The sequence below is a fragment of the Sinohyriopsis cumingii genome, unplaced genomic scaffold (assembly GCF_028554795.1).
Source record: "Sinohyriopsis cumingii isolate HCF-2022 unplaced genomic scaffold, ASM2855479v2 utg001392l, whole genome shotgun sequence".
Classification (NCBI taxonomy): domain Eukaryota; kingdom Metazoa; phylum Mollusca; class Bivalvia; order Unionida; family Unionidae; genus Sinohyriopsis; species Sinohyriopsis cumingii.
The window spans coordinates 950,799-1,094,977 of NW_028315992.1; the positions used below are offsets into that span (position 1 = coordinate 950,799).

The window sequence follows — 144,179 nt, forward strand, 5'->3', positions numbered from 1 at the left end:
ACCATCTGACTGATCTGACCACTCTATGGTTTCCTCCATATAATTTATATTGTCCAGTTTTTCCTTTAGGCAAAGATTTGCAAGCACAAACACTACATCTCGCACTCTCTTGCACTGCATACGGTTTTGCTTTGCGTGGGAATGAAGTCGTATAAAAAACGCAAAAAAATAAAAATAAAAATAAAAAAACGCGTTTTTCGAGGTAAAATAAGAAACGAAAAAAAAACGTTTTTATCATCTATGGTTTTCACACCAAGCCAGCCGTTAATGCCAACACAATTTTAGTTTTAAACAATTCTGTCCAACTAGGGCAACAGAGCAGTAAACAATCGCGTTTAAAATAATTTGTATTCACCTGCGCAGTAAAGTTCGATGGTTTTATTTACAAAAGTTAATACTGCTAGCAAAATTAGAAATTATTCGAAAAAGGAAACAAAATCTAGCACAAATGCATACGTAGTATTGTTGCACGAGGTGTGTCAGTACAGTGCTATATATATATATATATATGTGTGTGTGTGTGTGTGTGTGTGTGTGTGTGTGTGTGTATCTATATCGTATTACACGCCAGACTGATGCACGTATGAGTTGTTATACTTTTACCGAGATAGCAGCTGAAAGCAAATATTTGCATTCCGAATTGGCTGCAAAATGTAATTTTGTTACGTTCTGTAGCCGCAAAGAAGATATATTTTTTCCCAGTGGGAACATACACTTTATTATCTTGTTTTAGTACAGCATATTCACTCAGGGTATAGCTATAACGATGGACTTAAACTTTAGTTCAAATTGTGTCTTTATTGGCATGTGTGTGTCCAAGAAAATATGGTAATGAATCTGTGTAATTTCATTTATGTATATACCATTCATTTTATTATTATTATTATTATTATTATTATTATATATATATATATATATATATATATATATATATATATATATATATATATATATATATATATATATATATATATATATATATATATAACGCCCATTATCGGTTGCTTCTCAACAGATCTTCGATATTTGCTCCTTTGCGAGATGCCCATATACATTGATCGTTTTATATCAGGGTCTCCCAGGCAAACAGTTTAGTCAATCCAGTGTACCGGACAGGAGCCTTAACTAATTGTATGTGAAAATTTCAGTGGCATTTATTTTATATTTATACATAAGAACAACGATCATACATAGTCTAATTGGAATCAACGTTCGCATCAGTGTTCGGCAAACGTTGATAACAGAAAAAATAAAACAAACTAACCGACAACAGCAAAAGAATCCCCCCCAAAAAAACAAGCAATAGAAACCCACAAAAGAAAACAAGAACAAAAAAATAGAAAAAATATTAACTGTATCCATTTACATATTGCCAGTTGCATATTGCTATTGTGATAATGAAATCAGTTCTACAATAAATGAAAGTGATACACTGTAATGACTGTCGAAATGAGAAGTCACGCCATTTTGATTTCAGTGAATGATTTCTAGCATACTTTGCTCACCGTGAGCCAAGAGCAGAAAAGAACACACATCAGTATAGATGTAAAGCTTATATAATTTACTTTTATGGTGTCTTCGCGGCAGAGGCAGCTTTGTCTTGGCAATTGACTCTTGCAGTTCAAAAGGCTTACGATTCTGATCTCGCGATTGTTCTATTGCAGCCAACGGCAACCTGTCTACTCAGAATAGCTTAAAATTGTTCTTTACTAAACTTCAATATCACAGGCAAAAATACATGAAGCCCAAACGTAGTTCAAACATGTAATGTATCTTGGCTCTTAAATTCCTAACACATGCTGTACAACATAATTTACCATTGGCAATCACCTTAGCTGGCGTGTAGGCGAGAACATGTTTAGGCGCACGTTCCGTGGAAACAAAAGGTCGTTTGTGCCACACAAGTGAGGTAAAAGTTTCAGTAACAGATGAATCTGTAAAGCATTCCGCCATTAGAAAGAGACACCTTTTAACTCTCTCTCTCTCTCTCTCTCTCTCTCTCTCTCTCTCTCTCTCCGTTTTTCTGCAAATTAACGAATTGTCATTGAAACTATTCGCGTTTAAAAATGATCAATGTTGCAGTTTGTTGATTCCGTTTGTCAGCTAAATATTTTGGATTTATTAACAAGGCATGCTGCGTTACTGTTAATATATACCTTGTTGACGGGCAGCAACACAACAGTAATATGAAAGTCAATATCTTCTTTAAATACGCTACCCAATGGCAATACCTTATGGGCATTATTACTGCCTTGCTAATACAGCCCTTCCGGATAGCACCTTTACCTAAAAGAAACTACAAGTTATCTGTCCACCTAGGTGGAGGTTGGGTAGAGTGATCTCCCCTTTATATATATATAATGATTGACGCAATATCTCATGAATATCTCAGTTACGACTTCCTCTAGTGTTAAGACGTGCGTTGTCACCACGAATGACCTCGCAAAAGCCAGAATCAACTTTAGCAATATATATAATCACCATTACAAGTTGGACGAGTTTCTTCCCTTCTTTATTTCCAATTTTTCTCTCTTTCTATTCCGACAAAAGTCTGTCTTTACATTTTCCTAACACGTTGTCTTCTTTTCACCTTTAATAGCACTTAGCTACTTACACCGGTAGCCTATGCGACTTCATTATAATTCGAGCAACAATATTATTTAATATGCGTGCAAGTCTCTATGCCTATATAAGACACTTTATATGTATGATTCGTTACGACATGTGAGCTTTCTGTAACAAGGCATTCTTAGCATTCGCACACTCGGCAAAAGATGTTTTTTTCCAGTACAGGTCCTCCTTGAGCCTTTTTACGGGTAGAATGTTAACTTATATTATACATGGATGTTTCATAGCTTTATTAGATCGTCTGCTATCACAAGTGTCCGAGTAACAAATCATATGGTATTGCTCAGCACCCACACTGTGTTAGAAGAGACAGGTACACTGAATTTATATGTACAGATAATTGTTGAGCCTTTCAACAGGTAGTACTGTGAACGGATATGATATTGACGCTTAGTTGCCTTTATTACGTCGTCTGCTAGAACTAATGCAAGGTCGTATTGGTGACAAGTTATTGATTTTATCTGTGTGTGCGTGACTGTGATTTTTAATGTAGCTTTAAATATCTAGTCATATCTCTATGATGTCTGCAATGGAGCTGTTCATAATGATGTCTGCAGTGGAGCTGTTCATAACGATGTCTAGCACTGGAGCAACATGCCTCAGAAATGTAGCAGTATGTCCTACCCAATCATATTATGCTGACACCAGGTCAATCAGTCATAGCAATAACCTCGTAATGATGAACGCCAAGAGTACCGAGGCGGATGCACGAACCACGTAAGTCACCGGAGCAGTGATTTTACCTGTATAGAACTTCATTGGGCTTTTACCTACAGGTAAAAAACATTTCATAATGGATATTGGCGCACCTCTTTCTTAAGTATATGCACCAATTCCTTTTTATATGTGGGTTTTTGTGTTAAATATTGAAACTTGTTTATGTTACTGTTTAGCTTCCGCTCAGCACGGATAAGTATAGGTAAGTGTTGTGTACGTGCCTTTGTCAGCATCATCCAGCTCATGCAAATTAATAAACGACGCTTATGTGATGTTTATCTCTGTAGGCAATCAATGGGCCATCCTACAGAAAAGCTGTGCAAAACAACGATTTGTTTTCCTTCCAATTCGTAAAGGTAAGTACAAGGAGTTATGTTCCATTGAGTCTACCTGCAAATTCACATGAATACGGGCTATTGTATAAATGATTGATTATTTAGCGTCCATTTTGTAAATATTCACAGCTATGCTATAATTATACATGTATAGAGCACGTGTGCTCCTTTACTGGTAGTTTTCATGGTGGATAACCATGCACGGATACTCAAGTATTCATTAAACAGGACACTTCACTATTTACATATAGTGTCTGCTCGAGATTGTTTTGCAGACTTAGACCATAGGCAAGACAAGTCTAACAACGACTCAACATGTGCAATTCCTCTTGCTGTCAAATTTTCAATATACATCTGATGTGCATATTACGGAAAGAAGTCAACCATAAATTGGCGGGGCGAAAATATATGTTTGCATGCAAAGGCAGCGAGATGGAGACCAGCATCAAGCATCAGAATTATGGATCGGATATGTGGATCAAAGTCACGATCCCCGTCCCAATCTCAACATCTAGACGGCGTCGTGCCAGCCAAGATGGCCATGTTCCTCCGCGACCTGTCGTAGCCATATACCTTTGATCGCAATGGACTACGGCCACAATCGATCATAAATTATCAGCCAAAAACAAGCTTGTTCAGTTTCATGACTCGCATGATGCTGCCATGCTGTAACTTTATTGACATATCATGCAGACGACACGCAGTCTTTCCAGACAAATTCTTGGATGAAGTTAACAACACAGTCCTGCTAGGAACTTCCTGTGGAGGACGCAAATATTATATAGACACCTTCATATATCTAGCATACTCCAATGATACATCAAAACAGGGAGCGTACGATGCCCATTGTAAGGTCTAATTTTGCAAAAAATGTCTCTTCACTCGACCTCAACCCTCTTCCATCCACGAGACTCTACTCAGCGACAAGTTGGAAGTAACGTGATATGACTCATCAGTTCTGAATGTGTAGCGGGTTACCATCATCGATATTCTTCTCAAAATAGTTCAAAAATAGCACATGATAAGTGGACCTCATTACCTTAACATACTTCTGTCTCCTCATCCTGAATACTACTCTCAAATGGAAAATAGTTTCAGTCTCAACAGAAGTGAGTTATTCCTTCATCTAAATTACGAAACCAGTAAGGCAGGTGCTTCGCCTGAACCCAGAGTTTCTGAACCCGCTTGTGTGGATCTTATGAAATACTCCTCTTAGAACAAACTGTTTTCACAAAGGGTTGAATATTCTCTGGAGTGATGGCTATCCACCGTAGAAACGTACAAAGTCAATGAAATATAATCTAAATGGAGCGCTTAAGCACATTTTTCTAATGTAGGCACCCCCATGTGTTAAGTGCTAACTTCCTATGACTTTTTATATCACTGGCATTATGTGATATCATGGAAGAGAAAACGTCGAGCAAACCAAAGACTTATCTGATCTTCTATTCATTTGAATTCTTCTTAGACATTGACATTGGACCATTGCCTAAGTGGAAGTTATCATGGGTATTAAACTGGCAAAACAAGACGTCATCAGAACCGCTGTCAAGAGATAACTTCGTTCACTTACCTTGTAAGTCCTGCCTCCTCACTACTTTGATAGTTGGCAAGCACAATGATCAATACATGTATAATGGTAGACGCGTACTTTCCCCACCATAGATCAATTTCGCTCAAGAAGCCCGCATGTTTCCATAACCAACGAAACAGACAAACTTCCACTGATGATGAATTAGATATTGCAAATAATTATTGTATATTCCAGAAAGTTCATTTCATGGTGATCATCAGTACGAGCTCTACAGTACTATTTCTGGAGATGTGCCTCATTTTCTTTTTAAAGATGAGAATATTTATATATCATGTTGATCCTGAATAAAGTTGTCTCCCTGTCCCGCATATCGAATTAAACGAATGTCAATGAATATACTTATTTTATGGGATCACGAAGTTAAAACAGTCAGCATCATCACTATATATATGAGTACAACTGTTTTCCAAATATATTGATATGCTAGGGAATGGAAACTGAAATATACTTTACCTGCTGTTTTTTTTGCTTTCTGAGACCCATCATCTCAAAAGGCTCAGATAGAGTAAGAGGAGCATTTCCCGTGGAATTTACCCTCCAGATCGTTCGACAAATTCATACAGACGCGGCTTCACAACTTCGGCTAGATTTGCGGGATGGAATACATTTTCCCGTTCGAAGCATATCCAAGACAGCTGGAGCTTTTCTATTTGTGGTGGATTTGCGAAGTATTAGTAGTTCTCCTAATGTACTGCGATTGACTAAGTATCGAAGAAACCCATTTTACTAGAACAACATAGTTTCATTCACTTGATTTCCAAAGGGAGAAAAGTCATTATACACTTACATTGAAGTAGACATAGTTGTCGTTTCTGAATAAAGAATATGATTTTGTACAAATATCGACGCTGAACAAACTTGGCGAAGAATATGACCAAAACAAGAACAACAATATGAATTATATTCTGTACTTCAAATTATGGAGTATCATTCAAAATACTATTATACTTAGGGTAATGTTATAAAAGCATTTCGTTCCGTAAATGTGTCATAAGATGAGAATTATATTGTTATATGTTACAACTGTATTTATTCATTAAATTAAATGTTACTCTCAGAATTAACGTATGTTCTTGAACTAATGTGTCTTTACGGAGAATGGCCGACAAGCGCTAGATGCGGAATCGACAGTACTATTGAATGACAGAACTGTAAAAGCAGAATGTCCGACATGGGCTATCTATGAGATTAAAGTTACATATTTATCAAGGCAGGATTGCCAGTATTTAAGGCTGACTCGCCCATATCACTGACTGACCTGCCTGTTAAGACAGAAATGCCGCTATGTTGAGCTAGAGTCGCCATTATTTGGTATGTCTGTACGCTGAGTAAATAGAAGACTGAATGCCCAAACATTGCTGCAAATTGTGGAGAAATAACAACATTAGTAGTGAAGGGGGATATTATAGCGTCAATGGGACTTATCATTAAAAATACCCTTGGGAACATATAGCGTCAAGGGAAATTTAACATGGAGAAAAATCGTGGGAACATATAGCGTCAAGGGAAATTAACATGGAGAAAAATCGTGGGAACATATAGCGTCAAGGGAAATTAACATGGAGAAAAATCGTGGGACTGTTGAGCGTCAAGGGGATTTGAACATGGGAATAGGGGACTGTATAGCGTCAAAGGAATTTAAACAGGGTGGGACTGTATAGCGTCAAGGGAAATGGAACATGGGATTTTTTTTTAAAAAAAAATAAAAAAAATAAGAAAGGGGTAGGCAATTCAAAGGCTATCTCTTTTCGAGAAATATGGCTGGCCCTGAAAAGGGCCTTTGGGTTTTCTTCTTCTGCTTCTAATTTCTTCTTTTCCTCCACCAACTTTTTATTTTCTCACCTACACTCTTTTTCTTCTTTTTTTTCTCCTCCTCTTCTTTCTTCTCTTCCTCCTCTTCTTCTTTCTTCCTCTTCTCATTTTCTTCTTCTTTTTCAATTTTTTCATTCCATGCTCTCATCCTTGTCCTTTCCTCTTCATCCTCCTTCTCCTCCTTTATTTCCTTCATCACACCACTTATCATATCCTTTGCTTTTCTTAAATTATTAATTTCCATTTTTACTCTATGCGGACTATAAGAATAGTGATCTTCAACTAGTCGTATGAGCATTTGTTCTATCATTCCCAAATTGTCAAGGACGTCTTGCAATGATTGAAATTTATCCAGGTGGTTTGAAGCCATCTTCTATGAAGAATGGTTTGAACGACGAATACTGTGGGTTCTTATACTTAAAGCGCGTACGTGAAGGAAAACATCCCCCTAAAAACATAAAATGGATCTTACCTAGATCATGACCCAACAACGCGCGAACGTGAAGGAAAACATCCCCCTACTTTTTCATTTCATATAATATAACCCAAACTATACTCTCCACATACGCTAAGAAACCCATAAATTACTATTCACACAAACATACCTGAGCTCTTACAAACACGCAAACACACAAACACATACCCTTACATCTTTTAAAAAGAGTTAGTGTTTATATTCACACTACTCTACCTACACACATTGGCAAATCGATCGTTATTTCTTTTCTAGAGTATTGGGTAGCCCTGAAAAGGGCTGTTTTGTTTGGAACTTCATGGACACCTGGTTAATGGTGGCACCTTCCAGGCCTGGCGCCACATACACATCTTATCCCCCAGTTACTTTTTACCTTTTGGGGGGAGAGAGCAGAGGCAGGATATGTCGCTTCAGAATCCCAATTTTCGCTCTCTGGGATTCTGAAATTTTTTCTTCTCTCCTTTTCCTCCTCCTCCTCTTCTTTGTATCTTCTCTCCTCCTCTTTGTATCTTCTTTCCTCTTCTTCTTTATATCTTCTCTCCTCCTCTTCTTTGTTTCTTCTTTCCTCCTCTATTATCCTTCCCTCCTCGACAATGGCTTCCGCGGCCAGTTCATTTAATATGCGCCTGGCATATTCCAGATGCACATGAAGTTCCAACAGTTTCTCCAGTCTCGTGTTCATTTTTGGTGTTGATCAATCAACAAGGGTAGCTAGACTGCCCAGCGAGTTTCAATTTATAGTGAAAGCGCGGACGTGATGGAAAACATCCCCTAATAACGTAAAATTGATCTTACCTAGATCGTGACCCAAAATAAACAGCAACGCGCGGACCTAAAAGAAACACTCACTCACTTTTTTATGCTACCCATCACTATTGTAAAATTTTTTATAAATCACTTCAATAGACTATCCACATACGCAAAGCAATCCAATCTAACTCCAAATATACACCTCTAACAGCCAAAAAAAACAAACATCATTTTAATCTGCTATCCACACCAACCTACTTTATCACTTACAAACACACAAACACACAATCCTATACACAAACACATACCCTCACATTTTTTGAAAAAAAGTTCGTGTTTATTTTCACACTACTCTATCTACACACATTGGCAAATTGATGGTTATTTCTTTTCTAGAGTATTGGGTAGCCCTGAAAAGGGCTGTTTTTTTGTTTGCTATAGCATTCTTTTTTAGTTTCTAAGAATGCGATGTCCTCTAAGGACAGACTTTCTGGCGATAGGTCTGCTTCTTCGGAAAGAGAAGAAGAACTCTTTGGTGTCGATACGGCAATCGACAAAGCCTCTGTCAGCTTCAGGTTGCTGCTGTTATTGTTGCTGCTGTTGCTGCTGTTGCTGCTGTCTCTGAAGTCTGTACTTCTCTGTCCATTCTTCTTTTTCCCTGTTCATTTCTTCTCTGAAGAGCTCTTCTATTAGGTCTTCAGTGATTTTTAACATTCTCACATTCTCTATTTCTTCTGGCTTCGGTATCAGACTGTGTCTGACCCTATGCAAATTCACGTAGGCTTCGTTGAGCTTAGCTAGTTTGGAACACATCTTCTTAGGAGGATGAGTCGACAATGGATGGTTAGACTGGGAACAACCCCGGTTCTTAAAGTCAAAGCGCGGACGTGAAGGAAAACATCCCCCACACGGTTTTCGAGCCGCAACGTTCATGAGAGGGATAGTAAGAAATGAAAGAGCATCAATCCAATATTCTTATAGCTAAACAAAAGACAAAGGCATTTTTTTTCCAAACACAACATTTTTTATTCAAAAATCACTTAACACTAAACAACAACATTTCTAACATTTTTTAACAATAATCCAACACTATAACATCAAACAATTTTTTTCAAATCACAAACATTTTTTTCTCAATGGACAATCTACTTTGAACAGGGCTGACAACGTTGTGAATGAAATTGTGATTTCCACTGTTGGAAATCATTAGGCCATTGATGGACACTACGTTTCCTAGCTTGAGACAAAAGATAAGCATAATGGTCACAAAACCATCGATCTACTTTCACATCGTTTCTAGCAGAAGAACGAGGATCGAAATGAGTCACTAAATGTTCTAAGGAATAGCCCAGGCTGCGATGATGCAGAAAATACACACAGTACTGTCCACACACCAAGGAATCTGTGCCTTGTAATTTCACGTTATTGAATCGGGTGGTTTGAGCATTTCTTCTCATAAAGTCGATGATATCGTCTTCCAAAGGGGGCAATCCGTACGAATCGAAATATTCCACACATCCTTCTTGAGGAAAGTAGACGGCTACCCAGTGTGTTCCTGGGAGATGACTGTCGTCCGTGTTGATCACGTAAGCTTGATGGTCTTTAGGTTTGCGATGAGGGAGTTCATCTTTAGCACAGACGACAGGATTCCAAGAAGCTGTATACGAACTGTGGTTCAAAAGGTAATAAAGTTCCCAGGTATCCATGTTTTGTGTGTGCTTTTTTCTTCTTCACAGGTAATAATAAGTCGTCAATTCGATCCTGACTTTTTGCTTGAAAATGTCTGACGAATAAACGGTTATTCGTTCTGTTTCCTCACTTTGATTCAGAAGAGCTTCGATACGATGGATCTCTTGAGTGGTTAATGGTGGACGAGAATGTTCACGCAAGTCTTTATACCACTGGTGCAACACGTCTTTGTTCGAGATAAGACTCCAAGCTTCGTCCAGATACTCGTCCAATTTTTCTTCTTGACTCAACATCAGGCATTTATCGTGTTGAATTTGACTGGGATGATCGTTTTGACATCCATAGCAATTTTTCTTGATCAATTCCGTCATTTTGTCAACCAAGTGTTTGGCAAAACAGGAGACTAAATGGGCTTCTTGTTCTGGCCATCTCGACTTCATCATGATCACTTCTTCTTCTTTTTCCACGGTCTCCTCACATTCCATCTTTAAAGTTTCTCCACTAGGTAAAGAGGGATAACAGTCTTCCATGGTTTCTAGTAATCTAGGATGACTTCTCTCAAACTGTTGATTTCTATGGTATTATCGAATTCTGCATACAGGAGGACGTTCACCGTGTCTGGTAGAGCATTAGTAAACTGAAGTTCCACACGAATCTGGCCGGATTTTATAGGGTGGAAATGTCCCTCGTCGCTGCCTTGGTCAGGAGTGAAATCGAAAGCCCACAAAGCATAGCCTCCTGCATAATCGTCGTACTTAATACTGTGACTGGTGTTGGTTCCTAACTGTCCGGTAGCTTCGTACAGGGACAAGTACGATCTCAAGTAATTGTTCTGGGTAAAGTTAGGCTCGAAAGGCCGGGTACACAAGGTCTTGCCATCACGACTGACTTCAATCTTGGACACATTGTAATGATGAAAGTTGAAAGGATTTTCATGGTAGGCTCCGTTGAAGGCTGAATTCTTGACGATACCAACAATCAAACGTTTGGGTAACTGTCCTTGGAACAGATGATCTTGGATCATGGATCGCTGTCCAGTAGGAATGGTGAACGTTTTCACTTCCACACGTCGGATCGGATACTTGGCGGTTGTTCTGCTCAATGTCTGACTGATGTCGTTTCCCACTTTAGGTAACACTTCCACACGACGCACGTAGAGTCTGGCTTCTTGGATGACGGTTTTGTAAGTGGCATCACGATCAGCCATCAAATGGAAAGTGGCATTGCTACGATTTAGTCTCAGGCGGATATCCACCCCGTTCAGCAAATACTTTTCTTGTAACCACATGTCCAAATGCAAGCGATCCATCAGTTCTAAACTACGACTTAGTGCAATTTTCGCTCGTCGATCTACAAATCCCTTTGAATGTGAAGCATCCGCAACAAGTACAATAGTGTTGAACTTAGTCGCTGGGTCAGGTTTCCATACCACGCAAGCATCCAGATGACTGTCCTTGGCATTTATTCCGTACGTCAAGAGATTTTCCAGGTAGGCACGGTAAGGGTATGTATCCATGCTGCTGCTGACTAGTTTGTTATTCAAGTACAAGTCCACCTCGCTAAACAAGGAATGCATGAAATTGTTGACGGGAGCTACTGCATCATTATTGTCTATGGCATCGTTGTTCGCTTCGGTTACTTTGACTTTCAAGTACAGGTAACTGCTATTCAGATCGATGTAATCTTCGGGCTGTCCTTTGATTTCAAACTCGATGGGAGCAGAATCGGTCAAAGAGGAGACGGGATGAAATTCCACCCACTGGGATTCTTGCATGGTCATCATGGTGGGGGGCATGGCAAACAGATCCAGTTCCGTCTTGGAACAAGCGCAAGACTCTCGGTGCATCATTTTTTTGTCTCTTTCTCAATAATCGAAAACGTCTAAGTCTCGAACGGTTCTTCTTTTCTTGGCCTTTCTAGCTTGAAGTCTAGTGAAAGGGTGTTTTCTTCGTCGTCTCTTTCTGCCTTGTCCTTGCTGAATGCCTGATTCGGTAGCGTGCAGGGCATTTATAGGTGTGTCTCGTCGGCCCAAAATGTCTCTACCCGTTTGCAGCAAGACATTTTTGCCTGCCCTCATGAAGGCTTCTTTAGGGTTTTGTTTGTCGATGATGACATTTTGGAGAAATTCTTTGCCTTGCGTCAGTGCCGCATCTTTCAAGGCGTGCAATCCGCGTGTCACCATCGGTTTCAACACCGGGGCCACCGAACGAAAGGCCGATTTTAACATGTCTCCTAAACCGTGTCCTCGCTGTCGAGCCACCCCTCGGTACACTGGATACATGACTTACTTATGAATCGTGAGAGAACCGTTTTCGAAAATGGAGTTTCACCGTGACTTTTCCTTTGGTGAATGGAATATTTTGTCCCAAATCTCCTTTTATAGTAATGTTGACCGTGTCCAAATACGACTTGCTGACCGGCAAATAGTGAGGATGGACAAATTCGCGGTGGACGTGATAAGTGTTTCCACCTTCCTCGTCAGCGTTCGTGGCAGAATCCACTTTGAAAGGAATGACACGCAGTAACGGCACGGAGGTGTGTCCCACCACGTTGTATTCCACCACATCGGAATACACAAACATCAAATTCAGTCCTTGGTTCAGTTCTACCGGGGTACGAAAATACTGGCCAAAAGACTCGTTGCTGTAAATGATGGTTTTTTGGGGTGGTGTTTGTAGTTCTACTTTCTTCCTCATCTTTATGTCACCGCCCAACATGTCAAACAATTCATCATAAAAATAGAAACCCATGATTTTATCCCCCTCAGGAAATTTCATCAGGAAGCGACGAGCTGTTTTGTGGTATTCTAGGGTGACACTTTTGTTCTTGACAATGTCAAAAGCTTTCCCAAACACACCATTAAACCTGGTGGCTATGGTGTTGACCAAATGTTGGCCACTAAAATAATAACCTGGGGGAATGAACAACTGATAGGTGGTCCACTTTGGATTTTCTTTGTTAGGGGTTTTCTTGTCATATTTGCTATGGGTATCCATCCACTGTTGTATTTGTTCGTCATAAACTTCCACATCAAATTTATTTTGATTGGGAAGGACATTGAGGACTTGGGTCGGGTGAATCATTTCTACTAAAGCCACTTCCCAATGGGCTTCGTGATCTAAGGGGATGGCCTGAGGTAATTTGGCCGTGTAACAGCACAACGTGTTGTTGGGAAACACCTCCATGGAACTGTCACTGGGTAAGGTTAAGTAAAATTGGTTTTCGTGACTCATAATTCCAGAGTTCTGTGGCTGTCCGAGGGAATATTAGTGGATGCCAGAGGTGTGTCTCCGCCCAAAATGGGGTTCTGGTTGTGGTTGTTGTTGGAGTGGTGACTGGCACTGGCACTGGACACAACGTTCCCGTTCGAGGAGAATTTCAGGGAGGGATTGGGAAGCAGGTAACCGATGCAACTGCTCAATAAAATGGTCCACAATTGTTTGTCTCCTTGTTGCAAACTCAAATTGGCAATGGCTGCCCCGATGACACAATACACCACGAAGATTTGGCAGAAAAAGACGATTTGCGTTTTAGGCACACGTTCTCCGCACCACACCCACAAGGGTTGTTTTTGTAAATCTTGCACAGAAGAACTAGGGGAAGAAGGAGTGGTCGACGTAGCTGCGTCTGCTGTGTGAAAGGGCATGATGGTCACTTCTTCTTTTTATAGTCGATGACTTGCGAAGCGTCGATCCAAGAATCGAAACTGGGTGGATATCCTTTCCAACGTACTTTGACTTCTTTGACACGTCGTTTGCCCACTTTACGGGTTCTGCGTTCGAGAATGCTTTCGATGTCGTACACGTCTTCTTTTTTGGTGACACGTTGTAACTCGGGCAAATAAAACGTTCCTTTGAGCACTTCTCCGTTCATGTCTTCCAATTTATAGACGGCAGGATGACGGCCATGCACTCGTCCAGTGACGCGAAACAATTCGGTCGTCCAGTTAGGTAAGTAACCTTTGTCGAAAGTGCGTTTGGTTTTGCCAATGCGCACCCAATCTCCTACGGTCAACTCTCCACTTTTCTTGGGGACAGCCCTCGTCGGGGACGTACCAAACAGGCGCTCAAACACCAACACTTCGTTCTCGGGGGTCACGTCTTGCGGGGCACGTCCGATGCTTCGATGGTAAGATTGGTTGTACGCTTGCACCAGGTGCGGTAAGATGTCGATGTACTTCAGAGTGTGGTGATGCGTAAAATATTTCCACATGCGTTCTTTCAAAGTGCGTTGAAAACGTTCCACGATGCTGGCTTTGGTTTCGGGATTCTCGGCGGTAAAAAAATGAATGTCACGTTTCTTTAATTCTTTTTGGAAAGCTTGGTTCAGAAATTCGGTGCCTTTGTCCGTTTGCCATCGAAGAGGGTGACGACCGCTTTGTTTCAACACCCGTTGCAGGGCTCGCACTAACTCGCTGCTCGATTTGGAAGTCAAGGGCACGACCCATGCAAATTTGGAAAAGACGTCGATGACACAAAACAAATATTTGTAGCCACGATTGTAGCTGGCCAAATGAGAGACATCGGCTAAATCGGCTTGCCATTGATGATCGATGCCTTCCACTCGGGTGCGACTTCTGGCAAACTTGCGTCGAATGGGTTTGTGTAAAGTGTAGGTAGCTTGTTCTTGTAACCATCGTTGCACTTGAGGTAAACGGAGACTTTTCAGTCGCGTTTTGGCAGCACGATACAATTTTTGAACTCCTGCGTAACCTGCAGGATGCGAGGGATCGTAGTAAATGCTGGCTAAGACTTTTTCCATTTTTTGTGTTGGTGTGTTAATAAGTCACCCACTCTTCGGTGATGCTACTTTGGGTGGGTCGAAAGGGTGGTTTGGAAACGGATTTACGTGTCCGATGGGCTACGGGAGTAGAAGTCGAAGGTAGTGGTGGTGGTGGTGGAGGTGGCAATGGAATGGCTTTGGTTTTCTTTTCTTTTTTCGCTTCTGGTTTCCCTTCTTTCTTTTTCACTTCTGTCGAAGGAGGCGTGGACATCATCTTTTTAACCCAAGCTTTCATTTCTTCTCGCTGGGGTGTGGGGGACGGGGTCAACAAGGATGCTGCAATCTTACTCGAAATGGGAGCTGCTGACGGTGTTTGAAACACTTCGCGCATCTCTTCTTCCTCAGGTCTCTGTGGGGTAGCATCTCTGGTGACCCTTGGGGATGGAAGTGGTGGTGGTGGTGGTAATGATGATGGTGCTGGACTTTTCATCAAGGTCTTAAAATCTTTTAGAGTGGGTAAAGCTGTTTCGTCTAAAGCTTTCTGGTGAAAGAGTTGCAGTCTTTGCAAGAGTTGACCGTACTTTTGCGATTTTTCTGTTTCGGACAAATCTTGGCGATCCATCAAGGATTGCAATTCGTGTTGTAACTGGGACATCTCGCTCAAATTGGGATTGGGAGGTAAATGCGGGGTGCGTTCTTCTTGCCACCGATGGTATTCCATCCATCGTTTGTAAGGCACTAAAGCTAGTTTTCGTCCTTCCATGGGGTTGTCAGGGGTGAATTCTGAGATCTTGGGACTTCCGAGGGCCTTTTTATCTTGCTCCCACCAGTCCTCCCAACATGGTTCCCAAGACTCCTTTCAGTATGGGGCCTAACAAGAGAGGTAAAATGCCTCCACGTTGGACCAACATCTTCTTTTTTTGACGAATGGGAATTTTCTTTTGAACCATTTTCCGAAGAACGTGACGATGTTTGCCTAAGCATTGTTTCTGGTGTTTGGACAAAGGGATCGTGCCTTTCAAAACGTTCAAACAGCATTCGCACACGGTATCGATGACCTCTTTGGAGGCCGTTTGAATGAGTTTTTTTCGTAGGGGTGGAGAAGCTTTGGACAGGACAGATAAAATGTCCCCATGTTTGGCTAAACGTGGTGGCAGTCCTTTCCTTTTCTTTCCTTGGGGTTTTCTGGCGGGTGACATCTTTGAGTCTTTAGGAGCACCGAAAAAACACTGATATCCTACTCGGTCACAGACCTTTTTTATACTGGAACGCGTCGCCACTGATTGTCTTTACGTTTTATCAGTTTGAGGACAGGCATGACACGTCGTGCAGGGGTACGCAACGGACTAAATCGAGCCAGTTCTTGCTTGGACAAATCCAGTAAACTTTGTAACATGCCCGATCTTTCATGGACTTTGATTTTGGGAGAAGGTAATTTGTGAGCAGCAGCCACTGCCGCTAAATTGGAAGGTCCTGCCACTGGGGAAGTTCTTTTGGGGGTCATCAACGGAGAAGTTCTTGGTGTGATCAACGTCTCCAAGTACTCTTCAGTTCCTGGTGACATCAACGGAGAAGTGGACAAACGTGAGGCTGCCGGAGACGCAGTCACCGCTGTGGCAGGTCGTGGTTTGCGAGTGTAAGGTTGCGTCCTGGCCGAAGTGCCTCTCTTGCGACTAGTTTTCTTCTGTGGACTTTTCTTTTTCTGAGGACTTTTTATCTGTTTCTTTTTCTGGGGGCTTCTTTTCTTTTTCCGGGGTGGTGGTGTCTGGTCAGAGGAGGGTCCTGCCACTGGAGAAGTTATTCTTCTTGGGGACCTGGTCTTTTTCTTTTTCTTCTTGGGGCTTCGTTGGACTTTTGTCTTGGGGATAACTTTGGGGGCATTAGGATCCCATCTTAAGAGTGAGCGAATGATGACCCCTCCTAGAGTACCGCTCCCTCCAGGTTTCAAAATGATTTGTTTTTTGGTTTGAGTGTCGATGCGGGGATCGGCCAGTTGGACCAAAGCGACTTTGTTTCGATCGAAAAAGCGTTTGGTTTGATGAGGAATCTGAATGATTCCTTGGAGTAATTGACGTGCTGTCACCGTGAACCATCGTAAGACTTCTTTGAGACTAGCTTCTAAGACACGAGCTCGTGTTTGTGGATCTTTTTCTCGACTGATGCCATACAAGGCACGAATCAATTTGACGGGAAGATGCGACTGAAGGGACGTCATGTTCACACTGTGTGAGACAGACGAAAAAGGGTCTGAGGTTTTTATAGATTTTTTTATGGGGAGTGAAATGAAGTCGAGGACGGAGACGTGTACAGGACAGGCCCTCCGTCTTGACACCAGTGGTGAAACAAGTGGGTACGAAATCGCAAATCCTCGGGGGTCGTAGGTTTCAAATCGACGAGTAAATAGGCGTGTGGCGTTTGAGTGGCATCGTCGTACGCCTGAGCCAGCCAAGGCGTTCCTAACTGTTTGGCTAAGACTTGCACTTGCGATTTATCTCGAGGGCTTTTAAACAAGACCACGTAATGCGCATTGAGACTGATGGTGCGATGGGCTTTACTTTGTTGAAACAAATTTTGGGTGATGTAAACGACACTGGCATTACGGTGATGCCCTTTGCGCGTGAACCACAATTTAATTTCTTCTTCGTCTTCTCCTAACATGTCGTCGAAAATGACCAAATGGGTTTGACGGGAGTCAGAGACGATGCCGTCGTCTTCTTTAGGAATGCCTTCCACAAACACGATGGAATCTCCTTGACTTTCTCGCAAGAGGCTGTACGCCGATTGCCACTCTTTGTAACACCACACGATTCATTGAGGGGGTCGATCGATCAAATGATGTTTATGTTCGATCAAACGTTTGACGAATTCGGTTTTGCCTGAACCGCTAGGTCCAGCAATGGGCATGTTAAAGGGATGGCGAAGATACAAAGCCTCCCAACTGGCACGATCTAAGTGTTCGTCGATGACTTTGACAGTAGAGGAAGAGGGAGCAGAGACAGTAGAGGTAGCCATGGTGTGAGAAATGTCACTTGTGACACGAAAAACAAACAAGACAAGAGTTTATATACTTTTTCAGAACACGTTTATTGAATGTTTTTTTTTCAAACATGAATACGAAAGACAAAAATACATAAAAGCCAAAGGCTTAAGTACAAGGATAAAAGGCACATGATAACGATGAATGTGGAATAAACACAAGTGTCTGTACAACAACCACATGTTTCGGGTAATGTTCTAACCAGTTCTATAGTAGGGGGTAAGGTCACACAAGTGTCCTCCCGAAAGGGTCCTTCAGGTCTGTCCACGACAGTCCTGTCCTGGGTGACGGGTTCTTCTCGCACCGTCACTAACACGGCTTGAAAAGTAACTTTTTTCCTTGAACAACTCTCGTGCATACTGGGTCACTTCTTGGGTCCAAGCCTCAAAACCCCATTCTTTCCAGGCACGGACATCTGTCCAATGGGGATGTAAGTCACAAGCTACACACACATCGTCATACACGTCTTGGGTAGCTAAAAGTTGACGAATCTTTTTTTCCTGTTGAGGTCGAGAAGTATCCAGATGAAAACGCAAGGCTTTGAGCAAAAGGAGTTTTTCGTGACCATTTAAGGCCATGGATGTGGTAAGTACTGATCGTAAAGAGTCCACAAAGAATCGGCTGGTAAACGAAATCCCAGAAAACAAGTCACTAAGACACACACCACTTGTCGTCCCAAATTGAATGGATACAATTCTTGTAATAATCAATGGTAATGATCCACGGTTTGAATATGGTCATTGAGTTCCTTCCACGGAATCTGTTGGATGACATACGACATAAGTCGTGGCATAGCAGCCTGTTTTTATAGTCTCTTTGTTTCGAAAAGAATACACGTACTTTCTAGCCAGTGATCTTCGTTCTCCAGTTGGGAATGTAAATCTTGCATACTGTAACCGAAACGTCAGAGTTCGATTAGAAGTTTCCTCTTCCGCTAAGTAGATTCCACGTAACAAATGTTGGTAATCCTTTACCTCGTCTTCCTCAATGGGTTGCTCTAGGTGAATCTCGAAGTAACCAAAATGATCAACACGTGAATCATCGGGGGCCTGGAAGTATTGAACAAGGTCTGACCACTGAAACAATTTCTGACGAATCAGTTCTCTTATACCATTCAGGTACCAGTGGTTAAAGATCTGGTGACGTAACGGATGCAGTTGTTCTTTACGTTTCACTTGTATTTTCACCAGCTCTCGGTAAATGCGTTCTCTCAACTCCACAGGCAAAGCACGAATGTTCTCTAGCAAAGTATCCATGAATAGGTCATACTAAATCCTCTTTGGTCTGACACAAGAAATGTACTCTTTGCACAAACATGGTTTCACTTTAGTGTCGAATTTAAATCGTTGAGTCACTAATCTACACATTACAATTCGTTCAGAAGTTTCCTCTTTCACTAAGTTGACATTGTGTTCAAGATGTTGGTAATTCGTTAACTCTTCCTCTGGAATTCGATGCAGTACGTTTACAATGATGTAACTACAATCGTCCATACCAAACCAATCCTTTTTAAAACTAGAGGATCGTTGATCAATGTCTGTCCGATGGAACACTTTTAATTGAATCAATCCTTGTATAGCCTTCAGGTACCAGTGGTTCAAACACCGGTGACGTAACGGATGCAATTGTTCTTTACGTTTCACTTGTATTTTTACCAGTTCTCGATAAATGCGTTCTCTCAACTCCACAGGCAAAGCACGAATGTTCTCTTGTAAAGTATCCATGAACAGATTATTATGGTAAGAAGTTACTTCAATGTCTCGGTCCCACTAAGGGTAAGTAATGACAATTCGGTGACCATCGAGCATGTTCTACGTAGGCCGAATCTTGCGGTTCCCAGTGGTGAAGTGACACACCGCAACTGAAGCACTTGACTTTATCTCCTTCGCTCAAGTAGAAAAATCCGGCTCTGGCTAATTCTTCGGGGGTTGGTCCTCCCAGATACTTTGGCCATTTTCCTTTGAACGATTGAAGACGATTTTCAAAGTCGCAGTATTCCGACAAACGCACAGGAAACGAATATTCGTTTTTCACAGGTTCGTTTCGATGAGGGTTGGGTGACAGGAACAGGAGTCTGCTCAGGGCTGGATGACATCCGTAGGGGGGTAGACGTGAAGGTGAACATTCCCCTTTAAACCCGGTAAAATGTCTAAGAGGACGAGCGGCATCGCTTTCGCATCCCTCAGGTTTGACACGCACAGCATCACTTTCCATCACAGGGGCAGTGAGAACAAAGTTCCCATGATGCTTTACGGCATCGCTCAGGTCACAACGTACAGCATCGTACCCATCGCAAGGCTCACAATCGCACTCGTCTGCAAACTCCGTTACGCAATTACAATGGTAACCACATGGACAATCGCAGTTTCCTTCCGGACATTTTCCGTCGCAATGCCTGGGTCTTATCCATCCAATATTAGTCACACTAGAGGAAGATACAACTTTTTTACAATCCCCAAACTGGAACGATGTCTCTTTCAAAGTATTCATCTTGTTCGCTCGGTCTTGGTAGTCACAATGAACTATCGATCTTGACCATAGCCCCTTTTTATACTAGTCGCAATGCAGTCTCCAGCTTGTACATCTTTCCTTTTCTACGTTTTTTATGTCTTGTTTCGGAAGGTACCGTCTCTAAGGTACCGTCAACATTGTACCGTAGTGTGATGGGTGGAAAGGCCATAGAAAGGTAAGGGCAGTGCGGAGACCATCGAGTATGTTCCAGAATAGCTGAATCTTTATAGATACATAGATCCATTCGTAACTTCGGTCCGCAAGCGAAACACTGTACCTCGTATCCCAATCCTGACTCAGGTCCCAAGTAGACAAATCCTGTTCTAGCTAAAACATGCGAAGAAGGTAATCCTTCCCTATCCATAGGCCATTTCTGAAACGTGTCCAATCGACGGGCACAATCACAATAGTCAGGTAAGAAGACTGGAAAATGGTAGGGTTTGAACTTGGAGTTCTCATCGGGTTTCTCACTCGATTCTTGCTGTGACGAAGTCATCTTTCTGGTGAGTGGCTATCCTCTTACAACCAATGTTTTATACCAACGTGTCCATACGGTAAGGTGAAATGATTGGGAAGTCGAACTCGCTTCTGGTACACGATTTGATAAACTTTTTCCAAGGGTCGACTGACGATGTGGTGAGTGGGTAAACGTACAATCTTGTTCGGTTGGTAAGTGGTCACTTTAAAGTTTCCATCCTCTCCCGATTGCAAGGCTTCTTTCAATACCCCAAAGTTGACCACACGACTGGTACGATAATTCAGAGTCAGTCCTTTCACTTTGCACGTCGTGTGCACTTCTCCTTGTTTGTCCCGGTATTCGTAGCCGTAATTTTTGGGACCGCCACTGACGAAACTTAGAATCTTGTCGTCGGGATGCTCGTCTGTCCAGGCTCCTAAACGGTCTCCTTCGATGTTAGGGTGATGTTGAATCGGGTGATGGATGTAAATGCAACTGTCCGTGTCAAAGTACAGGACGCGTTCTTCTAACAGTTCTAAAGCTTCGTACAATTTTAAGCGAGCATGGGCTGTCACGTAAGCCGCAATGATGACATTTCCAAAAGGGTCGTCTTGTACAAAGTCCAGATCTTCTTCGTAATTGACCAAGATCAAATTCTCTCGAACGACGTCCACGTGTTTCATGTATTTGGTTTTGTCGTGAATCATCTGGAAGTAGCGGGAAGGTTCTGTCAAATATTCCGTCTTGGGTAAACACGGTCGTTGTGCCATTTTACCCCACAAGCAATTTAACATCACTTTGGCAAACGATCGCCTGCCTTCGTTTTTCTCGATGTGGTCTAAAGTGATGCCTTCTTGTTCGTAGTATTTCTCTTTGAATTGTATTTGGTCTTCGGGAGTGTGACACCAGGAAGGATAGCCACTGGCTTCTTGCTTCAGTTTCAAAAAGGCATCCACGTAGTCGGCGAAAATGCCTTTCTGACTGGGGTCACCCTTGTGGTATTGTTGTGTCTTGGGAAAGTGGCAAATTTCGTACACTTCTAACAGTTGGTATCCCATGTCCAAAGCTTTGAACAATTCTACGCTGACCCAGGTTCCCGTCAAGGCCCGTTCTTCCTGGCTGTGCTGACAAGCTTGGTCTTGGTTGCACGTTTCGGCACAAGTACGGCACAAGGGAAACATCAGTTTGCCTTGACAATGGTGAGGTAAGACGGGATGGTAGAGGTTCGTGGGAGGCAAAACTTTACACTTGATCAAGCCTTCGTATTGTCGAATGTTTTTCAGGTCGATGTGTTCCGTCAGCAATTGTGGGTGCCCTACGGGAAAACGACAATATTTGCACACGTAGGGATACAGCGAACACACGTCCAGGTATTTGATTTCTTCTCCTTTCTCTTCGTCCGCTTGGTACAGCAAACAGGTGGCATTGGTCCTTCCTCCGTACAAACTATCCATCGGGTTCAGCGGGTCCATGAACTGGTAACTTTCCACGAGGCGTTTAAACTCGGGATCGGTTTTCATACGGTGATCGTACTCGTGTTCCCACATTTCCACCACTTGGTATCCTTCCTGTTCTAACTTTAGGCGCCGCTGACAAGTGTCCTGGTACAAGTCTTCCATAGTTCGTTGTAAAAACTGATTTTTAGTACCATGGTCAGGGTAACAGACGGGACATCCGTGAAATAAACAACCGTTAAACTCGTACACGATCTTAGGGTTTTCTAAGTCCCAGCCATCGACCGAATACGTTCCGATGGTCTTTTCGCCCCCTCCGTTGCGGGCATGCTGAATCCATTTGTCTTCCTTGTCGCACAAGTAATGTAACCAACGTAGGGCTTTGACCGAGTATTGACGCTTGACAAAGTGAGTCGTTTGAGGGCTGATGACAGCCACGGTGTTTTCAGGCATGAATCGTTGTCGATACACTAAGGAACACGCTTTGGCAATGGTGCAAGCTTCTTTCAAAGGATCGACCCCTCCGTGTTCCATGAACAGTTCTCGAAATTTTCCACAGCAACGTCGTAAAATGTCCACGTCGGAACGACAATACTTTAACATTTCTTCCTGAAAGTCGAAAGGGTCCGAGGCGTGAATCTGGTACCAAGCGTAGAAAGCTTCTCGTTGTTCGGTACGCATGTTGTCGGGGTCGTAATAGTGAGCCTCAGGCAAATGGGGTAGAACGGCATGTTGATTGGCCTCCGTATTGAAAAAGTGTGGAAAATACCCTTTAGCCATTTCTGTCATTCCAAACGTTTTAGGCATTCGACTCAAAGGCATGGCCAAATAGCTCATCGAATCTTTAAACTGCACTTGTCCCACTTGCATGAAAATGATTTTGGCTCCGTTCAAAGTCACTTTAGGACGCTCGGTGCCTTGTTCCGTATAGTACCTCAAAAGAAACTGTCCATCGTATCCGGAGAAATTGTGAGCCATCACCGTGGCATGACGATGACAATCTCCGTAACGTTCGATGTCCTCTTGGCTCCACGTCTTGTCGACGGGGTCTAAGACCCATTGGGCAAAATCGGCTAGCGTGTTAGGTCCCCGAAAGATTTTTTCACGTCCTCCGGGAATCTTGCTGCAGTGAGGGCAATGACTGAAGATAGGTTCTTGAATGCACTTCTCGCACGCTCGATGAGCCACGCAGAAATTAGGAATGTGAATGCCGGTTTCTTGCATGCATTCGAAATCGAAAAAGATGAAATTGCCTTTCTTCTTGTGACCGTCCTCTTTCTCTGGTGGGGGTTGGTATTTTTGCACGTAACATTGGTGTTCCAAGTCCACGATGTGGTGACAAATGTGACATTTTTTCTTTCCTGAACATACGTGTGCCTTGGTATTATTGGTACGTATGACTTGTTCACACGTAGGGCACAATCTCAGAAGTTGACAAGCACATTTCTTCTGTGAACCTTGCGTCTTCAGATGTTGTTGGTAACAGGTAGGGCTAACAAACGTGCGCAGACAAGTTGAACAAGGCACTGGTTCTTCGCTCAGACAGGGTGAAGAGGCCAAACATCCTGAGCATTTCGATCCACAATGCTTGTGTTGCTCTCGATTATTATAACCATGGTCACATTTCTCACAGTAATAACCGTATCCCAGGAATCCGGTGATAGTGGTAATGGTATCGAAATGGTCATCGTGATAATAAACATGAATGTATTTTCCGTCCTTAAAGTCTTGCCCTCGAAACAACAAAGACCCGCGCACTTCTTGAGGGTGCACTTTCAAGGTGTAACGTGGAGCTAGGGCATCTTGCAATTTTTGCATCTCAGGAATGCCACAGGGTGTGTCTTTGGACAGTCCGGCTTGTTGTAACAGAAGTTCTGCTTCGTTTCGTTGTTTGGCTCGGTCGGATTGTTGAATAGTTTTCCAGGTTCTTTTCCATTCTACCGTGTCGTTCTTGTTGGCATAGGTTCGTCCCACCACGATGGCACGGGCTAAACACATCTGGTCATGAGGGTTGTGAATTTGGACAAGGCTACGCTTAATGCTGCGAAGGTCGTTCACCAATAACATCTTTTTGCGTCCGGTCCCTTGAGGAGGAGAGACGTGGGTCATGTCCAATGTGGCTTTTCCATCGGTGATGTCAAACTGGTCATTAGATTGTTGCACGTGTTGAATCTTGTCCATGACTTTGGAAGCGGTCAATTCTGCAGGGGTGCTAAACTCGATCCAAACAGGGGATTTCAAACCGTCGTGTTGTATGGAAAGTCTCAAGCGATCGTCTTCTTTGGGTTGACATTGTTGCTTGAGTGCAGTGAGCAAAGAATCCCACACCCCAGTGATAAACACTTCTGCTTTCTCTAACGGCACTTCAGCCTTGAAATCTTTAAACTTCACCGTGTATTTGTAAGCCGTAGATCTACCTGTACCTATAAATAAGCGCAGTTCAGTGCATTGATTCACCTGTTCTCGTCGCTTCAAGATGTGGACCACAGTTGAGTCATCCACCCTTGTGTCTTCCATGATGTTTCGGACAGACTTGCTTATGTATGTCCGATCCAAGTGGACCGTTGTCCACAGGACAAACACCAGCCTGTGGATACGTAGGATCTACGTTGAAAGACAAGGATGCCTGAAAAGAGTGCTGGTTTACGGGCCAACAGTGAGACGCAGCCTAAGGACAAGAAGAAGACCAATACGGTGCCCTTTATGTTAATGAATACATTAACATAAACACAAAGGCCCTTTTCAGGGCCAGCCATATTTCTCGAAAAGAGATAGCCTTTGAATTGCCTACCCCTTTCTTATTTTTTTTATTTTTTTTTTAAAAAAAATCCCATGTTCCATTTCCCTTGACGCTATACAGTCCCACCCTGTTTAAATTCCTTTGACGCTATACAGTCCCCTATTCCCATGTTCAAATCCCCTTGACGCTCAACAGTCCCACGATTTTTCTCCATGTTAATTTCCCTTGACGCTATATGTTCCCACGATTTTTCTCCATGTTAAATTTCCCTTGACGCTATATGTTCCCAAGGGTATTTTTAATGATAAGTCCCATTGACGCTATAATATCCCCCTTCACTACTAACATTAGCATACTACAGTGAGACCCAAAAAACCGATCTGGATGTGAGGAAACCTGACCACAATTCTGTTAATAGCACCAGGACAATGACAAACATTATAAGCAAGCTTGGAAAAGTGACGTAGTAACGCATTTAGGTATAAACAAAAACAATTATGAATAACAATAAAATATTAGTACTTTTAAGAAAAGTTCCATAATATTCACTGAGTGTTCACTATTCAGTGACAACGTCCAAAATATGCCATTTTGTGTGTGAAACCGACACTATAAACACTATCTCATTACGTAGTGCCTGGAAGCAGTGATTTGACGTAATAATCTGCTAGCTGAATAAATCACAGACACGCAACAAAGGATGCACATTTTGAACTATATATGGCTCTCACTATGTACTGTCTGGCGGGTTCTATGCCTCAAACGGCATATTTTGTGGGGGTAAGGAGGACTGTACACAATACATATAGCAATACACCTGTTTACATCAGTGACTTGAGCAATATGAACAAATATAAGTAACGGGTACTTAACCACAATAAAAGAAACAAACTAGGATGTATACATGTTATAAATAATGGACTGGTACTTAGTACACAACCCTGCAAAAATGTAATGGACGATCCCGCTTTTATCTGCGTGTTCATTGCTCGGGGTCCACGCCTACATTATGTCATTGTGTGGGTGGCACCCGTCTATAATCACAATATGTTTAAGTAGCTATTGGAAAAATGATGTGACTCCATAACCTGTAAAACAATCATAAATCACAGCAAAACAAAGCAGAATGCATGTTCTTAACTGCAAATTATTTTCACAGCTTTGGTTCCGTTCGGGGTTTAAGCCTAACACTGCGTATTGTATGAGCGTTAGAAAGACTGCATCCACTCGAACCCTTTTTCCAGCAACGATTTAACATCATGAGGACATACGAGTGACGCCTGCCTAATCCGAAGAAAACAGGGTGTACATACGGAATAAAAACAGGACTTACGCATAAGACATCCCATCTCCTAGCTAAAGTGAATATGATGGTCCCGCTCCATCGAAAGAGATGTAAAATATCCAAATGACACTGACATAATTAGTAATGTAGACCAATTAGCTTGCTCATGTCAGAGGAATCCATCATTCTTCGAAATCTGAAAGATCACATCGATGTATTAGATTTGTTTGATCTGTTCTACAAAAGAATACACTTTTTTCAAAGATACTATTGTACTGAATAAGTTATTTGAAGACAAAGGTTTATACAAAATTGAAATCGTGTTAAAATAATCCCATATCAAGTCCTTACGATCCTTTCCTTTATATCAGCCCGTATCAGCTGATACTTGTATTTAATAAGATGTACATACGAAGTGTCTTCAAATAATCAATAATAGTTTCAACACAAACGCAATTCTTGATTAAATAAAATATACAGTTGATTTGCTACCTAATAGTCCTTGAATTACTGTACCTTGTCTCTCTGTCTGTCTCATAATTAAAGCAATAACATTTTGTCATAATAATATAAATTTTACTTACTTATCTATCTGTATTACATAATGTATCATTCGTGTGATCTACATATGTGCATCTGAACAGATTCCATTGCTATGTAACGTCCGTCAGTTAAGTAACATCTTCTATCAGGATAGGTTCGCTTTCGCCCATCCTGCTATCGTTGCTTTGATGGAGAGAGCGTGATGGACAACATATAATATTTTGCATTACTATCTCTCAGCTGGGACATTTACTCAAAACCCTTATTCTTATTTGGAAAATGGGTAGACGTATTCTGTTTATTCTACACGCAGTCAACAAGACGGAAGGGTTAGCAAATCCACATCTATCAACATTCAGTGTTGTTGACATATTTAAAACAGATTGTGTTAACCTGGTACCTCTTAGACATCTTAAATGGTACACCTAATGTGTATCTTAATGGAATGTTAGTCCGTCGTCACTGTGACAGATAAAAGGAAATTCAAACTTCTTAATCGCTCACTTTCTCCCCATCACATGCGTTTCGCTCTCAAACAAATCATATCCATTATGATCAACCGGCAACTAAAATCAGTTGTAGAAATATTTTGTAGTAAAATAATCCATGTTTGCCGTATGGTGCCTTTGAGCAGAGAAACTGTAAAGGCGAGGATACTCAATACCTATTGCTATAATTTAAACTAAACTCTACAGTTTATTAATCAAGAGCCAATTTAAAAAAATGAATCATGTACATTTCTTGCTTCATCTTTCAATTGTGACCCTGAACTATAGGCAGTTCTTTGACCCTATCTGTTTGTTTTTTTGTTTTTCAACCGGGTGGTGGTATTTGCTTTCGCTGTATTTTTAATCCTGTAATAGCTTCTCTAGGTTTAAAGGGTCATTTGCATAGTATGATAGTCTAGATCATGCCCAGTAAATATGATATAAGTACCGTTTGGAATGACATAGTGGAGCATCTTGGCTGGCATGGGTTGGTATCGAACTCGCTACCCATGTATTACGAGTCCGATGCTCTATGAATAGGGCTACGGCGATTCCGTATATGAAAGTTTTAATTTTATTGCTTCGACTATGTCATGTATTGAACATCATTTGTGGGGTGGGTTGGGAAGAAATGCAACAGTTGTATCCTTTTGGCCTCACTATTATAAGTCGATGAAATCGGTGATTTGACTCAGCTTATTACAGAACATGTATTTAGGGGAGATAATCAAATAAAGTTAACTGACTTGCTCTCCCCGTAAACTCAGTTGTGTCCCAAATTAAACTGGACAAAATGATTTGCAGCATATTTCTTGACTGTGTTACATATTTTTTATAGTTTCATAATTTCGTAACTATGTGTGCTACAGCGAAACCAATCAGATTGTCTAACAGGAAGAGCTGACAAACTAAAGTGAAGATCCATCTGAAACAAATACAAAGATGTTACGGCCACAATCCACAATTTCGCACTTGATCATAACATACAGTTGTATGACGCCTTAGACTGATTTTATAACTTTATCACATCCTGTCACACGATTGATGTTTTCTTTGATTTTATCAGTATAGTTTGTGAATTGTTTTGTGAATATCTGCATTAATTTTCCTACTGTGCATACACGAACCAGTAGCATAAAGAAAATGTTGCCGGACATAAATATGCTAGCATTATATGGATTCTTTCCAATTCTGTCAAGGAGCTACTATCCTTTGCATGTATTTTGATAATAGTGCATACAATAAACATTAACTCTGTATTAATCTTGTATGGTTCTGCTTTATACAAGTATCAGTTTGATATGAATTCACTGGAAACTAAGTTCTTGCAATCAGTTTAAACTAGTGCGGGTATTCATTCAGCCAAACACGTGTTAGTAAAACATCCTCCCTTGGGTCGGCAAACAATTACCAGGAATGGAAGTGACATTCAATGCACAGATAGGGGATTATCAGTTTTGTCATTAAACATGTAAGTCAATGTGATCCAGACAGTTAACATAAATACAGTTACCATGGATACATAAAAAACAGTATGCCCTGCTTGTATATGTACATAAGGTAACTATTTTCATTGCGAATGTGTTTGTTTTTCTATAGAGTTGTGATCAAGGAACATATATGCCCCACAAATGAGCCCTAAATCAACTATAAATAAAAATAACCACAGAGTGATGGAACGGCGTTTTTAATAATGTATGCCTGGGTCCAATAATGAAAATACTTGCATTATTTTCCAAAGACAAGTCTGATTTCACCAGTCAGGAATTGGTCCTCGACAGTACTGATCAACACGATTCAGCTGGGTTCGTCATAAATGTAGAATGTAACGTATAAAACTAGTCTGAAAAGGTAGTTTGATATAGAAATCGCTTTGTAATATTTGAGATGTAGTCTACTTAGTTATATCTTATGCAAAAAGATACATATGTATTTAATTGTCTGAATTATCGTCTTAAATTTAATGGGTTCATTTTCTTGGATGGCATCTTTCTATGATAGATGAGTACGTCTTGATTTAATGGCACTGTCGTTACTTCTTGTGTGATCCTTAGTCTACGATATCCTTCTGTCGAGCACGTTGGAATATTATCAAATATGAAACAAAGACATCTATTATTGGTGGTAATGGTGTATTTGTAGGCTTACAATAATACACGGATACAGAGTTCTCCTATTTAGCCGAACATTCAGTGTTGTGAACATTTGTTTTTAAATTTGTAACACTTTCAGTATAGGGTGAAAATCGTTTACAATACACAAAATTAGTTACATTATCATTGTCGTGTGGCTCATTATGTCGTATTGTAAATGTAACTTAATCAAACACATATGGAAACTTTTAGTACAAATTAAATGTGAATTTTTTGGATGTAGGGGTATAATTAGATTATAGACAAACAGCATAAATCCCTTGCTGCTTCTCGAGCAACGCATCTCTGTTAAAGAATAATTGAAGGACATTTACAAGATAAAAGCAACTTGTTCAGAATTTGAAGAGTTTCCAAGACAACACCAAATTGTATGACGTTTTGAGTTCTTTACGAAACATGTATATTGAATTACGTTTCAATCTTAAACGTGAACTGGATGGGTATCAAAGAAACTGAAAACTTTTGTTTGTAGTGTATCCGAAATAGCAGACCAGCTCTGCCGGTGTGATATTACGACGCTAGCTTTAAAATACGCAACAGCAATAAGCTGATCTCAACAATATCAATAAAATCAAAAAACATTTTCTGCACATTATAGGATGAAAATTTAAGAGACACTTACGGTATTGAGAATACGTCCCAAATAGTCCTCAATGTCCTATAACTAGTCCAAAAATTATATATAGCAATAGTTATTAGTGTCATAACGTACTACAATGATGCATTCCAAAATGAGTTTGGATGAGTCCTCAATAATTGCACAATAATATGTCAGTCCAAAGGTAATGATCACTTGGTATTTAAACTGAACTTTAAAAGTAAATATTTCACCTCGAATAACATATGCAAACTACTTTAAAATCGGGAAACAGATGCATTCCTCATACTGATCCTAAAAAACAGGATTGCATGTTTGTGTATAAAGTCCACATTTATACACATCCCACTTGACCTAGACAAGAGTCATCCTAAATACAAATTCCATGAAATCGTAAACAAGTTTGTTTCTAGAACATTGTAAGCTCATATACAATACATTTATACCAACAATCATAGACAAAAGCTAGCAATGCAAACATGTTGTGTACAAATAACCATTATTTGCAAGTGCAATTTACAATCATGGACAATAGTTAAGTACATAATATAGGTATACCTAATTAAACAACATATTTATTTCGACCACGTCTGGAAAATAAAATATGAACAGTAATGTAGCTATCAATTGTCTCATGTCTGCAATGGGTTATTTGTAGGATAGGAAAGTGTAGTATAATTAAGGTCAGTACTATAGACCTGACTGAGTCTGCTTTTCAAAACTGTTGACATGATCAATGGCTGAAGTAATTGCATTTCAGAAACTAATAACAGTAACTCCCCAAAATAATGTACTTTTTACGATAATGTATTTTACTATGTAAACGTTTTAAAAATAGCGTTATGATTATATGCTTTCTGTCCTATAATGCATGCACTCTCGTGCGACGATCGAGGTAAAGATAATACATTCATGGGTACAGAGGGTTTGGACTTATATCGGACTACGAAATCTACAAAATATACAAGTCCAAATGAACTCCTTACACCAGCTGATAATCAGTCTTCCGCTTGAATACACTAATGAAGCCATAATTCATTTTTCCCAGGTAATATAATTGCTTTGAAAGTTTGGCAATTTTATCGCTGAATACACTGAGTGTATAAAAGCAAGAGGTTTAGATTGAAACTGCAGTAGTGGTGAAACATATATACCTTGTCTGGAAGAAAATATATGAATTGTTATATCAGTATTTTCATCTTCTTAATGTATGATGCTACAAATCAGATATCAATCAAATTTACTGCAGTATCCTTCTACATTAGATAGTAGCCCACATAAACTCGAATATGTTGAAGTGTCACATTTCATAAATAATGAACTATTATATTATATTGATAATCGAACTTGGGTGAGCGAATTACTGCACGCATCTCCTTGCTCGTAAACACCGACCTTCATACCATCTTGGCTAAGTCATTATCCATACTATAAGATGAAACCAAGTCTCGAATATATGCATTCATTCATAGCAACCACTTGGTAATCCTGTGATTAAATGTAAAAAGAAACACAGCCACTAAGAATTTCTCTGACAGAAATCAAAGCATGTAGAAATTAATTAACGTAAATCATTCAAAGACCTCCAATACGATAGAAAGTGGCGTTTATGGATCCTGTATGAATATGAGTAATCATCGGAAGGGAAATGGTAGGAACTAAGGACATTTCTATGTAGACTGGAGCAAAGGTTATCAGCTGTTATTTTATTTTAAACCTTGAATTGAGTGGAACTATTATCCATAAGACATATATCGCGTCTGCATCTTGACCTGGTCAACTTGGCTAGGTTTAAACAAGGAGACATTTGTATGTTTGACTCGATACTGTGAAGGAAATTCTTGAGAAAAGACATATATAACAGTGACAATGTCACAAGACAAATAAGTCTGCCTGTGTTACGCAGATGCAAGGAACTATTTCATCAAGGTTTTTATTTCATAGAGTCGATGGGCATAAATTTGTTTATGGAAATAAACTATATCACCGTTGAAGAAACATAATGCATTATGGGCAGGTCAAATTACATTGTTTGTGTAAGCGCTTCATATGTTTATTTTGTGTTTATTGCCAAACATAGAACAATCAATTCAACCGTAAATAACCACGTCACCGTATACAAATGATGCAGAAGCTGTATCTCTAGTCAAATACTCCTTCTGTTGAATTATAGGTTGGGTATGTCTTGGTTATGGAGGTCAAGCTGAAAGACATGATTGCAAAAATCTTTAAACCCATTCATCACAAATAACCGAGATCAATACAGGGGCAAATTCACAAACCCCTTTCTTCGAACTAAACATTTGCAAAGTTTATATGTAAGGAATGGCAACAGCCCCTTTATACTAACAGACTCGAATTAATCACCCCACATCCACTACAATTCTACACAAATATCTAAACTAAATGGGTTATTCTTGGTCGATAGGTCTTATGGGCATATGTTCTCAAAACTTACCACTCATCACAGCAAAACGATAGCTAATATTCCCCTAGTTAATAAAATCTAATCTTGTATCGTCACCATCATCGTGAGCGTTGTCATCATTCTCGTCATTGCCATTAAGACGATATTTGATGATACCTTCGTTTTCAACCTCCCTCTCACGAATGTCAATGTAGGTCACACACGCCGATTGATTAGATTTTTATTCTAAGATATTTGCACAAATCTGCAATTCACCTCAACAAAACATAAATCTGTATACCAGGTTTACAAAATCGATATTGCGTTGATGGAAGTGTTAAGCAATCTCCCTGCACACACACACACACACACACACACACTCACACTCACACACGCACACACACAACACACACACGCACACACACACACACACACACACACACACACACACAACGCACACACACACACACACACACACACATATATTCATTTGTTCTTGGGCTTGTAAATATAGCATGGATTGAACGAGATGATCCACACTCATTCTACGCAAAGTACAGTAACTGAGACTGATACAGATGCAATGGTGGCAAATATGCCACAATGCCACCAATACACATATAGCTCTCAGCAAGTGATGCATACTGATAGAACGAACCCATTCACTTAAAACATTTATGACATAAATGACCTTATTATTTCAAAAATGAATTTAACATTCCGATAAAACCAAATATGTCTAGTGTGTATGGTTTAAGTCTTGTATAAATGTGTATCTGTCGAAGATGGACAACTACATCATCTCTTGTAAACACTCTAAGAAAATGTTCCAATAAGCGATTAGATTCTTTTTACACGGGCTGTTCTTACGTTTCGAGTCGTGCATAATTGTAGGCCATAATATGTTAAAGCTGTGTAGTTAGTAAATAAGAAGTAAATGGTGGTGAAAACAAAACACATACCAACCGTGCGAGAGCATGACATCAGCATGCCATCTCGTATGAGAAAATCAGAATACTTGAATTATTGAGACCCATATTGGTGCGAAATCCAGAGCAATCACCACCACCACAGGTTGTCATTGCAACTGTAGCAGCAACGACAACACAAATCAACAAAACAACGATAAGATATCTTAGAAAATGTGTCCGCTAGCACATAATTCGAATACTCAGATCCGACATCCTAGTGGTAGTAGAGGAGTATGAACAAACCTGTCCTCGTCATCTCGCCTCTGCTATTGCTATTGAAGTGGTTGAGTATGTTCATGTAAAATCACACCAATCACAAGTGCGAACTTTCATATTTCAGAAATGTAATTGTGAATTAGACGTTATCATTATTCCGCCCACACAGCAGACGAAGATTCTCGACAAATGTGATTCCTGGAGTCGTAACGATGTTAGAAACCTTTGATCGCGTAGAGGTCAAAGCAAACAAGAATCCTCAGTTCCATTTAGTCGTGACGAAGATGGATTTAAAATTACTACTCCGTGAATTCGCAGTGGAGTTCGCGTCTTCATGAATCGCAAATAAAGCAGCGCCACCACTTATGAACTTGATAGAGGATTTCGAAAAGATTCTAGAAATGGTAGTGAAATTCAGCATGGACTCTCGAAACACGTTCGCACGTCAAGGTCCATTTCTCGCCGTTTCATCTGTTTCTTGGATTCAGTTACATAACAGCACCAAGCTAGGTACATCGTAGGTCACTTATCAACGTACAAACCATGGATATTCGTTGTTTTGAACGGGAATGTTTGCTAGCGCTCTATTCAGCTAATGATTTTCACAACGTATGGGAAATCTCAACTTTGATGATATCGAGTTTCCTGTGCGGTGTACCAAGGCAACACTGAAGAAATTTGAAACACTCACGTATCACTTATGACAAATGTGATATTTGAAGCTAAACACACAGACACTTTTCGTAAAAACAATTCCAACTATGTCATTAGGCGTGATGCCGGTACAGCTGCTTCCAAACATTTGTTTAGTTACATGACGACTGTGGATGCATGTTATCCCCTTAAAAGATCACATTATCATTTTTGATATCCTTTATGCAGTTGTGTACCACTTCAACTATGTCGCTGCTCGCGTATATCACATACGTACACCTATTGTTCGACAGTTTATTTGGCAAATACGTATCCAGAATAGTCATACTGCACCAAAACATTGCTCTTGACATTTCAACGTACAGCGCAAGATAATGAGCAGGAGCACAGTAAAATGATACTTGACAACGTAAAAGTGGCTGAAGTCCCTTTGTGGTTAAACGGTCTTCAGGAACCTGATGATGAAATTTAGCATTGGTATGGAGAAGCGACATAGACCGGCATCAACAAGTTATTAAGGGTCTTTATATTTACAAAACAATCTACATTCTATACAATTTATTACTTTGCATTGGGAGATATGGTATTCCGTTGTCGATATGTAATTTCATGCACGTATCAGTAACCCTGATGCCGGTTATTGATGCTTTGAGACTTTCTTACAAGACACTGCTGTTGAAGGTTGCTGGTGGTCAAATAAGGATGACTGATCCACCTGTGGAATATTCATAATTAAACGTGCTACGTATCAGGATATTGGTATCCTATCACGAAGAGATAATCGGCTTTATTCAGAGGCAGTTGAGAAAAATCAAACACGCAATCAAAACCAATTTTGGGGTCACACTTAAACTTTCTTTTTCACAATTGACTGGAAATGTCCATAGTTTATTGTGATGCCGCCGAACACAATAACACCTCAGTAAGATTAAAATTATTCAAGTCAGAGGTGGCACAAATGCAGAAAAGTGGTAGAATATATATTTGCATTGCACCGATTCGAGTTGGCAGGAGTGGCTCCAGCGGATACAAACACAGTAGCGTTATGGGCTGTCTGAACTGAATCAGAAACGACTACCAAAAAGGCAGCCGGATGCCGCATACAAAGGATGAGGACTTCGATTAACAGGCTCGAGTCGTTGGATACCTTCAGGCAAAATCAGTCTGATTACCCTGTCGCAGAAGATCAGGCCTTTGATGGAAGCGAAGCTTATCACGCATCCAATAACCAGGCATGATTTCTTCGCAATGCCAAATCAAATATTGTCGTGGTGTTGTTTTCTGCGAGACGAACTTGCATCGACGGTACAACGCACACGTGAAACTGACATCGTCATGCTGGATTCGTCAACGGGACCTGGTATTAGCTGGGTCACATACGCGGTAACACCTCAACATACCTTGTATTTTGACTCGTATGGATTTGCAATGCTAGTTGACGTTGTTAATAATTTATCCCAAGGCAGCAGTGAACGAAAACAATCTAATTCAAATTTACAAATATAAATTCACTTTAGATAGTCCCTTATGCAGCCATATTTTCATTCAAGCATTCATTGTACTAGAGCGCTCAACGAGCCCGCAGATACTTATTTATTTCCAATTTAAAGTACTTGTGATTACGTAAAACAATATCTACGGGCTTTATCCAGCGTGACGACACATTGCTGATTTAGATCTCAGCCAATTTGCCTCTAAAACTGATTTGTTTGAACGTACTAGTCATGTTGTTGTTGTGTTGAGATAGATGAACTAGCGATTTTCGAAGATCAAACCGGTAAACTAAAAATATCAAAATTTGACATTCAAGATATAATTGTCAAGTTGAAAGGTGAATTTATGGTAAATATTATGACTGAGTTAACTGAAAGCGATGCAATCAAGCAGTGGCTTGTCAGTTGCGTTGCTCAAAGACTATGTTGATACAGTAAAGACAGCAATAAGACAACAAGTGCAAGAATAAATTGAATTTGTGCCATTAGCACTGTGTGTAGTACATATTGCACATTTGCGAGCCTTTTGACCTGGGAAGGTGAATCAAAAGGTGAATTTAAAATATATGGCTTAATTATTTTCATTGTTATCGGATATGGTTTTGAAACACATAAATCTCAAACTTTAAAGGCGCTTGAGTCTGAATCGTCTTTTTTAAAGTATCCTGTTATTATGGCTACAGCTGGAGTGCATTGTCAAAATTCATAAAACAAAAACCAGTATGTAGGTCTTTAGTAACGAAAGGGATGAGAATATTCAAAAATCATTCAGATATATAATATCGATGTCGCTTTTGCCAGAGATGAAATTATGTTCAAAGGAATCAACATTTATATGTACGGTTTCTTATCCATCTTTGGCGTCTGTGTTTCAAAATAGATTTTATTTTCATTATTATCAGTATTATTGTTATTAGTAGTAGTAGTAGTAGTAGTATTAGTAGTAGTAGTAGTAGAGTCTGTCTGACCGTTGTGATGAAGTTGCGGAATTTACCACGGAATGTGTTTTGGACCAGTTTGTAGATGATTGAATATCAATGACAATTTTGTTCCACTTGTGTATAACTAGCTGCGTCTAAACGGCTTTACTGGGTCCTTGCACACACTGAATTATAATCTTGTTAAGGTTCAAGTAGAAATCGATAGCTGGAATCAGGATGATGTACAAATCGTCGCACGTGCACAAGAAACGCTCAGTCATTAGCTGTATGAGGTGACATTCGCCGATGTATCCACCCCAGTCACATTTCCCGTTGATTATACTAATCTAACACTGACTCAGCTAGCAGCAAAAGACAAACCTATTGGAGTGAAATTGAACAAGGTCACAGTTATTAGGGTAACAGTTATAGGGCCAATACGACACTTAGAGGTAAAAGGCGCCGGCGTAATCAATATATTTGCAGGTGAAAATGGTGTTAAGTAAGTAGACTGCACTATCGCTGGAGGAGTACATATTCAAGACGATGATATTTTCTATATTTATATGACAGTTGTACCAGTACAAATGGTAGTTTGTTAGAAGTGCCTGCACGTGATGATGAGACTGGTTGAGGTCTGAATGTCATGCAACTCAAATATGTGATTGCATTATTGTCAGTAGTACTATGACGGACCATAGGTCTAACCTACGTGAAACAAAATAATCCAAGCGGTACGACAGCTACATTTGAAACCGAAAAGAGAACAGCGCTGACCATAACTACATAGGTGTAGGTTTGGTCATATATATATATGTGTGTGGTCTTGCAGTGGCTGTGGCTGCGATTGCGGGATTTTTACGATTGGAATCAAGGTGGCAACAACCATTGTAGATGTATCACTTAGTATTATTGTCGGCCTATATCTATATTAACTGGTGTCTCGGGGTACGGGGGCTGCACGTTAGTGTCCATGTGAATGTATTCTGGAATATGCACCTATTCCGAATTACTTTCTACCACTCAGAGCAGTCTGAATACGATCAGTGATCTGTACCCTGTGGCAACTGAAGATCAACAATAAGTGAGACTGATAAAAAACGCATATACGGGTAGAGAAAGTCAAATAAAATCTTCATGCAGTACCTATATCGATCGTTACCATGTACTTGCCTGTTTGAGAACATCACTTTCTACAAGATCTTTAGTCGTATTTAGAATCACTGCAGAGTAGTGGGGATGTTAAAGAAGAATCCTGTATATATTAGCCCATGAATGCAGTGGTTAAAGAAACAATATGTTTATATTAACAGACGGCTGCTGAGATTAAAGAATCAATATTTTTGAATTTGCCACAAAATGATGTGATACAAGAAGCAATGGGTTTATATTAACCCATGTATGCAGCGATTATAGAAGAAAGTAATCCATTGATATTAGACAATGGATGCAGCGACTAAACACGCAATCAGCGATTATGTTTTAGTTCTTTGTAGAGATCTTGTAAAGATCAGATTATTTGGTTACACACTGTCTGTCAAATTATACTTGCATTTCAACCCCTCTTTGTTTCCCATGTGTAGTGTCATGTAATTTAACTCGAATCCACTCTTGGTTATAAACTTTGTTTCTTTCGTGGTTGTGTGTGTGTGTGTGTGTGTGTGTGTGTGTGCCCTAACACGAGTATCATACTTTGAATCATGTAGCTTACTAAGCTTATATATCCAGATGAATACTTCAGCTAGGTTAATTTCCACTTGTTCTCCCGTATTTGATTTTTAATTAATACTTTTTAAAATTTATTTCTAAAGACAAAATTAAAATATTCAAACGTTAACTAGCTTTTAGAGAAAGAGGCAAAGTGTGGTCGTATTCCCCCAAGAGGTGCGTTTAAAAATTGCAGGAGTCTTCGTAAACACTGCAACTTAAGACTTTCCACCTAGATGACGATCAACCGACATAACAAAAGACAATGAATAGATATGGATATGAAAACAATGGATGAAATCCGCTGTAAGTGAAGGGTGTGATAAGTGTATGAAAAATATTAACATTCCGGTTTTATCACAGCGAACAAGGAATCTAAGTGTGACGTTGATCTTTAATCAAAATAACCTAATCAACCGGTATTTTGTTCATAAATTGTTGTTTTGTTTTTACAAACATAATGGTTTGGTTTTTTTTGTTGGGTTTTTTAATATCAAATTAAAATTCAAAAAGTGTTTCTCTTAGTGATATCATTTCATGTACTTGTTTCAAACTAGGCCCGTTTTATCCGGTCTAATCTGGTTAGACAAAGCACATCACGTTTAATAATCGTCGTTTTATTACAATATTGTATTTGTGTTTACGATAAAACATTACGCTATTCAAAATGTGGTTATACGCTTATATACATACACACCTGAACATGAGATGGCTGTTCGGTGAAAATATTTTCGGTGCTAGTTTGTAGATGCCTACTCTGTCCACTCAAGCGAGTATTTTGTTGTTCACATTATGAGTTTGCTAACAATAGTCACAACTGCTCCATGCGTGTGATGGTAAGCAATCGAAATTAGTAACACAACAAAACAAACAATACAAAAAACGAATAGTAGTATAGATAACAGAGCCCTGGTAGCGAGGTTGGGGGTGCTGGGCTCTTAAACAAAATGTGTGGCCAGTATGGGTCGGCTGCCTCCCATAGACAAGACAAGAGTCGTCTACATCATTTCTTCCGTGGGAAAATCATGGTATGGCGAGAATAAATGAAAATGTCGTTGAAAATCAACTAAGCAACAGATAAGACATAAAATAATGCAAATGTATTGCTTTATTTAATAAGACATCACATAAGATAACTGAGAGGAGTTATAAGAAAAACAAACTCAACGGCTCAATATGACATTAAGGAAAACAAACTCAACGGTAGAATGGCAAGATGTTTTTAAGGAAAACAAACTCATCAGCTGATTGGCAAGGAGTTAAAATTGTATAAGGAAATAAAATTCAACGGCTGATTGGCAAGATGTTTTCAAGCTAAATGGATCGTGCAGTCGCAAACAAACCAGCAGATAAATGTTTAACTAAACTAACACTTGAAAAAATGAGATCAACGAATAAACACAAAGCAAATCATTAAAAGAGCTAAACTTTATAACTGAATGTCAAAAAATGAATTGAAAACATTTCCAATTCTGCAAAGGCATAAATCGATCAGTTATGGACCTAATTAACGAGCCTCTGCTTACAAATATGTTAATGCAGTAACGTTGATTTACACAATGTATGTATGTATGTATGTATGTATGTATGTATGTATGTACGTATGTATGTATGTATTTATGTATGTATGTATGTATGTATGTCTGGATTTAGGTAGGCAGGTAGGTGCATACATATGTATGTATCTATGCATGCATGCATGTATGTATGTATGTATGTATGTATGTATGCATGCATGCATGCATGCACGTATATATATGTATGTGTGTGTGTGTATGTATGTATGTATGTATGCATGTATGTATGTCTGGATTTAGGTAGGCAGGTAGGTGCGTACGTATGTATGGATGTATGGATGTATGTATGTATTTATATATGTATGTATGTCTGGATTTAGGTAGGCAGGTAGGTGCGTATGTATGTATGTATGTATGTACGTACGTACGTACGTACGTATGTATGTATGTATGTATGCATGTATGTATGTAATATGTATGTATGTATGTATGTATGTATGTATGTATGTATGTATGCATTCCTGCATGCATCAGGGATGTATGTATGTATCCATTTAGATAGATAGGTACATACGTATGTATGTATGTATGTATGTATGTATGTATGTATACGTATGTATATGTATGTATGTATTCATGCATGCATTAGGAATGTATGTATGTATGTAGGTAGGTAGGTAGGAAGGTAGGTACGTTCGTACGTAGGTACGCACGTGCGTAGGTATGTTCTTCATTCTACACACTTTCAATTGGAACCGAAGTATTTGCAATAACATCATCTCTCCCATGATCTCTTCTTCTCTCGCTGATCATTGAATGAAAAGAAAACCCAAGAGCCAAATTATACAGACGTTCGTTCGAAAATTGTGAACAAAACATCATTATGACTTAATTAATTAGATAATGTTGAAAACTTGCTTACCTCATACAAGTGTATGGACGGTCAATAAACGATGCTCCAGATATGTATTATACACCGTACAAATCTGACCATTTAAAAAAAGGGGAAAACCAATTTCAAATTTAATTTGTTCCTCAAACCTAAGATTGTCCACATTACAGTACAGTGATATATTCATGATTGTTTTTCAGGACTTGAAGGGGCGTTGCGGGGATATTGTTGATAGCGTAGTTCTTGTTGGTCCTTAATTGTGATTGTGGGATATATTATTTGTTTCTGGCGGTAATAGTGATGGCGGCTACATTTTGGCACTAGGTTACAGTTTGTAAAAGCTTCAGCTACAACATCAGTTAATGTTTTCATCAGTAAATTTGGATGAACATTTCTGCGATGTCTATTATTTTACCCTTATAAGCAGGTAATGCTGTCTCGGATGACTAAGCAAATTTCTACCACATTCGGGAGAACCGAAAATGTATCCTTGAATGATTGCTAAAACTTGTTGTCCATGTTTTTAAAAATTGAATTTCCGAACAGGGACCTTTTTTATCCATAGGTTATAAATACAATATTTTCTCTATTCGCAAACTGCATAATACGATATAATATCTAGGTTCACACAGTTTCTTAGGAATAATCAAAATCGTAAACAATATAAACATATACCTATTACATGTATTTGTGATTCATGTTCTCTAGAAGATTCAGCTGGTCAAAAGTAACTGAAAAACTTATGATGCTAACTTACGTAGGTTAATTCGAGTTGACCAATCCAGGATGGCATAGTGGGTAGAGCTTACGCCTCGTATGTGGGAGGTCGCGTGTTCGAACCCCGGACGAATCATACCAAAGCCTTATACAAATTGTACTAGCAGCTGCCTCGCTAGGCGCCCAGCATTAAGAGGTTAGTGTAAGGACTGGTCGGCCTGGTGTCCGGATGACAGGGCAGAGCGTGATGCTACATGTCTGCAGCATGATGCCCCAGTTCTGGATCTCATTATAAACTGTCACACTGCAGACATCGTAGATATATAACTGAAAAATTGTTAAAGCTACGTTAAAACTCAAATTCACACACCTACACACACACACACTTACGCACACACACACGTACGCACACACACTTAATTCCAGTTAAGTAACTGAAACGAATACTCAGATCTCCACCATGTGTTGCGTTCAAATTATTTTATTCTGGTATCGAGCCCATTCTTCTCCATTCAGTAGAAATTTAAGAATACACGAATAGAAAATTTGTAGATAAATTTCATCAACAGTTCTGTGAATTATAACGGGAACATTAGCTGATTCATCAAACAAGGAAACTCCAGGTGGATGTGGACTTTCTTTAAAGTGACTATTATATTAGATGTATAAAGTATTGGTGTAAATTGTTGCCTGGCAATATATATCCTCAAAAATATTCCATGATGTTAAAGGAACTCGACGATTGTGATGAACTAAATTAGGCATTCTTCACGTATGGAGAACTTAATATCAATATATATATATATATAGTTATTGAACGCAGTTTATGTTTTTTGACATAACAGTTGCGACTTTGAAGATGAATTCCACTTTTTATTATTCAGCTACTAACCATGTTCAGAACTGAGATTTAAATTTCTTCTCAAGGGACTAGTACTAATAATCATCTTATGTAAAATGTTGTAGTTTACGCTGTAATGAATCTGAAGAGGTATCTACTTCATATATTTTGTCTTTATTTTAAATCCAATTATTTAGCAAGTGATGTAATGTAAAATAATATGGCGTGTGTATGTGTGCATAAAGGTTTTAGATTGTTATAGACTTAGAGAACATTCATGCGTTCGCTCTCTCTCTCTCTCTCTCTCTCTCTCTCTCTCTCTATATATATATATATATATATATATATATATATATATATATATATATATATATATATATATTATAATAATAATAATAATGAGGACTTTGTATAGCGCCTACTCTTTAGAATCTCTAAGCGAATTACAACTTTAGACAACACCTATAAGATAAGAAACATAATAATATTATTACAAAAACAAACAACGTGAAATTAGAAAAACATTTAAAATATTAAAAAATGCTGAGAATATTTCAGGTAGCAAACATTATTAGGTCTTTATGTTTGTTCTTGCTGTCGAAATAAGTGTGTTTTGAGAGCCCTCTTGAGTGTGATCACTGTGTCCATATGACTTTGTTTCCATACTTGGAATAATGAGTATACGATTGTCAGAAGAAGAACGTTAGTATCCTGTCGGTGTGTACACATGAGTGAGGTCAGATAGGTATGTTGGACTAGAGTCCGACAGTGAAATGTAGCACAGAGAACAAATTTAGTGTTTTATTCTGGATCAAATAGATAGCCAGTGTAGGGTACAGAGCAGCCGGGAGGTGTGCTCTGTTCGTGGTACTCTAAGTATGATCCGAGCAGCTGTGTTTTGAACTTTCTGAAGTTTTTGGAGTAGATATTGAGATGAACCAGACATAATTCAGTTACCATAGTCCAGTCTTGAAAGTACTAATGAACACACAAGTGTTTTAGTGGCATCAGCTGAAAGATATTTGCGAACGGAGCTGATGCGACTCAGCTGAAGATATGCAGCCTTGCATACGTTCATGACATATTGGTGCAATGTGAGAGTACTGTCCAGAGTAACACCTATGTTTCGTACCGATTGTGTGAATTTAATGTTGGCGTTGCTGATATTTATTGTTTTAGGTAAAGGATGTGAATGAGAAAGTCTTTGTGTTGTGATCAGAATGGCTTCAATTTTATCATCATTCATCTGCAGCTTGTTACAAGTCATCCATGATTTCACAGCAAAAATGCACCTCTCTACACCTTGGATGGTAGTATCAACTTCAGTTGGGTGGCTAGATTTGTATATTTGCGTGTCATCAGCGTACAATTGATGAGACACTGGATGATGATATATGACACTTGAGAGCCACTGAGTGTACAGAATGAAGAGAACAGGTCCGAGAACAGACCCCTGTGGAACACCACAACATAGATCAACTGGGCTGGAGTGTATTGAATTTGCAGATACAATTTGTGTCCTGTTGACCAAGTAGGACTTGAACTACAGTAAGGCTGTATCATGAATGCCAAAAACATGACGGAGACGGTGAAGTAATATATCATGGTCTATTGTGTCAAATGTTGCAAACAAATCAAGGAGGGTGAGGACTGTACTCTTTCCGTTATCCAATGCAGAGAGAATGTCATTAACTACTTTTAAAAGAGTAGTTTCAATACTGTGGTAAGGGCGATATGCAGATTGACATTGCTAAAAAGACTGTTTGAATTTAGATGAGATACAAGTTGGGATAGAACAACCTTTTCTAAGATTTTTTAAATGAATGGGAGATTAGAAACTGGGCGCTAGTTCTTTAAATCGTTATGGTCTAGTGTTGGTTTCTTTAGCAGAGACAGAGGGAGATTGTTTTGTTTGTTTTGTCTTTGTATAATTTTGCATTTGTGCCAGTGGCCTTACACGAACAGCAATACATTTCCTACGAATATGGTTTTGGAAATTAGGAAGTGTATTTTCGCAATATTTATAAATCATTTATACTGTATAAAGTCAATAATTTCAAAATAGTATTTTTACGTAAGGTTTTTCTTCACCAGCTTTTACATGAAGATTTGCTTCGTAAACTCTTAAGTCAATCCGTTTCTCAATTCCGAGAGAGAGAGAGAGAGAGAGAGAGAGAGAGAGAAGAAAGGAAGTTCAAGTGTCACTCGATGATGAAGACGTGACTACATTCTTGGGGAATTGAAGGTACTCGGGATCGAACTGCAAAGACAAAGCCTGTTTGAGCTTCTGGCCAGCAAAACTTTATTGAAATACTCAACATATAAACTTACATTTCAATATCAAACTACAACAAGCTTAATTTTCGGATATAAGAAATACATATAAAACTACGATATTCTTTCATTTACCAACATCATACTTGTATAATAACTGCCGTTTAGAATGTAATACAGAAAATTAAATATCGAATAAATTCACGATAGTAAAAGAATCTAAAATTCAATATTTCAGACTAATACCGTAATTGAAATATATTTTACTGAATTTATTCTAAAACGTCAACATAATAAACTCTATTATTGAAAGAGTATTTTATTTCTAAATTAACTATTACTAGTATGAAGTTGGTAGCGAACGTTGCTTTTACTATAATCAATAATATAATTATAAATAAATATAAGTTCTTCAAACAATTAAACTTTCCGTTATATTATATTAAATAATAGCAAAGAAATATTAAAATAATCTAATGTTTAAACATACTGATGTTAGGTTAACATCTTAACACTAAAAATTCTTATAACACTAAAAAGTCTTATACTATGAAAAACTGTACATAGACGGTTATCGTACCTGCAAAGACAAAGCCTGTTTGAGCTTCTGGCCAGCAAAACTGATGTCAGCCCGTGGCTGGGGCTTATATACCCGTTTTTTTAAGACAACGCCAAATATGGCGCGCTCCTAGCTCTTGCGTTGGCCAGAATCTCAAAGTGAGGCTTCGTAGTCTCTTACAGATTATTGTCTAGGTCTATGTACATTATTACGTAAATACTTCTGCAAGATCAGCACATTTGCTCTCCATAGGAATCTTTGGAATCTGTCTAGTTCGCTATTTACGTAACCTAATGAATGTACTCTTTTTGTGCTGAGTCTGAGATACAAGTAATGTTTTGTATAAGACGGTTCTTACTTGATCATAATAGCGTAATTATTGTTGATAGTAGTATATAATTGTAACACAAATAAATGGATTCAATCTCAAAATTTTTTAGTAGAAAATTGCTTCCAATATGATTTATCAATTTACTTCTAATACAGTTTAATCAAAACTTACTCTTAATACAGTTTAGAGGAATTTTCAATCTTGTTACTTGTACTAAAAAGTTCTGTCCTAATAATATGTATTTAGACTTAGTTCAAATTTTGTGTACCTACACAAGTTTCATTAATAAACGGAACACCCACAGTAAAAACCCGTAAATATCATGGCGTTTTGAATACTCAACTTAGTTAAAAATGAAAACAAAATGTAATGTAAAAGGAATTATATATTTAATTACCGCGCCTCTTTAACGAATAACAGAGAAAATGTATTTCTGGAAGCGACAGTAGTAGTTTGAACAACAATGCATCCAGAGTTCGATCACTTTGTGGGCTGTACTATAATATAGTATTACACAGAAACTTAATTATGTTGATATAAACGCATTTCAGAACAGGTTTGCTTACTTTTAAAAAAATAGTTTCATTTTCTTTTTTCTCCAGTAAAGTAGCCAATAGAGAAATAAGATTAACGGGAAAAAAATATTGTCTCTCTAGCAACAAATGTAGACAAAACTAAGACGGTGATATTGATTGCGTAGGCAGAAAATTAGGAAAATAATATTATATTTTCATGTCAATTGCTTGCGGATAACATACACGATTACGTCGTACCTGGCAAAGTATAACAAAAAGAATGTTTGCTGTCATATTACCACGTCGACGTTGAACACAAGATGAAACTTGCTATTGGTTAGAGCAACCAATACAATCTCCAACATACGTACCTGCTTGTCATGCATACTGTCACATATATTCGTATGGGTCATCATTGCAATTTCAGTTTAGATAAACTCATATTCAGAGTTAACAATCAGTTTGTAATCACATTTCGGTAATTCCACATTGTGTTTTGATGTTGGGATTTATAATGAGAACAGCAGAAAATAAAATGTGTACTTAATTCTAACTGATTGGAAACTCCCCACCTAGCCCACCAAATATCAAGTTACGTTTTTACTGCACTTAAATCTGAGTTTCTTAGTTTAACAGACCAACTATTCAAGAGGAGTGGGGGTGGGAAGACTGATGCTTTCCTTTGAACCATAATATCTTATCTTATTTAGTTCAAGACAATTTTCAACAACTATATATTAACCTAGTCCCTCAACCTACAGATCAATTCTAACATCCCACATATGTTAGCGTTGGTTCGAGCCTCGGCTATGCCAACATGAGTATATGAAAACGTTTTGCAGTACCTTCCCGTGGCTCGGTGGTTCTTTCTATGGTTTTTCCGTGTTCTTCCTCCACCAAACATTCTAGCCGCCATCTATAGCATATCGTGAGCCGAAAAACGGAGTTAACCCACAAAACTCCAACCCCATCTCCAGACCAGAAAGTAAATGCCCTAATGACGGCACGTATTCTGTAGATAACATAATGTCATTATTTCAACGGCAACACAATAATACAAAGGAAGTGAAAATGCATTAGTCGCTTTATTTAGGCATTTAGGCTAGACCTTGGAGACAAATGAAAAGATAAAGATGGATTTATTTTTTAATAAATTTTAAAAATGTGCCCTTTACTTATTTTATAAGTCACTATATAAAATTGATATACTTGGTTGCAACGATAAAGTTTACATCTAGATTTTCCTAGTGCATTGAAACCTGGACTTCATTTCGCTAACTTCATCGTGTCACCTGGGTATGCAGCTGGTTTGTAGCATGAGTGGCAAATTTGATGGTAATGATCAAGATACGTATGGAACAGCATTTACATATCAACGGGAACGGGTTATTTGTGTTAGACTTTGGATTTGGCAATCCTTGTTTGTCAGAACAAAAGCAGGGACAGGCAATAATGCTTTTAATTCATATGGGGTGTAACGTTATAGTTGCAATATGATGGGGCTCCACCAGGTATAGAATACCTGGTGAGTGGATGTCACTAACGATAGATTGAGGTCGTATATGGTTATTTGGCCTTTTACGATCAGATGGTTCTCATTTGTCCGCGTATGCGTCTATAATTGAACTGATATGCATTGATTGTTCGCTCCAGGAGTAAATGGGTAAGGTTGCTTTAAAAGCAAAACAGTCAAAACATATGTAGGATACCACCAACCTTATATTGGCAATAATTCACGTCAGGTTGAAACCATAAATCGAATCTCGGCCAGATTCCAATAATACAGACTGTGCACAATATACAACTTTGTAGGATTTATTATGCGACCCAAGGTATTGCTTTTTGCGGATCATATCTCCTTTGAAATAGAAATCAAATCCTTGATTATCTGTGTATATCGACAAATATAAGAATGTTTTAGGGACAGATCAGCGGCCATGGATTTTTTGCTTTGAACAGGGCATTTCTTCCTTTTACCTCAAGATAAATTCCTTTGTTCAATATGAGAGATATAATATTTTCTTTCTTTCTATAGATCAGCGAACATATTTTTCAGACTAATTAAATACCGGATTATATATGTTTGAACATTTCCAGCCCCGTTTGATGTTATACTTTCACTATATCCTGAGCATAACGCCACCTGATAAAGACATCTCAAGTTGTACGCTAACTGTCAGATTCTAATACATCGTTTGTACTATATCCAATCAAAACATCGTCTAAATTTTCTTAGGTTCTTGGATTTTATCGGGAAAGAGACTAAAGCGTGTAAAGACTAGTCTTGACAATACCGCGACGCAATGACGACGGTGAAACATTTCATGTTCCACATAATATATTTAAGGGCATTAAACCTAAATTCTGACATATTTAATTAACTGGTCCATCTGTCTGATCATTTTGTCCACAAACTAGTACATTGTATATAAAATGTTTGTGATCCATGCAGTCATTGTATTGTACATCTGTTTGTTTAATAATTTATTTATTTACTTATTTATTTATTTATCAATTTACTTATTTATTTATTTATGTATGCATTTATTCATTATTGTTATATTTATTTATTCTCTCTTTCTCTCTGTACTTATTTATTCAAAATGATGTTTCATGTAAATTGAAGATCTATAGTTGAAATACGGTCTGTATATATTACATCGTTGATAGATGTGCGTGATTACATTGTTGGAAAGTCAATTAAGGAAAAAAACACTACGTCCCCAATTCCATACAAGATATTGTCAGTGGAAGGTAAATAGTCATTCAGTATTCCTTAAGATTCCTTTCCAAAATATGTTGTTTTCATCCTTTCTTGTTTCCACACTAGTTGATGTACAGGTGGGTACTTTGCATGCAAAGTGATAATACAAATATTAATTGCCACTAAATGATGCATACACCACTTAGTTGTTCATACTAATTCTAATGGATATCGTAGGGAACAAGTTGGAATAATAACATAAGTGACTTTCCCTTCAGGAAACAAATATCTCTCTTAGCAAATTTAATTACTTGAAAAAAATATATATATATATATTTATTCAGATTTTACGTTGAATTACAATCCATCGCATTTCATTCATATTATCGTTCTCTGAATGTACGATGCAAATGTAACAATGGGAAGTTTTCGCAAGTTTTTCTGTTAAATTTCTTACTCTAAATGTTCGTAACGGGGACAAGCATTATTCATTTTTTAAGTTTAGTGGTGACGTCCTAAAAACGCCCCGTGTATTGTTAACTTAACACCATATATTTGTTGTTGTTCATTGTTTTTCCTGAATATTTTTGTGTGAGTGATAGCTTCCATCTCTGCAACGCAATATCAGTTCAAATGCACATAACTTTCCCCTATGTGCGTCATAATTTAGAATTTTCTAAATTTGACAGTTATGATTAAAATCGTGTGGATTTGTACAGCTTAAAGTTACTGACGGACACTTACCGTACACTTATGTGATGAGAGAGAAATCAATACATGTGCGTCACTGGTATTGTATAAAACAACTTGACTGGGCCCGAGAACAATATCGGTAAAAGGTGATACTCTATTTACAAGAAAAGACTAGTTCAGCGGATGACACACACAATAAATGATACCAAGGGAACATATCCTGAGCATGAGTGAGATAGATTATCAGAAGTGATGAATTTGTGACAAAATGTAATCAGAACATATTATAACCTTACATCAAAAATAAGTGCGTTTTAAAATGTTGGATCAAAGCTGATAAGTTAAGTCGGCAATCACAAGGAATATATCCTATCTTATGCGTTGATTTCTTTCAAGGGTCGTTAAACATGTAAATATGTAATTAAGTTAATGACATTGCGGGATAAGAAGCCAAATGTTAGTATCATCACTTCTCCAACTGTAGGTACCACAAGCAGCAAGATTTGAAGGAGCTGGAGGTAATTTCATATATTTTGCATTATACTATGTTTTCATTTTTCCATTCACCGTACCCCCAACAATATATATATATATATATATATATATATATATATATATATATATATATATATATATATATATGGAACATACACAAATTATTACACAAAATGGCTTATTTTATAACCTGGATCAACATTGATTTAATATCAATATTTTGTCATAGAAATACTGATTTTACAACAGACAGTGGGTAAAAAAGGAAATTAGAAACGGGTCCTCAATAATTTTCAATAGAACAATTAAGTGTAGAAAAATTTAGATATATGTCAACCATGTTTGAATATACGATACTACTAAATTTATTCCAGTGAATAAATTACCCGGTTACTTGGAATTTAATTCGAACAGCAACCAATATTGTGGTGATTTCGCGTGTTAATATTGAATGAAGCAATAGTCGTCATTGGTCCCCTGACAAAGTGCTAAATTAAATCATTGGCAATATGTTCCAAGCCAAAGATAAAATCATTCGTCGCAACATATTACTTTGTAGTCCAAAACAAAACTTTCGCGAGTCATGTTACTTTAGCTAGTCACGTTGAGGGTTCGGCTGTATTGAAGGTGATTACTTACTCTCCGTCTGACAAAAATGCGAATATGTTGTTACCCACCGTCTGGCAGAAAGAGAAATGAATAAATTTGTTATACTCTGTCTGGCAAAAAGGTGAATATTTTGTTACCCTCCGTCGTTTATTTACCATACGTTTTCTTGATGCTACCAACTTTCAGAGAGGAATCATTTTCCTCCCCCCGCCTCCATAGTGCCTCAATCAGACATAAAGGTCAATTATACTAAAATCCCAATTGCAATGGTAGTATAAGATATTTTCGGACCAAAATTCGTATGTGCAGTCATGGCGTAAAAAACAACATATCATATGTTTGACGCATTGTGCATTATCCGTTACTGAGTTACTGTTTAGAGTGAGGTGAATGGCCGATCGCAGGTGGTTAGATATGCCGTATAAAGTGTGTTGATTTGGTATGGGGGCTGTTGCATTTCATAACATACAATACTTTCCTGTATATGAAAGCAAAACAAATCGTGATTATTGATCCCTTTAAAATTAGTATGCGTAGAATGGTGGGTGGGTGCGGTGAAGGTGTATATATTAATTCACCACACAGAGAAAATCTCGATATTCACATGCGCCTATCGTTGCCTTAGTATACCGCAGAAAACCGGTGTAAAAAAAAAAAAAAACGTATCGACTCCTCATGTCAATATCTGTATATCGCCAAATGCAGTTGACTCTTGTGAAAACGAATGTATAATTTACAATGCATAAACCAAAGCAGATAACGATTTGTGATGTAACAATCATTCTACCACAATTGTAATGGTATACATCGAAATTAATGTCAAGGTCTTATAGGTTTATTGATAAACGTTTAAGCCTCAGATAATATTCATCTGAAAGAGGACAATACCAGATCATACATTTTATTTTCGTCTCGTACTTTGGAGACAAATATGAGGTATTTCGATACTCATGTCGGCGGTAGAGGGTAGAGGCGGCATCGCGTTTTAGATTTAAGTGGTATCAATAATAATAATGATGACTTTGTATAGCGCCTAATCTTTAGAAGCTCTAAGCGCTTTACAACATTATACAACATCTATACCGGAAAAAACTCATATGAAATGATATTATTACAGAACACAAACACCATTAAATTAGAAAACATATAAACAGGCTGTAAATATTTAAGGTAGGGCACATTATTAGGTCTTTACGTTTGTTCTTGCAGTCGAAATCAGTGGGTTTGAAGAGCACTCTTGAATGGGGTAACTGTGTCTTTGTGTCTAAGTTCAGTGGACAATTCACTCCAGGTTGCTGGGCCCTGGTATGCAAAAGAACGTTGTCCATATGACTTCGTTTTCGTATTGTGAATAATGAGTATACGATTGTCAGAAGAGGAGCGTAAGTATCTTGCTGGTGTGTACACATGAGTGAGATCGGATAGATATGTCGGACTGGAGTCCGTCAGTGAAATGTAGCATAAAGAACACATTTTGTGTTTGATTCTGGATCGAATGGATAGGCAGCGTAGGGTACAGAGCAGGAGGGAGGTGTGCTCTGATCCTGATATACTAAGTATGGTCCGAGCAGCTGTGTTTTGAAAGTTACCAAGTTTCTTAAGTAGATATTGAGATAAACAAGACAGAATTGAGTTACAATAGTCCAGTTTTGAAAGTATAAATGAACATACACGTGTTTTAGTGGCATCAATTTAGAGATATTTGCGAATGGAGCTGATGCGTCTCAGCTGAAGATATGCAGCCTTGCATATGTTCATGACATGTTGGTGCTATGTGAGACTACTGTTCAGAGTAACACCTAGGTTTCATACTGATTGTGTGAATTTAACGTTGGTGTTACTGAAATATATTGTGTGAGGTAAAGGATGTGAATGAGAAATTATTTGTGTTGTGATCAGAATGGCCTCAGTTTGATCATCATTCATATGTAGCTTGTTATATGTCATCCATTATTTCGCCTCAGAAATGCACCTCTCTACACATTGGATGGTAGTATCAACTTCAGTTGGGTGGCTAGATTTGTATATTTGGGTATCGTCAGTGTAAAATCGGTGAGACTCTGGATGATGATATATGACACTTGAGCGCGTATGAGTGTATAGAAGTAAGAGAACGGGTCCAAGAACAAACCCCTGTGGAACACCACAACATAGAATAACTGATTCCATTTGCAGACACAATTTATGTCATGTTGACCAAGTAGGACTTGAATCAGATTAAGGCTGTATCATGAATACCAAATACATGCTAGAGACGGTGAAATAATTTATCATTGTCTTTTGTGTCAAATGCTGCAGACAAATCAATGAGGGTGAGGACTGTAATATTTCCACGATCCAAAGAGAGAGAATGTCATTAACTACTTTTAGAAGAGTTGTTTCAGTTCTGTGACAAGGGCGATATGCAGATTGTACATTGCTAAAAAGACTGTTTGAATTCAGATGAGATACAAGTTGGGATAAAGCAACCTTTTCTGAGATATTTTATATGAATGGGAGATTAGAGACTGGGTGGTATTTCTTTAAATCGTTATGGTCTAGTGTTGGTTTCTTCAGCAGAGGCTTTACAATAGCGGTTTTGAAAAATGATGTGAATTCCCTGGATGAGAGAGATGTATTAATAACATCATTTAGTGAAAGAAATACTGGATCTAAGCACTCACGAAGCAGTGATGTTAGAATTGGATCAAGTTCACATGACTTTGGTTCACTCTTCATCACGATTGTACGTACTAAATCCATAGAGACAGGTTCTAATGCTTCTAATCGTTGCCGCTGAAATTCTTTATCTCAACTGTATGGTGACGACGAGTCAATTCAGTTTGGGTTGTCAAGCATATCCCTAATGGTTTGTACTTTGTCACGGAAGAAATTCGCAAACAGGTCCGGAAAGTCGACTGGACAGAATGTAGTTGAAGTGGTTTACATTTGTTCCTTTACATTAGCTTGTTAGTAATCTCGAAGAGCTCTTAGCAGCTAGAACTTTCCTTGATCTTAGTACTTTAGTGGGCTGATTTCGCTGCATGGACTATATTTGTGACGTTCTTCTTGGAGGCTTCATAAATGAACTTATGAATAGCGAGTCTGGTGGAAAGCCAAAGCCTTTCAGCTTTACGGTGGTCTCTTTCAGCCGTGTAAAGCTGGTCCATAACACTGCTATACCATGTAGAACACTTTTTAATTGATACTCTGCACTTGGTGGCTGGGGCATGTTTGTCGAGCAATGAACGCATGCAGTTATCGAGTTGTTATGCTGTAGGAGGTATACAAGTTGTTAAGTTTGCTTGGATGCCATGCATTAGTTCGGTTCTATTTATCATACGGAGGTTTCTCTTAGTAGCAAGTAAAAGTGGAGGGTTAGAGACTGATACGTCAAGATGTTATATAATGCAGCGGTGACCTGATGCAAGTTCGTGGGATACAAGGGATGAACGAAGAATATTATCATCAGGTCTATGAAGAATCCAGTTTATAATGTGACCATGTTTATAGGTGGGTTGGTTAACTGACTGTTTGATGTTGAAAAAATAACGGAATCTATGAGTTTCGATGTGCTTGGGTTTCAGAGCAGTCAAAGTGAACGTTGAAATTTCCAAGAATAATCAGGTTGTCACCTATCGAATTTTCATACTCCTGGAGATTCGGAAACTGCTCCAAAAAGAGCGATTCAGTCAGCTTGTTGTTTTTTTTCTACTAGGAGGAGGGCGGTATAGGCATAACAAATGGACAGACCTTCTTTCCAGTGTAAGTTTTGTTCGGACTAGTTCAAACGTTTTATGGTATAATTTGAAAGATGTGGTGTGGTTAAGACGTTTGATCATGGAATTCTTTGTGATGACAGCAATTCTACCTCCACGAGAGTGGCTGGGGAACGGCTTTATGGAGTAACCGGTGGATGTTAGATCCGCACACTTAGTCTGATTGCCTGATATTTTTTAGCCATGTTTCTGTCAGGAAAAAGACTTCGATATTCTGATTGTTGATAAAATAAAATATTTCCGTGCGTATTTTCTGGTGGTCCTACTGATTGGGCATTGAATAATGCAATGCGCAGAGGTACCTCTTGGATAGTTGACACAAAGGTTGACGATTTAATAGGGATTTGAATTAGGTTATCTAAATTAACGGTCGAATGTTTAAATTGTTGAGCTGGAAAGGGCATCAGGGAGATAACTGGAATTCTTTGTCCTGTTCTATGCTGGCCAGCTTTGAAACGTGTTTTTTTTTCTTCTATTTTTTTCTTTCTCGCTTCTGTTTACATTTAAGTAATGATGAATGTAGTCCCAGTTCCTTTAGTATAGACCACAATGTAGTGTGGAGAGCCAAGCAGTGGTCATTTAAAGCAATTAATGAGCGTTCATCATAGCATAAACGGGATGACTGGCGAGTAACACGTGATGGCGGTTTGTTCAACAACAACGAAAGTTGTAGCAATGGAGCAAGGCAGCTGAGAAAAGGTCTAATTATAGTTGATGATAAAGTTGTTGTTTAACTCCATAGGAACTCATTTTTTGGAGAAACACAAAATAAAGGCACTCTCCAAAGACCGAGAAAGGTTCTGCAAAGTATAATATACTTAATTTATTAATAACTACGTTTCAATTTTCATAACTAGCATACATTTACGCCTTTTTCATTTAGTTACTAGATACTTCTATAAGCATGTATGTTAATGTTCTTTAAGTCAGTATTTTATTTATGCGTTTATCAGTTATGCTGCTAAAGAACGATTTTACAAGGTAAAGGAAATCTTTGGATAAAGCCAGACGTGGTACTGAATACATGTCTGTGTAGCAGAAGTTACAATACTGATACAAAGTTTGTCAATAAATTACATGCGCGGAATTTGTGTGTGGTTTAGCTTTCTCGATTTTACCCTCTTTAAAATAATGTGCAACATTTTACATCATCAAACGGAATAATACATTTGCAATAATACTGAATTTGGGAAAGCGATATACTTTTTTAATAAAAAATTTAAGACAATGAAAATGACATGGAACAATTCCTTTATACGATACATTTACAAGGAAATAGCAGCTTTGTTTTTAACAATATAACAACAATACTAGCACAAATATACCACACTGTACATGTTTGTTCTATTCCATTCCATTATGCTACTCTTAGGTCAACATTATTGGCATAGAATGGGGAATGCTACAACGGCAAGCTACTTTGAATATGAATGTCTATAAATATCAATTTAATGGTGTCATTTTTCATATATAAGTAGTAAATGGGGGCACCCTAGCGTCCAGGGGAATTAGCATTACAAGACCCCTTGGGCAACTCTAGCGTCAAGGGAAAATTAACATGGAGAAAAATCGTGGGTCAGATTAGCGTCAAGGGAAATTAACATGGAGAAAAATCGTGGGTCACTCTAGCGACAAGGGGAATTTAACATGGAACTATAGTGTGGGTCTGTCTAGCGACAAGGGGAAATTAACATGGGAATAGAGTTTGGGTTTGTCTAGGGACAAGGGGAATTGAATATGGGATTTTTTTTTTAAATTTAAATTTAAATTTAAATTTAAAAAAAGGATAGGCAATGGAAAGGCTATCTCTTTTCGAGAAATATGGCTGGCCCTGAAAAGGGCCTTTGGGTTTATGTTAATATTAATATTAACATAGATGGCATCTGTCACATCTTCTTCTTCTTCTTCTTAAACTCCTTCTAACTGCCCGTCCATACACAAGTACCCTCTTGAGACATCCTTGTCTTTCTATGTAAACTCTCCTCATCCATTGACTAGTATCTGTCCTATCAACAACAGTCCACTTGGACCTGACATACATGAGCATGTCCCTCCTAAACATCATGGAAGACACAAGGGTGGATGACTCAACTGTGGTCCACATCTTGAAGCGACGAGAATAGGTGAATCAATGCAGTGAACTGCGCTTATTTATAGGTACAGGAAGGATTGAAACGGATTGAATTCATTCACCAATCCGAACACGCGTTACAAAATTCAGTCAGCTCGCATCCAATCCGAAGAGAGCAGTCTGTGACGTCACGTGGTCTATATAGATTCGTTAGCGCTTGTGTGCAGTCAATCTATGCGACAGTGATTCAACATGACGGAAACTCAGAAAACGATCCCTTGGGGTGCACCAGCTGGGGAGACTGCCAAAGGGAACCCGGACTTATTTTCAGAAGAGGTACATTGGGATTTTGTGGATTTTCTTACCTCGCAAGAATTTGTTCCGGAACCTTCGTTACCTTCTTCATTACCGCAAGTGGAGAATTTTAGACAGAGACAGAAAGAAGAATTGGAGAAATTTATGCAGCGACAAAAGGAAGCGGAACAAGCTTTTCTCCTACAGCAACAGCAACAGCAACAAGAAGAGGTAAGAAAAAAACAACAGCAACAACAGCAAGAAGAAGTAGCAGCAAAGAAACAAGAGGGTGAAAATCAAACGGCTACGGTACTGTTGGACATTTTAGCGGAGTTAAGAAGTCTGAAACAAATGTATCAGACTTCTTTATCACGACCGAAGAGAATACGACCTTCCCGAGCTAAACACGCCAACCCTGTGACTAAGCCTATCGTACCACCCTTGGTGATTTCAACCCAATCATCAGAAGTAGGCCTTGGCCGTGGTAAAGGCTTAAGGCAGTTAAAGTTGATTGGTTAAACTCACCCCTACACCAAAATAAAAAGGCCCTTTTCAGGGCCACCCACATTTCTCGAAAAGAAATACAATTTCAATTTGCCAATAACTCAAAAATAAACCCCACCCATTTTACCCTTATAGTACGTGTCTGTGTATGAGTGCGTGAGTGTAGCTTCTTATTTTAAAATCAAAACTCAAAGACACTTACCTTACATCATTCATGTATTCTTTTATCCATTTTTTACAATCCAATTCACAGCACAACACTTTATTTAAAAGTTCATTGACTTCTTCTTTCTCCTTGTTTAGTCTCTCTGTTTTTTGAATTTCGTCACCGTTTTTTCCTCATTTTCTTCCCTTCTTCTTTTCTTCTCCTGTTTCTTTGCTTCTTTTAAATAGAATTGTCTTCTTTCTTCCTCTGAAGAATCCCTCTCTTCTTTCGAAGAATCCCTCTCTTCTTCCGAAGAATCCCTCTCTTCTTCTGAAGAATCCTTCTTTTCTTCTGACTCCTCTTGTTTCTTTTTTGGGCAATCTGGAGACCAATGTCCTTTTTCTTTACAATAATAACAGGTATCTTGACTTTTGTCTTTTTTAGCCCCTGTTTTTTTTTCTTTTTTGACGGTCTGGACACTCTGAAGACCAATACCCTTTCTTCTGACAGATATAGCAAGTATCCTGACTCTTATCTCGAAAGAAAGGAGAGTAGTCTGTCGGCTGGTCTGAAGAGAATTTTCTAATGACCCCTCGCAAAGCTCTGACGAAACGTTCGATTTGGCTAGTCTCTTCCATTGTTCTCCTCGGTTTGAGAGTGAAATGAATAGTGAAAGGACAAGACACACCCTTTTTATATACGCTGGTTTGCCATGACTATAAATTAGTCTATGGTGTTTGAACTTGAGTCATTTGACGTTTTGCACTCAAGATGAAACGATCCTATTCATTCGAGAAGAAAGAAGAAGAAGAAAGTAAGAGGCAGAAACGTGATCTATCGCCTCGTACCAGGGCTGAAATCTTGTCACAAATTCATGCCAGTGATTTTGAAGAGGACATGAGTGAACCAGAATCCGAACCCTCTAAACCAAGTTCACCACCCTTAGTCAACCCTGAAAAGTACTATTCCATTCGAGAGACGGAAAAGCGCTCCTCTAGAAAATTTAGAACCACGGCTTACACCTACACGGTGAAGTTTAAAGATTTCAAGGCCGACGTACCCTTGGAGAAAGCAGAAGGGTTTATCACCGAGATGTGGGATTCTTTGCTCACCGCACTCAAGCGACAATGTCAACCCAAAGAAGACGATCGCTTGACACTATCCATAGATCACGACGGTTTGAAATCCCCTGTTTGGATCGAGTGTAGCAGACCCGCAGAACTAACCCCTTCCAAAATCATGGACAAGATTCAACACGTACAACAATCTAATGACCAGTTTGACATCACCGATGGTAAAGCCACACTGAAAATGGCCCACGTCTCTCTTCCTCAAGGGACAGGACGCAAAAAGATGTTATTGGTGGACAACCTTCGCAACACGAAAACAAGTCTCGTCCGAATTCACAACCCTCAAGACCAGATGTGTTTAGCCCGTGCCATCGTGGTGGGATGAACCTATGCCAACAAGAACGACACGGTAGAATGGAAAAGAACCTGGAAAACTATTCAACAATCCGATCGAGCCAAACAACGAAATGAAGCAGAACTCCTGTTACAACAAGCCGGACTGTCCAAAGACACACCCTGTGGCATTCCTGAGATGCAAAATTTGCAAGATGCCCTAGCTCCACGCTACACCTTGAAAGTGCACCCTCAAGAAATGCGTGGAACTCTGTTGTTTCGAGGCCAAGATTTTAAGGACGGAAAATACATTCATGTCTGTTATCACGATGAACATTTCGATACCATTACCAGTATCACTGGATTCCTGGGATACAGTTATCATTGTGAGAAATGTGATTATGGTTATAACAATCGAGAGCAACACAAGTCTTGTGGATGGAAATGCCCAGGATGTTTGGCCTCTCCACCCTGTCTGAGCGAAGAACCAGTGCCTTGTTCAACTTGTCTGCGCACGTTTGTCAGCCCTACCTGTTACCAGCAACATTTGAAAACACAAGGTTCACAGAAGAAATGTGCTTGTCAGCTCCTGAGATTGTGCCCTACGTGTGGACAAGGCATACATACCAATAGTACCAAGGCACACGTATGTCGAGGAAAGAAAAATGTCACATTTGTCACCACATCGTGGACTTGGAACACGAATGTTACGTGCAAAAATACCAACCCCCACCAGAGGAAGAGGACGGTCACAAGAAGAAAGGCAATTTCATCTTTTTCGATTTCGAATGCATGCAAGAGACCGGCATTCACATTCCTAATTTCTGCGTGGCTCATCGAGCGTGCGAGAAGTGCATTCAAGAACCTATCTTCAGTCATTGCCCTCACTGCAGCAAGATTCCTGGAGGACGTGAAAAAATCTTTCGAGGACCAAACACGTTAGCCGATTTTGCCCAATGGGTCTTAGACCCCATCGACAAGACATGGAGCAAAGAGGACATCGAACGTTACGGAGATTGTCATCGTCATGCCACGGTGATGGCTCACAATTTCTCCGGATACGATGGACAGTTTCTTCTCAGATACTATACGGAACAAGGCACCGAACGTCCTAAAGTCACTTTGAACGGAGCCAAAATCATTTTCATGCAAGTGGGACAAGTACAGGTTAAAGATTCGATGAGTTACTTGGCCATGCCTTTGAGTCGAATGCCTAAAACGTTTGGAATGACAGAAATGGCTAAAGGGTACTTTCCACACTTTTTCAATACGGAAGCCAATCAACACGCCGTTCTACCCCATTTACCTGAGGCTCACTATTACGACCCCGACAACATGCGTACCGAACAACGAGAAGCTTTCTACGCTTGGTACCAGGCTCGCGCCTCGGACCCTTTCGACTTTCAGGAAGAAATGCTAAAGTATTGTCGTTCCGACGTGGACATTTTACGAGGTTGCTGTGGAAAATTACGTTGGTTACATTACTTGTGCGACAAGGAAGACAAATGGATTCAGCATGCCCGCAACAGAGGAGGCGAAAAGACCATCGGAACGTTTTCGGTAGATGGCTGGGACTTAGAAAACCCCAAGATCGTGTACGAGTTTAACGGTTGCTTATTTCACGGATGTCCCATCTGTTACCCTGACCGTGACACTAAAAATCAGTTTTTGCAACGAACCATGGAAGACTTGTACCAGGACACTTGTCAGCGACGCCTAAAGTTAGAACAGCAAGGATACCAAGTGGTGGAAATGTGGGAACACGAGTACGATCACCGTTTGAAAACCGATCCCGAGTTTAAACGCCTCGTGGAAAGTTACCAGTTCATGGACCCGCTGAACCCGAGGGATAGTTTGTACGGAGGAAGGACCAATGCCACCTGTTTGCTGTACCAAGCCGACGAAGAGAAAGGAGAAGAAATCAAATACTTGGACGTGTGTTCGCTGTATCCCTACGTGTGCAAATATTGTCGCTTTCCTGTAGGGCACCCGCAATTGTTCACGGAACACATCGACCTGAAAAACATTCGACAATACGAAGGCTTGATCAAGTGTAAAGTTTTGCCTCCCACGAACCTATACCATCCCGTCTTACCTCACCATTGTCAAGGCAAACTGATGTTTCCATTGTGCCGTACTTGTGCCGAAACGTGCAACCAGGACCAACCTTGCCATCACAGCCAGGAAGAACGTGCCTTGACGGGAACCTGGGTCAGCGTGGAATTGTTCAAAGCTCTGGACATGGGATACCAACTGTTAGAAGTGTACGAAATTTGCCACTTTCCCAAGACACAACAGTACCACAAGGGTGACCCTACTCAGAAAGGCATTTTCGCCGACTACGTGGATGCCTTTTTGAAACTGAAACAAGAAGCCAGCGGCTATCCTTCCTGGTGTCACACTTCCGAAGACCAAATACAATTCAAAGAGAAATACTATGAACAAGAAGGCATCTCTTTAGACCACATCGAAAAAAACGAAGGCAGGCGATCGTTTGCCAAAGTGATGTTAAATTGCTTGTGGGGTAAAATGGCACAACGACCGTGTTTACCCAAGACGGAATATTTGACAGAACCTTCCCGCTACTTCCAGATGATTCACGACAAAACCAAATACATGAAACACGTGGACGTCGTTCGAGAGGATTTGATCTTGGTCAATTACGAAGAAGATCTGGACTTTGTACAAGACGACCCTTTTGGAAATGTCATCATTGCGGCTTACGTGACAGCCCATGCTCGCTTAAAATTGTACGAAGCTTTAGAACTGTTAGAAGAACGCGTCCTGTACTTTGACACGGACAGTTGCATTTACATCCATCACCCGATTCAACAGCACCCTGACATCGAAGGAGACCGTTTAGGAGCCTGGACAGACGAGCATCCCGACGACAAGAGGAGAAGTGCACACGACGTGCAAAGTGAAAGGACTGACTCTGAATCATCGTACCAGTCGAGTGGTCAACTTTGGGGTATTGAAAGAAGCCTTGCAATCGGGAGAGGATGGAAACTTTAAAGTGACCGCTTATCAACCGAACAAGATTGTACGTTTACCCACTCACCACATCGTCAGTCGGCCCCTGGAAAAAATCTATCAAATCGTGTACCAGAAGCGAGTGAGACTTCCCAATCACTTTACGTTGCCGTACTGTCACATCGATATTGGTCAGCATATAAAAAGGGACAACGTCCAAGACCAATAGTTCATTGTTCATTGAAGTAACTTACCATGTCGTTGACGAAGAAGAAACCAGATTGGTTAGGAGTCAAATGTTGGACATCACCGAGACCAGGGTTTTGAGGCTTGGACACAAGAGGTGGCCCAGTATGCACGAGAGTTATTCAAGGAAAAAAGTTACTTTTCAACCTGTGTTAGTGACGGTGCCAGAAGAACCCGTCACCCAGGACAGGACTGTCGTGGACAGGCCTGAAAGACCCTTTCGGGAGGACACTTGTGTGACCTTACCCCCTACTATAGAACTGGTTAGAACTTTACCCAAAACATGTGGTTGTTGTACAGACACTTGTTTTTTATTCCACGTTCATGTGCCTTTTATTCTTGTACTTAAGCCTTTGGCTTTTATGTATTTTTGTCTTTCGTATTCATGTTTGAAAAAAACATTCAATAAACGTGTTCTGAAAAAGTATATAAACTCTTGTCTTGTTTGTTTATTCGTGTCACAAGTGACATTCCTCACACCATGGCTACCTCTACTGTCTCTGCTCCCTCTTCCTCTACTGTCAAAGTCATCGACGAACACTTAGATCGTGCCAGTTGGGAGGCTTTGTATCTTCGCCATCCCTTTAACATGCTCATTGCTGGACCTAGCGGTTCTGGCAAAACTGAATTCGTCAAACGTTTGATCGAACATAAACATCATTTGATCGATCGGCCACCTCAACGGATCGTGTGGTGTTACAAAGAGTGGCAATCGGCGTACAGCCTCTTGCGAGAAAGTCAAGGCGATTCCATCGTGTTTGTGGAAGGCATTCCTAAAGAAGACGACGGCATCGTCTCTGACTCCCGTCAAACCCATTTGGTCATTTTCGACGACATGTTAGGAGAAGACGAAGAAGAAATTAAACTGTGGTTCACGCGCAAAGGGCATCACCGTAATGCCAGTGTCGTTTACATCACCCAAAATTTGTTTCAACAAAGTAAAGCCCATCGCACCATCAGTCTCAATGCGCATTACGTGGTCTTGTTTAAAAGCCCTCGAGATAAATCGCAAGTGCAAGTCTTAGCCAAACAGTTAGGAACGCCTTGGCTGACTCAGGCGTACGACGATGCCACTCAAACGCCACACGCCTATTTACTCGTCGATTTGAAACCTACGACTCCCGAGGATTTGCGATTTCGTACCCACTTGTTTCACCACTGGTGCCAAGACGGAGGGCCTGTCCTGTACACGTCTCCGTCCTCGACTTCATTTCACTCCCCATAAAAAAATCTATAAAAACCTCAGACCCTTTTTCGTCTGTCTCACACAGTGCGAACATGACGTCCCTTCAGTCGCATCTTCCCGTCAAATTGATTCGTGCCTTGTATGGCATCAGTCGAGAAAAAAATCCACAAACACGAGCTCGTGTCTTAGAAGCTAGTCTCAAAGAAGTCTTACGATGGTTCACGGTGACGGCACGTCAATTACTCCAAGGAATCATTCAGATTCCTCATCAAACCAAACGCTTTTTTGATCGAAACAAAGTCGCTTTGGTCCAACTGGCCGATCCCCGCATCGACACTCAAACCAAAAAACAAATCATTTTGAAACCTGGAGGGAGCGGTACTCTAGGAGGGGTCATCATTCGCTCACTCTTAAGATGGGATCCTAATGCCCCCAAAGTTATCCCGAAGACAAAAGTCCAACGAAGCCCCAAGAAGAAAAAGACCAAGTCCCCAAGGAGAACTTCTCCAGTGGCAGGAACCTCCTCTGACCAGACACCACCACCACCCCGGAAAAAGAAAAGAAGCCCCCAGAAAAAGAAAAGTCCCCAGAAAACTAGTCGCAAGAGAGGCACTTCGGCCAGGACGCAACCTTACACTCGCAAACCACGACCTGCCACGGCGGTGACTGCGTCTCCGGCAGCTTCACGTTTGTCCACTTCTCCGTTAATGACACCCAGAACTGAAGAGTACTTGGAGACGTTGATCACACCAAGAACTTCTCCGTTGATGACCCCCAAAAGAACTTCCCCAGTGGCAGGACCTTCCAATTTAGTGGCAGTGGCTGCTGCTCACAAAGTACCTTCTCCCAAAATCAAAGTTCAAGAAAGATCGGGCATGTTACAAAGTTTACTGGATTTGTACAAGCAAGAACTGGCTCGATTTAGTCCGTTACGTACCCCTGCACGACGTGTCATGCCTGTCCTCAAACTAATACGACGTAAAGACAATCAGTGGCGACGCGTTCCAGTATAAAAAGGGCCTGTGACCAAGTCGGGTATCAGTGTTTTTTGGTGCTCCTGAAGACTCAAAGATGTCACCCTCCAGAAAACCCCAAGGAAAGAAAAGGAAAGGACTGCCACCACGTTTAGCCAAACATGGGGACATGTTATCTGTCCTGTCCAAAGCTTCTCCACCCCTACGAAAAAAACTCATTCAAACAGCCTCCAAAGAGGTCATCGATACCGTGTGCGAATGTTGTTTGAACGTTTTGAAAGGCACGATCCCTTTGTCCAAACACCAGAAACAATGCTTAAGCAAGCATCGTCACGTTCTTCGCCAAATGGTTCGAAAGAAAATTCCCATTCGTCAAAAAAAGAAGATGTTAGTGCAACGTGGAGGTATTTTACCTCTCTTGTTAGGCCCCATACTGAAAGGAGTCTTGGGAACCATGTTGGGAGGACTGGTGGGAGCAAGATAAAAAGGCCCTTGGAAGTCCCAAGATCTCAGAATCGACCGCTGACAACCCCATGGAAGGACGAAAACTAGCTTTAGTGCCTTACAAACGATGGATGGAATACCATCGGTGGCAAGAACAACGCACCCCGCATTTACCTCCCAATCCCAATTTGAGCGAGATGTCCCAGTTACAACACGAATTGCAGTCCTTGATGGATCGCCAAGATTTGTCCGAAACAGAAAAATCGCAAAAGTACGGTCAACTCTTGCAACGACTGCAACTCTTTCACCAGAAAGCTTTAGACGAAACAGCTCTACCCACTCTGAAAGATTTTAAGACCTTGATGAAAAGTCCAGCACCATCACCAGTACCAGTACCAGTACCCGTGACCAAGACAGAAAAAGGAGAAGAAGAGGAAGGGTTTCAAACTCCACCAGAAAAAGTACGCAAGTTAACAACACCACCTACCTCCTGAATTGGATGGATTAAAAAGATGATGGCCACCCCTTCTTCCTCACAAGAGAAAAAGAAGGTGAAGACAGAAGTGAAGACAGAAGTGAAACAAGAACCGATATCCCCCCCTCAGACATCCTTCTCCTCTTCGACACCTATTGCTGGCCGCACACGCAAAGCATTGCAATCCAAGAAAATACCCCAAGAGAAAAAGAGTAGCATCCTCCAAGAGTGGGTGTCTTATTAACACACCAACCAACACAAAAAAAATGGAAAAAGTCTTAGCCAGCATTTACTACGATCCCTCCCATCCTTCAGGTTACGCAGGAGTTCAAAAATTGTATCGTGCTGCCAAAACGCGACTGAAAAGTCTCCGTTTACCTCAAGTGCAACGATGGTTACAAGAACAAGCTACCTACACTTTACACAAACCCATTCGAGGCAAGTTTGCCAGAAGTCGCACCCGAGTGGAAGGCATCGATCATCAATGGCAAGCCGATTTAGCCCATGTCTCTCATTTGGCCAGCTACAATCGTGGCTACAAATATTTGTTTTGTGTCATCGACGTCTTTTCCAAATTTGCCTGGGTCGTGCCCTTGACTTCCAAATCGAGCAGCGAGTTAGTGCGAGCCCTGCAACGGGTGTTGAAACAAAGCGGTCGTCACCCTCTTCGATGGCAAACGGACAAAGGCACCGAATTTCTGAACCAAGCTTTCCAAAAAGAATTAAAGAAACGTGACATTCATTTTTTTACCACCGAGAATCCCGAAACCAAAGCCAGCATCGTGGAACGTTTTCAACGCACTTTGAAAGAACGCATGTGGAAATATTTTACGCATCACCACACTCTGAAGTACATCGACATCTTACCGCAAGCGTACAACCAATCTTACCATCGAAGCATCGGACGTGCCCCGCAAGACGTGACTCCCGACAACGAAGTGTTGGTGTTTGAGCGCCTGTTTGGTACGTCCCCGACGAGGGCTGTCCCCAAGAAAAGTGGAGAGTTGGCCGTAGGAGATTGGGTGCGCATTGGCAAAACCAAACGCACTTTCGACAAAGGTTACTTACCTAACTGGACGACCGAATTGTTTCGCGTCACTGGACGAGTGCATGGCCGTCATCCTGCCGTCTATAAATTGGAAGACATGAACGGAGAAGTGCTCAAAGGAACGTTTTATTTGCCCGAGTTACAACGTGACACCAAAAAAGAAGACGACGTGTACGACATCGAAAGCATTCTCGAACGCAGAACCCGTAAAGTGGGCAAACGACATGTCAAAGAAGTCAAAGTACGTTGGAAAGGATATCCACCCAGTTTTGATTCTTGGATCGACGCTTCGCAAGTCATCGACTATAAAAAGAAGTGACCATCATGCCTTTTCACACAGACGCAGCTACGTCGACCACTCCTCCTTCACCTAGTTCTTCTGTGCAAGATTTACAAAAACAACCCTTGTGGGTGTGGTGTGGAGAACGTGTGCCTAAAACGCAAATCGTCTTTTTCTGCCAAATCTTCGTGGTGTATTGTGTCATCGGGGCAGCCATCGCCAATCTGAGTTTGCAACAAGGAGACAAACAATTGTGGACCATTTTATTGAGCAGTTGCATCGGTTACCTGCTTCCTAATCCCTCCCTGAAATTCACCTCGAACGGGAACCCCGGGAACCTTGTGTCCAGTGCCAGTGTCAGTCACCACTTCAATCACAACCAGAACCCCATTTTAGACGGAGACACGCCTCTGACGTCCAGTAACCCCTCGGACAGCCACAGAACTCTGGAATTATGAGTCACCAAAACCAATTTTACTTAACTTTACCCAGTGACAGTTCCATGGAGGTGTTTCCCAAGAACACGTTGTGCTGTTACACGGCCAAATTACCTCAGGCCATCCAGTTAGATCACGAAGCCCATTGGGAAGTGGCTTTAGTAGAAATGATTCACCCGACCCAAGTCCTCAATGTCCTTCCCAATCAAAATTTTTTTGATGTGGAAGTTCATGACGAGCAAATGCAACAGTGGATGGATAGCAATGTCAAATATGACAAGAAAACCCGTACACAAAAGTACACCACCTATCACTTGTTCATTCCCCCAGGCTATTATTTTAGTGGTCAACATTTGGTCAGCACCATAACGTCCAGGTTTAATGTTGTGTTTCTGAAAGCTTTGGAGCATGTCAACAAAAATGTCACCATGGAGTACCACAAAGCAGCTCGTCGCTTCTTGATGAAATTTGAACGGAGTAAAATCCTGTCCATTTTATTTTGTCCTGAATTGTATGACATGTTGGGCGGAGACATGGACATGAGAAAGACCATGATAAAGAAAAACGAATTGCCCATCGTTTACGACAACGAGTCTTTTAGCAAGTTTTTTCGTGCCCCGGTAGAACTGAACCAAGGACTGAATTTCATGTTCGTGTATTCCGATGTGGTGGAGTACAACGTGGTGGGACACACCTCCGTACCGTTACTGCGTGTCATTCCTTTCAAAGTTGATTCTGCCACGAACACTGACGAGGAAGGTGGAAACACTTACCACGTCCACCGCGAATTTGTCCATCCTCACTATTTGCCTGTCAGTAAGTCGTATTTGGACACGGTCAACATTGCTATAAAAAGAGATCTGGGACAAAATATTCCATGCACCAAAGGAAAAGTCACGGTGAAACTCCATTTTCGAAAACTGTTCTCTCACGACTCTTAAGTCATGTATCCAGTGTACCGAGGGGTTGCTCAACAGCGAGGACACGGCTTAGGAGATATGTTAAAATCGGCCTTTCGTTCGGTGGCCCCGGTGTTGAAACCGATGGTGACACGCGGATTGCACGCCTTGAAAGATGCGGCACTGACGCAAGGCAAAGAATTTCTCCAAAATGTCATCATCGACAAACAAAACCCTAAAGAAGCCTTCATGAGGGCAGGCAAAAATGTCTTGCTGCAAACGGGCAAAGACATTTTAGGCCAACGAGAAACACCTATAAATGCCCTGCACGCTACCGAGTCAGGCATTCAGCAAGGACAAGGCAGAAAGAGACGACGAAGAAAACACCCTTTCACCAGACTTCAAGCGAGAAAGGCCAAGAAAAGAAGAACCGTTCGAGACTTAGACGTTTTCGATTATTGAGAAAAGAGACAAAAAAATGATGCACCGAGAATCTTGCGCTTGTTCCAAGACGGAACTGGATCTGTTTGCCATGCCCCCCACGATGATGACGATGCAAGAATCCCAGTGGGTGGAATTTCACCCCGTCTCCTCACTGACCGATTCCGCTCCCATCGAGTTTGAAATCAAAGGACAGCCAGAAGATTACATCGATCTGAATAGCAGTTACTTGTACCTGAAAGTCAAAATTCTAGATAAGACTGGAGGTCCTATAGACGATGAAGCAGTAGCTCCCGTCAACAATTTCATGCATTCCTTGTTCAGTGGAGTGGACTTGTATTTGAATAACAAACTGGTCAGTAGGAGCATGGATACTTACCCTTATCGTGCCTACCTGGAAAATCTCTTGACGTACGGAATAGATGCCAAGAACACTCATCTCAATGCCTGTGTGGTATGGGAAGCTGACGAACCTACCAAGTTTGAAATATTGGAAACTGATGAAAAGAAAGACAACAATGATGGATTTGTAGAACGAAGAAAGAGAATCACGGGAGCCGACACAAGTTTAGAACTGATGGATCGTTTGCATTTGGACATGTGGTTGCAAGAAAAGTATTTGCTGAACGGGGTGGATGTCCGCCTGAGACTGAATCGTAGCAGTGCCGCTTTCCATTTGATGGCTGATAGTGACGGTTACAAAACCAAAATCCTAGAAGCCAGACTCTACGTACGCCGTGTGGAAGTGTTACCTGAAGTGGGAAACGACATCAGTCAGACGTTGAGCAGAACGACCGCCAAGTATCCCATACGACGCGTGGAAGTGAAAACCTTCACCATTCCCAAGGGACAGCGATCCATGATCGAAGATCATCTGTTCCAAGGACAGTTACCCAAACGTTTGATCGTTGGTATCGTCGAGAATACAGCCTTCAACGGAGCTGCCGAAAAAAAATCCTTTCTACTTTCAACACTTTGGCGTGTCCAAAATCGAAGTCAGTCGCGATGGCAAGACCTTGTGTACCCGACCTTTCGAACCTGACTTTACCAAGAAGAATTACTTGAGATCGTACTTGTCCCTGTACGAAGCCACCGGACAGTTAGGAACCAATACCAGTCACGGTATTACGTACGAGGATTATGCAGGAGGGTACGCTTTGTGGGCTTTCGATTTCACTCCAGACCAAGGCAGCGACGAGGGACATTTCCACCCTATAAAATCCGGCCAGATTCGTGTGGAAATTCAGTTTAAAGACCGAGACCCTGATGAAACGGTGAACGTCATCCTGTATGCAGAATTCGATAATACCATAGAAATCAACAGTTTGAGAGAAGTCATCCTAGATTACTAGAAACCATGGAAGACTGTTATCCCTCTTTACCTAGTGGAGAAACTTTTAGTGTTGCATTGTTGTTAAAAAATGCTAGAGTTGTTCTTTAGTGTTAAGTGATTTTTGAATAAAAAATGTTGTGTTTTGAAAAAATTGTTTGATGTTATATTGTTGGATTATTGTTAAAAATGTTAGAGTTGTTGTTTAGTGTTAAGTGATATTTTAATAAAAAATGTTGTGTTTTGAAAAAAATGCCTTTGTCTTTTGTTTAGCTATAAGAATGTTGGATTGATGCTCTTTCATTTCTTACTATCCCTTTCATGACACTCACAAAACGTTGCGACTCAAAAACCGTGTGGGGGACGTTTTCCTTCACGTCCGCGCTTTGACTTTAAGAACCGGGTTGTTTCCAGTCTAACCATCCATTGTCGACTCATCCTCCTAAGAAGATGTGCTCCAAACTAGCTAAACTCAACGAAGCCTACGTGAATTTGCATAGGGTCAGACACAGTCTGATACCGAAGCCAGAAGAAATAGAGAATGTGAGAATGTTAAAAATCACTGAAGACCTGATAGAAGAGCTCTTCAGAGAAGAAATGAACAGGGAAAAAGAAGAATGGACAGAGAAGTACAGACTTCAGAGACAGCAGCAACAAACAACAACAAGAGCAGCAGCAGCAGCCTGAAGCTGACAGAGGTTTTGTCGTATCGACACCAAAGAGTTCTTCTTCTCTTTCCGAAGAAGCAGACCTATCGCCAGAAAGTCTATCCTCAGAGGACATCGCATTCTTAGAAACTAAAAAAGAATGCCATAGCAAACAAAAAAAAAAACAGCCCTTTTCAGGGCTACCCAATACTCTAGAAAAGAAATAACGATCGATTTGCCAATGTGTGTAGGTAGAGTAGTGTGAAAATAAACACTAACTCTTTTTTAAAAAAAATGTGAGGGTATGTGTTTGTGTGTTTGTGTTTGTAAGTGGTTAAGTAAGTTGGTATGGATAGTAGATTAAAATGATGTCTTTTTTTTTTTTTGGTGTTTGAGGTGTAAATTTGGGGTTAGATTGGATTGCTTTGCGTATGTGGATAGTATATTGAAGTGATTTATAAAAAAATTTAAAATAGTGATGGGTAGCATAAAAAGTGAGTGTTTCTTTTAGGTCGGCGCGTTGTTTTATGGTCATGATCTAGGTAAGATCAATTTTATGTTTTTAGGGGATGTTTTCGTTCACGTCCGCGCTTTCACTATAAACTGAAACTCGTTCGGCAGTCCAGCTACCCTTGTTGATTGATCAACACCAAAAATGAACACGAGACTGGAGAAACTGTTGGAACTTCATGTGCATCTGGAATATGCCAGGCGCATATTAAATGAACTGGCCGCGGAAGCCATTGTGGAGGAGGGAAGGATAAGAGAGGAGGAGGAAAGAAGAAACAAAGAAGAGGAGGAGAGAAGATATAAAGAAGAAGAGGAAAGAAGATACAAAGAGGAGGAGAGAAGATACAAAGAAGAGGAGGAGGAGGAAAAGGAGAGAAGAAGAAGAAATTTCAGAATCCCAGAGAGCGAAAATTGGGATTCTGAAGCGACATATCCTGCCTCTGCTCTCTCCCCCAAAAAGGTAAAAAGTAACTGGGGGACAAGATGTGTATGTGGCGCTAGGCCTGGAAGGTGCCACCATTAACCAGGTGTCCATGAAGTTCCAGAAAAAAAAAAAAAACAGCCCTTTTCAGGGCTACCCAATACTCTAGAAAAGAAATAACGATCGATTTGCCAATGTGCGTAGGTAGAGTAGTGTGATTATAAACACTAACTCTTTTTTAAGATAGTGTGAGGGTATGTGTTTGTGTGTTGGTGCTTGTAAGAGCTCAGGTATGTTTGTGGGAATAGTAGATTATGGGTTTCTTTATTGTTTCTTAGCGTAGGTGAAGAGTATAGTTAGGGTTCTGTAAGCGCTCACGTACGATTGTGTGGATAGTAGATTATGGATTAGTTTATTGTTCTTAGCGTATGTGTTTGTGTGTTTGTGTTTGTGTGTTTGTGTTTGTGTGTTTGTGTTTGTGTTTTTACCCGCTCACGTACCATTGTGTGAATAGTAGATTATGGATTTGTTTATTGTTCTTAGCGTATGTGAAGAGTATAGTTTGGGTTTTGTAAGCGCTCACGTAAGATTGTGTGGATAGTAGATTATGGATTTTGTTTATTGTTTCTTAGCGTATGTGGAGAGTATAGTTTGGGTTTTGTAAGCGCTCACGTACGATTGTGTGGATATTAGATTATGGATTTTGTTTATTGTTTCTTAGCGTATGTGTTTGTGTGTTTGTGTTTGTGTGTTTGTGTTTGTACCCGCTCACGTACGATTGTGTGGATAGTAGATTATGGGTTTGTTTATTGTTTCTTAGCGTATGTGGAGAGTATAGTTTGGGTTTTGTAACCGCTCACGTACGATTGTGTGGATAGTAGATTATGGATTTGTTTATTGTTTCTTAGCGTATGTGTTTGTGTGTTTGTGTTTGTGTGTTTGTGTTTGTACCCGCTCACGTACGATTGTGTGGATAGTAGATTATGGGTTTGTTTATTGTTTCTTAGCGTATGTGGAGAGTATAGTTTGGGTTTTGTAAGCGCTCACGTACGATTGTGTGGATATTAGATTATGGATTTTGTTTATTGTTTCTTAGCGTATGTGGAGAGTATAGTTTGGGTTTTGTAAGCGCTCACGTACGATTGTGTGGATATTAGATTATGGATTTTGTTTATTGTTTCTTAGCGTATGTGTTTGTGTGTTTGTGTTTGTACCCGCTCACGTACGATTGTGTGGATAGTAGATTATGGGTTTGTTTATTGTTTCTTAGCGTATGTGGAGAGTATAGTTTGGGTTTTGTAACCGCTCACGTACGATTGTGTGGATAGTAGATTATGGATTTGTTTATTGTTTCTTAGCGTATGTGTTTGTGTGTTTGTGTTTGTGTGTTTGTGTTTGTACCCGCTCACGTACGATTGTGTGGATAGTAGATTATGGGTTTGTTTATTGTTTCTTAGCGTATGTGGAGAGTATAGTTTGGATTTTGTAACCGCTCACGTACGATTGTGTGGATAGTAGATTATGGATTTTGTTTATTGTTTCTTAGCGTATGTGTTTGTGTGTTTGTGTTTGTGTGTTTGTGTTTGTGTGTTTGTGTTTGTACCCGCTCATTGAGTCATCCACCCTTGTGTCTTCCATGATGTTTAGGACGGACATGCTCATGTATGTCAGGTCCAAGTGGACTGTTGTTGATAGGACAGATACTAGTCAATGGATGAGGAGAGTTTACATAGAAAGACAAGGATGTCTCAAGAGGGTACTTGTGTATGGACCGGCAGTTAGAAGGAGTTTAAGAAGAAGAAGAAGAAGATGTGACAGATGCCATCTATGTTAATATTAATATTAACATAAACCCAAAGGTCCTTTTCAGGGCCAGCCATATTTCTCGAAAAGAGATAGCCTTTCCATTGCCTACCCCTTTTTTTAAATTTAAATTTAAATTTAAATTTAAAAAAAAAATCCCATATTCAATTCCCCTTGTCCCTAGACAAACCCAAACTCTATTCCCATGTTAATTTCCCCTTGTCGCTAGACAGACCCACACTATAGTTCCATGTTAAATTCCCCTTGTCGCTAGAGTGACCCACAATTTTTCTCCATGTTAATTTCCCTTGACGCTAATCTGACCCACGATTTTTCTCGATGTTAATTTTCCCTTGACGCTAGAGTTGCCCAAGGGGTCTTGTAATGCTAATTCCCCTTGACGCTAGGGTGCCCCCATTTACTACTTATATAGCAATGACCTATTTTTTTAAATAAAAAAAAAACGGTACTAGCAGTTGCCTCACTTGTCACTTAGCATTACGTTTGTGCTTGGACTGGTTTACCTGGTGTCAGGATAATGTGACTGGGTGGGACATTATGCTGCATGTCTGCGGCATGACGGTCCTATGCTAAAAATCACTATTATCTGCCACACTGCAGAGATCTTAGCGATATGAATGAAAAACTGTTAAAGCTACGTTAAAAATCCAAGTCACACTCACACGCACAAACACAAATAAGTTTCCTTCCAACCGTTAACAATTATTATTAAAAAGACGTTTAAAGAATAGTATATCCGAAAAATATTCAACATTTTCTCTGATATTCTGAGCTCTTATTCAACCAAGTTTTACAGTGTTTACATTTTCATTGTAGAAATATCAGATGCAACGAAGCAGACCTCGATAATGACAGAGACATCTGTAAATGACATTACGTCCGGCAATTTAACCGACCCGCTCCATATTCCATCTATGAATGAAGACGCAAAGGAAAGCTTAAAAGGGGCACTTCCGTTTTGGTTCATACCTACCATTATTGCGGGAACAATGGCTACGATGATATTGTTTGTATGCATGGTTGTCTGCTGCTCAGGAATGATGCATGCTAAGAGAAAGGCACCGGTCAGATCTCGTCGAAGTTACCATAAATATGCGTTCAACCTTCAAGATTGAAATGATAAATAATTACAAGTGTGGCAAATTATTGCGAGAAGTTATTTCGACATTGCGTAGTTTTTCAACCCGTGGTACAATTGTTTTTATCATGTTTTTATTAATGTGTTTTAAGGTTTCGTAGTTTGGAACATTAATCAATTCAAACCGGAAGAGGAAATGGATATTCTATACGCAAATAAAGACCTGATAATGAGTTATATATTTATATTTATAGTGGATACATGTGTATCTGTGTGTGTTCCACCGCTTAATTGAGAGGCCAGCTTGAAAACATTGAAGATTTCGGCTCTCTAAATCGTTTATAGCATTCATGCCCAATTCATAGATAGTCGCTGTTTTATCCGTTTATTTGTATCATAGAATTTGGATTTAAAAATCACTTCTCTGTCCAGCGTCTTGAAATAAATGAGCATATTTACCAATTTACATTAAATTTGGGTCATCCGAAGTCATCAAGGTTAACATAATATAACAATGTGATTGACATATGGCTTGCGACTGAGCGGACTATTCAAAGATCGGAATGAAAGGATGGGGAGATATAAATAGAAAGAGAATAAATATGGCCAAATATATTCGAAGATGTATGGTCTAGATAAGCATACTGTAATTGATCCTTTCTGTTCCTGTTAATTTCATCCTTTAAGATGCCAGTGTGCTTTAGCTCTGAATTAAATCACTGACGATATTCTTACAACAAAAGAAAATGTGTCCTTTATTTATCTTTCCAATAATATTAATAATAATGAGGACTTTGTATAACGCCTACTCTTTAGAAGCTCTAAGCGCTTTACAACTTTAGACAACACCTATAAGATAAGAAACATAATAATATTATTACAAAAACAAACAACATAAATTAGAAAAACATTAAATAAAAAAAATGCTGAGAATATTTCAAGTAGGAAACATTATTAGGTTTTTAAGTTTGTTCTTGCAGTCGAAATAAGTGAGTTTTGAGAGCCCTCTTGAATGTGATCATTGTGTCTTTGTGTCTAAGTTCAGTGGGCAATTCATTCCACGTTGCTGTGCCCTGTTATGCAAAAGAACGTTGTCCATATGACTTTGTTTCCATACTTGGAATGATGGTTATACGATTGTCCGAAGAGGAGCGTAAGTATCTTGCTAGTGTGTAAACATGAGTGAGGTCAGATAGGTATGTTGGACTGGAGTCCGACAGTGAAATGTAGCACAGAGAACAAATTTTGTGTTTGATTCTGGATCGAATGGATAGCCAGTGTAGGGTACAGAGCAGCGGGGAGGTGTGCTCTGTTCGTGGTACTCTAAGTATGGTCCGAGCAGCTGTGTTTTGAACGTTTTGAAGTTTCTGGAGTAGATATTGAGATGAACCAGACAGAATTGAGTTACAATAGTCCAGTTTTGAAAGTACTAATGAACACACAAGTGTTTTAGTGGCATCAACTGAAATATATTTGCGAATTGAGATGATGTGTCTCAGCTGAAGATATGCAGCCTTGCATATGTTCATGACATGTTGGTGCAATGTGAGAGTACTGTCCAGAGTAACACCTAGGTTTCGTACTGATTATCTGAATTTAATGTTGGCGTTGCTGATATTTATTGTTTGAGGTAAAGGATGTGAATGAGAAAGTCTTTGTGTTGTGATCAGAATGACCTCCGTTTTATCATCATTCATCTGCAGCTTGTTACAAGTCATCCATGATTTCACATCAGAAATGCACCTCTCTACACCTTGTATGGTAGCACCAACTTCAGTTGGGTGGCAGTTTTGTATATTTGCGTGTCATCAGCGTACAATGATGAGACACTGGATGATGATCTATGACACTTGAGAGCGACTGAGTGTACAGAATGAAGAGAACAGGTCCAAGAACAGACCCCTGTGGAACACCACAACATATATCAACTGGGCTGGAGTGTATTCCATTTGCAGATACAATTTGTGTCATGTTGAGCAAGTAGGACTTGAACCACAGTAAGGCTGTATCATGAATGCCAAATACATGCTGGAGACGGTGAAGTAATATATCATGGTCTATTGTGTCAAATGTTGCAGACAAATCAAGGAGGGTGAGGACTGTAATCTTTCCGCTATCCAATGCAGAGAGAATGTCATTAACTACTTTTAAAAGAGTAGTTTCAGTATTGTGGCAAGGGCGATATGCAGATTGTACATTGCTAAATAGACTGTTTGAATTTAGATGAGATACAAGCTGGGATAGACAACCTTTTCTAAGATTTTTGAAATGAATGGGAGATTGTAAACTGGGCGGTAGTTCTTTAAATCGTTATGGTCTAGTGTTGGTTTCTTCAGCAGAGGCTTCACAATGGCAGTTTTGAAAAACGATGGGAATTCCCCAGATGAAAGAGAGATAATAATAACATCAGTTAGTGAAGGCAATACTGGATCTAAGCACTCAAGCAGCAGTGATGTTGGAATTAGATCAATTTCACATGACTTTGGTGCACTCTTCATCACTATGGTACGTACGAAATCCATAGGTACAGGTTCATCTGCTCATCTCAAAATGTTAGACCGGTATAAGAATGCCGCTATAAAATATACCATTCATTTAATTAATATAAATCATTAAGTAGAAAATATTAAAGTAATGGAGGTGTTCCAAAAATCCATGCGATGACTTTTGAACGTATTGGTAATTACGTAACGCTAACTCATATCAATGGTCATGGGGCTAGATTTAATTATAATCCGTCAACGCTTGACTGAAAGGAATGCTGAGTCAGCAAGCCAATAATACCAACTTTCATTTAACGGTCACTTCTTCAAAATGTATTATATTTTTCCCATGTGCTATTCGCCTACGTAGTAGTATTGACATTTCGTTTCTTCACAATTTACAATGTTTTCTACGATTCTTGAATTGTTCCATGGCCTTAATATCTCTTCTTTGTATTATTGCGAGCATATTGCGGCGCCACGTTAGAGTTGCATAACGATGGGAAATATCTACCTACTATATTTATCCACTGTTTGTATTATTGGTATTTATTCAAGATAACATATTCATTTATGATTTATGTGTAAACAATACTTTTTGATTCCTTGAAAGGCTAGAAATGTTTTGAGACCTTAAAAAACAATAAGTATATGCTGACGTAATGCAGATAGGTAATATATATATATATATATATATATATATATATATATATATATATATATATATATATATATATATATATATATATATATATATATATATATGTGTGTGTGTGTGTGTGTGTGTGTGTGTGTGTGTGTACTGGACAATTCTAGTGTACGTAATTATTTACGAGATAATACATAGTGAGGAATAATGTGCGTTATGACCTGAAGAGCAAAACGTAAATTTACGAAGTTTGCTCTGCCATACATATTTGTGATTAATTTCTTTTGAGTAAATAGGATTTTCATGCAATACAACGTTACGTTGCCATTATCGCGATCAGAGGGCACAAAAGCTAGCATACAATTACACCACCTCAATAGACACTTGATCTTTCCTTGATCATGACCAAAATATTCATAATTTACAAAACATCGACCACCTAATCATTGTGGTAGTTGAAGCTACTGTCGCATAAAGATGTAGTGATTCACTGATCTTTCCCGACATCATCCAAGCTATATGTATCAATGTTGTATTCCGGTTTCAAGTTGACAAAGACGATCTGATAGTTGTTATTGTTGCTGTTTATGGTGTTGTATTTATCATGCGCCTTTAGACTTGTATGAATCTTGTCATCACTCATGTCCCGAGTAGCTTGATGCAATTGATATACACATGTACAGCATCGCTTTCGATAGCAGAGCGGCAAGGTCGTGATGCATCTATTATAACTCTGAATGTAGCAACTTTCGTATTCAAGTTCATTCAACACAGAGTTAGCTATTGGCCCATCACACGATTGGTGTGTCAAATTTATAATTATCGGTAAATGTTTGTACTATAATGATGTTTCTTTTTCATTGTAACATTTTATACTTGAGGATCCATACCGACACGGTACCATAATGTAACTGATGGAGCCATCAAATAAATGTAGTGACAGCACGTAGACGATCTGGCATGTTCTACGAAAGGTGAATCGTTATGGTACACACGATTTTCCACGGCACATCTAAAACACCGTTCTTGACTTCCTCTTAGTGGATAAATCCTCGTCTGAACAAAGCTGTTGGAGTGAATAAGCCATTTATATGCTACGGTCACTTCATGTTTATTAAGTTCATAATCACCTGGCGGTACATCAATGGGTTGGCTAAAACCAAAACAAATTACATTGCTTTAAATTTGAGCCCGCAATGGTTATATCACACGGTTGCTGTCTAGAACTCAATATTCTCTGTGAATGTCTGTACTCAAAATGATCTGTTTGACTTCGGTTGTGCTTATACTTGAGGTCGGTACTCATCAGGAACCGGGCTATAATTATTCGGTCGTACTGATTGATGATCTGATATACTTGTGTTTAAGGACAAAATGACAAGTTAGTGATTTTGCAGACGCGCGATGCTTTGAGTATCCAGTGTTCTCGAAGTGTTTTCGAAGAGCGAATGCTTTGATCGTATCCTGATAGTTAGTTTTATGTTAAGATCTAGAAGTCGAGCTCTGACTATAACGAAAGGTTTAAGTCCTTTTAAATTACATTTGGTACACAATATTCCGTGTTGACTTGGTAACCATAATTTATAAATCTACCACCAACCAAACTAGAATTAGTATCTTACATATGTTCATCGATCAAAAATGAACCACCTTTGTCTCTGATGTATTTCTGGTATCGTCCAGGGCGATCAAGGTAATGTAACTATCGGCATTACAATAAATGACTAAATCATCTTAATGTTTCAGGACAGAACACATTTTAAAATGGATATTTCCTGCCACGTATCCTGCAAAGATTACATACCCAGACTTGTTTGGTACTGCAAACTTTACGACGTAATTTGTGATGACAACACGTACATTTAATGGCTTTTTTTTAATCGTCGACGAAATGAACGCGTTATAGCAGACTCTGGGTTAAACTAATTGTGCACATATAAGAGGGTTGAGGGTTTATATTTACTACAGCATCTGAAGTCTCTGTATGTGGTCAGAGAAGTTTTTGTTTTAAAACATTGGTGTTTCATATTTAGCTCTTGGACTTTGAGCAGTTAGATTATACACGTTTTCTCGAATAGTTACTACCTATGGTCGATAATGCACACATTCATTGATATATTCTAAAATTTGATGTGACACATGGATTTAACTAATCTGACTTACAATTGCCCTAATCGAATACATATTCTGTCCGTCAATTAGCTTTGGCTATGACCATACCGACCATTATATCACACTTTGCTTGTCAAGTTCTAAAGTTTACGTTGAGTTGGGGGGGGGGGGGACAAAGCGCGCCAATTAACAACTATTGGTAATATATGACATGATTTACATGATTGTGTTCGCATTTGGACAATTTATTTACAGTATGATTTAGGTCTAACATAATGGAATAATGTTTGTTTACAATGAAGAAACTATTTACGAGAAAAATGAAATAAGGTAAAACTTTATAAAGGGGTATCTTGACCCTATGGTGGGGCAACACGCACCCTCCGGGGCATTTGGCCCCACAGTGAATTCGACATCTGTAAAAGTCTGTAAAACTACATTTCTTTCTGTTTTGAAACTTTGGTTTCATTCCGTTTGCTCCCACTTGCCTGTACAGTCCTATCACATTTGCCTTTTGTATTTGTTATCGTCTTTCTATGTTTGTCAATAAGCATCTTTATACACGTTGATGATTTTAAGTTCATGGCTGATTCTGTCATTCGCTTTCTTCTGCGCTGACTGGATATTCTAGTCTTTGGCGAAAGGTTAAGCAAGATCTTCATAAATGCTGAATCGTCTTCACTTTTGCATTCGTTATGAGATAACCCCAAGGTAACACTTTCCGTTCTTCCAGCAAGAATAGCTTCGTCAAACATTTTCCGATGGCCTGTCTCCTCGACGGTGATGGCTAAATGTTGTGTCTGTTGATTATCAGGGATCTTAGTATAAATTGTTTGGTCTGTCCCGGCCCATTCACAGTGATGGTCGAACAGTCAGTTCGCAGAAATTAAACCAATTTGCTTGGTTCAGTCAATGTTTCTGCATTGTCAGAAATGATCATAACGTTACTAAGCGGTTGATCATCAACTGACATATTCCCCTCATTCGATGTTTCCGTATCACCTATCACACCTGCAATGGCTATAGGAATACCAAATTATTATTTTGTCAGCTGTCTTGTCCTCTTGAACAAATGTTGCTGCATCACCCGACCACTCCGGTATAACTATGCAGCCAGCAACCGACAGGTGATCAGCTGTCTTATTTGAAAAAGGTAGTGCTTGTTGACACGCATTAGGCCTATCTGATACTTGCTGAGGTTCATCAGTTACCACAGAATGAGCGAAATCATCATATCTGAACTTATTTGGATTAAAAGCCCAAAATCAGCGGGCTCGAAAACCAGTGACAGCTTTCTGAAAACTGGCAGGTCAGTTATATGCTGCAGAAAACATTGCAACAACTTCCAATGCACTTATTCGACTTCCTAGTTTGTTTGTCATCCAGTTACCAGACTCCAAATTGAAAGCACTTTTTAGTGATATCAAGAGGCTGGAGCCGATGTATGCAATGGGGAGGAAAGGTTGATAGCACAATCCCTTTCTTGCGTGCATAGAGAACAGCTACCAACATTTTATGGCTATGGTGCCCATCAAGAAAAAGAATGAGTATTTCACACAAGAAGTGAAATGTTCCAGCCATTGCAAGAAAATATGACTGCCTGTCCAGCCACTTGGGCTACACAAGCCTAGTGATCCGGCTGATGCGCCATTCATCGGTGATGGAACCATTCGTTTACATGGGTAGATAAATGTAGGCTGTGCTAAGGTACCGGCCGCATTCATGGCATATATTACAGTTATAGTTTTTGACCACGTGTACCGCTTGTTATTTTACCAACTGATCTAATACCTTTTGATGCAATGATGTTTAATGCCTTGTGGACAGTACTAATGCCCGTTTCATCCGTGTTCCATATTCGGAGAACATCAGTAAGTGTTGCGTCAAGAGACTCTTTTTATACGTGGTAAAAATTGACTACCGGTGGCCGGTTAAAGCCCACGTCTCTGCTGACACTGGTTGCCTCTGGACCTATGATGACTAGATTTGGATGCCTTTTCATAAAGTCTTTCAGCCAATCAATACCTGCTGCAGTGCCTTGAAATGGATAGTTTTTAATATTCAGATGAATTGCTTAAGTCGAATGCCAAACGCCGTACGTCAATTGTGGTAAGTCTAAAAAATACCTTTTCCATGAAATGGATGTGCTCAGCTAGACGTAACTCATAATCAGGTTTGAAAACAGTAGTCTTACATCCCAGTTTTGTTACTCCAGGTTGAGAAACTTTCAAATCTCTATGTCTACGTAGAGTTTTAGCTGGAATTCCATAGCACCTTACAGAAGCTTTCAGTGTAGTTCCAGAATGAATTGCTTCAAGAGCCGCTTTTAGAGCTAGGGTCTCATAACTTCCTCGATCAGTAAGTTCGCACCATCTGCAAACAAAGTATAGAATAATTTTAGGCATCTGAACGGTTAGTTAAAACGTGTACAACATTTAAACAGTTATCGGGCAACGCGCGTTCTGTAGGGGTGTTTTGCCCTTATCGTACCGCATTGACAATTTCGCAATAGCTGGAATTAACAAATGCTCCAAATGATGGAACATTATACACAATGCATCTCTATACCAAGTTGTTTAAAAACATAAGTACCCTGTTTTATTTAGGTAGTTTCAGTCAAAGATACTGCAAAGAAATGGATTTAAAACTTTTACAGGAATATGCCAAATAAGTAATATTCTTGCATAAACACCATGCGTGCGGCTGTATCCAACAATGGTCGCCACTCACGAGGACTATGTAACCTAGGAAATCTTGCTGTATAAAAGACAGGCCATTTTCTAGCGCAGGAGCGTCAGAAAGGCTTGGGCGCGTTTTACCCCATCGAGTCGATTTGCCCCCCCCCCCCCACCTCGTTTCTTGAGCATATTGTACGCTTATATTACCTTTTTAAATCCAAACGTGTTTTCTCCAATTGTATGATTGTTTCATAAGAAAGCGTCATACATATAATATATAAAAAGTTGCAGAATGACTTTATTTCGCGGTGGATGAACCTTTTTGATCGTGTCAAGTTCGTACGGACGCCAATATTTGTGGATGATCTGTGACTTATGACTTGGATATTAAACTGTTACAGGCGTGTGATTGTTAAAGATTTCTACTCAGTTGAAGTTACAGTGAATTTATTGCCATCAGTAATATCAACAACAAAAATGCTGAATCTGTAGAACAGCTGTTACATTGACCGAGTAAAACCGTATGGGAAGGCACTATTTTCTGCCTAGTACAAGATCCTTAGCAACTGAGTTTCGTTTATTACTCTATTATTGTTCCGCAACAATTTATCCATTGCATTAATGTTGTTCTGCTGCTGAAAACTACATAGAAAAGTTCAAGCACAGAGTATGTGTCGGTGTTTGTACATAGTAAGAAATCGCATGTAAAATGTTTTACATACTTAAATTTTCAGAATTTTATTAATATACCTTTGATAGTGTAATAGCTGCGGCAGACATAGATTGGCCGGTTAGCCACATCTGATTCTCATGCGGATTCAGTCTGATAAATCTGGCTTATAAAGTACTGTCACGTTGTTAAAAGGCAAAGATAGTATGGGTGACTGGCAATATTTGCCAGATAACCGAGGAGTGCATTAAGGTTCAAAACTGCAAACAATATTTCCTCAAAAGAGTGTAATCATAATTTGTGAACTTCTTCCTCAACCACCGTTTTAGGTAGCGAAATTTAGGGTATTCAAAGAATAAACTCAAATTACTCAAATAATAATAATAATAATAATTTTTACCAGTACGGTAAAAATGACAATTATTTGGAAACATATAGTTTACCCTAGACAGGTAAAAAGCTAATATAAGAAGCTATATTTGGATGATTTCAATGTCAGAAATTTGAATGTATGTTGATATATAACCTATGATAATTATGTAGCTTTCACTATCAGTAAATACTTGCGTAATTAATGAGTCTTCAAATGTTTGTTGTAGTTATATCCCACCACATTAGTAACCTAAATTAAAAGAAACAAAAAGCCAATCATCAATTTTCATTCGTTCGAGTCACTTCCTAGTTTTCAATAATTGTTTCACATTTTCAAACAATGAAAACGACTATTTTGTTCTGAAACATGTCATCACGTCTAATTTAATTAGAATGGAGTGGAATCTCTTCAATGAATATAATCATTTTAAGGTAATAAGCCGTTACATGAGGGCCTGTCTGATTTTCCAGTGCATTGCCATGATCGATTTTCTCGGAATATGTTCGAGTCACTGCGATGGATCTGACTAAAACAATCTGGTTTTGAATAAAATTGGCTTGGTGCTGTGAATTCGTCAACGGATTATACTTTACGTCTTCCACCTGCCTCATGGAGATGAAACGAGCGTCATGTGAAGAAAACTGAGGATACGAAGCGCGTCTTGGTAGAAATACTGGCTCTGAGAAGAAAACTGAGGATACGAACTGTGAAACGGTTTGGTAAGTATTAATTATCTTTGATAAACACCCAAATGGGTTTAGAATAGGCTACGTTGCTGCATATCGTAAACTATTGTATTTTTGGCAGAACGCATCTATGTATGTATGTATGTATGCATGCACGCACGCACGCACGCACGCACGTACGTACGTACGTACGTATGTATGTATGTATGTATGTTCCGCAAAGATTTCGCCTCGGCGACATCAGGTAATAATAGTGAGAATTTTTCTCCTAGCATATACTCTCACTTTCATATCACATTTAATTATTTGGTCCAGTTTAATCAAACAATTACCCATCCATTTATAATAGTGATGAATATATATGTCACGCACAGAAACAGCAACAATATGGAAATATACTCTGTGTTGATCAGATACAGTCTTTCACATGTAATTATAGTTAGAAAAGAATAAACAATTTGCTTCAAGGGGTAAGCGCTACCGACCTGCGCTGTTTGAATTCCGTATAATTACTACCCAGCCAAGCTGTTCAATTCCCACGATATCAACGTTTCCGCAAAGATTTCGATGCAGCAAAAACAGTTATTAATATCAAAACACACTCGAAGCGAAAATTCTCACATTTAAATCAGAGACCGCTTTGTATACCTACCTTATGTGAAAATTGAAATTTCCGATTATATCGCAATTTTCAATAACGAGAATGAACTGCAAGAATGGCCAGTTTTGTGACATTATTGATATGTAACAACGATGCTTAATATCATTGCTTGAAAAGATTTGAAGATTGTGGTTAATCGACTCCATATATATATATATATATATATATATATATATATATATATATATATATATATATATATATATATATATATATATCAATGATAATATCCCCTTAGTAAAAACGAAACTCTACACTTGATTAACAATGGCCATAGCAATTAAATGGATTTAAAACACCAAATATGTACCAGAGAGTTGCTGATTTACTCTGGTTACGAGTGTGTCTGAAAACTATATTAACAGAAAAAGATGATTATTGTAGGGGTTCAGTTCCTATAGATATGACCCTCACAAGATATAAAATAAACAATGGCTGCATACTATATTATACCGTTTTTGTATTGTCCAGTGTTTATGTCAAATATCTTTTGACAAATTTATTTATAATCCTCTCAGGTTACAAATGACTCATATTACTATTAATGTAACAGATATAAATATAAATTCGTTTGGCTTTACTAAACTAATTAATTATAATAATACTAAAAATGAGGACTTTGTATAGCGCCTAAAATTTAGAAGCTCTAAGCGCTTTACAACATTAGACAATACCTATAAGATAAAAAACATATAATAATATTATTACAAAAACACCATAAAATTAGAAAAATATTAAAAAATAAAAAAATTGCTGAGAATATTTCAGGTAGGAAACATGCATAGGTCTTCAAGTTTGTTCTTGCAGTCGAAATAAGTGAGTTTATAGAGCCCTCTTGAATGGGATCACTGTGTCTTTTTGTCTAAGTTCAGTGGGCAATTCATTCCACGTTGCTGGGCCCTGGTATGCAAAAGAACGCTGTCCATATGACTTTGTTTCCATACTTGGAATGATGAGTATACGATTGTCAGAAGAGGAGCATACGTATCTTGCAGGTGTTTACACATGGGTGAGGTCGCATAGGTGTGTTGGACTAGAGTCCGACAGTCAAACGTAGCACAGAGAACAAATTTTGTGTTTGATTCTGGATCGAATGGATAGCCAGTGTAGTGTACAGAGCAGCGGGGAGGTGTGCTCTGATCGTGGTACTCTAAGTATGATCCGAGTAGATGTGTTTTCAACATTTTGAACTTTCTGGAGTAGATATTGAGATGAACCAGATATAACTGAGTTACAATAGTCCGGTCTTGAATGTACTAATGAACACACAAGTGTTTTAGTGACATCGACTGAAAGGTATTTGCGAATTGAGCTGATGCATTTCAGCTCAAGATATGCAGCCTTGCATATGTTCACGACATGTTGGTGCAATGTGAGAGAGAAACATCTAGGTTTGGAACTGATTATGTGAATTTAATGTTGGCGTTGCTGATATTTATTGTTTGAGGTAAAAAAAAATGCGAATGAGAAAGTCTTTGTGCTGTGATCAGAATGACCTCAGTTTTATCGTCATTCATCTGCAGCTTGTAACATGTCATCCATGATTTCAGATCAGAAATGAACCTCTCTACACCTTGGATGGTAGCATCAACTTCTGTTGGGTGGCTAGATTTGTATATTTGGGTATCATCAGCGTACAATTAGCGAGACACTGGATGATGATCTATGACACTTGAGAGGGACTGAGTGTACGGAATGAAGAGAACAGGTCTAAGAACAGACCCCTGTGGAACACCACAACATAGATCAACTGGGCTGGAGTGTATTCCATTTGCAGATACAATTTGTGTCATGTTGACCAAGTAGGACTTGAACCACAGTAAGGCTGTATCATGAATGCCAAATACATGCTGGAGACGGTGACGTAATATATCATGGTATATTGTGTCAAATGCTGCAGACAAATCAAGGAGGGTGAGGACTGTAATCTTTCCGCTATCCAACGCAGAGAAAATGTCATTTAGAAGAGTAGTTTCAGTTCTGTGGCAAGGGCGATATGCAGATTGTACATTGCTAAAATGACTGTTTGAATTCAGATGAAAAAGCAGCTGGGATAGAATAACCTTTTCTAAGAGTTTTGAAATCAATGGGAGATTAGAAACTGGGCGGTAGTTCTTAAAATCGTTATGGTCTAGTGTTGGTTTCTTCAGCAGAGGCTTTACAATGGCAGTTTTGAAATATGATGGGAATTCCCCGGATTAATAACATCAGTTAGTCAAGGCAATACTGGAACTAAGCACACAATCAGCAGTGATGTTGGAACTGGATCAAGTTCACATGACTTTGGTGCACGCTTCAACAGGATTGTACGTACGAAAGCCATAGAGACAGGTTCAAATGCTGCTAATGGTTGCCTCTCACATTCTGTATCTCAGCTGTATGGTGACGACGGGTGAATTGAAATTGTGGTGTCAAGCTTATCTATAATGGTTTGTACTTTGTCACAGACAAAATTTGCAAACATGTCCGGAAGGTCGACTGGAGCGAATGTAGTTGGAAGTGGTGTACATTTGTTCCTTGACATTAGCTTGTTAGTAATCTCGAAAAGCTCTTTGAAGCTGGAACTTTCCATAATCTTAATAGCGTAGTGGGCTAATTTCGCTGCATGGACTATATTTGTGACATTCATCTTAGCGACTTCATAGATTTGCTTATGAATACTGAGTCTGGTGCAAAATCAGAGCCTTTCAGCTTTACGGCGGTCTCTTTTAGCAGTGCGAATCTGGTCCCTAACACTGCTATACCATGGAGAACACTTTTGAATCGATACTCTACACTTAGTAACTGGAGCACGTTTGTCAAGCAATGAACGCAGACAGTTATCGAGTTGTTCTGCGGTAGGAAGTAAGCAAGTTGTTAGGTTAGCTTGGATGTCGTGCATTAGTTTGGTTCTATTTATCATATGGAGGTTTCTCTTAGTAGTATATAAAGGTGGAAGGTTAGGGACTGATACATCAAGATGGCAAATAATGCAGAGGTGATCTGATGCAGGGTCATGGTATACCAGGGAGGACCGAAGAATGTTATCATCAGGTCTATGAAGAATCAAGTCTAAAATGTGACCATGTTTATGGGTGGGTTGGTTAAATGGCTGTTTGCGGTTGAAAACATTAACGGAATCTATGAGTTTTTGATGTATTTGAGTTTCCGGGACAGTCAACGTGAAAGTTGAAATCTCCAAGAATAATCAGGTCGCCACCTATCGAATTTCCATATTCCAGGAGATTCGGAAACTGCTCCAAAAAGAGAGAGTCAGCCAGCTTGTTTTTTCTACTAGGAGGAGAGTGGTATAGGCAGAAAAAATGGGCTGACCTTTGCTCCATTGTGTGTGTGGTTTGGATTAGTTCAAACGATGTGTGGTCGAAATTGAATGGTGTGGTGTAGTTAAGACGTTTCATCATGGAGTTCTTTGTGATGACAGCAATTCCACCTCCGCGAAAATTAACGGGGGGAACGACTTGATGGAGTAACCAGTGGGTGTTAGATCCGCACACTTGGGCTCTTCGCCTGATGTTTTTAGCCATGTTTCTGTCAGGAAAAAGATGTCAACATTCTGGTCGTTGATAAAATTAAGTATTTCTATTTCTGTGTGCTTTTCCGGTGGTCCTACTGATTGGGCATTGAATAATACAATGCGCAAATGTATTTATTGGATAGTTGACACAAAGTTTGACGAATTAATATGGATTTTAAATAGGTTATCTAAATTAACGGTTGAATTATTTTTTCTTTTGTTTCTTCCTTTTTTTTAAAATGGTTGTGCCGAGATAAGAGAAATAACTGGGATTCTTCTTCCTGTTCTACGCCGGCCAGCTTTGAAACAACGATTATTTTTTGGCTTCTGTTTACATTAATTCCTTGAAATAAATCAAGAGTTGTATCTACTTACTTAGTATTTTGTTGGAAGATTGTGTATCCTTTTACACTGAAAACGAGGTATATGTATATATATATATATATATATATATATATATATATATATATATATATATAGTTTAAAACAACTGTTATCCAACGATTTCCAATAGTGAGAAATATATATACCTTACGTAGACAAATAAACAGATGCAATTGGATTTATATACCACTGTTGATCAGATTCAGTCTTTTACATGTAACGATAGATAGAACATGAGAACATGATCTTGTTTAATTAAAAAAGGGTAAACACTGAATGTTTTATTTATTACCCCCATTTAAAACATATTAAAATCAAGCTTGTCATTACATATCAATATCGTCAATCATAATTGCTGCATTATTCCGTACAAATTAGAAAGGAAATAATTTTGTGTTTAATTTGTGCAAACCCCACCCACCCACCCACACACACACACTCACGGTACAAAATAAATTGATAAACATACACTTGTTTGAAAAGAAAATGATAGAAATTAACCTTGCATTATTATCATATATTCCTTCTTTTTACAACATGCGAAAAGTATTTTTTTTTAAATATATATCAACGAACTCCGTATATGTAGAGGATGCCGGCTTGCGTATGCATCCTTAGTGTAGTGGGTATCGCTTATGTCAAATAACAAAATCGCAAATGAGATGAAAGTATCGCCCGATTGCTTGAAGGCACCTGTCATTTATGCATGATAAGTTACTTATTGCAAACTGACCCAGATTGTATTGTATCCAGGTTAACTATAAGTCGGTATTTCGCAAATGATAAAAAAAATCATTATTTTAAAAAAAACATTCAATGTGCGTGCAAATGATAATCTTTTTGCTAGCATAGGTTACAAAAGTATTATTAAAGCAAGTTATTATTGTGTACATACTATTTGTCCTGCAAACATCAATTATGATTACATATGGCAAACAAATAGATGCCCGGGTCATAAACACAACTGGCAGGGAGCAATAAGCTCATTGTTCAAGCATACCGACAGGATATCAAATACATATGCTATTTTATTACAATGCAAATCAATCCAGGAAACTTGCCTTTTGGTATTATTTTAGTGTGCCGATTTTTTTCTTCTGAAGTCGGCCGACAAAAGGAAGTCAAGTTTGGATCCTTTGGATTCTTTAAGTGTGCCTATTTCTTTCATCTTTTTTTAATAAAGTCTGCCGACACAGGAAAGCCAGCATTGATTCTTTTTACCTGTATTAACGGGAATTTTCAAAATAAATTGAAACAATGTAACAGTTTTGAAAGCGACACAATATAAAATGTCGTGCACGCATACCGATATGAGGCTGAACAGTAAATTAATTTTCATTAGTTTCATCTAAATATTCCGTATCCATAGTTCCTGGTGTTTTATTTTCCGACAACAAGAAGCATGTACTTCGTCCTGTAGGGATAAATGTACGTAATTTCCGGTTGGAATCCTCTATAGGTGGGAAATCGTAATTAAGGGGAAGTAACAGCCTTGCATGTTTCTATTTCGAGTAATTAAATTATTATTTCTTCTTTACACTTGATAATTTGTTTTTGTTCTTTTTGTGCGAGTATGACTATTTTTAATCATGTAATGCAAATCTGATATAAACAGGAAAATGTTGGAGTATGGCCGGTGACCTTTAAGAGCAAGGACATGTAAATTAATTAAATCTACTTTACGTTGTAAGAAATATATACGTACTTTGTTTCTTGTTGTGCACACTCATGTCTGTGTTTCCTTATGTGAGTATCATACCTTGAATCATGTAGCTTACTAAGCTGATGAATCCGGATGATTACTTCAGCATGGTTAATTGCCACCACGTTTTCACACATATTTGAATTTTAGTTAATATTTGCACTTTAGTATTTAAGGACAAAACAACAAACATTTGCTAGCTATTTCAGAGACAAGCAAAGAGTGGTACAATCCCCCTAGCGCGTACATTTTACAAATGCGTCACACCTCGTAAACAATGTAATTTAATATCTTTCACCAAGGTGACGATCGCCCGATAAATTGAAGAAATATAAAGAAAGACATAGGTAGGAAAATGAAAACAAAAATGAAATCCACTGTACTGGAGCATAGTTGTATTGACATGGAAAAGCAACGATGTTCCGATTTTATCAGAGCGGACAATGAAGCGAAGTTTTCGAAGTGTGACGCATTCCCATTAAGCTAAATGACCTAGACTACGCGTAAGTTTCTATTATACGTGATATACCTTCAGGTACTTGCATTAGAATACGCCCATTTTATGCGGCTTATGCTGGTTAATCACAGCACATCACGTATGTTAAGCATCTTATTAAATAATATTTTAATTGTGCTCAGAGTGAAACATTATCCTATGCCTCAGTGTGGTTAAAAGCTTGTACACATAAAAAGATAAAAATGAGACGGATATTCAGTCAAAATATGTGTGGTACGAGATGGGGTTGGTTACTGCTTTTGGCGATTTGGATTTTAGAGGCCTGCTTTGTGAAAACAAGTGAGTATATTGTTTTTACATTTTTATTTTTCCAAGCATTGCCACAGCTTTCTGCGTGCATTTTGTGAAAAATAATCCAATAGAGGAACAAAGAAAACAATGAAATTAACGAACAGTCCAATAGATAATAGAGTAAGCCCTCGTAGCGTTGTTCGGAAAGTCTCGCATTCCTGATCCAATTATGGCGGGTTAGATATTCGCCCAGCCACTAGTGTCGACAGCCTCGATATGTTCATAGGCAAGGCGAGGTTCGTCTAAATCATTACTTTCAGGGAATAGGAATGCTATAGCGGGGTAATAAATGCACGTGATATTGAAAATCTACTAAGGAAGAGACATAAAATAACATAATGTTGAAGTACCATTTTATGTTATTTGAAACCACTTAAGTTAAATGAAAGAAGTGGAAATTATAGCTGGGACAAAAATCAACAATTGATTGCCGTTATGTACTGCCACGTAAAGTTTCACTCAGTCCAACCGAGAAATAATCGTTCGATCAGTAAACATTCGAACTTTAAGATCATTATACAACAACAAATAAAAAGAACGAAAATTTAAAAATGAATGACAATATACGAATATAAGCATTTCCTTATTCTAAAAAGGTACGAGTGAATAAATCAATCTGTTCCATACCCACTTAAGAGGTCTTTTTCACAAATATGCAAATACGTCCAACTACGATTTACAAGACGTATGTATGTATGTATGTATGTATATATATATATATATATATATATATATATATATATATATATATGTGTGTGTGTGTGTGTGTGTGTGTGTGTGTGTGTGTGCCTGTGTGTGTGTGCGTTTGTACGTGCGTGCATGCGTTCTTGCATGGATGCACGCGTGTATGTATGTATAATCATCCTTTTAGACTATGTCTTTTCAATTGGAATTGAAGTTTCTGCAGTAGGATTGCCCCTCATTCCCTACCTCCATATCTCCTTCTCAAAACAAATGCAACCGCAAAATTCAATAGAAGTTCGTCAAGCATCAAACATACGTAATGACGGCCTATTTATGTAGATACGGTTTAAATTGCACTTACTGCATAAAGGTTCATAAATGATCAGTGAATGGGGCACTAGACATGAAGTATACGCCACAAAATTTGAACTGGTCAAACTCTTCTGAAAGACTTGTTGTACTCAGTGGCGTCGCTAGGGGAGTGCGGGGGGTGCGGACCGCACCGGGTGACACCATCTCAGAGGGGTGACACCAAAATGAAAAATTGCAAATTTTACAGAGCACACACTGCTCGGTCTAGTCGGATTTCATAAGCGAATAACCGATCATAATTAAATACATGGTTAGCAGGCACAGCAGTGGCGTCGCTAGGGGGGATACGGGGGGGGTGGGTTTGCGGACTGCACCGGGTGACACCATCAGAGGGGTGACACCAAACTGACATTACTAAGGATTCTGTATGGTCTGTTACGAAAGGAGGACCATGGGGGTGACACCATGAGCTACCGCACTGGGTGACACCAACCCGAGTGACGCCACTGGTTGTACTGACTTATTATTCTTACTCCCAAAAGAGTTATAACAAAGAATACCAACACCTAGCATTGGGTTAAACTTATTTGCTGCTCTGATCAAGCCCATTCTCCTTTATTCGTCTGAGAATTGGGGATACGTCAATGGAACCCTCGTGGAGAAATTATATATCAACTGTTTTGGAAATTGTATATGTCTATTTGAAGACATTCATCAAACGAAGAACTTCTTGCTGGATGTGGACGTTATAGTATGCTTATCGACTATTATTTTCGATGTATAAAATATTGGAGAAATTTATCACGCACACACACACATACGCATTTACATACATACATGCATGCATGCATACATACATACATACATACATACATACATACATGATGTTATAGGCAATTTCTGAGTGAGAGGAATAACTTAGGCAATTTATATCATTGTTGCTTTGCTGATATGCATTTTGTTTTCTGTCGCTTTCACATGAATTTCGCGATGCTATTGTATTTATGTTGCTGTTTAGAGTATAATCATTGAATGTAAATTTCGAATTCGGTATGTTTTCGTTTTCCAGAAATGTTTTTACATATCCCTTTTTTATTGGGGACTAGTTGTTGTATAGGATATAAAACAAGTAGTCCCCCCAAAACATGGGATAAATAAATACAATATGCATACTATAACGTCCGTACGTGATATAAAATCTCAGTTATATCAGTAAATACCATGTATCTTTCTGTAATAGTAATCGGTGTCCTAACCGCCAATAGGTTGAACAGCTGAATAAAGTTAGATTAAAGATGTAATGTAAGATGATTATTTACTGTAATTATTTTATCTTAAAAGATCATAATGTAACTGAAATTTGTGATCTCCGAATAGCTTGTGCGTTTATTGGCCTAGGGGATGACTTTTGCAACGCGATTCAGAGCAAAACATGTATCTATTATAATGTATTTATCCCCACACCATTTAAATAGATTTATATTTTATTCGATTTTAAAAGCTTCTCTTACAGGACCGGTCCAGTGTAGTGCTATAACTAAGTTGACTATTCGGCTATGCTAACCCATACTGGTTTCCTCCTTAGCTATCACATTACGATCAGTCGACCTATTACCTGTTATTATTGGCCGCTGTGAAACTCTTGGTATAGTATAAAACACGAGTGCAATATTACTGGGCTCTAAGTAAATGCATATTGTTCATATTGGTAGGTGTTAAATTAGCGATATGTAAATGACGTTTGTAAAGGAAATAAATGGCAGGACATCTGACAAATGTATAAATGTTGGACATAATTATCATCCGTAATACAAAATGTCGGTGCTTTGCTCGCGGTGTGATCCAACACATTAAATTACGACTAAAAATAATGCACCTACCAATTAGTTGTTCATTATGATTCCATGGATATCGTATAGATTAACTTGCCATATAGGAAACAAGTGCTTAAAACGTCCGAAAAAAAGTACCCTCTTACCAAACTGAATCACTATAAAACGCTACTGGCAAAAATAGTATCACCTATCTAAATGCATGTTCCACAAACAGCAAGACTTGAAGGAAGTTAACGTCATTTTTTCTTAAAAGATACATTCATTTGCCATGCAACTTTCATTTGACATGCACCATACCCCCAGGGATATAATATATATATATATATATATATATATATATATATATATATATATATATATATATACATACATACATACATACATACATACATACATACATACATACATGTATTTATGTAGTCAACTTAGATATGGCACTGCAACGGAAATGTCCTATACAGCGATGAGAGAAGCTTTTAAAATCGAATAAAATATAAATCTATTTAAATAGTGTGGGGATAAATACATTATAATAGATACATGTTTTGGTCTGAATCGCATTGCAAAAATCCTTCCCTAGGCACACAAAAAACCGCACAAGCCATTCGGAGATCACAAATTTCAGTTACATTTTATGACCTTTAACGATAAAAAAATTACAGTAAATAATCATTGTACATTGCGTCTTTAATCTAACGTTATTCAGCTGTTCAACCTATTGGCGTTGTTTAGGACATGGATTACTATTATTCTCTCTCTCTCTCTCCATATATATATATATATATATATATATATATATATAGAGAGAGAGAGAGAGAGAGAGAGAGCGAAAGAGTATTGTTATAAAAACGAACATAGTTTTATAGACTGGATCGACCTGATTTTCATACAGGGAAAAGAGAAGGGATTGAATTAAGAATGGAGTCTCAATAACTTTCTTAGCACATTAGAACTAGAAGAAAGAAAATGGATAGTTGTCCCAGGGCAACCAGCTCTTTGAGTATTCGATATTATGGAAGTTATTCATGTGCATAATCGACCAGGCAACAAGGAATTTCAATTCGCAGTGTTGCCATTATTTTGGTGACTCAGTATGTTAATAGAGAATGCAACGATTGTAGACATTGGTCCACTGACACCGCGCAAAGTTAGATAAGTGGCAATATGTTTCAAACCGATGATAAAATAATTCGCCGGGTGCTATTTTATCAAAAAATAACATACATTCGAGAGCCTCGTTACTTGAAGGTACCATGCTGAGGATTTGGTAACATTGACTCTCATTGCTTAATGAGAGGATGACTATATTCTACCACCACCACCCTGCTTTAGTGTGACCTATTACTGACACACTCCCAAATCTCAACTAAGGCATATAACGTATACCGTACAGTATAAACATATACGTTATTAACGCCTGAGAGCCTTTAACTGTGCTAACAAACTTAGCCTTGTAGGCTTTAACAATGTAGGGATCGAGTGTTTAACGATGAGATCAACAAATTAAACGTGATCAATAAAGTTCCGTTTATACTGCGTCTTATTGATTGTAAGCTTTCCAAAGGTTGGAATGCCTCATTCCCTGAAACTTGTCCATATTTTCTGCGTATCTGGATTTACGAAATTACAGTTGAAGCCATCATTAATGTCATGCAATCAGCCTAGTATTCTGCCTAAAATGTGAATTACTGTACAAGTTCCACGTGGCAATTATCCTAGTGATTATACATGTCGATATAGCTTGTAACAGTGTTCTTTATTGGTCAATGTGAACACATAATATTACTTCATAGGCAATTCGCGTGAAGACAAACATTAACGAAAACGTTATCATATATCATTTTGCAATCGTTATCACGTCATTATTCTGACAAAAGACAAACATTTGCAGGTATTGTCCATTTAAGTAATCACCTTCTTGGTTTTGTAACACAGAGTAACCGATACTTGTGTATTAGTGTGTACAAAAGATAACCGGGTGGGATTTCATATTTACAGAGAACACTATTATGGCGACACAAATACAATGTTTAATGATAAATGACTTGAATGAGCAAAAAAATTACAATTAATGCGTGCGTATATAATATCCAAATATTGGATCAATTAACATAAATAGCATGAACTAAATAATAGAAAAACAAACAAATGAATTCACAGCGAAATAATGACGTGTTTTACTCAAATAATAAAAGCTGGTATTTTACTCATATAGTAAAAGTAAAAAATGATGAAAACAATGGGACAGATGTACAAAATATCTTTACAGTCCCAAAAAACACACTGAGTATTACAAACCCTCAAGATTAGCAAACGGCTGAAAGATTACATGTATGGAGCAATCCGTCACCAGCACACTTGGCTACCAGTCACACTGGTCAATCAAGGAGACAGCATTTCAGGTTGATCAACCAAGCAATCAGTGCCCACCAATATCGGTCAGCAACGCCCGATCTCCTGCTACTCAACAGGCAACTCTTTACTCAGCTACACGGCTGCTATGGTTCAGCTTCACAGCTGATATGGTCAATTCCTATAGTTAGCTCTACAGTATTGTACCACAACGAATCCGATCACTCCCATCACCCTGGTCAATCCGACCACTCCGATCACTCGAGTCAGCTGAAAATACATCTAACACCGTGTACTATGCATGACACGGGCATATACGATAAAGCTTAATGACGTTATATAGCGTAAGCTGGTCAGATTACCTTATCGACACAATAATTACAAAACAATACAAAAGTTCAGATATGAACCCAACTGTGCCCTTCAAGAATGCTTAAAAATGCAACTTTATTTATAGCTAATATAAATCTCTTGCTAAGTCAAAAATAAGAATAGACCATATTTGCACAATACTACGTAAACCGAAGCTACATATAAAATATACAAAAATAAACGTGGTAGTACAATGGTTATAACTTATACACAATAAATAATTAACAGACTCACATAACTCTACGGCTGCAGATGGGCAAGTCCTTAATGCAGACCGTTCACTGAAAAGACGTTCTATAATGTAAATATTTTGTCTTACGGTGAGGCATTTATACACAGACGATGCCGCAATACATGTCTGTGCTCTGGAAGTATTCGGTTCTTCCCATTGAAAGCACTGCGCACTTTCGGCATAAGATGAACCTCACTGTCTCGAAATCTTTACAGAACACACATAATTCACCCTCGGGTCTCGTTGTACACAAAAAGCAAAACCCGAGTACACGTATTTAATAAATAAAAGGATTTATAAAATTCCGTGACATAGTGTGTCCTCATAAAAAACAAAACATCGGAAACTCAACCAATGATTATGGGACGATAACATGGTCAAGCTGTTCCAAGAATCGCAAAGAGTCAGTTTATCAGGAAAGAAGTGTCGTTGGACACAAATATTAAATATATTTCTAACATTCAACAATATCTTTTTTAATAACGCTAAGAGACAAAAAAGGTTACCCTGCATCGTTTAGGGTGTCCTGAACAACATGGAGAATGGAGTTTTATAATCATATATATGGATTGTGTTGTTGCTAGAAGATAATTAGAGGATTCCGTGCATTTCGGTCGGACAACTTCTTTGATTATATATGAGATACCATACATATCGCTGTTTTTGTTAGTTTTTGCGCTTATTCTGATAGTTATATTCATGTGCAATGTTTCGTCAATTCTAAATGGTGCAGTGACGTTTGCGTACAATCAAATATTCGTGGGAATGATTTGTGCCCAATTCTCGAAACTTTGGTCCAGCATCAGACGCGTATTTTAAAAACAGAGAATATTAAACTTGACTTTCCATCTTATGGATAAATAACTTAATTTTCTTCTTTGCAATACACTTCATCCCTCAACATGGGATAGGTGCTTTATTCCGAATCCCTGGTCGTATACTCATCGAAACCTAAGAAAAACTAAGTAATGCGTTCACCCTTGATACAGCATTTGATCAAACGAAATGCTCTTCAGTCAAGCGACAAAGCGAAGCTTGGAATTAAGACGTAGAAACCTATCTCATAATAAATTAACCACTTATGATAATGCATTTGCACAGTGGAATCTGTAACTTATATTTTGTACGAGTAGATTATATTTTTATCATGAGGCTTCTACAATGAAAGGGTTAAAAATATAAACTTCAATCTGAAAAATTATATATATATATATATATATATATATATATATATATATATATATATATATATACAGGGCAAATATGAGCCTGGATAGGCGAAAATGGTTTCCTTATCGTGTAACACTGATTAAAATATCCAAACCGCAACAAAGGTGGAGATAACAATGTATTAGCTGCGCTTGACAATCATTGTATACCTCGATACACAGCTGACGTTTGTGAAAAATGTATGTATTCATTTCAGTAAATAAATTCAATGAAATAAAATCACTAGATGTATGGCAATTATTTTACCATATTTGTCTGGTGTAACTTCAGATATATTGCATGCTCGTGTGAGTTTAATAATGAACCTTAACCTTCAAGTACTGTGTATATAGATGAGGGCATTACCATATCATTTCCTTCATGTTTGTGTCACATTTTGAGGATATAATGCGAGATATATAAATATTGATGTTGGCAGCAGAGTGTCAATTCGATTTAAAGGTCAAGTGTAAGCCAATATTAAACCTTCTTCTCAAGTCCATTGTAATTCACTTTGTAGTTAAAATTATGAAAGGTAACAGTCTAAAACAGAGAAAGGTCGAGACTATGTGTTCTGCGACGAATGATCTATTTTTTCAGTTTCTATGACTAGCTGTGATTGGCGTCGTTTTTATTTAGTGACTCCAGTTAAATATGTTCAACTTATTGACTTTATTTTGTTTAAGCATATACACATTGTGTTGCTAAAGATCAGTTTTATGAGGGAAAGGAAAAGAAATCTTTGGGTAACGTCAGGTGAGGTACTGAATACGTTTCTGTGTTAGCAAGAAGTCACAACACTGATACAATTATTGTCGATAAACCAAATATGGGGAATATGTGTGGTTTACTTTGTCTCGATTTCACTGTCGAAAATAAAACTGGAAAATGTAACGTCGCGACATGGAATAATATCATTGGAAACTGCAATTAAAATATATACTTTGTTTTTAACAGAGTAACCAGTTAAAGGAACGTTTTGTCAATAGAATCACAAATATCCCTCACTTCTGTTGAATTGAAATCTATTTTAATAAATTATATTAGATTCTGGTACGCTTAGGTCAAAATTGTTGGCATATAATCGGAAAATTATACAAAGGTGAACTACATCCAAATTTGAATCTCCATAAATAACACTCTCTTTAAATATAACTAACTGTTACAATTTTTTTTTATTAAACACACGTTTCCATTATTAAAAGTAACATATATGCAAATATCCAACAATATTTCATATATTCTGAGATCATGTTCAGCAATTTTACAAAATCTAATTCTTTTAACAGTAATACCAAATACCACGAAACCCACCACTGTCACGACAAGCAGAACTGTAGATTACACCACGTCGAACAATTTAACCGATCCACTCCAGTTCCCATCCACTAATGACGACGCTGCGGAGGGCCTAAAAGGAGGGCTTCCGTTTTGGGTTATACCGTCCATTATTGGGGGAGCAATGACGACGTTGATATTGGTGATATGCATGGTTGTATGCTGCCCAGGAATGAGACCTTTTAAGAGAAACTCGCCGGTCAGATCTCGTCGCAATTACAACAAATATACGTTCCACCGTCACGAATGTCGTGGTAAATAATTAGAAGGGTGTTGTATCGAGAATACGAGTCCCAAAGTTTAGCTTTCCAATCGGGTCATCTGTTCAGTTCATAAGGTCTAAAAACAGGTAGACAGTTTAAATATGACGATATGAATGATACATGTAATGGATATTAAGTAATTACCAGGAAAACATGAAGTGTTTGGGCAAGACAAAAGCTATACGACATATTTGAGCCTAGATTTAATTCTGTAACACGCACAACAGTGATCAAGGGGACAGAGTTAATTGCAATCTGAATACTGGTCGGCCGAGTCAGCGATCCATCAATGCCACCGATACGATAAAATATAATGGGAACTTGTTTGAGTTTACTATTCGCCTACTATACATTTTTGTGATTTCTTTTTTTCGAACATTTACAAACCCTACACTAAATTAATGAAGTAGGTATCATACACTTTACATGGATTGATTAAACATTTAATAAAGTATACACGTCTCAAACAGCTTTATCCAACGACATCAACTGTGTAGATGAAACTTATATATTATTTACATTCGTTTATTAAGCTGGTTAGTTGATTTGCAGTTATTATTTAATTAGTTATTAATATAAATAATAAAATCATAATAATTAGTATTTTGACGTATTTGTCTAAGATTTGTACTTTGATTCAAGCTATTTTATTTCTGCTACACTGTATATAATTGTTTCTATCTCTGTGCCATTAGTTTACATTGTATAATTTTAATTTTGCATGTTATATCTTTGCAAAAGATCGATAGGCTTATATATCATATCTTCATCGTAATAGTTAAATATAGCATCTGTACTTCGTTATAAAATCATCAAGGATGATACTGTCCACATTATAGTGTAGAATTTATGTATTACATCTCATAATAAGGGATTTATTTATATATCGTTTGTATTTGATCTTACTAGCTGATAGTTTAAAACGCTTTATATTACTTGCAAGTTAACGCTATCCATCGCTCATGTAACTGTACCTTATGCTTAAAGTTTCATGTTTATTTGGGATGCAGCAGACTTATTATATAATTTGTGTATATTTGTCTTAATGCCATTTAGACTTACACCAAATGCGCGTTCAGTTATTTTTATACTTAGTATTTTTGCATGTGTTCTAAACAAGTAAATTCTATCAGATTTGTATAAACGTTTATACATTAAATGCGTTGTTTGAGATTTAATAAAACAAAAAAGTATTTTCGTATTGTTTTCTTTTTGTTCAAAAACCCAACACCAATTAAGGCAGAATGTATTATCGAATGCACACACACACACACACACACACACACACATATATATATATATAAAATTCCAATTTCTATAATTGAAACGGATTTTCCGCAATACGATTGGCTGTAAACGGTCACGTGATATTGATCTGGACTTTTTTACACATCGATAAATTCTGAGACTACTTTCGGTTTTTGTACCGTTTGCAATATAAATAAACATTGCAGAAACGTCATTGTAAAACGACTGTTTCATCTTTTAAATTGTTTAGTTCAACAAATTTATATAAATTATACCCTTTTTATACTTTTTCAAATATGCTTTGATTGAAATGCATTGTTGACAACTTGACGGTCGTCTGCTATATAGTTGCACAAAATGGCGGAGTTTTTTGAACAGTTAGATGACACGGAGTTAAAACAAAATAATAGCAATGATTGAAGCAGATGAAAATGGATTTGACTATAATGTGATGGATGTTATAAACGCTGAAAATGAAAGAGAACAGAGATTGATAAATTCCCTTACACCGGCCCCATGACCTCAGTCACCCTAGCCATTCACAACAACATCAATAATAGCGTGGGAACTGGGTCAATCAATTTTCAGGCTGCTGATGGATATAAATCAAGATTCGAGAAATCATCTGAGGAGGACTTAAAAGCTATTGAAATAAATCAATGTTCGGAGGCTACTAAACGAAACACAAAATGGGGTAATGGCGTTTTCAATGGTAATTTGTTTAATACTTTTTTATTTTAATTTTGTTTGCTTATTTGAAAAACGTGAAACATGCGTGGATGTTAGTGGTTTTTCGATTGAATGTCATATGACCATTACACAAAAATGAAATAAAAATATTTATGAGACCATTATTCAAAGATATATATATATATATATATATATATATATATATATATATATATATATATATACATTTCTAGACAAATGGATTTATAGGGTCAGGTACTGAAAATTTTGTGCAGAAGCCACTGTTCTTCCGCGCGCAAAGGTCGAATGATAGTCTAACTAGGTGATAAACCTGTGATGAACAAGAAAAAATTAAACGAAGTCGTACGAAGTCGTACATGGCTGTACCTTGTGATCTATGAACTGGCACATCACCACCCATTACAGACACGTTTTGAATACTGAATGATATCTGGCCCTAGTGAAAAACGATTTAGATATCTTACTATTCTCGTCACAATGACACAAAGGCCGACTTTCGTTTCTGCATTTGCCGACTGTTTACTCTAGGAATACAAATTAATTCGTTTTCAACTTTGTAATATTTACAACTTTGTGTTACAATGTCAACGTGCCTGGGTTTATGAGTACAAGCTATTCACAAGATATTCTCTTTTCTAAACAATGTCTTTTTCATGAAGCAAAACTTCACCTGACATAGACTAAATACGCTCTATTGGCCGCTTAAGAAAGGGAGACACCATTGTTTGATTCAGAAACACCATGTCGCTGACAGAGACAGGTATTTGACAGTTTGACCGTTATATACAAGCAAATTAGGAAATCTTCCGGTGGGTTTAGAATATAATCAGGCTACCACTTAGCAAAAGCACCCATTAAGATCTCTCTCTCTCTCTCTCTCTCTCTCTTACTCCCTAAATAATTGACAATTAAAACTTCCTTATGAGTGTGGCTTAAATATTATGATCATTATCAGTGGAAGAAAACATTAATTTGGGTGTGCGTCCAGGACACTGGTATTAGGACGAGAGCTGTTAAAGAGATTACATATGTTACCCCCTTCCCCGTCTCTGTCTCGATATCTAATATACACACAAACACACACTCACAAACACTTGTCTCTCTCTTTCACATACACACACACCAACACAAGTCTCTTTCTCACATACACACAAACACTCACAAATACTCACACATAAACAGACAAACATCATATACACACACACACACACACATTCACACAATACAGACACAGACACACACAAAAACACTTCTTCAGACATTTCAGCTCATTAGAGTGCCTCACAACATTACAGTAGACTGATTTATGACGTGTTTGGAGTATATTACTACGTTTCCCTACGTTGTTTACTTACGTTCTTTGTTAAACTTTCTTGCTGAATTGAAATATATAGGGTCACCTAACTTGCATGATTTCAACCGTTCAACAGTTATAGACTAATACTATTGAAAATACAAATTTGAAAGAATAAACGTGCTGAATTGGAAGAAACATTTTCATCTTTTCCTACGAAAGAGGGAAAAGGGCAGGCAGGGCGAGAGAGATTGATACGATTGCAAATATAATTATTATGAGATATCTTCATTTTATATTGGAGATGGGGGATTTCTGATATAATTTGTCTGTTTAGTTTTTCTTCTTGTTTTCCTGTCAATGAACGAATATTATAGCACAAACTCCCGAATGTTGTGCATCATAGACGTCATGAGATTTTGATTTATTGAATTAATTTTACTTCACCTGGATTATTCTTCTGGTGTATATAATGTTTTCATATTTTGCAGCGAGGCTGTTGAATTGTTTATCCTAGGGTAAAATTGTCTTGGGTACAAAAAGTAGAAACATTCCAACGGTTTTAAGTAAAAATAATTGGGCATGATGCTCGGGTTCGAAATAATTTGGTACGAAGCGTTTCGGGTGAGAAACGTTTTGGGGAGTAAACAGTCGACCGAGGCCTGTCTCCTCTGCTCGAATGGTATGCCTATTTTCTTGTCACCTAAACAGAAGTCAGACCAAATTCAGATGCTACCAATCGTTATTTTTTTTAAAAATGTGAGTGTGGTATAAAGTCATATTTAAATAGACATGCCAATAGAGTAACTGCGAAACAAAAGGATCAAAATAATAATAATAATAATAATAATAATAATAATAATAACAATAATAATAATAATCAGGACTTTGTATAGCGCCTAATCTTTAGAAGCTCTAAGCGCTTTACAACATTAATATAAAAAAAAACATATAATGATACGATTACAAAAACAAACACCATGAAATTAGAAAACATTAAAAAAACATGCTAAGAATATTTAAGGTAGGAACATTATTTGGTCTTTAAGTTTGATCTTGCAGTCGAAATAAGTGAGTTTTGAGAGCCCTCTTGAATGAGATCGCTGTGTCTTTGTGTCTAAATTCAGTGGGCAATTCATACCACGTTGCTGGGCCCTGGTATGCAAAAGAATGCTGTCCATATGGCTTTGTTTTCATAGTGGGAATAATGAGCATACGAGTGTAAGAAAAGGAGCGTAAGTATCTTGCTGGTGTATACACATGGGTGAGGTCGCATAGGTATGTTGGACTAGAGTCCGACAGGGAAACGTAGCACAGAGAACAAATGTTGTGTTTGATTCTGGATAGAATGTATAGCCATTGTAGGGTACAGAGCAGCGGAGAGGTGTGCTCTGATCGTGGTACTCTAAGTTTGATTCGAGCAGCTGTGTTTTGAACTTTCTGAAGATTCTGTACAAGACAGAATTGAGTTACAATAGTCCAGTCTTGAAAGTACTAATGAACACACAAGTGTTTTAGTGACATCAACTGAAAGATATTTGCGAATTGAGCTGATGCGTCTCGGCTCAAGATATGCAGCCTTGCATATGTTCATGACATGTTGGTGCAATGTGAGAGTACTGTCCAGAGTAACACCTAGGTTTTGTACTGATTGTGTGAATTTAATGTTGGTGTTGCTGATATTTATTGTTTGAGGTAAAGGATGTGAATGAGAAAGTCTTTGTGTTGTGATCAGAATGGCCTCAGTTTTATCATCATTCATCTACAGCTTGTGACATGTTATCCATGATTTCACACCAGAAATGCACCTCTGTACACCTTTGATGGTAGCATCAACTTCAGTTGGGTGACTAGATTTGTATATTTGGGTGTCATCAGCGTACAACTGGTGAGACACTGGATGATGATCTATGACACTTGAGAGCGACTGAGTGTACAGAATGAAGACAACAGGTCCAAGAACAGACCCCTGTGGAACACCACAACATTGATCAAATGGGCTGGATTGTATTCCATTTGCAAATACAATTTGTGTCCTGTTGACCAAGTAGGACTTGAACCACAGTAAGGCTGTATGATGAATGCCAAATACATGCTGGAGACAGTGAAATAATATATCATAGTATATTGTGTCAAATGCTGCAGACAAATCAAGGAGGGTGAGGACTGTAATCTTTCCGCTATCCAACGAAGAGAGAATGTCATTACTACTTTTAGAAGAGTAATTTCAGTACTGTGGCAAGGGCGTTATGCAGATTGTACATTGCTAAAATGACTGTTTGATTTTAATTTAGATGAGATATAAGCTGGGATAGAACAACCTTTTCTAAATTTTTTACATAAATGGGAGATTATAAACTGGGCGGTAGTTCTTTAAATCGTTATGGTCTAGTGTTGGTTTCTTCAGCAGAGGCTTTACAATGGCAGTTGTTGGAAAATTATGGGAATTCCACAGCTGAGAGAGAGGTATTAATAACATCAGTTAGTGAAGGCAATATTAGATCTAAGCACTCAAGCAGCAGTGATGTTGGAATTGGATCAAGTTCACATGACTTTGGTGCACTCTTTATCAGGACTGTACGTACGAAATCCATAAAGACAAGTTCAAATGCTGCTAATGGTTGCCGCTCGAATTCTGTATCCCAACTGTATGGTGACAACGAGTCAATTGCAATTGTGGTGTCAAGCTTATCTCTAATGGTTTGTACTTTGTCACGGACAAAATTTGCAAACATGTCTGGAAGGTCGACTGGAGAGAAGGTAGTTGGAAGTGGTGTAGATTTGTTCCTTCACATTAGCTTGTTAGTAATCTCGAAGAGTTCGTTTTAGCTGGAACTTTCCATGATGTTAGTAGTGTAGTGGGATGATTTCGCTGCATGGACTATATTTGGGACATTCTTCTTAGAGCTTCATAGATTTGCTTATGAATAGTGAGTCTGCTGGAAAGTCAGAGCCTCTCAGCTTTACGGCGGTCTCTTTTAGCAATGCGAAGCCGGTCACTATATGATGAAAAGTATTTTAAAACGTTTACTTTGAAATGGAATGATAATTAGAAGGGAGACCCGAGTGCTCTACCTCAAGTGTAAAACATATAATGCTCATTTTCTAAATATCATGGCGCAAGAGACGTATACTTTAAGATTATTATGGAAACATGTAATCCTGTAAACAGAAGTCAGGGTTAACCAGATGGAATCAAATCAAATTCGCTACAACACATTTCTCTGACATAACAGATTTTACAGGTATAGACAGAAGTTCATGCTCTGCTGACTTTTGGAATTTACGCTTCTCATTTTGTTAGTAGCCTATCGACAATAGTTGGAGAAAGTTGATTAATGCATTTAGAAAGAAAGACAAAATCTCAAACAAATACATCAATAGCAACAGAGGGAGAAAAGGCGTAATTGCATGCTGATGTAATTAAAACGTGATGTGACATAGGGATGTGATTACTAAAGTAAAATGCGCTTTCAAAATGAATTTGGAGAGATTGTGGAGGAAACTAGTGTTGAAATTTGTTTCCATCCTATGCTGCTTCAATATAACTTCAACCCCTGTCACAAACGGTTTCTTTGTAAAGTAGAATTGCAGTACATAATACCTAAAAGGAGAATTGTTCTAAGTATACCTTACATATCAAATGCAATAAAGCCTGTTCGTGTAAATACCTATCAAAGTAACCGTGTTTTGCAGCGCATAGTTCCCGTTCAACTAAATTGGCTATTTCACTCAGCTATATGATATGTGAGTAGACCTGGAATCAAACAAAACATACACTGATAATACTGGTCTATAGCCAAAATCCTTCCGAAATAAATGTTATGTTATGAATATTTAACTTTTAATTTTTTAAAAATCTTTCTCAGAGTAAGAATCATTAATTTGAGTCACGATCGTACCTGGACTACATGATATTTATGATGTGCCAATTGGTTACAAATTTCTTTTTTTCTCCTAGAAGAATGAACTTTTGACCCTCACTTGGGAATTGTTTTTGAGTTTTAATTAATTAGTCGTACAACTGATGTTTTGATAAAGGTTTGTCCGTTGGGTTCAAAACACTTGACACGTTAAGTTGTATTATGTTGTGTCCAATTTGGGCTGAATATTATTTTATTCAAATTATTGAATTCAAGTGATTATTTTCTCTGGAAATACAAGAGTGCTCTGACATAGTTCTTGGAAAACGACATTCACTGCAATATATATATATATATATACTGAATTCAAAAACTGGAATAATAATTTCTGTGATTCAACAAGAGACTGTTGACACATCTGCATTTTCTAGGCTATTGCAGACGTCAGTGCCTTCTATCTTGAAAATCATCGGGATATGAACTGCGATTCACTAAGAATGTTTCATTTGATAGGATATGTGTATTTAATTCTTGGATTACTTTTGGATTGAATTCGCAATGCCGTATGTCTTTTTTCTCCTTTTTCACTTTGTATTCTAGGGAAATACATTATTTGTTAAATTTTACAAAGCATGTTGTCTTCACTCTTTTCTGTTACTTTTTTCAAGAACATAGACTCGTAAAAGTAGTCAAACTTTAATAATTCAGAGTCGCTGAGAAAAAAACATTAAAACTATTGATTGGCTCTAATTGTGAAGATATGAGAGGGTCAGTATATACGTTCCATTTATTTGGATTGGCGGAGGATAAGTGTATTATAGAAGGAAGGGAGCTCAGTTTAAACCAGAAATGACTCAAATAATCTGTGACAGGATCTATTAGTAAATATACGACTGTTTTGGACAGTACCTGTTTTTTAGGCAAAACAATGTATGATGCAATCTGAAGCTAATATTGCGTCATACGCGGTATGAATTGCAACATGTTATTCATAGAAGTCATGGATGATGCAATCCTAACTAAGCGTACATCATTCTGCTCAACAAATTCCTCTACATCAGCTCTAGAAATCATACGGTGTCGTATTCTATTTTTCCGTGTTTGATTTTGCAAAGGGACACATTCTGTTTAGCCAATGTGAGCAGAAATGCCTTGTATATGTGTTAACAATGCACATAACTTATACTATGTTTGTAGTAAAGTGACCTTTGCATCACAGAAGCACAGTATATCCAGTATGGTTAAGAAAGCCTATGACTTTTATGTTCGCCGCAAAATTGGCGATCAGGACAATAGGTGGGCACCACACACTGCTGCTACTTGTGCAACAAATCTTTGCCAGTGTTTGAACATTAAAAGGAAATCTTTGCCTTTTGCAGTGACAATGATCTCGAAAGAAGCAACATTTCATATAAGCAATTATTAATACTGCATGGTGTCTCCAGCTGGGAAAGATGTATCAAAGAACAGAAAGTAGAGTGTGCATTATCAAATCATTCCATATGCTATAAGCCCAGAACTCCACGGATAAAGACTGCCGGTTTCAGATGAACTAGAATCGTTCTCACTTGAGTCAGATGAGGCAGAGGAAGAGGATGAAACTTCTAGTCCTGAACCATCAATATCACATGACCGATATTTTCTCCCACTCTCCTCCTCTGAACATAAGGTGAACTGAATGACCTTACCTGGGATTTGGAACTATCCAAGACTTAGGCAGAGCTGTTGGGCTCTAGACCACAGCAGTGGAATCTCCTGACAGACGATGTAAGGGTTTCCATGTTATGTGACTATCCAAAGGATCTTATCCCATTCTTCTTGATGGAATCTGATCTTGTAGCCTGCAACAACATCGATGATGTGATGGCAGCCCTCAACATCGTTTATGATCCAGTTAAATGGAGACTGTTCATTGATTCATCGAAGACGAGTCTTAAATCTGTTTGACAGTCTGTATGAAGGAAACCTATGCAAACATGAAACGATGTTTGAGGTGCATAAACTATGAACAACATCAGTGGCAGATTTGAAGGTTCTTGCTCTCTTGCTTGGTCTGCAAACTTGATGCACAAAGTACTGCTGTTATGTCTGTGAATAGGGTAGTCGTTCGAGATATTACCACTACATCAAATATATTGGCCACTCTGACAGACATTGGAGCATGGAGGAACAGTGCTCAGCATCCACTACTTGTTGAATCAAGGAAGAATGTGTTAGCACGCTTGTACATCAAGCTGGGTATGATGCAAAACTTGTCAAGGCCATGGACAAAACACAAGCAACTTTCAAGTAACTATGTGGAAAATTTCCAAGATTAAGTGAAGCTAAGATAATGTAAGGTGTCTTCGTTGGTCCTCAGATTCATGTCCTTCTTCGAGATGATGCATTTGAAGTGCAATGAGTGGCAAGGAAAAGACGGCATGGAAATATTTCCAGTTAGTGGCAACACATTTTCCATGCAACAAAAAGGCAGACAACTACAGAGAGTTGGTGGAAAACCTACTCAATGCATACAAAATCCTTGGCTGAAACATGTCACTAAAGATACAATCTCATCTAGATTGTTTCCACCGAATTGCGGAGCACTGAGCGACGAGCACGGCGACCGATTTCACCAGGACATTGCAACAATGGAGAACGCTTTCTGGGCAAAAGGAGCCAATCAATGCTTGCAGACTAGTGATGGACAGTGACAAAAGATTCTCTATATTATGAGTACAAGAGACAAGCCAAGAAGCGCCGAGTAGACACTGAATAAGGAATGAACTATGTACTTATATATACATAATAATTGTTTGCCTTTTGTTTCATAATACAGTTTATGTATATAACCCTTTTGCTGTTTTTTAAAGTGTTACGTAAACAAGACAGGTGAAATAGTATCGTGTAAAGTAACCATAAACACGTGAAAAGACCTAGGTTTACAATTTATGATGAAAACTCTACTATGTACACAATATACATAGATGTAAAATGTAAATACTTAAATATCTTGGACACAGTAGTCAATCAGTTGTTTGAATTGCCATATTTTAATTCAGTACATCAAAATCCATAATAACTAGCACATTTTATCTCTGAAGCAGACGACTTCTGAAAGATTGTAGACCAGTATAACAATGAATGCTTATTAGCGTGGTTGCCAGTGTAACTTGTGAATGCAGCTCATGTGAACACGATGGGAATTTCAATAGGACGTTCTAACCCCTTAGGCGCTCAGCACTCAGCGTTAAAAATTTCAATCACACACACACACACACACACACACACACACACACACACACACTTTAAGTGAATTTAGCACATCTATAATTACAAAATTATATTATTCGACAAACAATGCATAATCAAACATTAAGGAGTGGTAATTTACTAAATAATTTTATTTCAATATACAAATTCACTTTGATCACTACAGTTCAGTAATGCTAAGATAATGGGATTTATTGGATGTCGTAGACAAACTCTCTCTCTGTCGTAATGACAACTCAGTAAATCGCACAACCGTAAACAAATCTAGTACCCGGTAATCGAGTCTGCTTTCCACACGGATGTCACAATGGCAAACAAAGATACAGATCTACTAAAAACGAACAATTTAGTCAGGAGTGTAACAAACTAAAACTTCTCTCTAATTCAGCTAAAGAAGAAAGGCAAGGACACGGACATGAACGACTAGTTGAAAAACATAATCGAGGACGTTACCAAAGAGGCCGCCAGAGGTTTCCAAGTGGTCGAATTGGGGACAGCGTTGGTCGAGCATGAGTATCTGGGAAATCCATTCGCGTTTCACTTTGTGAAATCTACCAATCAATGGTGACATGTTCTTAAAACAAAGAGTTCAGATTCGATTAAGAAGTTAACATCGATCTCGGCCTAGGTAAGATTATAGGGAAGGACCACACACAACATTACCAATGTCGATTGAACTGTCAATCTTAAACACTCTATTATTAATATAAGAAAAACGAAATGCTGTGTTTCCTACGTGCTCTTGTCGTAATAATTGTTTAGACCTATAATGTTCTCTGGGTCATTTTGACGGCGCAGAAATAAAAATGATCCCCGAGATATTATAGCAATCTCAACGATCGAAAAGCCCACATCATACGGTATCCTTAGAAACCTTGTTTCAGAAAGTCCACTAGCTTCATGATCGAGTTTGCATCATTGCCGACAAATTTTAGAAAATATTTAGGTGTCAACCGATTGTCAATGGCGCCGAGGTGGGAAACATTTCTGTATACAAATGTAACATATTACAGCACAATTTCGAAATGTGTAATCCAGATTGAAACCGATGACATGGCTCATGTAATTCGGATTTGCAGAATTAAGAAAATACATTTTGAGGAAATTCAGGATGTAAAACTGTAAGTATATTTTATTTTGCATTCTTATCACCAGCTAAAGAAAACAGTATATGCCTTAACACTTGTATGTTATTTGTAAGGACCTACTCTTCCGTCATTTATATAATGTAGCTAGCCTAAATCCGTAACATTGTATGAACGCGGAATGTGCCAAAACAGCTGGGGGTTTTGGCAGTCCAAGAAACATGTTTTAGTTCATTCAGAAACAAATTTAAACAACCACAACGTAAAAGAGCCTCTTATGAGAGTGTACATGATTTGTTTACAAATCAAAAGTGCTGGCATCTGAGTCCATTGTTTGTTTACAATAGAAAGTAGTTCCTTTATTCACGTGAATGCTATATGTGTATTGTCGCGCGCGTTCAGTATCAGTGAATACTGAACGATTCTGACGATGTAAAGTTAACGGGAAAAAAATGAGCATATAATAATACCTATTATGGCTACACACGATTGTGCTGGCTAATGAACATGATGATGAAACACGTATTTTTATTATGATATCGATATCATCGTCTTTGTGAAGTAAATCCCTTTTGATAGTTCATGTATGTGAGCTCAGCAATGAACTTGACGACGACCTCGTCTAAATCGTTGCTTCAGGTAGGTCGAAGGAGTATATCTTAAGATCAAAAAGTGGACTTGGCCCATTCATAACCAATGTAGTAATCAACTTCCATCCGTGCGGAATATGATGATGGCGGCTCAACGAGATAACTACTTCGACATTACCAGGCCTTTCAAGATCTGTTGTAACAAGTATGAAACCATGATCAAAAACAAGATCGAGCAAAACATCTATCAAACTGTGGATGAACGAGTTGTGTCCATAGATCACGACATGTTTAGTACGAATACCAGAGTCACTGGAAATCGCATTCATATGACTTGAAAGTCACGGAGTTATAGTGGAAACAACAGGAAGATATCGATGTGACCAATTAAATATAATTTAGGACCAACGGGAAATACATTTTATACGATCGGGAAACAATATTTGGACAAAAAGAAAATAAACCACGTTTTGCGTCTATTCGTTGTTTCAATCTTTCAAGAGATTCAGAAGACAAAACTCACAGAGTTCATGGATATTGCCCGAATTTAGTTTCTAGTCGTAATTCTGAAGATTTGCTTACTCTTCCTTGAATATTAATCAAAGTCCACAAACCGAATTATGCAGGCAAACTCTCTTGGCTAAAATATCGTAAAAAGAAGTTTGCATTTGAATCACCTCTGACTGATATGATGGCGAATACAGTTTCATGAAAACCTAATGTTAACATCAACCCTCAATCATCACTTCCTTGGTGGGAAAAACAAAGTTTGTTTTCGTTTCAACACTGCTCTAGCATTTAGTTTGACCGAACCAACTTAGTGATTTAATTACGCATGAAATAATTAAGTGGCATATATTATTGTACAGCTATGATGTGTATCAACCCTTCTTTTATAAATGGAACGAAAAGTTCTTTTATTAATCCACCCAATGCTCACATACCCTATCAGTCAGAAGTACAGAACAATGCTGATGGTGCACACACTTCAATCTCTTTGAACAATAGGATTGAGCAAGCGCTGGGTAACAACTATTTTGATCTGCTGTTAAGGCAGATGTATCATCAATAATATAGACTGATCTTTATCAAACAAAATCTGGTATGTGAAGGTATATTCACCGTTACCGTCTCCATTAACATGCGGTATTATATGTTGTTCGAGATTATGAGGGACACCTCTCAGATTATAATTATGGGTCATCACTTGCTTCCTGGAAGTTTTTGTGTACTATAAGAAGTCTCTCATGATGCTCTGAAAATCCCTTACAACAATTTGGTGGTCGATGTATATACGCATTTATAAGAAAAGCAAATTCCTGAGACGATGCATTAAGATGTGCGGGCTGTTGAGTAAGCAATCACGGTACATGCAACTCCTTCTGACGACATCCTCTAATATCCAGAGCCAAAAGTGCATAAACTCCATCGAAACTAAAATCAGCTGCGAATTCTTGCTGATATGATTACCAGTTTGTCACAAGCCGTCTTCCCAATCACTTCAATGGACGAAGTCCAGTTTAAAATATACAAGAAACTGGTGAAATTGAACGAGGAATGCTTAGTGAGTCTCAAGACGAAAATGAAAGCATATTTTGTGTGGACAGATTCACTCTGTTATTGAATTTGGCGTACCCAGGTTTGAAAACAAACTTTTCTCACAAAAAGACGATCAAATATCGATGCTTATTTCTAACTTAAGGTAACTACATTGTACTGAAACAAAGATAAATAAGAAAAAGTGCACGTGCGCATACAACATTTGCATAGTGACGATATAGAGAACACGATCATTGTAAATTATATAGCTGTGATTACATCCACTGCCAGAAAACTTGATATAAAAGTTCCTCTACCCACACTGCCGAAGTTGTATGCAGCGAATTAGCAGAACGTAATATTTCGTATTTCGATTCCACCAATGTCAAGAACATACATCCCCTTGTTATACGGTACGCAACAACGAAGCCCGGTTTTCATTAACGTTTAAACATAATTGTTTTATCATGCACACATATTTGTGATAATAACTCCCAAATTCAAAATGCTTGAAAGACGTTTAGAACATCAAGGAATGTGAACAGAAAACGCAAAATTAAGCTAATATTTGCATTAAAGGGACGTTATGGTTTCCGGTCTCACAATGTATGTTATCGCTTCAGTTTTTTTTATCAGGGTATGGTTTCAATTCCCTTGATCCTCTTACTAAATGACCCGGTCACTTTAATTTGAATATACAATACTAAATGAGTGGATATGGATGTGCGATTAGAGCAGGTTCTCAAAATCTGGCATCTGCATGAAACATGTCAAATGTGTACAATTCATGGAATTTTTTTCCATCTTTCTAGTATCACAGTACCAATTGTTTTGCCATATACCTCAATGCTAATGTTTTGTGAAATAAATATGCTTACTATCGTACCTCATCATGCATGTCACACACTGCCATAGAGAAAAATGTTAGAGTGTCAATTTAACAAGGACAAAACCAGGTACCCCATTTTACTTAAAAGAGATAACTCTGATGGAACTAAACAGTGGTAAGAGTTATCCAGTCACAACAGACACATTTTCAGCCATGTGTACCACATAAAAAAAGATCTTAAAAAATACATAATATGATCTAAATATGAATTAACATAACCTCACATTTTGCCAAGAAGATTAACTGTCTTTAAGCCTAACAGAAAGTACAACTCTTACAAAATGAACGAATCTCAGCTAGTGTTGTTGTTTAGTTTATTTCTGAATACAATGTTCCCTATACCTTCAGCTCCACCCACCTAGGGTTGCACATTTGGAACCGTTATACCTATATCCAACCTTTTTTTTGTCAATAATATGTGATATAGTTCGGGATTGTACAAGTAACAGTGTACGTAGTCTCGCTTGTCGAAAACAATTGTATGAGGGTACCAAGCTGTGTCTTATATTAATGTTTATGTAATGGTCTTTGAACTATTTCAGCTGCTGTTTTCATATTTGTGCTTTACTACCAAACTATATTTTGGGAATAAAATGAATTGCTTTAACTATGAGTTGTGGTTTATTCATATCAGAACTTATTGAACTTCAAATGGGTGATATGAGGTACATCACATTATAATATAATTGTGTAATAACTAGGTCAAAGGTCAATGTACCAAATAGTATGTTCCTTTTCACAATTCACCTAAAATAAAGGACTTAATGTTTGTTTGCCAGATGCAGAACTTAACATCATAAATAAGTGGACACGGGCCAATCTTATAATAAAGTACAAGCTTTGAACACTTTACACCTCAGATGCATGAGGTCACTAGCCCCCTGTCCTCCCACAAAGGTTCTACCTACCCATCCTCTTTGTAACACAAATAGAAAGCTTAACTCCTTTGTGTTGTGAATATAATTGATGCATTAAGCCAGTTATTTACCAAATATAGTAAATCACAGCTTCTAAGTGGTTATGTTGGATTGTGGGGAATAAAGTACAGAAGAATGCCAAATATAAATGGTAAGTATAGCTAGTCAAATGGAGTTAAAACAGGAGGAAAGAGTATATCCAAAAGGGAGATGTAGCTTATGATAAAGGAATTAAAGGAAACAAATGAGAAGTGAAAGTTTGATGACCCTACCTTGGACAAATATATGGGGGCTGAGTCCCAGAGGTCCAAGGACAGTCCGAAGGCAACTGTGCTATATGATCCCTTACATGTACCCAAATTTCAGATGAAGGGGTGACCATTTCCATCTAAGATGAAAGGGTGAATCATTTAGATAATATAGATACATATAATGTATATTTCTTCTACGAAATTAACAATAATGGGCTTAAGTTAGGCAGAAAAAATATCTAAAGCAAACAAGCATACTTTATCAGATTTTAAACTTGTAAACGTTACTGTGAGAAATTATTTAATTCCCTCTACTTACATTAACATCAAGATTTAGGGCTAATGTAATACTTCACAAATCTTCTCTTTTTTTCTTCATAATCAGTCACTGAAAATGTGATTTTTATGGTGTAAATGACATAACTGAATGATATACATAAGGTGTGGTATTTGTATTTCCTCCAATATATTGTCCATGTAATATAGATGAGTTCATGAACGACATGTATTGACTTCTATGTAATGAAATTATCCGAAAATACGCTATTGATAAAGTGAGAACCTACAATTCAGACTTGTACATGTGGTGGAAACCTCACGAGTGAAGTAATTTTGTTTTCTGAGTATGGGGCTGCTGTGTTGTATCGCAAAGTTCATGTTCTGTACCTAGGCGGCATGTGGAGTGCAGCCTTCCATAACCATGTAGAGATATGATCCCATGCCAATTTGGATTCTTGCGATGGGATGCAAAGTTTGAAGTACAGTGTGGACTTGACTGGAATGAATGGCAACATGTGACTAAAATGGTTATCACTCAGTAATGTTGGACCTAATAAGGGAATTCCACACGAACAGCTGGACATAAATAAATAGAATTAATTGAATGTCAAAAGTAGATTATAATTGAACTTATTCAACTGTCCATGGGAAATGCTGACTTAAAGAAACTGCTCATGTATGTTGGTATTCCCTGCTACGTCAACAAAAGAGAATGCAAGATAACCTAACTAATTAAACTGCATGAACAATTTCAAGGCAGGAAAGTGTACAAAAATGGACAATTATAGCGTGACAATTAAAATCAAACTGGGAAAGAATATCATATCTTTCATACTGTACATTACCTAACGTTACTCACACCAGAATATTCTAAATGATGAAAGTGATCTATTTACAAGTGAACCTAGAGTGTTCTCTATCCCGGTTTATAACATGCCTTACAGGAGCAAGATAGTTGTCTGTTATATATAATTATTCAGCTTTTGCAGGTAAAATAGTCAACATTTGGCCAAAATCAACTATATTATCTTTACATAACTTATTTTGTTGCATATCTGCTAATCTTGGAGCTGACTGCAAAGACATAAAGCAGTCAATGTCTGTCATAGCTATATTTATAAACGTCCCCCATCCAAAGCCAAAGTGTGCTATTTCGGAAGATTTCATACATGTACTTTGTTAAAGACTGTCAATATTTGAACAAAAATATTCAGCATCCATATTCTTTCCTACATCAAATTAGCACAGATCATACATGCCGTCCACATGTATGCATTTTTATGGATAGAATGTGAGGCTGTTCTTCCCTACATGTATCATGGTACCAATTGTGTTTCCATTGAACTCAATGCTAATGTTTTGTGAAATAAATACACTTTCTATCCTACCTCAGCATACATGTCTCTGTGACAGAGAACAATGTTAGATTGTCAATTTGACAAGGACAAAACCAGGCACTCCACTGACTTTAAGAGAGATAACTCTGCTGGAACAAGACAGAGGTAAGAGTTACCTAGTCACAACAGACACATTTTCAGCCGTGTGCACCACATTTTTTAAAAAATCTTAAAAATACAAAATATGATTTAGATATGAATTAACATAATCTGACATGTTGCTAAGAGACTTCGCGTTTTTAAGCCTAACATAAAGTACTCTTTCTTAGTGCACCAATCACAACTAGTGTTGTTGTTTATTTCTGAATACAATGTTCTCTATACCTTAAGCTCCGTCCACCTGGGATTGTACAATTGTTTGCGTTATAGGTTCTGAGAAACAGCACGGATGACAAATGCGAAGGTGTTTGGGTTTCAGCCACCCTATGTCAGCATTCCGCGTACTTAATCGTCCGTTGTCTCTCCTGCATACTGTTCTCGATAACCTTTGTTTCAGAAATGTTGTAATGTACATACATTTATCTCACAATGTATTGATCCAGATCAACCTGACCAGTCTGTAATAACGCCTGGATGCCTATATAAAATATTCGAGATTTGTCGACGTTGACTTTCAATTAACCCTGGGCATAGACTGGCTTTATCAATATATTATTTTCCCATCTCCATGGCCATTTTGAGTGATTTTCCATAGCTAGGGTATTTTCGGTATGTCTTTAATGACTGCAGACCATTCAACCTGCAATACTTCTTCTATATCTCCACAGAAGAGAGTACGGAAAAGGCAAATAAACAAACAAATCGAGAGTAGGAATACAACCGAAATTATAAGAATTAAACATGTAACTTGTATCATCTTCAAGACGGACTCCCCTGGACTTTTCGGGGGTAAGAATGGTAATTTAATTTTTGGCAGAAAATATAAATTTTATTTAAGCAACTTGTTCTGCTTTGCGTCATTAGACCAGGAAGGAGGAACAAGAGTTCTATCGGATTGTGCTTTTATACACTCTGAAAGGAATATGTGGCATTATGATCCATATTTCTTCTTTATCACACTAAACACAATTGCTTGGTACTTAATATGACAAAGACTATAATGCAGTCAACTCTGTCGATTAAGCCATTCTGAGCTGTCAGATAATAAAATGTATGGAAATGTGATAAAATGAACAGACCCTTTGCGATAAATATGTGGACGAAGACAAATAGCAAAAAAAAGAGTACGTCTAAGACAAATATATATATTGCCGTACTCTCTCTCTCTCTCTCTCTCTCTCTCTCTCTCTCTCTCTATATATATATATATATATATATATATATATATATATATATATATATATATATATGTTACTGCATTTGTACGGAAAAAATACAGTAACATTTTAGTTATATCCTCAGTTTGTTTAACTAACTGAAGGCTTAATAATAAAAGATATTACAAGAAACAATATAATTGACTGTTCACTTTCTTCGAAAATAAATTCATAACCGTAGATTCGTCAATACATAATCACAGTGGTCATGCACACATAGCCCCGCTCAGCGACCTTGTAGCGTAATCGCGCGCTCTATATCGATTTTAAAAAGATATGTCTTTTTCTCTAGTTATAATTAAAATTTAGTGTCATATTGTGAATGAAAAAGCATTGATTTTGTTTCTTGATAAGCCCAACTCTATTCTGCTTGTCTGATTATGAGGGACTAGATTATTGGGTCAATTCAACGAAGAATGAATTTCAACTGGAAATGTAACTTTGTCACAATTCCAGTAGAGCTTATATGTGTGTCAGGTTTTGCAGGATACGTTAATCGAATTTGAAGACAGCAAATTTTGAGGAAATTCAATATGCATTAATGTAAGTATATATATTACCCTTGTTATTACCAACTAAAGAAATCGTGATTATTCCCAGTCACTTGCATCTCGCTGTTGGAGGGACCCATGTTGTGACCTCTATCATACAATGCATCTTCTATCGCTAGCCTAATATTGTTTCAAAATAGTTACACGGGAAAATTTGAAAAGCGGGTGTTGTGTGACAGTCCGTTTGCCCCGCGGAAATACTACTTTTTCATCGTTTTTGATTATTGGCTCCGAGGCCCTTAGTTTCATTCCAAAACCTCCTGTTGCATTTTTATATCTCGAATCGTGTAGTTTGATAGACTTGTAAAAATGGTATGTCTCAGACATGCGATAGTCCTCGGATTCAGTATGCCTTTCCATGGTATACTAGTATTAACCATTCTATTTTTCTAAATAACCGTTTCAATGATTAGAATGGTATTTTAAATTACTGTGTCTCTCACGTGTGTTGTTCACATTGCGACTATCACGTTCATTCTTTTGCTTCTTTGAATGTTTCGTTCCTGACTCTCTAAACTTGTCCACATCGTTAACTTTATCATCTAACCTTTCAAACGGGCAAAATAGCTGCTTTGGTTCATTCATAAAAAATCTATCAACCAAAACCAAAAGCACCTACTACAAAGGTGTACTTGGTTTATTTACAAGGTAGTTCCTAAAACACTACACTTTCTTTAGGCAAACGTGTCGTACACTTGTATGCAATATGAAGCTGTTCAGTATTGTTATTTTCATATTGAAATAAATTATCTCCGTATTGAAGTAACTTAGGCAATATATTTGAATTTATTACTTCGTCCTTCAACCTCCCTCCATGCTAATGCGTACTGAGTGTTGCGCGATTGATCAATCCTCCATGCTGATGCGTACTGATTGTTGCGCGATTGATCAATCCTCCCCACTGTTATGTTATTAGAGGTAAAGTATTTTTGTTAGTTAATTAGTTTTGAAATGACTGAAGATAATGTGATAAATATACCCTTGTAAATCAATAGTGACATCGATACATGATGTTTATTGATTCACATTTCTGAGCGTTACTATGTACAGTTTAATGCTGATTTTGTGTTTGCACACTTAAGGTTACTTAGAAACATCCATGTTGGCATATATTGAATTTATTTTCTGCACAGTATTAGTCTATCAGATTCAATATTGTATCTTTTTCCATGTTTGTCCTGGTAGAGTCGAATTTACTCGGATGCTCCCAGGCAGCCAGATGGTGATGTCAAGACGTTATTAAAACATGTGCAATATATCTGGCAAAGGTCTCCATAATTTGTTCATCCTACCAGAACGAAACAAATATGAGGGTTAGGTTATTATAAGAGAGTTTAACACTACTTTTCAGCTATGTAGTGCCACCTCAGTGCTATAGTGACACTGAAATATGTTGCACTTTTGCTGTAAACATTATCCTTGCTCAATCACTGTGGGAAATTTGTGAGAGATATTATCTATCCTAACTAATGGAAGAACGTTTGGCGCGATAAATCTAGAATATAGAGCTTTTCATAATTTCTTCAAAGTGAAAACTTTCTCGCCTTTGAATAGGCATGCTGTATCTTCAGACATCGCGGCGTTGCTGTATCGTGCTTCACTATCCCTAGAGCAATATTAAGTTGCACTGACCCAAGCTACCTATTGTCTCACGTATCATTCACTGGTCAAAGTGTCTTAATTTATATACTTGCAAACGTACTTAAAATACAGTTTTTAATTTAAAATTTTGTAAATATTAAATTTATCATTGATGTTACATTTTGTTCTTTTTTGCTGATAACATTATAAGTTGCTACTGCTCGGAACAGTTCTTATAATTCAGGAATTTTGTTTTGGGGCATCAAAGGCATTTCGAAAAATATTACACCCTGCTGAATATGAAAACTAAATTTTTATGACATTTGTAACTCTTTTAGCTCATAATAAAAATGAATCTATTTGGAGAGTATATTGGAAATATGTGCGGTATGCAAATATGAGGGTTTTACTTAATGTCGGCCAAGACCCATTGGCCTAAGAAAACAAAGCAAATAACTTTTAAATCCTGATCAGTACCACGAACGTAATCCCAACTGATTTTAGAATACTGTTTACTTTGATCATTTGACGGTGATCCTTGATTTAACTTTTAGCACTATTTGTATTTGTTTGAAGAAAATTGTTATGCTTTAGAATATGAACATTATCGTGTAATATAGTACGTGTTTATATTGGCAACGAGTATAGCCCGGATGAGAAATCTGTGACGAACAGTACGTTGTGTTGGTGACTGTTCACCTTGACTAAATATGTGCCTTACAGCCAACGACAATAACTTCCCTGTAGGTTGATCATTGAAAATACCTTAGATTTACATCTGATTTATTAATATTTGGACACATTGAAAAGTTGCCAACTAAAACTTAAATGAAGGGACAATATTAACATAAGTCTGTACTGAGTCATGATGTTCTTTCCTAATACTACAATTCCATACAATTTTTCATACTGATGTCAAGTTAATGTGTTGTACCCAGATTTTAGCAATAATAATTCTTCAGATCAGTTGGATTTCAAAAGGTTTAATTCTTTATTCTCTGGAAATATTTTGAGGAGTGTTCACACAGAAATTTTAGAAAGACATTGCTTACAAATTTAATTTGGATTTCCAACACCGGAGTGTCATTTTCTGCATCTCTACAAGTAATTGTAGATAAGCACAGTACTGAATACAGTAGATTTTACATCAGGGTTCGAATTGAAATTATTAGAACATTTATTATTTTCAATTCACTGTATGAAATAATCGTGAGATCATGGCTGCTGGTGCACAATTAAGATGCGATAATATCACAAGGTACTGACTGGAGTCATGTTTCGCATATGAATCAGTTGCTCGATGGAGTGAACACTATTAGATCACTAAATCCTTGATGAGATGGTACGCAAATAAGAAACAGAGCGAACTGAAAATAGATCCTATGCATTTTGTCGCATTAGTGTGACTCCATTTATCAGAATAAATGTATCATACAAGTATCACTTCGGTTTTTAAAACATGTATTCATATACGTGGGGCTTTCAGAGGCCACGTGATGGATTCAAAGAGAGTCTTCAATCATAATATCTGGAAATCTTAATCAATGCTTAAAATCTCGTTCAGTCTTTCTACCAGTCTCTCACTGTTTCGTTTTTAGGTCGGATGGAGCAAGACATTAAGCCAGCTGAAGTGTTTTCGCTGCAGGACGAACTCAGTCTTCATCAATCCTGCAGCTGAAGATAAATGAATGTGCAGGACGGTTAGACATCACATCAGTTAGAGATACTTTAACACATGCGTATTCATGCGATCGAGATATATGCTGTGACTGGTGCTTTTTTTGGCCACCTGCAGAGAAACTAGAACGATAATGACAGTCATGTCAGATTATGATTTAGTTGTCATTTAACTCTGCGTGCCATATGAGCTCCGATTATCCATACAGCTATATAACTATTTGTAAGAAGTCGGTTTGCATGACGCCATTTCTGAGTGCCGAAACTTGGACCGTGGATTCCAGATCAATCCAGTCTATCATATTCTATCCTGGCTTCGAGTAGGACTCGTATAAAAAATACATAACGTACTCTGGTTATTTCATTAATTCATTCAGTCAGTCAGCTAGTCCACCGCACAGTAAGTTATGTATTCCTTCTCTCCGACTATCTTTTATTTTTACTTTTAATTTAAACATTTATTAATGCATTCACTCGTTCCCTAAGAAGTTAATTTTGTGATAATTAATTGATGAAGTAATTATTCGATCAATCCATTAACTGCGTCGGTAAATTATTATATTTTAACGGAAGAAAATTCATTTAAGAAGATCATTTCAAACCATACTAGCAGCAGAACTCACTAACGGACATGGCTTTCTTCAGCCTGTAAGGGTTCAGTTTAGTACAGTTTTATTAGAGATAACAAGAATAAGATACTTTTGAGGTGCAATGTAATAATGTTAGATCCGACATACATGACTCTCTCTCTCTCTCTCTCTCTCTGTATATATATATATATATATATATATATATATATATATATATATATATATATATATATATAGCTGTTGCGCATTAGCGTTTCTCCAGCAGTCGATAACATACATTTGCAATAATTGCCTTATGGAGGAATACATTTTCAATTCACTGTTTGAAATAATCGTGAATTTTCTTACAAACGCCATTCCTTAATACTTAACTAAGTGCTGTTAGAGTCGTTTAATAGGTGACATCTGTTCGTCGTCTACATTAAATGTATTACTTCTCTGCGGGGCATATAAGCTATTTATTGCGAACGTCTCTTGCAGACACAACTTCATACACAAGGCTAATTGTGAAGTAACACTGGACAAATGGACTAAACAAAAGTACTTATTTGATTTCTACTGACAATGAAACTAAACTTTAAACATTCCTTTTTTTGCCTGTATATTAATTTATGTTTGAAACCAAGAAAGGATTCAGTTTAAAATTGTCTGATTAACTGAACATTTCATTTTGGCGAGCGATATTTCCTTGAATGTTTTTGTCTTTGGTCCTCCTAGCAGATAAAATAAATAAATAAATACATAAATACATCAATAAATGAATAAATAAACTAAACAAATGACATACTAAATCATGATTTGCAGGTTATGTCCTCTTTGAATAAAAAATAAAAAATGTTAAAGTGGAGATTAAACAAAATCAAAATTGTAGCACTAAGTAACACTCCAAAATGAACCAAATAATATTTATCGAAAAATCTGTCTTTATTTTAAATTGAAGACGTTACTAATAAATATTTCAGTATGTGACTAATAATAATAGTGAAAAGATGTGATACATTAATAATGTTATTTATTTGATTTTAAGACCTCCTCAGGACACACGGAACAAGTATTTCTCATTCTTTCATGCAAGAAAGATCAAAATTCAACGTTATATATGTAATAGACTAAAATTGTAAACACTGGTTGTACATCAAAAAGTGTGTTTTTATTCATTTTTGTGCGTGCAGTTTAGAATTAGTTACATCGGCCAAACTAAAAATAAGGTACGAAAGAGAAACCTTATACGTTTCACCGTAATATCCTTAACATGAAGTACTCGGTAAGTGCTGACAGCATTTATATTTAGCTTTGTTAAGGCAAGAACTGCGAAGGATGTTTAAAGGTTATGCAAGACTCGCAATCTATTTTTGTTTTTCAGGTGTTGTAAAGTAATCGTTTATACCTTGCTGTATCATTGATGACGTGTGTGTGTGTGTGTGATATGAATTTAAAACGTAGCTTTAATAATTTTTCATTCATATCGCTACGATGTCTGCAGTGTGGCAGTTTATTATGTCTAGCACTGGGCATCATGCCGCATAACTTTAGCATCGTGTCATACCCGGTCTCGTTATCCTGACGTCAGGCCGACCAGTCCTAATACTAACCTCTTAATGCTGAGCGCCACGCGAGGCAGACAGATGATGGTAACATGTTTTATAAGTCTTTGGTATGACTAGGCCTGGGTTCGACCCGCGACCTCCCGCATACGATACCGACGCTTTAACTACTAGGCCATCGGAGCCGTCCTTGACTACGCAATTTACATAATAATGAATTTAACTTCTTTGTAGAAGCAAACAAATGTAGGTTGAAAGTATTTATGTGCCTGCATTATGATCAAACATACTGATGATGCATATGTCGCTTGTAGTAATAAAACATGAACGTGTTATTGATTCGCTGTTGGATGAACATTTTTGTTTCTTATAAGATCCGGCACATAGCCAGAATGTTTTGTGTCTATGTGTGGAGAGTGAAAAAGACTTGTAAACCGGATGTGTATTAGTTGTTTATATCTCGCACAATGTACAATGGCAAATATGACACGACAGTGACGTAAATTTCTCTATTTACAGAAACACATTCAAAGGGCAATAAGTCCAATTAACCAGCCGAAAGACGATATCCACAAGCGCTTGACTGAATACTGTGTGAACATCATCTATATCCTCCTAAATGTACTAATTTTTTCTTTATATCAACCTACACATAAACCAGTTTACGTATATACATATATATTGTGAACAAAATTCAACAAATAATTTATTTCCCTTACATACAACATGAAAGTTTAAAAAACTTAAAGAATTTGGAGTATTAAATCCTAAAATGTCCTAAGAGTTATATCAATCATACAAATGTTTGAGGTACCTTTTGAATTCCAGTAGGGTTCCAGGAAAATCCATTCTTGAATGTGTTGATGTGCCTGAAGTCTCTAATGTGTTAGGGTATAAATTGGCCTGGAATGTGGCAAAGTCATTCGATGTTCATTATAATTCCAAATTAATATTTTAATCCTAAAATAGTATCAGTCACTTTGTAATTCCTGAGAAGAATTTAAATAAGAAAATCTACCCAGTGAAAAACTGAGAACAATAATACAATTTATGTTAAGACATAAATGAATAATCCTTAAGTTAACGATTACGGATATCTATTCAAATTAACCTAGGTTGTAATTGCCATTTTCTGGAAATACTCTGTCAACTTAGTGGAAAATTTATTTTCTGGAACTTTGTGAGGTCAAGAACAAGACTGCATCTCTAAATTAAACATAAATTAAACTGAAGTAAACACGTTTACAATAATGACCTGAATATGTGATATATAATGAAAGAGAAATATTAGCTATGACTAATGTAATAATTTTACTAGTCAGGCAGACTATTAACTTGATTTTGGACAAAGATCTCTTACAGCATACAGATATTCATAGCATGTAGTCACATCATCAACATCATTTTAAATAATTAACTGAAGTTTGGAGAAGGAGGAATCTGTGCACACTTTAGTTTACTTAAATCCTACTGAGATATGCAGACCAATGGAGCTTGGTTTCCTTACTTTACATATTGGACAACGGTTAACATATTATGAAAACATTAGATTGGAACAAAATTTGCGATAACATCAAGCCATACCCAGAAGTCCATTCCGCTGCTTTCTACTGATAGGCACATATAATTTATATTTAAGACAAGCAAGGCTACACTCAATTGTGCCTAAATTACTTGTCAAATTTGCATCGTTATCAAAGACTGCCTGAATGATTCCCAACATAACTTCCAGGTTTCACTGTAAGTTATGACGTCATCGATGTAGGTGTCAAAGTTATCAAGACCAGATGTTATCATATTCATTAAACGTTGAAATATTTAAGGCGAACCTATCATCCCAATATTGACAATATACCGAAATTGCCTTTGCGGTTTCTGTTAATGGAATTCGCATGAAACCTTTTGAAAGGTAAAACATTAGTTCTATAATTTGCATTTTTAATTTTATCAATGCAGCAATCGATTCAAGGTAATGGAAATAAATCATATGTTGTCACCCTATTACCTTTGTTATATGCATACATTATTATCTGGTGTTGGCACAAGAATACAAGTGAATTGTTGTGTGGTGCTATGAACTCATTCTGCAACAAATATTGACTTTCTTTTTTGAACGTTCCTGTTTGAGGGGATACACCCTGTAAATGTGCTGTTTCAGATGTACAGAACTACTATTTCAACGTCATGGTAGATTTTGTTTGTTCGTGTTGAAACATCTGGTAACAAGTGCCCATATTCAAATAATAGCTGGTATGTTTATTCGTTTCTTATATCTGCATATTTCCAAGTTTCTGGTCCAGATGATCCAGTGTTTCTGCACTCTGATGGCTGGATACACCAAAGTCTTTACGGTCATATTTAATTCCACCCCTTAAATGGCCAGGGTTCGGGACAGCTTCGGCTAAATTGATTGCATGATTAACAGGGTAGTCACTCTCAATATACACCTTGGACACACTATTTTGGCAAAGTTTCCACCTCTCAGAAGTGTTAATGATATTATTAGTCACTAACTTTCTTTCAGCTGAATAAAGGCCATATTACGTACCCTGCAGAGGATTTGGAGTATGGGCAAGAAAGCCAAAATTATATCACCAGGCTGAAAACTCCTTCCTTCGTATTTTTGTCATATCTTAATTTAAATTTTTACTGAGATGATTGAAGTTTATTTCTTGCTACTTCACCCGCGTCTGACAACTTACATTTGAAATCAGAAATATGATCAGGAATCTTAACTAACGACTCTGCCGTTGAAAGAAGTTTTTATTTTATGAATTTCAATGATCCACGGTTAATATGTCAAACAATACTGTCAAAAGGACTATAACCTAACGATGTTTGAACTGATTCCCTAACAGCATATATATATATATATATATATATATATATATATATATATATATATATATATATATATATATATATATATATATCTATATATATATATATATATAAGGAAAGATAGATAGATAAAAAGACAGACAGACAGACGGACGGACGGACAAATAGATAGATAGATAGGGAGAGAGAGATCAACTCTTGGAATGTCAATTTTTACCCCTTCAACTGAATGATTCCATTGATAATACTGCAACTACTTTTTCATTATGTTACCTCCAACCTAAACCTCCAACCTAAAGGACAAATGGCAGTTGAAAGGGGCATTCACTCATTTCTACCACTAATGATATATAAATGCGTTACACCGTTGATGGGACAAGGAATTGTTATAATGGAGATAAATGTTCTATTAATTGTTTAAGAATGATTGTTAATATGCTCTCTACTAGCAGTCACAAAGTAGAGTTACAACCTCTCTATCTTTGTTCGACGCAAAATTGCCGCTAAATTATGCAGTACACAGCATTAAGCAATCACATAGAACAACAGGTGCAGTAAAATCAAATGTTAACAAGATATAACATGAAGTCACACAAGTGCTTCAGTAAGGCTCATTTTCACCACATTTTCATAATTCTCTGATTTGCACTTAGTTTATGCATTTTGTCTTTTGTTTTTGACAAACTATCAGGCTTTGTGTTCCTTATTAGCAAAAAATTCAAGCAGTAGACCAATTACCTCAAAGGAAATAATGATGCATATTTTTAATATTAAACATTCACTTTAACCTCAGTAGCAACCATCCCAGACAGGCAATTTATGTACATAACAGTAACACGTAAAAACAAGTAAAATTCCTTTTTTAAGAAATACAAAGGACCTTTAGAAAAATCAAGTTATATTATGATAGCTTGACAATAACAACAAATGGAAAGGAAGAAAAAAGACAAGAAAAATGATATACTCTGGACGAGAAGGCTGAATACATTATATTAATAGGAAAATAAGGACGTTCCAATTTTTATTTTCAGACAGGATAATGCGCGATTATCATGATAAGCAAAGCATTGCTTATTCCCATAGAGGTAATCGATATGATCTATAAGTTTGCATTGCAACGGCTAATGAACATAGTGTGCGTTTCCCTATCTAATCTATCATAAGTTTCGAGTGTCTATTGTATATCTGAAAATATAGTGTACATTTCCATTACGAGTACATTTCTAAATGTGCCTCGGTTAGAAGTATACGTTCAGGTACTTCTCTCAAAATACGCCCATTTCATCCAGTTTAATCTGGTTAGACACCGCACCACACGTATATAAAGCATCTTATTTGGCAATACTCTGTATGTGTTTACCGTGAAATACTATGCTATTCTCATCTACGGCTACACGCTTTTATACATAAAGACCTAACCATGAAACAGATGTTTGGTGAAAACCTTTGTGGCGCAAGATGGGGCTGGGTACTGCTTCTGGCTATTTGGTTTTTAGATGCCTGCTCTGTCCACTCAAGTAAGTACTGATTTAGTGCTTTTATTTTCCTAATTTGACTTTTCCTTGCATGGTCTCAGCTGTCTGCGTGCATTTGAGGACAATCGTTGAATACAAAAACTATCATATAACGGAATATTCTTCAATAGATAATATACACAGTTGCTTTAGCTTATTCGATTGAGCGCCGGACTCATAATCCAAGTTCAGTACCCGCCCAGGCCGGTCCGTGTAAGCTGCCGCGTTATATTCTTCCGAAAGGCTCTTTTATCCCCTTTTGTCGGTATGATATAATCAAACCTTCATTGAAAAATAACGTTAAAAATCAACCAATCAATGTGCCAACAGAAAATAGATAAATTAATGGCGAACTATTACCTTTTATATGAAAGCATAGACGTTTCTAAAACGAATTTAGCCATGTCCAAATTTTAAAAGTGAAAGAATTAATAAATAGATCAGTTCTATATCTAGTGAATGGGACTTCGTCGCAAATGTATGCTAATACATTCAACATCGTTTCACAACACTTACGGAAAGCATGTATGTATGTATGTATGTATGTATGTATGTATGTATGCATGCATGCATGCATGTATGCATGTATGTACCGATGAGTATATATGTATTCCTGCAGTGATATATATATATATATATATATATATATATATATATATATATATATATATATATAAGTCTGTCTCTCTTCTGTCTGTATGTCTATATATATATGTATATATATATATATATATATATATATATATATATATATATATATATATATATATTCACACAAATATATATGATTGCTGCATGAAGTGTTGACGTTTATAAAATTTCTCAGTCTTATTTTAATAGTATACCTTTCAAATTATCATCGAAGTCTTTGCAATACTATCATCTTCTCTCTCTCTCTCTCTCTCTCTCTCTCTCTCTCTCAAGTATCGGATATTAGCAATTTCAAACGCAAAAATTAGTCGTTTTGTGGTGGCGCTAACAGTATATGTGTGATAGGCTGAAGGTCGTAAGACATCTTTAACATCGGTAACGTTGGAGGCGCATCACTGAATGTCTACTGTTGTACCTTGTAATGCATGCATTTCTGTCTCGCCTGCAGAACAGGATTATACCACATTCAGTGGAAACAAAACACTAGTGGATGTCTTGCACAATGTAGACTTGAAAAATGCAGTGAGGTTTTTTTTCAGGGGTTTTAACGCAATAAAAGTTATAAATGGTTACTTTTTACCATATTATTATAATGTTACGACTGTATAGTCTTGAATTATGGAACATACAGATGCGAAGCAAACATATAATTTAACTTTAAGAGCACTGTCAATTACACCCCGTATCATCGTAACAGCTCGGTCACAATTTTCAAGATAGAGAGTGTTAAAAATGAATTCTAATAATACCTAATGTACTGAAGTATCAATAGCCTTAAATATTATGATTTACCGACAGTCTTGATGTATCACAATGATCTAATCAAGAACGTTCTTGATTGATTTCGTCATAATCCCCAATCAGTTTTTATCACGCCAATGAGCACTTTGTCATTTAAGTGAATAATACTGATAAATAACTGTTATCGAATTATAACTGAAAACATCTAAATTGTTTGCCCGCTTTACTTATGTCTCGATAAAAAAATCTCCCTCAGCCATCTTGATGAAAATTGGCCCCAAACTGTAAACAAATTAATTTCAAGAATAGTTTAAGGTCATTGTTAAAGCTAGGTCGTAAACTCAAACCCGTGTAAACAACCCATTTATAGTTTAATAAAGAACAGATACGCACTGATTACTGTCATCTCAACTCTATCCACATGGTTTCGAGTCTCAGACTGGGTCAATGTGGGTATGTTAGAAAGCTGCCAATATGTTTCCGTCTGACCGGACTATTCCCCGGATTCTTTCTCCACCAATTATACTGGCCGCCATATATGGTCTATCTTGTACTATGAGTCGGAGTTTCTCACCCCTATCCATCAAAACAAAAACGGAAAAAGAAAACAACATAGGACAATAAATGGAGATGAGAAATAAAATTTGTATTAATTTATGTCTGGTTTTGCTACGTACAGACAAATGTTTTGAGTCGATGAAATGGTTAACAAAGTCTTTAGAACTAAGACCTAGAGGTCAATACAGACAAACTTCGGCAGCTTACATCATTACGTTATCTAAAGGTCTCAAAAACTTAATCAAGTTTATGACTAAATCATAGGTTGCCGCTTCAAACTGATAGGTGGGTTTTGTGTTTCCTATAACGAAAGATATTGTACGCTGTGTCAGTCGCAATATATAGGTGCTTAATGTCACTGTATTCTGAACTGTTCTTATATTCACAGTGAGAACCAAAACTGTATATTTCATTTTTAAATTTTCATAACTAACGTGAATAAATATAATCAATTAATGAATATAAGTAACATACGACTCTTGAACTATATGTGAAGATTTTTAGCTTTTGTTTCGGTGTATTATATTCTGACACCACACGCCATATTCATGTTTTATTTTTCTTCATATACACATCATATGGTGTAAACGTTCTAACGTGACTATAATAGAGTATTGTCCTATATCGTTTTGTCTAGTTTTTCATTTGATCTCAAATTATAGCGAGTATGTATGGCATGTTTCATTAGTCCCTTTCATTACGGTAAGCATAAAGATTTGTACAAAATATGGTATGGAAATTACATACTATATATTTGCAAACATTGCAAGTCATACGCTTAGTAATACATTCTTAAGGTTAATACTGTCAAAATATGTTAATTAAATTCAGTTTCAAGGTTTTCTATTTTGAGGCAACTTATTTTATTATGTAGAACGTACGGATTGGAAGCCCTTTAATTCCAATGAATTTTATGTAGTACCATCACTGATTCGGTTAAATGACAAACCGTATATTTAATTATATTTAATCAGCACACCGCCACAAAGAATGTATAAGACAAATATCTTTATTTTTCGAAACGGTTAATGACTTGATAATGCATGAGATGTGGACTTATCGTAATGAGAATGGACTCAAGAATTCTTGTTCGTGTTCTTGTTGTAGGGTTTAACGTCGTTTTTCAGCACAACATAGGCTATACATGACTGCCAGTATAGATGGTAGAGGATGAACCATTGATTACCCCGGGAAGAACAACTGACATACACAAAGATACTGGCAAGCTGTCTCACTTACCCACGTTAGCCGAGCCTGAGACTGGAACCCACGAAGACAGAAGTGAGATGGCAGTCATCCGGAACGTTTAGCGCTTTAGACAACTCGGTCACTTGGGGTCCCCTTAAAACAATTTGCGAACGTGGACTCATCGTAATGAAAATGGACTTAAACTTGTACGAGGTGGACTCATCGTAATGAGAAAGGACTTAAAATTTGTATGAAGAGGAGTCATCGTAATGAGAATAGTAAAATTGTTATTTATTACAGTTAATGAGGAGTAATGTTTTCCAGTAGATTCGAACTGGACCAAATCAGTTGAAAGACCTGTTATAAAAATTAATAAAGCTTCATCTGCTGTCAAGAAATTATTACGGAAATTCGAGTTTCTATTAAGGGTCATTGTGTTCAATTTATTCGATGATCGAATTAAGCTCATTCCCCTCTATTCATCTGAAAATTTTATATACACGAGTAGATAAATTGTATATGAATTCCATCAACAGTTCTGTAATTTGTTTCTGTCTCTTTGGAAGACAAACATCAAAACAGGGTGCTCCTTGTGAATGTTGACGTTGTAATGTATATCTTGGCTATTATATTGCATGCATAACATATTGCAAAAACTTGTTCCATATGCCTGGCAACATATATCCCAAGAAATGCTACATTATGTTAAAGACACTTGTTGATAGTGAGGGAATACGTTTGGCAACATATATCAGAGTTTTTCTTTTCTTCTAAATATGGATTTGGTTTTATCTAGGTATCACAGGACTGACGACTTTGATTAATTTATTTATTGAACACTTTAGATAATGGTCAATCGATTGTAACTTGCAAGAGTGGCGGGCGAAGCAAATGTACCAAGCTCTTTAAAACTAATAGGAATTACAAAAGTCTAGTATAATGTGACAAATACTTATATTTTCTTGAAACTAATGAAATAAGACGGTTGTATACTTCTAAGATTAGAACTTCCTATTACATAGCTTTTGGCAGGCAGAAACAATGTTGATAGGGCTTGTAGTGTATTGTATTTATGTAACAGTGTGGAATTACGAATTTAGTTTATTCCAAAGTACTTTCCCTTTCTGAGCTTTTGGATTAATTCATATTGAGTAACTAAATAAACTGTTAAGAAACGTGTTTGAGTTAAACAATGAGAATAGTTTAAAGAAAGAAAGTGGAGCAGTACAGCATAATATGGATCATTCTTTGAACGCTCAAAGTGCAACCTTTCAGTTAACGGCGAATATATTGAAACGAGTTTGGAATATCAACAAAGGGAAATGACAAACCAACAAGAGGTAATTCAAACATTTAATTGTATTTACAGTTGACCTAAGACATCAGTAAGCATTAGGTTTGACTGTAACGTTTATCTTCATGCATAGGTGCAGAGACATCGTGGCATGAAACAATCGAAAATCCGCTACGCTCCATTGTACACGAATGTTCACTCATATCTTACGATGATCATCCTCAGATGGAGAGAGAGAGAGAGAGAGAGAGAGAGAGAGAGTGGCGGTGGTAGAACTGATTTGCTTGCAGACAAGATAACATATAAAGAGAGAAGTGGAGTGGGGATTTGTGGAAAATTTTCCATAATGTTAATTTGTGTGGTCCATCGCTATGTTACTCTTTTGATGCGTCGGGGTGGGGGGTAAAAGGAAAGTTTGGATAGTTCATTATTTATTAATAATCTGATTTTAAGATTTTATAGTATTATGTTTTTTACAAATTGAAAGAAAAAACCAAAGCATTAAAACAAATTACAGTAGGTGTTTGCTTCATTACCGGGAAATTTACTATACAGTCTCAAAAGGCTTTGGCAGATTTGTTTGATGCAGAATTGGGTACCATGTTTAATTCATTTAGAAAACCGAGATGGCCACTATTTATTCCGTATTTATGCTAATGTCGTTAACTGATTATTTGATGGATATGCATCACTGATCTAAGAGAGAATAGAAGGGATAGCTGCTGTTGAAACAAAATGTTTGTATAGGCGCATTATTGCGCCATGGGCAGCTTACAATTTGATATGCCATTAGAACTGGTGCATCAAATGGCATTATACCAACACTTTTAAAAGCCATAATATTTTGCACACGCAGACAAAACACGCGCACGCACATCGTCGTTTGACTAACAAAGACATCCGAATGAATTGCGTTCTGACACACGAGGTTTTACTGTACTTAACAGTACTACCCTGACGCTTTCTCGTGGTTACTTAAATACCTTTCACAAAGGTTTCCATTATTTTGAAACTCATGTTGGAAAAGTTAGAAAAAGATCAATGTTAGCGTAATTTATATTGTTCCCAGTGGAGCAGTAAAAGAGAGATATATGCTGAAGTTGAAAAGATTTCTCGTTCATCGAGAAAACTCTAAAACTCGTAAAGGGTGACAGCCATGTACATTGTATGGGTGCGATAAAAAATAACATGTTTTCAGGTCACATTGTATGCGGGATAACACATATAATTAGGTGGTGCCTGATAGAGCATTAAGTAAATAAGTTAGGTGTCGTATTTCCATACATCAGAAGGGTCAGGTACATGAAATGAAATTACATTAATCAGTTTAAGTATCACAGTTTACGTTTGTCAATATGTGACGTTGGTCAGATTTACATCGTGCCAATTATCCATTCCCTCACAAGTTGCATTTTCAGAAAAAGGATATGTGATATGATTTTGATTTTTAACGTAGCTTTAAAAAAAATTTCAGTCATGTTTGCAATGTGAGTAGTATATGGGGATCTTATAGGGTCTATGGGATTTATCATTACAGACCCCCTTGGGAACATATAGGGTCTATGTAAATTTAACATGGAGAAAAATCGTGGGAACATATAGGGTCTATGGGAATTAACATGGCCAAAAACCCTGGGACAATATAGGGTCTATGTAAATTTAACATGGAGAAAAATCGTGGGAACATATAGGGTCTATGGGAATTAACATGGCCAAAAACCCTGGGACAATATAGGGTCTATGTAAATTTAACATGGACATAAACCCTTGGGACTGTATAGGGTCTATGTAAAATTGAAACAGGGAGGGTCTCTATTTTTTTTAAAAAAAAATAAAATAAAAAAGGGGTAGGCAATTCAAAGACTATCTCTTTTCGAGAAATATGGCTGGCCCTGAAAAGGGCCTTTGGGTTTTTCTTCTTCTTCTTTTATCTTCTTAACTTTTTCCAACATCTTCTTAATTTGTCCATCATTCCTTTCTTCTTCTTCTTTTCTGTTTCCGGCAGCCAGTCCGGGTGACCCATGGCCCGGAACTTCTCTTGGATTTTCATCCAGTTTGTGTTCAGTTTTTCGAATTCATCCTTTTTTCTTCTATTTTCTTCGTCTTTTCTTTCATTGGACCACTTTTCTTTGATCTTCTTGACCTCTTTGGTCAGCACATTCCTCATTAGTTCTTCAGCTTTCTTAAGTTTTTCTAACCCCCACTTTGCGAAACACCAATCTGTCCATTCTACAACGTCTTCTAAAAAGCACCTTGCACTTGTCACATGATCTATTGCTTCTTTTAACTTACCCACTTTGACATACGGTGGGTTAATTAAACCTCTGATTCTCTTCTCCTCATCCTCTATCATTTCTTTCACGATGTTTACGGCTAAGTGCAGGCTCTTTACTTGTCTTGTGACGAAGTCTTTTGTCACTTCATACCTCCATTCCTGTTCAACCCTTTCTGCTACACTCAATCCATCTACCATCCAATACCAACTTCCCATAAGATCGTTGTATAAAGCTGAAGCTGCTGGCATCTTCTTGTTTGCTTATTCCGTAGAATGAGCTCCAATGGCCAACACTGTTAGTTTTATACTGAAAGTGCGGACGTGATGGAAAACATCCCCCTAAAAAACATAAAATTGATCTTACCTAGATCATGACCCAACAACGCGCGGACGTGAAGGAAAACATCCCCTACTTTTTCATTTCATTTCATATAATATAACCCAAACTATACTCTCCCCATTTGCTAAGAAACAATAAAGAAACCCATAATCTACTTTATCACTTACAAACACAAACTCACAATCACACAAACACTGACCCTCACATTTTTTAAAGAAAGAGTTAGTGTTTATATTCACACTACTCTACCTACACACATTGGCAAATCGATAGTTATTTCTTTTCTAGAGTATTGGGTAGCCCTGAAAAGGGCTGTTTTGTTTGGAACTTCATGGGCACCTGGTTAATGGTGGCACCTTCCAGGCCTGGCGCCACATACGCATCTTATCCCCCAGTTACTTTTTACCTTTTGGGGGCAGAGAGCAGAGGCAGGATATGTCGCTTCAGAATCCCAATTTTCGCTCTCTGGGATTTTGAAATTTTTTCTTCTCTCCTTTTCCTCCTCCTCTTCTTTGTTTCTTCTTTCCTCTTTATATCTTCTTTCTTCTTCTTCTTTATATCTTCTCTCCTCCTCTTCTTTGTTTCTTCTTTCCTCCTCTCTTATCCTTCCCTCCTCGACAATGGCTTCCGCAGCCAGTTCATTTAATATGCGCCTGGCATATTCCAGATGCACATGAAGCTCCAACAGTTTCTCAAGTCTCGTGTTCATTCTTCTGGCTGTGTTGATCAATCAACAAGGGTAACTGGACTACCGAACGAGTTTCAATTTATACTGAAAGCGCGGACGTGAAGGAAAACATCCCTCTAATAACATAAAATTCATCTTACCTAGATCATGACCAAAAAAAAAACAACAACGCGCGGACCTAAAAGAAACACTCACTCACTTTTTATGCTACCCATCACTATTTTAAAATTTTTTTATAAATCACTTCAGTAGACTATCCACATTAGCAAAACAATCCAATCTAACTCCAAATATACACCTCAAAAACCCAAAAAACATTATTTTAATCTACTATCCACACCAACTTACTTGAGCTCTTACAAACACAAACACACCAACACATACACTTTCACTATCAATAAAGAGTTAGTGTTTATTTTCACACTACTCTACCTACACACACACTGGCAAATCGATCGTTACTTCTTTTCTAGAGTATTGGGGTAGCCCTGAAAAGGGCTGTTTTTTTGTTTTGCTATGGCATTCTTTTTTTAGTTTCTAAGAATGCGATGTCCTCTGAGGATAGACTTTCTGGCGATAGGTCTGCTTCTTCGGAAAGAGAAGAAGAACTCTTTGGTGTCGATACGGCAATCGACAAAGCCTCTGTCAGGTTCAGGTTGCTGCTGCTGTTGTTGCTGTTGTTGCTGCTGTTGCTGCTGTCTCTGAAGTCTGTACTTCTCCGTCCATTCTTCTTTTTCCCTGTTCACTTCTTCTCTGAAGAGCTCTTCTATCAGGTCTTCAGTGATTTTTAACATTCTCACATTCTCTATTTCTTCTGGCTTCGGTATCAGACTGTGTCTGACCCTATGCAAATTCACGTAGGCTTCGTTGAGCTTAGCTAGTTTGGAGCACATCTTCTTAGGAGGATGAGTCGACAGTGGATGGCTAGACTGGAAACAACCCCGGTTATTATAGTGAAAGCGCGGACGTGAAGGAAAACATCCCCCACACGATTTTCGATTCGCAACGTTCAGTGATTGTCATGAGAGGGATAGTAAGAAATGAAAGAGCATCAATTCAACATTCTTATAGCTAAACAAAAGACAAAAGCATTTTTTCAAAACACAACATTTTTTATTCAAAATCACTTAACACTAAACAACAACTCTAACATTTTTAACAATAATCCAACACTATAACATCAAACAATTTTTTCAAATCACAAACATTTTTTTCTCAATCTACTTTAAACAGGGCTGACAACGTTGTGAATGAAATTGTGATTTCCACTGTTGGAAATCATTAGGCCATTGATGGACACTACGTTTCCTAGCTTGAGACAAAAGATAAGCATAATGGTCACAAAACCATCGATCTACTTTCACATCGTTTCTAGCAGAAGAACGAGGATCGAAATGAGTCACTAAATGTTCTAAGGAATAGCCCAGGCTGCGATGATGCAGAAAATACACACAGTACTGTCCACACACCAAGGAATCTGTGCCTTGTAATTTCACGTTATTGAATCGGGTGGTTTGAGCATTTCTTCTCATAAAGTCGATGATATCGTCTTCCAAAGGGGGCAATCCGTACGAATCGAAATATTCCACACATCCTTCTTGAGGAAAGTAGACGGCTACCCAGTGGGTTCCTGGGAGATGACTGTCGTCCGTGTTGATCACGTAAGCTTGATGGTCTTTAGGTTTGCGATGAGGGAGTTCATCTTTAGCACAGACGACAGGATTCCAAGAAGACGTATACGAACTGTGGTTCAAAAGGTAATAAAGTTCCCAGGTATCCATTGTTTTGTGTTTTTTCTTCACAGGTAATAATAAGTCGTCAATTCGATCCTGACTTTTTGCTTGAAAATGTCTGACGAATAAACGGTTATTCGTTCTGTTTCCTCACTCTGATTCAGGAGAGCTTCGATACGATGGATCTCTTGAGTGGTTAATGGTGGACAAGAATGTTCACGCAAGTCTTTATACCACTGGTGCAACACGTCTTTGTTCGAGATGAGACTCCAAGCTTCGTCCAGATACTCGTCCAATTTTTCTTCTTGACTTAACATTAGGCATTTATCGTGTTGAATTTGACTGGGATGATCGTTTTGACATCCATAGCAATTTTTCTTGATCAATTCCGTTATTTTGTCGACCAAGTGTTTGGCAAAACAGGAGACTAAATGGGCTTCTTGTTCTGGCCATCTCGACTTCATCAAAACTTCTTCGTCTTTGTCTTGAGATTCTTCTCCTTCCACGGTCTCCTTACATTCCATCTCCAAAGTTTCTCCACTAGGTAAAGAGGGATAACAGTCTTCCATGGCTTTCTAATAATCTAGAATGACTTCTCTCAAACTGTTGATTTCTATGGTATTATCGAATTCTGCATACAGGATGACGTTCACTGTTGCTGGTAGTTTATCTGCAAACTGAAGTTCCACACGAATCTGGCCAGATTTTATAGGGTGGAAATGTCCCTCGTCGCTGCCTTGGTCTGGAGTGAAATCGAAAGCCCACAAAGCATAGCCTCCTGCATAATCCTCGTACTCAATGCCGTGACTGGTGTTGGTTCCTAACTGACCGGTGGCTTCGTACAGGGACAAGTACGATCTCAAGTAATTTTTGTTGGCAAAGTCAGTTTCGAAAGGTCGGGTACACAAGGTCTTGCCATCACGACTGACTTCGACTTTCTTCACTAAAAAGTGTTGAAAGTTGAAAGGATTTTCAACGAAGGTTCCGTTGAAGGCTGAATTCGTGACCATACCAAGGATTAAACGTTTGGGTAACTGTCCTTGAAACAGATGATCTTCGGTTATGGATTGCAGTCCAGCAGAAATGGTGAACGTTTTCACTTCCACACGTCGGATGGGATACTTGGCAGTCGTTCTGCTCAACGTTTGACTGATGTCGTTTGCCACTTTGGGTAACACTTCCACGCGTCGTACGTAGAGTCTGGCTTGTATTATTGTGCTTTTAGGAATGCCAGTCTTAGTAGCATCAGCCAACAAATGGAAAGCGGCACTGCTGCGATTCAGTCTCAAGCGGATATTGACCCCGTTCAGCAAATATTTCTCTTGCAACCACATGTCCAAATGCAAACGATCCATCAGTTCTAAACTCTTTCCACCTAGGATTTTCTTTTGTCTTTCCTCAAAGCCGTTATTGTCTTTTTTTAATGTGTCGAACTCCTTCGCTTCGTCAGGTTCCCACAGCACACAAGCATTGAGATGAGTATCCTTGGCATCTATTCCGTACGTCAAGAGATTTTCCAGGTAGGCACGGTAAGGGTAAGTATCCATGCTGCTGCTGACTAGTTTGTTATTCAAGTACAAGTCCACTGAGCTGAACAAGGAATGCATGAAATTGTTGACGGGAGCTATATTCTCAGTGTCTTCTACTGCATCACCATCCTTATCTAGAACTTGGACTTTCAAGTACAAGTAACTGCTATTCAGATCGATGTAATCTTCGGGCTGTCCTTTGATTTCAAACTCGATGGGAGCGGAATCGGTCAATGAGGAGATGGGATTAAATTCCACCCATTGGGATTCTTGCATGGTCATCATGGTGGGGGGCATGGCAAACAGATCCAGTTCCGTCTTGGAACAAGCGCAAGACTCTCGGTGCATCATTTTTTGTTGTTGCTGTGTTTCAATAATCGAAAACGTCTAAGTCTCGAACGGTTCTTCTTTTCTTGGCCTTTCTCGCTTGAAGTCTGGTGAAAGGGTGTTTTCTTCTTCGTCGTCTCTTTCTGCCTTGTCCTTGCTGAATGCTTGACTCGGTAGCGTGCAGGGCATTTATAGGTGTCTCTCGTCGACCTAAAATGTCTTTACCCGTTTGCAGCAAGACATTTTTGCCAGCCCTCATGAAGGCTTCTTTAGGGTTCTGTTTGTCGATGATGACATTTTGGAGAAATTCTTTGCCTTGCGTCAGTGCCGCATCTTTCAAGGCGTGCAATCCGCGTGTCACCATCGGTTTCAACACTGGGGCCACCGAACGAAAGGCCGATTTTAACATGTCTCCTAAACCGTGTCCTCGCTGTCGAGCCACCCCTTGGTACACTGGATACATGACTTACTTACGAGTCGTGAGAGAACCGTTTTCGAAAATGGAGTTTCACCGTGACTTTTCCTTTGGTGAATGGAATATTTTGTCCCAGATCTCCTTTTATAGTAATGTTGACCGTGTCCAAATACGACTTGCTGACAGGTAAATAGTGAGGATGGACAAATTCGCGGTGGACGTGGTAAGTGTTTCCACCTTCCTCGTCAGCGTTCGTGGCAGAATCCACTTTGAAAGGAATGACACGCAGTAACGGCACGGAGGTGTGGCCCACCACGTTGTACTCCACCACATCGGAGTACACGAACATCAAATTCAGTCCTTGGTTCAGTTCTACTGGGGTACGAAATAACTTGCTAAAAGAGTCGTTGTCGTAAACGCTGGGTGATTCTTTGTTCTTGAGTATGGTCATTCTCAGGTTCATGTCTCCGCCCAACATGTCAAACAATTCAGGACAAAATAAAATGGACACGATTTTAGTCCGTTCAAATTTTATTAAGAAGCGACGAGCTACTTTGTGGTACTCCATGGTGACACTTTTGTTCTTGACAATGTCAAAAGCTTTCCCAAACACGCCATTAAACTTGGTAGCTATGGTGTTGACCAAATGTTGACCACTGAAATAATAGCCTTGGAGAATGGACAAGTGGTAGGTGGTCGTTTTAGTTTTCTCATTATAGGTTTTAATGTCAGATATGGTTCTCTTATCCAACTCCTGTTGCAATTGCTCGTCAAGAACTTCCACATCAAAAAAATTTTGATTGGGAAGGACATTGAGGACTTGGGTCGGGTGAATCATTTCTACTAAAGCCACTTCCCAATGGGCTTCGTGATCTAAGGGGATGGCTTGAGGTAATTTGGCCGTGTAACAGCACAACGCGTTGTGGGGAAACACCTCCATGGAACTGTCACTGGGTAAGGTTAAGTAAAATTGGTTTTGGTGACTCATAATTCCAGAGTTCTGTGGCTGTCCGAGGGGTTATTAATGGACGTCAGAGGCGTGTCTCCGCCCAAAATGGGGTTCTGGTTGTGATTGTTGTTGGAGTGGTGACTGGCACTGACACTGGCACTGGACACAACGTTCCCGTTCGAGGAGAATTTCAGGGAGGGGTTGGGAAGCAGGTAACCGATGCAACTGCTCAATAAAATGGTCCACAATTGTTTGTCTCCTTGTTGCAAACTCAAATTGGCAATGGCTGCCCCGATGACACAATACACCACGAAGATTTGGCAGAAAAAGACGATTTGCGTTTTAGGCACACGTTCTCCACACCACACCCACAAGGGTTGTTTTTGTAAATCTTGCACAGAAGAACTAGGGGAAGGAGGAGTGGTCGACGTAGCTGCGTCTGCTGCTGTGTGAAAGGGCATGATGGTCACTTCTTCTTTTTATAGTCGATGACTTGCGAAGCGTCGATCCAAGAATCGAAACTGGGTGGATATCCTTTCCAACGTACTTTGACTTCTTTGACACGTCGTTTGCCCACTTTACGGGTTCTGCGTTCGAGAATGCTTTCGATGTCGTACACGTCGTCTTCTTTTTTGGTGACACGTTGTAACTCGGGCAAATAAAACGTTCCTTTGAGTACTTCTCCGTTCATGTCTTCCAATTTATAGACGGCAGGATGACGGCCATGCACTCGTCCAGTGACGCGAAACAATTCGGTCGTCCAGTTAGGTAAGTAACCTTTGTCGAAAGTGCGTTTGGTTTTGCCAATGCGCACCCAATCTCCTACGGTCAACTCTCCACTTTTCTTGGGGACAGCCCTCGTCGGGGACGTACCAAACAGACGCTCAAACACCAGCACTTCGTTGTCGGGAGTCACTTCTTGAGGGGCACGTCCGATGCTTCGATGGTAAGATTGGTTGTACGCTTGCACCAGGTGCGGTAAGATGTCGATGTACTTCAGAGTGTGGTGATGCGTAAAATATTTCCACATGCGTTCTTTCAAAGTACGTTGAAAACGTTCCACGATGCTGGCTTTGGTTTCGGGATTCTCGGTGGTAAAAAAATGAATGTCACGTTTCTTTAATTCTTTTTGGAAAGCTTGGTTCAGAAATTCGGTGCCTTTGTCCGTTTGCCATCGAAGAGGGCGACGACCGCTTTGTTTCAACACCCGTTGCAGGGCTCGCACTAACTCGCTGCTCGATTTGGAAGTCAAGGGCACGACCCAGGCAAATTTGGAAAAGACGTCGATGACACAAAACAAATATTTGTAGCCGCGATTGTAGCTGGCCAAATGAGAGACATCGGCTAAATCGGCTTGCCATTGATGATCGATGCCTTCCACTCGGGTGCGACTTCTGGCAAACTTGCGTCGAATGGGTTTGTGTAAAGTGTAGGTAGCTTGTTCTTGTAACCATCGTTGCACTTGAGGTAAACGGAGACTTTTCAGTCGAGTTTTGGCAGCACGATACAATTTTTGAACTCCTGCGTAACCTGCAGGATGGGAGGGATCGTAGTAAATGCTGGCTAAGACTTTTTCCATTTTTTGTGTTGGTTGATGTGTTAATAAGGCACCCACTCTTGGAAGAGGCTACTCTTTTTCTCTTGGGGTATTTTCTTGGATTGCAAGGCTTTGCGTGTGCGACCAGCAATAGGTGTCGAAGAGGAGGATGTCTGTGCAGGGGATATCGGTTCTTGTTTCACTTCTGTCTTCACTTTCTTTTTCTCTTGTGATGAAGAAGGGGTAGCCATCATCTTTTTAATCCATCCAATTCTGGAGGTAGGTGGTGTTGTTAACTTGCGTACTTTTTCTGGTGGAGTTAGAAACCCTTCCTCTTCTTCTTCTCCTTTTTCTGTCTTGACCACTGGTGATGGTGCTGGACTTTTCATCAAGGTCTTAAAATCTTTCAGAGTGGGTAGAGCTGTTTCGTCTAAAGCTTTCTGGTGAAAGAGTTGCAATCGTTGCAAGAGTTGACCGTACTTTTGCGATTTTTCTGTTTCGGACAAATCTTGGCGATCCATCAAGGACTGCAATTCGTGTTGTAACTGGGACATTTCGCTCAAATTGGGATTGGGAGGTAAATGCGGGGTGCGTTGTTCTTGCCACCGATGGTATTCCATCCATCGTTTGTAAGGCACTAAAGCTAGTTTTCGTCCTTCCATGGGGTTGTCAGGGGTCAATTCTGAGATCTTGGGACTTTCGAAGGCCTTTTTATCTTGCTCCCATCAGTCCTCCCAACATGGTTCCCAAGACTCCTTTCAGTATGGGGCCTAACAAGAGAGGCAAAATGCCTCCACGTTGAACCAACATCTTCTTTTTTTGACGAATGGGAATTTTCTTTTGAACCATTTGGCGAAGAACGTGACGATGTTTGCCTAAGCATTGTTTCTGGTGTTTGGACAAAGGGATCGTGCCTTTCAAAACGTTCAAACAACATTCGCAGACGGTATCGATGACCTCTTTGGAGGCCGTTTGAATGAGTTTTTTTCGTAGGGGTGAAGAAGCTTTGGACAGGACAGATAACAGGTCCCCATGTTTAGCTAAACGTGGTGGCAGTCCTTTCCTTTTCTTTCCTTGGGGTTTTCTGGAGGGTGACATTTTTTGCTTGTGGTTCCGGGACATTCACCGAACAGACACTAACGTCGATGACTTAACCCACACCCTTTTATCTTTTTTTTGGGACTATCGCTTTGTCATAAAGGTGACAATGTTTTTCCCAAAATCACCAAGGAATCCTCCCCTTTGTTGACGCCTCTTTTTCTTGGAACGACTGTGTCTTTTCTTAGGGTAATGTCGATGCTTGGCTAAGCGCTTTGTCGGATGACGCGTCTGCCTTTGTCTCTTTCTTTTGTGGCTTCTTGGAGGTGACATCTTTTTTACAAGTTCACTGATACCCCGACTTGGTCACAGGCTCTTTTTATACTGGAACGCGTCGCCACTGATTGTCTTTACGTTTTATCAGTTTGAGGACAGGCATGACACGTCGTGCAGGGGTACGCAACGGACTAAATCGAGCCAGTTCTTGCTTGGACAAATCCAGTAAACTTTGTAACATGCCCGATCTTTCTTGGACTTTGATTTTGGGAGAAGGTACTTTGTGAGCAGCAGCCACTGCCACTAAATTGGAGGGTCCTGCCACTGGGGAAGTTCTTTTGGGGGTCATCAACGGAGATGTTCTTGGTGTGATCAACGTCTCCAAGTACTCTTCAGTTCTGGGTGTCATCAACGGAGAAGTGGATGAACGTGAGGATGCCGGAGACGCAGTCACTGCCGTGGCAGGTCGTGGTTTGCGAGTGTAAGGTTGCGTCCTGGCCGAA

General features: G+C 38.3%; 2 protein-coding genes and 3 long non-coding RNA genes across 5 annotated transcripts in view; 4 read left to right on the forward strand and 1 right to left on the reverse strand.

Moving 5' to 3' along the window:
• Nucleotides 1-2,921: 2,921 nt before the first annotated feature.
• LOC149772579 (uncharacterized) lies at nt 2,922-28,496 on the forward strand. The gene is made up of 2 exons (XR_016417665.1): nt 2,922-3,404; nt 26,081-28,496. It is a non-coding gene; the product is annotated as an uncharacterized LOC149772579 (long non-coding RNA).
• Nucleotides 28,497-49,703: 21,207 nt separating this feature from the next.
• LOC149772580 (uncharacterized) lies at nt 49,704-74,638 on the forward strand. The gene is made up of 2 exons (XR_016417664.1): nt 49,704-49,917; nt 73,630-74,638. It is a non-coding gene; the product is annotated as an uncharacterized LOC149772580 (long non-coding RNA).
• A 4,690-nt stretch (nt 74,639-79,328) lies between these two features.
• On the reverse strand, nt 79,329-90,004 carry LOC149772581 (uncharacterized). Its single transcript, XM_089947625.1, has 2 exons — nt 89,807-90,004; nt 79,329-81,508 (listed from the first exon to the last, which is right to left on the reverse strand). Exons 1-2 carry the CDS (start codon nt 89,938-89,940, stop codon nt 81,190-81,192), a joined length of 453 nt encoding a protein of 150 aa, XP_089803751.1. The 5' UTR covers nt 89,941-90,004; the 3' UTR covers nt 79,329-81,189.
• A 180-nt stretch (nt 90,005-90,184) lies between these two features.
• LOC149772582 (uncharacterized) lies at nt 90,185-100,401 on the forward strand. The gene is made up of 2 exons (XR_016417663.1): nt 90,185-90,599; nt 98,897-100,401. It is a non-coding gene; the product is annotated as an uncharacterized LOC149772582 (long non-coding RNA).
• Nucleotides 100,402-127,989: 27,588 nt separating this feature from the next.
• Nucleotides 127,990-144,179, forward strand: part of LOC149772583 (uncharacterized) — a 34,305-nt gene continuing 18,115 nt past the window's right edge. Inside the window, exon 1 of the mRNA XM_089947635.1 lies at nt 127,990-128,140. Coding sequence (XP_089803761.1) covers nt 128,044-128,140 — 97 coding nt within the window. The 5' untranslated portion in view covers nt 127,990-128,043. The remainder of the gene's footprint in view (nt 128,141-144,179) is intronic.

Coding starts and splice junctions, on each gene's coding strand:
- LOC149772581 (XM_089947625.1), bottom strand. CDS start 89,940: ATGTGTGAAAACGTGGTGGCAATTAACCATGCTGAAGTAATCATCCGG. Junction 81,509..89,806: donor TGTGCACAACAAGAAACAAA/GTACGTATATAT, acceptor CTTTGTTTGCAG/ATGGTGCGAACTTACTGATC.